A 134,400-nucleotide genomic window follows, 5' to 3' on the forward strand; every position below is an offset into this window, starting at 1 on the left:
CATCGTCCGGCACTCTTTAACTCGTGTCATTCCTGCTATCTCACCACTTAGCTCCCGGTAGCTTTCAAGATATTATTTGGTCAGAACACCTCTCATTACAAGCCCTGTTATCGACCGCAAAAAGTGGATCATAAAAGAAGGACTCGTGTGTAGATTGGTCTACGAAGAAAAGAGACTATCTATTCACTTGCTCGCAGAGATAGAGATATATTCTGAATAATATATTATATTGGGGGGTGTAGGCCCGAGGAGAGGGTAATCATCTTAGCCTGCTGTATTGCATAGTAGGTTCCCTACTGTCTCAAGCAGTGGTAGATGATTACACACTCATTGCCCCCCTCAGGCCTACCGCAAGCCTAAAAGGCTGCAAATCTATCTATAGGGTGGAGGGTGGGAAAGCGAAAAGCCGAAAGGCTGATTGTGATAGATATTGATGTTGCTGTTCAAAGGAGGCGTGACTTCGCTTTGAATAGACATTTTTATATATACATGAAATCGATGAGTCGTAGTCACCCCTGATCTAATCCTAATATAGTAGTGATCAGCACCGGGTCGACACCTATATAGTCAAAGACCTCTCTTGCTGCCTTCCCCATATCTTTTTGGGCGCTAGAATCCCTCGATGCCTCTGCTCAAGTGGTATTAGCGGCGTTATCTCATGAGGACTAGGAAAGTCGACGCACACTAAGATGGTGTTCTCGACCACCGAGATATAAACATGAATATCTCGAAACTGCGGCAAAATTCTATGGATTGTATAAGCTCGAGTATTTCTGGAGGTCTTTGAACATTGTTTTAAGTAGTACATGTACTTACTGAAATATAAAGAGCTCAAATGATAGTGAGGTCCTGAATAGTTGACCCTTTAATCTCTACAGCCTCGGTGCCCTCATTAATGTTGATAAGTTCGCCGTCCATTATGCCGTGGACATAGCATTCGCCTATGATAATATATGCATTTCCAACCTGACGGAAACCAAATGGTTTAGTTGCACCAAGAATTATGACAATAACGTCGCCGACTTGTGTTCGTTCGGGGAACACGCCCATGAGGCAGTCATCCGTAATTCCTAGGCGGCTGCGGCTTGAACGAGATAAAATCTCTATCTTAAACCTTTCAATTTGAATTTTTTTAACCTTTCTTCTTGTATACTTCCACAATTCTCGCCAGTTAATCTTCCTAGATGAAGCTAGTTCGGAGACATTACAGGAGTTCGCCAGTGCCTCAGATTCCCTTCTGAAAAGCTCTCCCATTCTCCTAAAACCGGTTGAGTCCACTAAATAATCACAAGTTAGAGTACGCCTTACAACATCCTCAATCCTCTCGCCTGACGGGTAGCTACCGTGTGATCTGATAGATTCCCCTAGTGACCAGGCGGACCTGTAAATATCTTCAGGCTTGTGCAATATCGAATATCTTGCTAGAGTACTTAATCTGCTGACAACAGCACCGCGCACTGAAATAGAACTTGGATCGTTCCCCAAACGAATGGCGGGGTTTGTGGATCCAGAGCAATTGTAAACATTAGCAAGACTGTTTGTAGCTGAATGAGTAGTCCAGTTTAGAACCCAAGATGGCATATTTCCCCTCGCTGATGTCCCAGCACAGTAAAGTGTTTCCACGGCACCCCTTTGGGTGTTAATACAATGCCGAGCAAACTGAATGCACACACCTTCGGCCGAATTCGACGGAGAGTACTCAGGGACAACGACTTTATCAAGTTTTCCCCTTGCTAACCCAAGCAGCGCGTAGATTTTATCTCGGGGATCTGTTGCAGCAAGTTCCCGAGATGCCGATAGTATTTCGAGAAATGGTACCTCATCGCCATCCGCTAATGCCCACCTTGCAGGACCCACTATACGAATATGATCATAAAATTCAGGGCTCCAGAAGATCTCCTGGCGCAATTTTTGGTGGTATTGACACCAAAGTTCGACACCGTCCGCTAAATCCAGCCACTCGAAGAGAATTTCGTATGCAAATGAGACATTTCCGAACCAGATCTCGACATCACGGCCTAAAATAACTTCTTGCAGTACCCAGCAGCGGCTAAAATAAGGTTGAGACATAAATTGAGCGAAGGCCTTCCATTCCTCAGTGGTCCCGTGTGAAGGGTCCTGTCCAGATAAGACCCTTTTAATTTCCCGATTCGAGTTAACTTTGGTAAGGGAATGGCCTGTGGTTATGGCAACACAATGCGCGTGAATCTTTCGCACAAGGGCCCCGACAACATGGGTGTCCTCCTTCGGAGCTTCACTAACGTAAGTGCCACTTTGCTTGCGTTGCTATATACGTCTCCCATCAGCTGTACTTGAGCATTCCGTTCGGAAATATCCTCTTGGTTGATGCAAATAGCATCTACCCACATGTAAGCGTCCCTTAACACTCGGGCCCTGGTGAGGAGTCAGTAGGCGCTTCTGGTTACGGGCAGCGGTCTCCCATTAAGCATCACTGATGCTACCTTTTCTGAGCTTTCCCAGACGTATGACAGGGCCGTATACTCCGGTGGAGCATCTAACGATACGCTGGTGACTTCGAACGTGAGGATATCTCCGTCCTGATCAGAGTAGGCGAAAATAAAATCTTATCTGATAAGATCGATAAATTATCGTGATTTTTCCTTATCGATAATTATCGCTTTTATTTTAATAATTTCTTGGCATTCTCCCACTTAGACCGATACCAAAAAATTCTTTACTTCTTATAAATTATTATATAAACCATGGCTTTAGAAGCAGACTCCTCTCTTCTTATAAGTACTCTTAACTTAATTAACACTTCGAGCATAAAAGAGGCAGGTTAGAAAAGATCTCTAATCTATAAGCACTTTTGTAAACTAGACAAAAGCGAGCTAATATCTAACTCGAAGAAACGGAAATATATCTACTATAAATACTGCATATACGGTGCAATATTAACAACTAACCTTTGGAATCACTTAAAGTTAAAGTATAGAATTATTGTTAAGACAATGCAAAGTCGTATAAAAGTATTAGTAAGTTAGAAGTTAGAGGAACTCTATAAGTAAGCGGCAGCTAAAAATAAGACGGACAACTTTAATTCCCACATACTTAAGAAAGTCCTTAATAAGGAAGTTATCGACTAGGCTCTTATAAATTTAATTATTATATAATAATAATAATTCATTGCTTAACGTCCGATTCGGATCCCTATTGGGCCCACGCGGACTACTCCTTATATACATGTGGGGAGAAAACTCTATTTAAGAAAACCCCGTGATCCATCTCCCCGCCTTTTGGGACTCGCCTGCGGGGCGCCTGCAAGGCGCCTACGAGTCACCTGTGGTGCTCCTACTACCTTACTTTTTGACCTCTTTAGGAACCGCTGCTGCCGTAATAAGCCTACGGACGCGCTAGTATTGTAAACTTTACTCTACTACTATAGAGTTATTAGGGGGCACCCGTTGCTTACCCCCCTACCTTTTATTACTATTTCCTTTATAACCTAGAACTAGTTTAGTATATTTTAGCTAATAAGCCACTAGGTAACCACCTTAAGGCCTTTTTATATTAAGAGCAGTGTCTTATAGTTCTCTGTGCTAGCTACTAAGAGTATTACTTTTTAGTTAGTATATAAGGGGCATAGTAGTATTATATGCTTTAGTGTCTGTCTTAGCTAGCTATATTTGCATTTTAGGCTACCTACTAGGATACCTACCTAGTAGAGCCAGTCTTTTAGTCCTATTACTCCTATTCTTAAGAGTATTACTATTATATTTTCTGCCTTTGTTAGGCCTTCTTAGAGCCCTAAAGTATTTACCCCCTATAGCGTTAACTATGCTACGGCTTAGGTTCTTCTTGCCTTAGTTAACCTCTATACCTTTAACTCCTATACGCCTCTCTAGCGTTAGTCTAGCCAGTATTATATTATAGTAGTTAGTTTCCCGGTATTCTTTTATACTTTACTTTAGCTCTTTTCTCTCTCTTACTGTTATTCTTGCTGGCCTCTTACGCGTCTCCCTTTCTCCTCTATATGGGCCTAGGCCTTAAAGCAGCACTATTCTTCTTCTGCTTTCTTTACCTATTTCTCTAATATATCTTCCCTACTTTAGGGTTATTAGTTTATTCTCCTATAAGGCGCCCTAAGGTCCCTCTATAGTTTATTTAGGCATGTCTTGATATACTTTATAATATTAGAATTACGTTCCTTTTATGCCCTTTATATTACAGTGGCTTTAATATATAGTTATAGGGGGGGAATATTAGCTTCCTTCTTAAGCAGTGCTGTAGCCGTTCGCTTATATCCGCCTATTATACTCTAGAGGTAGGCTATTTAGACCTTTTAGAGTAGTTTAAGGAGCGATTTAAGGGGGCCTTTTTTAGATTCTCTAATGGCCTAAATACTAGACCTATACGTTATAGTTAGCCAAATAACTACTGTATATAGTAGGCGTGACCTCTAGAAGCATAGGCCCTATATAGAATTAACGATCCTAGATAATATAATATACTATACTTAGCCTTTACGGGCCGCTTAGGCCGCATATACGCTCTACTAGAGCTTACTATCTACCCATACTTCTAATACTCTTAGGCCCTAAACTGGCTAACCCCTAAAGCCTTAGATGCGAATTATATGCTAAAGATCTGTAGATTGGTTACGTTTTCTTATAAAATGGATTAGCTGGTACTTCTCTAGTAAGAATTAAACTCTATATCGTCTTGCCTATTTTATATAGGTATTATAAGCTTTCTCTAGCGTTCTGCAATTCTCTACGGCTATTAGCCCGTATATAATTAGGTTTATATTATTAACAAAGCCTATCCCCTAGGTCGCCCCTTCCTTAAAGAAGTTAAGTAGGTTGCTTATAAAGAAAAGGAAAAGTATAGGTAAGAGGGGTAATCCTTATGGTATTTCTGTTGCAACTATAATAGGGGGGCTTTAGTATCTACTAAAGACTAGTAATATTTCTTTTTAGCCTATAAACCCTTAAATAAATTATATAATCTATTCTAGGAAGCCTTTTGCTCTAAGGATATATAGGAGACGCTTATAGGGTATATTATTATAGGCGCTACTAATATTTAGGCTAAGCATTAATACTATAAAGTCCCTTCGCATCGCCTATGCTAATTTAATAGTGGTAGTAAGTAGCGTAAGTGCTAATAGTATTAAGCGGTTCTTTCTTGCCCCTATTTGGCTTTATAGTAGTAGGGCGTATTCCTTTACTATATCTATTATGTGGTCCGCTATTACCCTTTCTAAGATCTTACTAAGGGTATTCTCTAAGGCAATAGGGCGGTAGCTCCCTGGAAATAAGTAGTCTACTTTACCTTCTTTATATAGGATAAACGTTATTATAGCTCTTTTAAGTCTTAGGTAGTAGCCTATTATAAAGTATACTCTAGCTACATCCGTAAGCTAAGGTGCTATTAGTGGTCCGTAGGTCTTTAGGGCTTTATTTAGGATCCTATTTAGTCCTAGTGCTATATTATTTAAAAAGCGGCTAATGGTTCTAGCTATTTCTTTAGTTGTTATATTACTGTTAACCCTTAGGTAAGTCACCAGTGCTTTACCTATAATATCGCTAAGGTCTACTAAAGCTAGTTAGGGGAAAAATCTTTCTATAAGGATTTTTGCCTTCTTATTATTGTTACTTATAGCTAGTAATTTACCTAGTCTTTATAGGGGCGGAAGGTATAGGTCTTCTACTAGACGTCTTACCTTTCTTTTTGCCTATTTTGCTATTCTTTAAAGACCTTTGTTATGGGGGAGGCTTAGGTTAGTAGTATACTTATTTATAAACTATCTCTAGCTATTTCTTACTTCTTTTTTTAGGGTATTCTTTAGCTGGTTTCTTATGTCTTTATAATGTCTCTTATCTTTAAGATTATAGCTACTTATATATTTTCTTTTTACTTGTTATTAGCTAGTAATAAGAACCGCGTATTATGCGGACTATGCGTGTCGTATATAGGGGCCCGCTTTTAAGACTGGGCAGTGCTCTTCTAACCTATTTTTAATTGCTGCCTAGATCCTTTCTAGTCTTTAGTCGATTTCCTTAGGGGTAGCTACTAAGCCTTGCTTATTTGGTATCGGGTGGATTTTTTCTAGGTCTTAAAGTTGTTGTTTAACTATATTAAGGAAGCTGTCTGTCTTAAGCTTTCTTATTATATATCTTTTGCTATTTAATTGTGCCTTAATATCTAGATCTAGCTATATTTAAATAGGGATATAGTCTAAAGCAAGTGCCTATTCTTTTTTAGGGTTATACCTTTTAAGTCTTTAGTATAGGCCTTCGTCTATAAATATAAGGTTAATTATACTTTTAGCGGTACCTCATTGCCATATAATTGCTCCTAGGGGGGTAGCTAGCTTAAGGCCCTAGGTGTCTATAGCTTTTAATAGGCACTCTGCCTATTATTTGGCAGTAATATAGATACCCCCCTACTATAGGTGGTGGAGGTTTATATCTCCTAATAGGATAGACTCTATATCTTCGGTTTCTAGTAAGCTTATTACTAATATAATATTCTCTATTTATGGGACCCCTTTAACCCTAGGGTTATATATATTAATAATCTAAACCGGTCCCCTATATGTCTGGATTATTATAACTATAATATCTAGGTTAACTGCCTGCTATAACTATAAGGATAGGCTAATAGCCTTGCTGATTATAAAGCACACGCGTATAGCTGCTTTTGGTTTATATAGGAGCTGGAATCCTTAGGGGCAGTATATTAATTATATATAGGTATTATAATACGGCTCTTATATAGCAAGGATATAGTATTTCTTTAGGTCTAAGCTGTCTAGTAAGGGCCTTGTAAGACGGTGGTTTGTGTTGCTGCAGTTATACTATATAATAGATAGGTGGCGGACCCCCAGCGGGGGTCCTTCGCCTCTTCTTTATTCCTCGCTTCCTCTATTTCTACTTTCTCTAAGACATTTAGAGCTTCTATCTCTTATATCTGCATCCTAGTTACTACTTATTTTATATAGAGCTTTTTATTCCCATATCTTGTGTTCCTAGTAGCGCTTCTATATCTAAATCTGTTATTATCTCCAGTTTCTCCTCTATTTTTACTAGTTAGCTATATACCCTTTAAGAGTTGGCTGTAAATATTATATTTACCGCGTTAAGTCTAATTCTTAATTATCCTGGTCTTGAGCTTACTATAGCTGTCCATAATGGTCTTCCTATAGGGCGTCCTCTCCCTTATATCCCCTATAACCCTTATATCCCTATATAGTCTGGTAATATTACATAGCGACGCTTCTAGCCTATTAAGGCTTAGGATGGCTAGCCTAGCCCCCTAGTATTAAAGGTAGGAAATACTAGAAAGGTACCTACGCCCCCTTGGCTTATCGCCTGTTATTTTTATTTATATAACCTAGCGTGCAGTTATTCCCGTAGCTGTTAAGCCCTTACCTTCCGTCTCCTATATTTAATATAGTCTCCTCTCTCCTACGCCTTATATGTGCTTTGGTGGCAGTTTGCGCATTTTATTTAGTTTTAATTTAAGCAGTTTCTTGTATTGTGGGGGCCTATATAGTGGCTGTAGCATACCTATACTGCGCATGTAGATTAGGTGTGTCCCTATTATATATAACGGTAGTATTATTCTAGGCGGAGTTTATAGTTATAGAGCCTTACGTTGTATATAAGGCTATTTATAATAATACCTTTTTGGATAAGGAGTTTTTATATTCCTAGTGTATATATACTAATAATAAGGGAGCTATATATTTAACCGGCGTCTCCCTAGCAAGTCTCTAGCGACCCTTATATTCTTTTATTGTTTTTATTATATACTTAGTTTACATTTTCCTATTAAAGCTATTAGATTTAGGTAATCTTAAGTCCTAGTATAAGGCGTTCCGTTTATTTTACTATCTTATATATAGTTGCCGTATTATCTACCTGGCGTCCCTTTTCTACCCTAAGGCTTAGGGGAACCGCTGGGACTTTAACTAGGTAATCTTTATAGAGCACTTTTATACCAATACGTTCTCCTAGCCTATCCCCTACCCTTATAGCTTGTTCCTTTGCCTGTTAGTCCCTTAGGGTAACTCTAATATCTTTACTTTTAAGGTGTTGGACTATAATAGCGTTATAGACCTCTTTATAAATTTTTATAAGGACTTCTGTTTCTAATTATCCCTTAAGCCCCTCTACTTTCTCTATATTTGGTTATATTATAATTATATATCCGGATATTATCTTTAGGGGGGTAGGCTCCCTATACTATAGAGGCGCAGCTACGGCGGCCTAGGTACGGTTCGCCAGTAGGGAGGGATTTTATTTATTTTTAATTTTGCTTAGCCGTTAGAGGATTTAGTTAAGGGTTTACTAGAGGGGCGCCTAAGGTACGCTAGATTAGCGGAGCCATTCTACTAGCTATATTAGTTCGTTATAGCTAACAGTCGCTCCCCTATAACTATAGATACTAGACGCGTCTAATAGGCTTTATATTTTATTAGATGCCTTCTTAATAGAGGTCTTTCCGTTTTATGGTATAGTATTCGCCCGTTCTTGTTGTGGAGGGCTATTGCTAGGCGTGGTTCTAGTGGGCGCGCGCGAGTACGAACCACCGTCGTTCGACGTGTGTCTCCCCTACGATGCATGCATCTTAGGGGGATTCTCTAGGTGTTTTTCAGGGTTCTTTTGGTTGTTTTTGGTCTTTTTGGGCCGGGTGCAGCAAGAGCTCCTAATAGGTATATACGGTATAGAGGAGTAACCTTAGTATTTTTATATATAGAGTTTTTAATTATTATATAAAACCTTCTATTTCGGGCTATTAAGTGGCTAGAGTTCTATATTTTCTGCTAGGCTCTTAACTAAGCGTTGGACGGATATCTTATAATAACTTACTTAGAAGTTAGCCGGATAATTAATTAGTTATTCTAGTTATAAAAGGATGTTATACGAAAATAAGTTCAGTTAGCGTTAATAAATATTTATCTCTCTATTAATATCTGGACCTCTTTAAATAACTATCTTCTTCTAGTAATCTGCGCCTACTTTATTAATAGCCAGGGGAAGCGAATAAAAGCTCTTCTTGCTTTTTATATAGTAGCTACTTATAGTAGAGAAGAGCAATAGATTACTCTCCTTTTAGTGCTATAGGAGTATAGGATTCTTTAAAAGCTTAAAGCTATTATTACCGATAACTCTATAATAAATAACACCCTCTATTGTACGATAAGTAAATACCTCTAGGAGAAAGAGAATATTAAGTAGAATCCTACCTATTAACGAATCCGGTGCTAGGGTTATATTATTAATCTAGCCGTATAGGCCTTTCTCTTTAAGGGTATTCTTAATATTAAGGATATTAAGTTATATAAAAGGGATAAAGTAGAAGAAAGGGAGATAAGCTAGGGAGATAAGAAGAAGGAAGAGGTGTTTCGAGCAATAGGCTTACTTAGAAAGCTTTATAATATTATTATATACTTCCGCGCCTTAGCTGGTTATATAAAGGACTTTAAAGCTTATATAGGATAAAGGATCCCGCTTAATAATCGTATAAGATAGAATAGCTAGTTTTAGATACTAAAGATTGCACTTAAGAAGGAGTTAGAAATTAATAAGTATATAAAGGCTAACTTTGATAAGCTTAAAGAGGACTATCTTTCTCTATAAGAGTAGGAAAGGCTTTATACAATAAAGGATTTCCTTTAACTGTTTTACCGCGCAACTCTAGAAATATAAGGAGACAAAGCAACGCTAAATTATATACTCTTTACTATAGATATCCTTATTAAGCATATAGAGATAGCTCTTATATATCTACTTTTCCTTTTTTTTTTAAATCTAACTAATACCGTATAATAGGACGAGAACTAGTTAAATAAAGATTTCATAAGCTAAATTTAATATACTTAGGCTAAGTTTAATAAATACTACCAAAGAATAGACAACTCGCCTCTTTATACTGCTACACTTATTCTTTATCCTGCTCGTTATATAACATATATTAAGATATAGTAGAAGAAGGAGTAGCAAATGACTATACTTCTAAAGGTTAAAAAGCTTTGGGAGATGTACTAAGACTTAAAAAAAACCCTCTCCTCTTTTACTATTCCGTTATATAAGAAGAAATCTCTAAAAGAGCTAATAGATCTTAATATATTTAATTAAATTACAAGGGAGTTTAATAAGAAAACTATTCAACTAAAGAGCTAGGATGAGTATGATAATTACTGTAATAAGGTACTATACGATATTAAAATTACTCCGCTTTAGTGGTGGTCTTAGGAGCAATATTAGAAGCGCTGGCTACGGCTTTTAGCTTTCGCAATAGAGATTCTCTTAATTCTAGCTATAAGTAACAAACCGGAAAGAGTTTTTTTAGGAGGGCGTTATATGGTATCATGGGATAGAATATAGCTTAGATTATAGAATATTAAGAAGATGGAGTGTATAAAGAGCTAGCACCGGAGTAGGATTTTAAGAGAGGAACGCGGCTAAATTTATTCCTTTTTTATATATTAGGGGTATAGGTTCTAAATTTTCCTAAGTCATATAATATTTATTGAAATCGGGATAATAATTATATAATGATACGATAAGATAACGATAATTTTATCAAAGCTTATCGCTTAATTTTCGCCTACACTGGTCCTGATTCCGCGAATTAGCTCGGATGAGGCGAATTTCTTTGTCTGCATTTAAAGGGGCGTATCTATAGGGTTTCAGCGGTATCTTCGGACTTGAGCCCGGACATGAAATTTCATGCAAATCTTCGGACTGGGGAAGATATTGTGATGACTTGGAATCTTCGTGACCAAGCGAATTTGCTAGCTGGTCGCTTAGCATTTTTCTAGACCTGGACGTCCAATATACATCGAGTTTTGTTTTTAATATTCTCGGAATTTGTGTTGTGATGGATGTTCGGCTTTCTTTCTGTCTGTGTCCTATCGTGGATCTGGAATTTTTGAGAAGAGGTAACACGTAAGGAGAAGGTTGAGCGAGGAGAGATTCGTCTAGTTATTGCTGTGGCATAATTATTTGGACGTGCCCTGGAAGAAATTTAGAATAGGATGTGTAGGGAAGTTTTTGCTGCTTTTTGAAGTAAACTCTTCCGAACGAACTGGTCCGTAAGCTCGACTAAATAACCCGAGGGTGTTCTCGAAGGCATGGCTAGGAAAGCTGACTGACAAAGAGTGGGAGGCGTCTCAGTTAGCGCTCGCGTTAGATGTTCTCGCTTCGTAGAGCTATGCAAGCATCGATAGGCATGGGGGGACAACGTTAGGGGCTGTGCACGAAGCCATATATTAAACAAGGTGTCCTCATAGTAACAAAATGTAATTCAGTGTGACAAAGTCGTAGGTCGCATTACATTGCAATCACGAAATCCTCCTACTAACTTGATTTTAATCTCTGAGTCTATTCTAGGAAATATAGTAAGAAAGAGTAGCTTGTATATTTGTAATGTGAGTTTGCACATATTGAACCCTGTTAAATTGCTGTGGAGGTTCCGTCTATGGGCAGACATGAGTAATATTATTTCGGCCTAGTAAACGCCTCTGCTGGAGCTGGTAAAGCTATAAATCTCAATCCTCCCTTTAGCTGACCCTAGAAATAATTTTCTCTTTCGGCCTCTTATTGGATCACGTTGTAAGGGTCAGGATACTATTGCATACATTATTAGATTCTTTAATCTAATTCAGATATCTTCCCTTCTGAACCGGCAGCTCTCCTTCTTTCACCATCGAGTAAAATCATGTATTGCTTCCATATCGCTGCTCTCATGGCTTTCCCTTTACTCCTTCAGTTGCCCTAGCGTCAACGTCCCCAACAAGCTCCACCTCCCATTTCTCCGTCATACCTCCCGCAACCACGTTCACCTTGCCGACTTTGGCATCTTTCCCATCAAAAAGCAACGCTACGCCCTCCAAACTCGGTCCCTTGGTCTCGATGAAGAAGACCCAGACGACTACAAATTGGACAACAATCCACACGACGTAGAAGAAGTAGAACTTCCATGCAAAGCGGTCCAAACCAAGCGGGTTGACGTAGGTGTTGAACGCCCCAGCGGCGCCGGCAAGGAGCCAGAATAGTGCTATACCCTTCGCACGAAGAGTGTATGGGAGGATTTCGACAACGTAGACCATCACAGCACCACTGAGAGTATTTTAGTATTTGAAACTTCTTCATGCAGAGGTGCGGATGGGGGAGCATACGTCCAACCGAGGTTGTGCACGCCGCTGTAGAGGTAAATAAATGCCACTGAAGCATAAGATGCGGAGGTTGATTTCGTCTCAACAAATACTAGCCTCTAATGTTAGTTCGTGCCATTAAGAGGTGATTAATGAAATCCCTAACCTCCAGTAGTAATCGTGATGAGCGTAAAAACCAGCCACATCAGACCCATCGACCATAACATCAATGGCCTTCTTCCCACCCTCCCAGGCAAGAAAGCGAAGCTGACCGAACAAACCAAGGAGAACATCCCGCTCGTAGCAGTGATTAGCGTTTGATGGAATGTTGACGTGACACCGGCTGAGTCCAGCATGCTATGCAAATAATACGATACCAGCCCGTTCCCTGACCACTGCTTGCAGATGCCACACCAAATCATAATGAAGGATCTCCATCGATTGCCTTTAGTTCTCCAAAGCTCGCTCCATCGGGTCTGCCGCGCTGCAATTTCGAGCTCAATTGTTTCACAAATTTCTCTGAATTCGTACTTCACAACGGGATCTTCGCGGTCGCCATTGGCATGGTAGTGGGCTAGAATGTCAAGCGCTTTCTCTTCTTTACCTTGACTAATAAGCCAACGAGGAGATTCCGGAAGGAATAGGACACCGATGGCTTGGAAGATTGAGGGTAACGCTTGGAAGATACTAGGAATGCGCCAGGCCCAGGTATTGCTCATGCGAAAGCTACCGAAGGTGATCCAAGCGGCTACAACGGAACCAGTTGAGTATTGGGTGTTCGACATGGCCGTAGCCGTTGCTCGGTGGTTTGGATAAGCCAGTTCGGCCATGAGAACTGGTCCAACCGCACCCACGACTACGCCACCTATTCCGAGCAAGAGTCGACCGGCGATGAACATTCCCGCTAGTGTATGTTAGCTAGAGTAACCGTATTTAGTAATTAAGAAATGCACCGTTCACTGATCCAGTACAAAGAGCTGTGCCGACAATACAGATTAAACTAAGTTGAACATTAGCACTGGTATGGAGGAAGAAAAGAGCCTGGATTTGAACACATACGACCCAACGAACATAGCTACTCGTCTACCAAACCGATCGGAGAGGAATGCGATTAAACAAACACCGAGGACATTGCCAACCCAATATGAGGCACTCAATATCCCGAGTAAACTTCCGTGAGGATGATGAAATTCTGCTTCCACCGTTAGTGATTTCCTGCGGACTTGATGGTTTTCAAAGAAAGTCGTTAACCGTTTTGCCAGACTTTCAGCTGTTGAACGTTATTTATGAGACTCGCATCGTAACCCTGGACATACTCGCTCATCAAAGGCACAAAGAGGAGTATATTCAGAGTTCGTAAACCACGATCATTCCACCAATGCCCCCGTTTATTGTTCAATGGTGTTGTCGCAGCAAGGACATTGCGATTTGTCCGGGCATTCGCTTGAACACCCATCGTTTATCCTGCGATCGACAAATGATAGGTGCCTTGGGCTATCGGCAGAACTTAATTAACGAGATGGGATGGTGAGTAATAAGTATTATTGCAAGGTTGATCTCCCCATATATTTTTTCAGTGATCAGTGATTGTCATGCCGTCGATTACCCGCAATTAGGAGGGTATTTAATCAGGGTCGAGTGCGGAGAATATATGAGAGTTATTAATCTACCCCAGAGAGGTAGTTCGGCCCATAAACCTCGCTTTAGGGCTTGTTTGGTAACTTTTTTTGACCAGGTTAAATTGGCCAGGTGGCTCACGGGCCACCCAGATCGATATCCACCTGGTGGAAGTCGTCCGTTTGGTACAGCTTATACGAGCTTCGGTTTCTCCCCCCCCCTGTGCGCGCAATATACAAGGGGGTAACATCAATGCCTCAGACGCCCCCCCTGCTAGTATGGTACACAAAATAACCCAGCCCTGCTATGTTACTTAGGGCTCGCTTATTTTCCTCTCCATAATAGCAGGGGGGGCGTCTGAGCCATTCATGTTACCCCCTTGTACACACCTAATTTCGCTACGTCTACAGCTAAATTAGTATGTAGAGCTAGCAGGAAGCGGTATAGTGGCTGCAGGGGCCCCAAGGATCTTGCCCACCTTAAATTTAAAGCTGTTCTGAACTTCTCTCCCTTACCAAAAGTCGTGATATCTGTTCTAGATCGTAGTGTTGTAAAGCTTCTTTCTCTCATTAATATAAGCTCTAAACGCCCTGCTACTGCCTTTGCAGGTAGTCCTTCTAGTCGCCTACCTACTTAGCGATTTCGATTGTCACCAGTACCGCCTCCCTTAGCGATTAGTTGTATACCTCCTTTTATGCAGAGCTTAAGTATAAGTACGGTTGTGAATCTTCCGCCCGCATATAGTAGCCAACTTAACATATAGCTTACCCTCTACCGCCAATATACAGTACCCCGCAAGCATTATAACAGGCTACCTATTTTACTGCAGGCGAGCTTAATAAGATTCTAAGCAACCCAGTGGCTGCCAAAGAGCACGATAATAAGAAAGCTCGACACTTTTATCTACCACCAGAACAGAATATAGAAAGAGCTCCGCAGCGTATGGGCGTAGCTCCCCCTATATTACGAGGCCAGCCGCATACTAAGAGGCCTCGATTGCCTAAGACTCTAATATATAAGGCTTTGGTAGGAAGTAAGGAGGAGTCGGCTTTAAGGCTTTAAATAGAGCGGGAGGAATATATAGTGAAGCCTTTAGGCGGAGGCTTGTTTTTTAAGTATCGCCTAGTGGTGTTAGCAAAGCTTTAAAAGTTAAGTCGCTTAACTATTATATTGGCTTATACATTTTCTAAGGCTCGCCTTGGCCTTTTAGCGATGTATAATCGCGAAGTTCTTCTTAAAATTATTAAGGCTTTATAGCAAAAGTTCGCTGGTTATACTTTTCAAAGGAAGTTATATAATGCTACCATAAAGCTTACTAGGCAATTAAACTTAACTAAATCCACATTCCATCTTAACCCAAGCCGTGCGATTAATTGGATTAATTCCGAAGAAGAACTCTTAAAGGTGGCGAATGTTAGCCTCAGTCAATTGAGGCACGAGCACGGTATAAGGGACGCGCAAGCCTATACAATTTGATTGTCTATAAACGAGGATCTAAAGCTAGAGAAAGGAAAGAAGAAGAAGAGTAGCGCCGCTTAATATTTTATAAGATCTTCGCGTCACGTGACCGCAATATGCGGCAATCTGTGGCAACTTACCAGTACGGAGGACTGTAAAGTTCTACCAAGTTCTGCCAGTGCCGTGACAGCGAAAGGGTGTTACAATTGCAATAACGGCTTATCTAAGCGGCTTAAAGCTAAACTCGCTATAGATTATATTAAGACAATTAAGCAGTAAGCTGCTCGTGCTCCTGCCCGGTCCTCTATAATATCGCAATTAGCTTTATAATTAGCTCTAGAATTTTTATAGAGCTCTCTACTAGTAACGTTACAGCCTAAAGGTAGTAATATTACTGCTTCCTCTATAATTCCTAAAACGAGCTTTATAAAGGTATCTTGACGGTAGTAATATTATAAGAACTGCGGTAGTAACTAATACTAAGTGTGACGGCTCAAACCATTGCATAAATGCCTCAGCGGAGGCTTGCATAAATACTTCCAAGGTGAAGCGAACGAATGCTGTATTACGAAGATATTAAGCTGAGGAGCAAGAGAAGGTGGTGAGGCCACGTCTATATACACATGCCAAGTCTTAAGCAAACCCTGACTAGGTGACGCGCTCTAGCGCCGTCACACTAGGTATATTAGCAAGTCGACTATAAGCTAATATAGGAGGACATAAAAGAATGGGGTTAGGCAACTAATTAAGGCCTTAATACTAAATATACTCCAGTTAGCTTAATACAGAAGCTTTTTAAAAGAAAAATAGGTAATAAAAAGAAGGAATAGCTTACTTCTAAGGCCTTTATACTAATTACTCCGGGCGTTATAAATTAGTTCTATATTAACCCAACTAGTAACCACTATAGGCGCCCATCTATACCTCCAGCAGCCTCGCGCTTAAGCTTAAAGTTATTACCAATTACTCCTCTACTATGTCCTTAAGTATAAGGGAGCTTATAAGGAGGTGCCAAGGCCTAGCCGAGGGCTGGCCTTGGCACCTCCTTATAAGCTCCCTTAGGCTTACAGCCCTTTCCCTCCTTATCGGTTCGTCTCTCTCTATACTAGGCTATTGCCTACCCTCATTACCATATTGTCCTCTTCCATCGACTCTCCTTATAACTCATGCTCGGCTTGCCTACTTTCTACCGTACACCCTAGTAATATGCCTTATATTAAGACATTAATCGGCTTATAGATTTATAAGAGTATTTTAAGTAGTATAAGAAGGCGGTAGAAGACTTAGAGGCCTAAAAGGAAGATATTAAAGCCGCCTATTAAGTTACTTTTACTAAGCGGTAGGATTTAAAGACGATTAGGGAGCAGAAGCTAGATAAGTAAGAAAAGACGCTAATTAAAGTAATAATTAAGGCGGGCGTTCCAGAGGTAATTACTAAGAGATTATAAGTAGATATTAAGGAGTAAAGAAGCTTAAGAGGCGTACTTAGTTGTAATCTAAAGAGCCTTAGGTTCGGCCAGAAGTGGACTTTTAACTTAAGTATGCGCCTACTTATAGGCACATATTATAATATACTCTTTAGTAATAATCCTTATATAAATTAAATATTATAAGCTTAGAAGTATAGCTACGCCTTCCTTTATATAATAATAACACCCTACTATATTATAAAATCTTACTCCTCCCTCTTAATATACCCGCTATGGCGAAAATAACCTTTTATATTCTTAGGCTTGCTTCCTATAATCTCTATATACTATTACCCTATTGCTCTAGCGTCTCTCTCTATAAAATAAAGTGTTATTAAATAAACTCCTTTAGCTTACTAAAGAATTCCTTAATTAGATTTAGATTAGGTGAGTATATAGGCAAGTATATAAGATTTACGCTATGTAACGGCGCTGGGGCACCGCCCCTGCGACGTCTACATGCAGCCTAGTTAGGGGCTCGCTTGGAGACTTGGCTCGCGTATATAAACGTGTCCTTTCCTCAACCTTCTCTGCTCCTTAGCTTAGTATCTTCGTAATACAGCATTCTACAAGCTTTGGTTTAGAGGCATTTATACAAGCCATAATACACTAGCTCGCTTAAAGAGAGGGCTAATATAGATATGTCTATGTGGCTAAGCAAGCACTATAGCAGCACCCCTGCATCTTAGCAATACTAACATTATTAACATTTACAAAATTAAGCCTTGCTTGCTTGCTTTCTATATTAGTCTTATTTAAGAGCTAATACCTTATTTACTTAATTTCTAATAATTAATTATTGCTATTAATAACTTAATAACCTATACGCTTGTCTAAACCTTCGCGAATTATCCGTAAAAACTTTAAAAACTTAACTAATAATAACATACTTGACGAGCTAAACTCCTTAAAGGTTACCTACCAGTCTCCCTTACCTTCTCCTATACCTTTAGGCGATACGCTAGCGTTACAGTCTCCATCCTCTATAATGGCGCCTCTCTCCACGGCTTAACGCGAGACTTTAGCTGCTAAAAAAGCTAAAGAATGGCTTTAGTAATTATATAAGGAGGACCTAAGGATTAGAAGAGCTTAGGTAAAGGAGGTTAAGGACTAGGCAACTAACTAGAAAATAAGACTTCTTTAAAAACAGGAGGACTGTACTAAAATACTATGCGTCTAAAAAGAATAGGAAGATTAGGCGACTAAACTCCATATATTAAGCCTCGCTACGGTAATAGCAAGATTAGCTATAGTAGTATTATCCTTAACCCTAATTAATAAACCAGGTAAGTTGCTCCTATCTATAGCTAATATCCTAAATATCTTCCTCCCTAGCGTCCCAAATAAAGAGATACTTAAGGTATTTTAGGGTACTTTTTTACCTAATAACCTTTTTCGCCTCCGGATACACCAGCTCTAGTTTAAGCCTTAGAATAATATCCTTATTATTAACAGCGTCCTTTCTATAAGACCGAAAGAAGAGATAATAAAGGACTACCTATCTATTAAAGTATGGGTAGAGGGCTTCCTTAACTATATAATAATTTTAATCGTTATATATAAGAATCTTTTAGTAGATCTTATTCCCTAAATACTTACCTTCTATAATTAAGTTATCTAGCTATTTACCACCTACTAAATTACTCCCTTAATAACTATAGCCTTAGAGCACTACTCTATAGTTATTTAAAAGAACTAGTTAGAGCTAGCTAACTAAAAGATCTCTAGTAACTTTCTAGATATCTATTACAATCCTAGTACTTATAAATCCGCATCTATTTTAAAACGCGCGTAAGTAAGTATTAATATCTTAAGGACCTATTATAGCTTTAATAGAGGGAAGTATAACCTAGGCAAGGATTACAAGTTCCTATATACCTATAATAAGTATAGTAGCCCACATACTATAAGGAATTGTAAGTAGTAATTACTAAAAGAAAGTGTTAATAAGGAAAAGGAAGAGGAGGAAGAGGATTTTATTAAGCTATACCTANACTCNACNNAAACNNTNCTCTACCCTTATANTANNGGTAGGCTAAATACTATACTATTATTTCCAGTCTTCCTACCCTCCTCTCCTCTATAGGACTCTCCCTCCCCCTTAATTATTTAAGCGTGGGGGCGTTATCTATCCCTATACCCCGGCAACCTCTAACACAATATTATTAATATCTTAAAGTTTAGATACCAGATTAGGGTAGACCTAGAAATTAAGCTCCTCTTCTAAAAGAACTAAGCCTTAATAGCTATAAATACGGTCCTAATCTTAGAGAAGATTAGCGCCGATCTAAATATAGGCAGAATTATAATAGCAACGTCTCCTATTATATCCTTACCGCTAGGTTTAGTACCTAAAGCGGATAAGGGATGGCGTCGTATTTATAACTTATCCTTACTATCTAGCTAATCTATTAATAACTTAATCCCTATAGCATTCGCTATACTATAATATTTAATAGTTAATTAGGTTCTCTAACACGTTATATATATAGGCCGTAGTTATATAATTATTAAGAGGGACATTAAGGACGCCTTTTAAAACATCCCACTTTTTATTAAAGCTTAACGCCTTATAGGGTTCTTCTAGAAGGGTATAGTATATTTTAAACGTTGCCTTTTATTTAGCCTTTAAACTACACCCTTTTTATTTAATCTTTTTGCGGAGGGATTTTACTAGATACTTATCTAACATATCCTAAACGCCGCCTTAAAGCACTATCTAGATAATTTTATCTTTATACTCTTTAACGCTTCTATTCTCCCTTAATTACTTAGTATATATAACTAATTAAGTAATAAATTAGGCATTCTATAAAACAAATTAAAGAATATTAAAGGCACTACGGCTAAAGTCCTAGGTTATATTATAGATACTCTAAAGTCTAAGCTGCGTTTTTCTCCTTTAAAACAGGCCACTATAATTAAGGAGATTAATAAAGCGTTAAGTGGTAGATCCCTAACGCTAGTTTAGAGTTAAAAACTAGCTAGTAGACTTACTTAGAGCGCCCGGGTAATTAGGCTTAGGCGTTTATATAACCGCTCTATTTAGGAGTTTATCTCCACTTTTATAAAGGTAGGTAGTTATTCTCGCTAACGGCTAACAGCTAAACTTTACCAAGACTTGTTATAGTAGAGGGATACTTTTACCCTTTTAAATGGTATCCTCTTCTTTAATAATACGGATTAAAAATAATTCTATCTCTTTTTAGACGTATTTAGGATTCTTAATTACGGGGCCTTCTTCTTCCTTAAGGATTCTTAAGGGACAATATAGCCGCCCTATTTAGTATCTCTACCCTAAGATAATTCTTTAAGCTGCTACCCTAATATAGAACACTACCTTACCCTAATTAATAAGCGGGAGGTCTAAGTAATTACAACCTTATTCCAGCTCTAGGCAACGCAGTAAAAGTATAGCTTAGTCTATATCTATATAGATAATACGGTAGCACTCTTAGGATTTTAGAATATAGTGGTAAAAGGACTAGGTAATTACCCACTCTATAAGATCCTTTAACTAGCCGCAGCCTATAATATTACGCTCTATATAGAGTGGGTTTCCTCTATAGAAAATAGGCTAGCTAATACTCTATCTTATTTTAATCGCAATAGGGTGTTATTATTATACCTATATTAGGATACTTCTAATTTACCGTTACTATATACTTCTTTATTATATTTAATCTAACGCCGAAATAGAAGACCTAGTCCCTCTTAAAAACCCCCTACCTAATTTCTAGATTAAAGTAAAAGCCCCCTTAGAATGCTTCGGCCAACTATTATAGTATAGCCTCTTTAATAGAATAAGAGATTTATACCGTCCTATAATTAAGAGTTAGGAGGGCTACTATAACCTTTATAGAGCGGTAAAGTACCTAGCGCCCCTCTACCACCTAGGAGAATAGATTACCTAACAGATTTTTAGTAATGCTAGTCCAGAAATAAGCCGTATTAAGCCTACTATAGTTAGAGCCTACGTCTCCATAATTTAATCCCACTATATTAACGCTAATTATAACACCTCTATCTTTAATAATTCTATTATTAAGAGGATCCTAGACGGTGCAATATCTATAAATCCCTCTACTACGGCTAAAAGATTACTAATTACCAAAGACATCCTTACCTAATTAGTCACCCCAAATGCCTAATCCGTTAAGAATTTTAACTTTAACACTACCGTCACCATGGCCTTTACGGGATTCCTTTATCTAGGCGAGATTACCTATACTAAGGCTTAGAAAGATAGCTATGCCTTCTCTACTATAAAATATACTAGAAACAATATAACGCTAGTAGAGGACTATATAATATTATATCTAAAGCGTAGTAAAACAGACGTTAATTACTAAGGAGTTTTAATTATAATTACCGCTTTAGGGCAACCTAAATGCGCAGTTTAAGCTATAAAACACCTATTTAAAAATAACCCCTAACCTAAAAACGCCCCTCTTTTTCGCTTTAAGAGATCGGCCTTTATAAGCTACGCAGTTAGGAATAAGCTAAAGTATAAAGTCGCCGCTCTTAGCCTCTACTCTAAACTCTATAACGGACACTTATTTTAAAAAGGTGCTACTTAATATATTTAAGACAACGGTTTTATAGACGGCCAAATATAGTAATTAGGCCAGTGGTCCTTACAAGCGTTCTAGCTTTACTATTTATTATCCCTAAAAGACCTATTCTAGCTAAGTATAAACTTTTAATATAGAACGCCAATACTATTCTTATTATTACTCGCCCTAGATATAATAGGCGAAGGTATTTAGGTATAACGGCGTGCAGGAGTGCCTATTTTAGCACTCTAATATATTAACTCGAATCTCTCCTTTCCCCCCCTTTTTTATTTTTATTTTTTCTTCCCCCTACTTTACCTTGTATAGTACGGGCGCTGCGCTTTTAGGTCTATAGGTATCACGTTTAGTTAAGGCAGGGCAATCCCCTATAAATAGCCTTATGAATATACCCATTCTTAATTAATGCCTTTAAGCCCGTACCTACTAATTAAATTAATTAATCCTCTTCTCCGTAAGCGTATAAATAATAGATAGATATATCTATATGGCTAAGCGAGCACTATAGCAGCACCCCTATATCTTAGCAACACTAATATTATTAATATTTATAAAATTAAGCCTTGCTTGCTTGCTTTCCCTCCCACCCGCACCTTTTTCTTTGGTTATATATTTTAGGCTTTATAAATAGATACTATAGCGATATGCTTGCGCACGGGTCTATAGGCATCACGTTTAGTTAAGGCAGGGCAATCCCCTATAAATGGCCTTGCGAATATACCCATTCTCAATTAATGCCTTTAAGCCCGTACCCACCAATCAGATTAATTAATCCTCTTCTCCGCAAGCGTGTGAATAATAAATAGGCTAAGTGGTAGAAGCTCGCGTTATCTATAATAACTACTAATCTTAGTTCTAAATAAGGATTATAATAAGGTAAAAGGACGTGCTTAATCTAGTAGTTATAGCTCTCTAAATTTGTTAAGATACTATATATTAATAATACTAGTACGCCGTTAATGGTATAGGCAGGTAGTATATTAACTCGCTGCTTACTATAATTGTTTAGTGTATATAGAACTAGTATAACTCCTACTAGTAACTAAGACGCCTTCTATATACTAGTCTTTAAATTAGCTCTAGATTTATCTATAAACACTAGCTACTCAGCGGTTGTTATGGAAGTGGGCATGAGCTGGAATATAATGTACTAAACGGGGTAGTAATTGAAGAAGGCTATGTACGCGTAACTATGCGTGGTTGATACAAAGACATTTGGATACAGAAACAGAACAGGTCAGGTTAACGTGGTCAAAGAAATAGGGGTGGTCGTGGGACGTGCGTAGGTGTCACGGGACGAACGTGCGCGGGTGACTCCCGTAACAGCGGTAAACTGTAAGATGTAGGCCTAGTATAAGTTGCAATCCTTTTGGCTTTGCTTAAGAGCAACTCTATAAGCCTAATATATATTTACCAGCTTCCTTACCAGCTTCCTACTCTAGCTAGTAACTCTTAACTTTGCACTAAGCGTCTGCCTGCTTATAATAATCTAGAATTAATTAGAGATAAACCACGTTATTTTATTAATATATATATTTAGGGCCTTATTTAATCGTTAGAGCAATGCGACGATCATCTTATTGCTTAGCAGGCGTCTTAACTTATATTTACACTCAAGCTTCGTCTTCCCGTGTAGCCTTAGGTTCCTTTAAATATACTTAATTAATCTAGGAGAGCAGTCGGCTTAACAAGCGTATTAACGTTTAGTTGCACTAGCTGTAAAAAGGATCTTAATAAAGGCGTGCTGCCAACTGCCTATATTTGGAGCCATATTAATAATAAGGAAGAAGCTTTGGAACACCACGATCTGGCATAGATATCATGATTTTGGTGGGTAAGGGGAAATGAGAATAGCTTCAAATTCGAGGTGGGCAAGATCCTTGGGGCCCCTGCAGCCACTACACCGCTTCCTGCTAGCTCTACATACTAATTTAGCTGCAGACGTAGCGAAATTAGGTGCGTGTGTTGCGCGCACACGGGGGGGAGAAACCGAAGCTCGTATAAGCTGTAACCCAGGTTGGATTTTGGGTGGTCTTGGCAGCCAAAAGTCGAGCCCCTATCTGGCTAGGTGGAGTCCTCGCGTCAGCCGCCAAAAGTAGAATAGACTGCGCGATTTTGGCAAGAATCGCCCACCTGGCAGGTGAACTGTGCCCAATTTGACAAGTACCTCCACTTCTGCGGGGGGTACTGTTCAACTACTGCCTGTCCGGCCAGGTCGATTGACTTGACCGTATTTTTAATAAATTTTAATCAAGTATCGCCATCACGTGACCTCAGAATACGAAGCCTTAAATATCAATAGCAGTATCCACAAGTCTTCTAGTGCTCCTAGCGTTAATCTAAATGCTTATAGATTGTGCAAAAAGCCTTCCTACGCCAGCAAATTGTTAACTCTCTGCGCGGCGAGGCAAGGACGGTGGAACTGCTATTTGGGCTTCCGCAGGCGATTAATAAGACGTTAACCTGGCTTGATCAAGAGCTGTTCGTTTTGCTCCTTAATAGGCTCGACCTGGCCACGATCCCGCCAAATGGACGTCCTTCACTAGGTGGATATACACCCCTACTTTGGCGCCTACTATTAGCGCTTAATATCGGGCGCACAGATGTCAAAAAGCTGACCTAGCGGATATCCACCTGGCCGATCTGACCTGGCCAAAAAAAGTTACCAAACAAGCCCTTAATCTATACCGAGCTGGAACAGGAAAAAATCCCGATCACATCCCGTGACACAAGCTTAATTCGCTTCCACTAGCTGGCCAACCTATCGAACCACCAATAGCCGATTTTCTAAGAGATGGGAAATACCTCCGGACGTACCGCTTCTTTGCGCTTTAGCCAGGACATCTCCACCAAAACAGGGGTCCAGCCTTTCAATTGCTATCGAAGTAGTCCTTGCAGAATTTATACGTTCCTAATTTAGTTACTGGATACTGCAACTTCTATTTCCACGATGTGCAAAGCATTACTTCAACCCACAATTTCGATACTTGGTCAAGACCCTCCGCGGATCCACCGGATCAACGCGAATTCGTTCCAGCAGAGTGCAGTTGTGACTGCCAATGGATGGCAATATGCTGCTTTATACACATCCAAGCATGGACAACAGGATTCAAACGCTTGTTATATAACCTTAGGTCGGCGGAAAGTACGCTCACTCGTACATTCGGTGATCAAATCTTCTGCATGGGAATTTATAAGCTTTGAAGATTACATACAGGCTGTAGACGATGGACACAACACAATTTCGTTGGGAGTTTGTACAGGGGATGGGACAATTCAGATATCTTTTGATCACCACTGTGACCGGTAGGCGCCTCGGGGTGGCGGAAATGTACAATGGTGTTAACTGCTGACATTACCGTTAGCTTAAATTTTCGGTCATCCATACCCGGAGCTGCTACCGAGCCACAGAAGCATGTATGGAGTACAGCTCTCTTTGGTAAGATAGAGCACACGCTACCTGGGCTGGAAGCCTCGGAGCTTATGGAGGAGGTGACTTATCCAAGATTCGTAAACATTGATGAGGATATGCTCTTATCCTACCGCATTGGACAGTAAATGGACCCCTACCCGACCTGGACCGACTTTTTGCACTGACCAAACGAAGAGCAGGATTAGGTTCGGACGTTCTCTACCGCTACTCCTCTGAAACACATACCTATAAATTCCTCGGTACGCACTTGACCGGGGTTGGTAACAGCCCCTATGTGAATGGCATTGATTATAAACTTGGCCGAGTCCATCTATCTTGGACGTATCGCCGGTTCATCGAGTATGAAGGGGTGTATGATAAGAGCTCAACGGCGTATAAAGCCCAAGCGGGTCCAAATGGGCCGGAGAATAATTACACTTTGTCATATATGTATAGTGATGATGGCGGCCAAAGTTGGTGCAACTCGATGGGGCAGACTATTTCTGAAGGTAAGGATTTGACTGTACTACCGACTGCAGAAGGTATCGTGGTATTTGATCTTCCGACGCAAAGTGGCATTTTGAATCAAGAGGCCCAAGCTGCAGACGCAATTGGTGGCTTCCATGTGTTGAATAGAGAGAATCTCAGCGGTAAGGAGGAGTGGATGATCTATACGCGGAGTCGATTAGGTGATGCTATTTGAAACCCCTTCTACAATCGTAGCTGACCTTTTTCTTAGGCTCATGGAAGAGGACTCCTATATTCGGTCTCCAACCTACAGAAGCTGGAGCTCGAGGAAGCATTTGCGCAGACATGGAGAGCAATCTTTACGCCATACTTCCAGGTAACACAGATTCGTCGTTGACCATCCTGAGAGCTCTCAAGTCTCAGAATCACGACCAATTTGAGATAGTTTGGAAGGGCGATGGCTTCGACGGAGAACCTTTGATTGACCATGTGAGGTTGGACGAAAGTAGCGTTTTGTCCGTGTTCACGCGGACAAGCAAGGACGAGAACGGGAATCGTAAGGTAGTAGTGCTGGATTTTGATCTCGGCCAGTGATGAAGCCGTGACTAGTCAAAGGCGGAAGATATACGCACGTGGGTCTAAAACAGGAATAGCTTCGAGTCATGTTTGGTGGATAGTTCTGAGGGTATGAGGCTCCACCAATCAGTGATGTGAAGGCGCTTTGCCCTGTTAACTCCCTCGCTGCGGTATCCCGTTAACCGTCAGCCCGAGTCATGTTTGCGGGGATGCTTCAGCCGCCTCTCTTCTCACTAATGCCTAAACCCAGGATTATCGAATTCTTTCCAGAAGCGAGCGAATATCCGACGATTTTCCTAACGCTAATTGCCGATCGCATGTCTTGGCGGTTAAGTGCATGGGAATTTGTTTAAGTAGGCAATTTCGCTAAAATTTATATTAACTGCAGGAACTGGAAAGGCAATGTTAATTGTAGCCGGTGATGCATGTTTCGCTGCTCATGTGCACTGCGGATAGCCACTCTTGAGCAAAAATACTTCAATCCATTCCATTAAGCAATGGCACTTATTCTCTTAAGCATTTTAATGCTCACAACCGGGACACTGGCTGGAACATCGACTTACGCTATTCCAACATCAGTGCCAACCAGCGCGGCAGTGCTTGACCCTGCGCCGGTAGGAATCTCGTACGTTTCAATCGGCTAACATCAGGGCTTCTGGAGTCGTGTAGATGTCTGATTTTGTACTGGATATCTTAGTTATGAGTTCTTCACGTTCCCTTCCTACCACACAAATGTTTCCGCCACGACACAGTGCGAACAAAATTTGAAGGATTTATCCGGATCATGGCCGCCAATCCGGATAGGAGGGACGACACAGTAAGTGCATATTTCCTACTTAACCAGAATTTGAAGAATAGAGGCCCTGAATGTAAATGTATGTATAGGGATCGTGCCGTTTACGACCCTTCGCTGTCAGCCTATGTATCATACTCGGTAGCGGCTTCTACAGACGCACCATCAATTTTGACTTTCGGTCCAAGTTTTATGACACTTGCAGGGCAGTATGCTGGAAGTGTTGTCTTGGGTGAGTTCGAAATTAAGAAGCCAGGGCGAAAGAAGCCTGAAGGAATATCTTGCTGATGACACGCTTTGCTTCGTTGCTAGGTCTTAACCGCGGCCACAACAATATTTCGAACACCGTCGCCGCAGCTAAGGTCGCTAAAGTCCAAATGCCAAATCTTCTTGCCATTGAGCTTGGAAATGAACCAGAGTGTAAGCGATCCTACGGTTTAGACCATTTTCAATGCTGACTTCGACGGGGAGACTACGCGAGCGCTGGTCAGCCTGTTGCTAGTGGCACTTGGAATGCGGCCACCGATGCAGCATCGCAGGCCAGCTGGCAGATATCGGTTGGGAAAGCATTGGGAAATACACCGATTATTGAAGCATGCAACTCCCTGTCGAACCCACCAACATGGGGTGCTGCTGAGCTGATTGCGGCTCAAAACTCGACGGCGCTTTCATATGTGAAGGACTTCTCGCACCACAATTACCCCGGCGGCACTGTGCAGTCTTTGATGAGCCACAGTAATGTTGCAAGTAACATGGCAACCTTCAGCTCTGACGTGGCGGCCGCTTTGAACATTGGAAGGCAGTACGTTTTTGGCGAGATAAACTCCGGTATGTATTCCGTAATATCGATATTCCCTTCGAAGAACAAAAAAGAAAGCCAGTTCTAATATTCCCCGCACAGCGGTTGGTGGCGGTGCATCCGGAGTGAGCCCTACCTTCGGTGCTGGTCTTTGGGTGGGTGACGTGTCCCTCAGAGCCGCCTCCGCGAGTATCAGTCGGCTCTACTTCCACCATGGAACTATCGGCGCTTGCCAGTACTGCTGGTGGGGCCGCTATGGTATGGGTGCTCCATATTATGGCGCTATTTTTGCGACAGCTGCCATGGCTGGAGGTGCACGTATCGCAGCAATTGATAGCGGAAGCGGTGCATATGCCGTCTATGCAATCTATTCGTCCGCTGGAAAGCCAATGAGAGTAGCCTTGTATAATTCAGATTATTATGCTGGAAGTGGGACCAGAGGAAGCCAGTCATTTGTGCTAACTGGGTTGACAAGTACCATTGTCACAGCTAAAAGGTTGACTGCAGCGAGCGCTCTCTCAAGGGTTGACCAAGGCTCGAGCCCAACTTGGGGAGGCCAGTCGTACGCAGGTGGGACGTGTGTGGCTACCGGCTCGGCCACATTGGAGACAACAACTGTATCCAGCGGCAAGGCAACATTTACTCTTGCGGCTTCAGAGGCATTATTAGTCTACCTTTGATATCTCGAAACCCAAGGGTGGCTGTCTCCACAGTGAAACTGAAATGAGAGGACAGAGAGTGGGTACACTCAAGCGTAAATATAACCTTTTTCAAAGCAGTTTTAGCTATATATCTCATTCCTTGTTCTGGCACGTGCAACTTTCTCAAGAATAACCCTCCTAAGTTTGTTGGTCAAAAAGATATGTAATAGCCTTACAGTAAGCACGAAAGATATGTACATCCGAAAGGTGATACGATGCGGGGTTGGCCGAATTTTGTCAAGGTCGAAGAGTTTCAGGGGATCGGTTGTAGAAAGGAGGGATGCTTACTTAGAGTATCTATCACGTGCGAAACCACTCACGCCACCCCAGCAGATTCCTGTTGGAAAACTTTAGGGGTTTGACGGAAACCACTTGGTAAGTTACATAAAACCGGACTACACAGAGTGCACAAAATTCAAGTATCAAGATTAATGGCAAGGTGGCCGAGTGGTTATGGCGTTACGTTTAGGTTGCATGATGCTATTACTTTCCGTAATTCGAAAGAGCGTGGGTTCGATCCCCACCCTTGTCAATGTGTTTTTGCTTGTTGGTAGGTTATCTTTCTCTTTGCTATTGCGTTCTCAGGGGTGGCTTCACACCTGGGAACGGTGGGGCAAAGGCAACTCGTGGTTGGGCAGAGGCCCACCCGAAGCTTATCTCCGAGTTTCTACCCTACTCTTAATCCTGCTCGAGCATGGAGAAGCGAGCATGGAGAAGCGAGCATGGAGAAGCGAGCTCAACCCTGGTTAAGTGATAAAACGAATCTTTGATCTACTCGATATCGTATACGATTCCTTCTTCGATATCTTCATCTTACATATCTGGATATTACTAGCAGGAAAGCTAGTGCATGGTCGGGGGTTCTGGAGTAAGGTGCTGGATCTCTCATCTCTTGGAGGCTTCTAACATAATCGACATTGGGCTTTTGTACTGGTACTATCTTTAGAACGATACTAAAGATTAATTACCGCACAGATATAATTGTGAACGCGTTCTGTGATACAGAAACGCGCCATATATGGGGCCGGATGTAACGAAATGACTTTTCTGGCTTAAGAATCTATGCAATGCGGTCATTACTATGCCTTTGGGTTCTACAAAATCTAAGATGTCTCATGGCAACCTAAGCGACAGTTATTGCGAGCAATGGTACATTTACACCCTTACCAAGGCACAACTCTCATTTCCTCTTCCACAAACTCCCACTGTGTTCCAGCTGGATATTTCCCTTCCTGATCCTCAATCAATCTAACCACTGCCCCAGTGCCATCCTTTGGGTCTTTTCCCAAATGAAAGGATGTAAGTGCCGTCTTCAGCAACCCTGGTGCAACGACGTAGTACTTGATGCGTCCTTCCTTTATTCCCTCGCCTTTAACCTCCTCTGCTGCGATACGGTCATTCTCTGCAGTCTGCATATGGGCCGTTAGCCCGTTCATGCCTACTTTGCTCGCTCCGTAGGGTGGGAGTCGGCCCATTTTCTTAGTTAGAGTATTGGCAATGCTGCCCAGACCCGAAGTAATGTTGATAACTTTCGGGTCGGGCGATTTGTGGAGGAGCGGGAGGAATGCGGTGGTTAGGATGGCAACGGAAGTGAGATTGGTGTTGAGCATAGTGTTGTAGGCCTGGCGGAGAGCAGGGAGGTCGTCTTCTGGCGCGCGGATAAGAATACCGGCGTTGTTTATGAGGACTGAAATCGTCAAACTTTGAATATATTAAAGGGGTATTACGGGAAGGTATATTGAAGAATGGGAGGTTATAGGGGACTAGCGACTTGGTAGTGCCACATACCATCAAGCCTTCCGTATTTCGACTCAACGAATTTGATAGCTGATGTTATATGCTCGTCATTGGTAACATCAAGTTGGAAAACTTCGATCTCTGCTTTAATTCCTTCACCTCTCAATTGGTTTAGTGCTTCATTGCCTGAGGCAACGTTTCGACATGCTAGTATGTATATTGGGGATGGGTCACGCAGGGCAGCGGCCTGGAGTATGGCCAACCCCAAGCCTTGATTTGCTCCTGTGCACAAGACAACTCTTGGAAAAGACATATTATACTTGAATCTCTCAATTTTAACTAACTTTGTAGAAAAAAAACGATGCGTAAGCAGCGAAGTTCAGAGCATGAAGTTATTTATACAAGCGCATCCAACGGAGATAAGGAGGACTTAAGGAACCAGGTCCCGCAATCACCGGTACTGAATGCTCATTTCGTGTCGCTTTACGGAGCTAATAATCAAGTCTCATTTGTCACCTCAGCTAGTTACGGCTAGACATTTCTAGCTGGAAGATTCCATAAGCTATGATCAGTTTGGAAACAAGTATTTTTCTCCAAGTCTTACCAGGGAAATGATAGAGAGCCATCATTACTGTTGACCTGAAAATAAGGTCTGAAAATGAGGACTCGTATGTTGATTGAGTGTGGCTCTAAGGCCTCTATATATACACCAGATAGGTGATAAATAGAATGACGACGTAGTCGTCATTCGGTAGTGGAAACAGGTAATTAGACATTCGATGAGACATATGATGGTAAATAGCGGGGTAATGAGACATAGGGTACTAGGTATCAAAAACAGTGATAAGTACGTCATTCTCCGTTCGACAATTACTCAGACAAAATAGGCAGCGGGTGGCATTTTTGCGCCCACGATAAATCACCGGGTTGTGTTGAACGGACGATCAAGGATGAGGACTCTGTTTATTGAGAAAGGTAGAGGGGTAGTAGACTAAGTCGGTGACCGAGTGGATGACTGGGTAACTGAGACAGTAGTAAGACGGTAATAAGTAAGTCTGGTTCCGGCCGACAGGTTGCCCAAGGAATCTAATCACTTCTGCGCCTTCAACCCTAATAACTTATCCGCATTCCTGAATGCGATTCCTTCCAACTCTTCCTGCGTCACTAACCCTGGCCCTCAAATCCTCTATAAAGTTCTTCCCCATCTCATCACAGAATGGATACCCAACGGAGAAAAGGATCCGCATAGGCGGCATAGTGTTCACCAAACAAGCTACTGGTGCCACCGAAACATCCCACTGGTCGTCAACTAGATATTGTTCAACCACACCTCTTTGAAGCTTGTCCTTGGTTTCTCAGGCCAATTCTGTGTCGCGCTAATGATGTGGGCGAGTATGAAAGGGATCAGCTGACTTATTTGACAAATGATGAGCTTGATCCGTGGGTGGCGATCGAAGACCCCGGCGGCGAAAAGACGAAGAATACACAAACCCATCTCAGAATGCTAGCCCCAGTCGGAAGTACCTAGCGATAAGGCCACCGATCCCGCATAGTTACCCTGATAATGAGGTGTAGGTGGTGGTGTCGGAAAATTCGGGTGTATGTAGAGCGATACGTTGAACTCTTCCGCGGCCATAAGGAGTGGCCAGAATCGCTCTTTATCCAAGAATTCTCCATGGTGGTGACTATTGATAAGAGCATCAACAAAATGGTGTTTTTGGACGCAGCGAATAAGTTCGTTAATGGCTTCCCTGGCGAATTTTCCAGGGTTTGCGATAATCGCAGAGTGAAGAGCATCGTTTGCTTCCTAGCAGGTGTTTGGATTTGGATTGACTAGAACATGGGAGAGTACTTGCACTGAGATCCCGCTGCTGCGCATGTCTCGGAGACGGGACGGGCCTGTTGTCTTCAGTTTGGACATACAAGGAGGTGCTAGGCTGGCATATTGTGTGTGGAGGCGGAGACGACCTTAGGATTAAGATATTGCTCCTCAAGAGTAATAAGAGGAAGTAAAGTGCTTTCCTGAAAAGGCCTCATTTCGAAGGAAACCCGTACGAGGATATGAATGCATGAGAGGAACGGTGTACTTGATTCTAGTATAGAGGAGTGGAGAGGCGGATGATGAAGTCTAGACGATTTGTTAGATTGGTCGATTCCGTTCAATTTCTTTGCCAGAAGTGGTATTTAGCATACTCAAGTAAGGTGGATTTCAAGAATATACCTTTACTGTATTTTTATTTGGGCGGAAGTTGCAAGCAACGTACCTACTTGATCGGGTGAGAGTTTTGATCAAGCCACTTTTTAGGTCCTATACATCGCTCGCCTTCATTTGAGAACAAAATAGGAAGGTATGGGCACAGTTCAGAAGCCAATTCTTAGAAGCCAGAAGGTAACGTTGGAAATTTTCCTTAGGGTGATATTCATTGAAAATTATTTCTTGATTGGCCGAGATATTAGAGAATCGAGAGCTCTGAAAAAGTTAAGGGATGGTGATCTAATAATCTTCGCGATAAGAGACACACGAGAGCATCCTGAGAGGCGTTCGAGCGGTTCTTGTCCCGCCGTGGGAACTGCTGATGATTAACTGAAGCAGCCTAGAACCAAATATATATACAGGAGCGCCTGTCAAAATTTCTTTATTTGAAGATTTTCATGGAGACATAACTAAGACACCAAAAATTGAACGCCTCAGAAGCGCAAGAGATAAGGGATGGAAATCCAGTCGAGTCGCTCTCACTAATGCGGCATAGGCGAGCACTACAAATACTGCTTTATTCACATACCCCTGCAACAGAAGAACTTGCTGAGTATAACGGTGCTGGAGAGGCTTGCGGCTGGAATGTTGAAAGGTTCGTCGTTTTCTGCGTTCGGTTTCCATCCCGCTCGCTTGGCCCGACTCCGCACGTCTCGTTTAGAACGTTCTAAATGCTTCTCGCATTTTACACTAAGATGGACCAAATGCTTCCTTTTAGCCTAAGGAAGCTGAGTGCTTACTGTTTACCGCTGGAATGGCATCTGCATCCGCAAATTACGCTTCACGAGGTAACTCTCTCCGAGAGCTAGTGCAGGTCCGCCATCGACCGTTCCAGACGGTCGGCATGGTGTAGTGCGGTAGAACCCTTGAAAATGAGCTTTTGCAACATATTTTCTAGTTGATCTCTGCAAACTTTCAGAGCAATTGGTTCTTTCACTTTCCACTCTGTTCGATTGAAGTCCACGATCTCATGTACGCGACCTGTATTATTTGTCAAATAGCTCTATCTCTTTAATTCGACCCTCCTTATCATTATAAAAATGAATGTCCCACCGTCCGCACCCTTAAACACAATAACCCACATTGTCCTCTTCAAATACTCGCCCTCTATAACCGGTCGGACCTAGAATCACACTTCTCATCTTTCCTTCCGCTGCAGCCGAAATGCCTGCACCCATCCACAGGAAAACCATACATGAAGAGCATGCGCATGGGAAAGAACTGGTCCTGGGGGCTGTTCAGTGAGGGCATGACACACGGATTCGTGCTTGAGTTCAAGAGCCAGGACGACTTGGACCACTATCTGACGCAGGATCCCATGCACAAAGCATTTTCGCAGGCCGCAAAAGACTTGATGTACGCCTCTGCTACCCTAAAATCCCTCCAAATATCAGTCTGTTAAAGAATTACTTGGTTTTCAGCGAAGATTCTGTAGGTTCGTTCTATCACCATCTGGCCTCATTCCTACAAGAAGCTAAATGGGTTCAGATATCGTCGACGGGTTCCTCTTCGGCCTCACCCCCTCGCTGCTGCTAATAGCTACGCGGGCTCTTGCCACTGCGGCGCCATAACGTATAGCTGCATTCTTACCTCTGCCTCTGCCGCACATGCCAGAAACTAGACGGCTGGCCGTACTCGTGCAACCAGATCATCCCCAAGGCCGATCTCAATATCACGAAGGAAGCGCCGAGCGTATACGCTTGCACCGGTGCATCGGGTAATATCTATTTCCCTTCTCTTTTGCCTCTCCTTATTTGTGACGTTTCCTTGGGTTTTGGTAAGGAGTGGCTGACAGCGGTGTAATTGTAAAGAAAAGCCAGTGCAGTGCTTTTATTGTGGCGACTACACGAGTCATACCTACCATCACCAAGCTGCGATGCCGGACAAGGTCATCGTGCGGACGCTACTGCTAGACCAGGGTAAAGACTTACCTGTCGGTGGGGAGATCTTCGCGGAGGGTAGGCTGTAGTGGGTTAGAGAGTTGCGGGAGGGGTTGGCGAATGGAATACAATGAATGAATGTTATTACTAGGGCTTGGCGGATGATGCGTTTAGGGTGGTGGTCGTTTGGAGTGGTTGATGGACGGAATTTCGGAAGGTTTATTTTAGGAAGTTGGTTAAGGGATGAGGTGAGAATCGAGTGGTTTGGATGCTTTGAAGGCGAGTGCACTTCTGGGATTTATACGGTTAACGGTCACAGCTATGATCGATGGTTAACTGGGGTAAGGATAAATTCACATTCAGGCACAAAAGTTTAGTGAGAAAAGATTTGCGTTATGCGGTCCACTCCAGAACTTTTTGGTATATCCCAGGGAGATCGTTTCTTACACACCAAAAGGCATGCAGTAAGATGTACAGAGAAAAAAATGTGTCATGATCCGTCCCAAACCCAAACTCATACCAATCCATTAAAAAGCCATGAAAAGCGCCGAATCGTACTGGGTATCCAAGAATCTTCTAAATACGTCACAAATATCCATTCTCGTCTCATCATCAATATCACAATGGCGGCCGGGTTAAATTCCATTTTGTCATGTGAACCCTCCTCTATAGGAGCGCAGTGTGATAGTTCTATCGCAGGAACGGTTGTGCATGCGATCCTGTGCTTCGCCCACTAACTTGAATGTACGACATGTCTAATATCTATGTCATAGCAATATAGTGGCGTAATTCATCGGTTCTTGCTCCCGAGCGTGATGCGCCTCAGCCGCGCCCGCGCTCCATGCTCATTTGCAGGCGCTGCGGGAGAGGTGGGGCTGTTTGTGCCGGACCGGGAGTTACTCTCGCTGCCGGAAGACGAGCGGCGCCGTGCCGTCTCGGCGAGGATGTCTTCGAGACTAACGTTGAGGTTGGAGTAGGAAGGCGCGTTGGAGGCGTCCAGGATCTCTGTGAACTTTGATTTTGCGCCGGATGACATTTTGAAGGGTTTGTAGATAAATATAGTATGGGGGTGTGGTATCGCAATTGTGGAGATTGTTTGGATTGATTCAGTTGAGGGACGCAATGGCGTATGAGTTTATATCGAAGTCGAAAAAGAGTAATGGGCAGTGCCATGGATTTGTATTGCGGGCGTTCAACCCTGCGCAAGCTTGAAGCCGCTCAAGCCACGCATAGCAGACCCTTCGTCTAGGCGTCGGATCAGGGTCCAAAGAATGCCGTGCTAGACTCCCGGGGTGCCGCAGCCACGGAGGCGCGAGTTGCTAATTTTGCCAATTTTGCGGACGAAATAAGTCCAAACTGGTGCAGGGATGACGGAGGTGGAGCGGTCTGGAGCGGCGCCGATGTCGATGATTGGAGGATTTGGCCGTGCATCGCGTGCCTTCATTAATCATGGTGCCGACGAAACGCCGAGGGATCGATACCCCTCGCTCTCTTCTTTGCTTTGTTTGTTGCCAGACTTTTTCCTGCTTGCCCCCCGTCAGGCTCTGGTGCGCTCGTGCCGCTGGGACTTTTCTGAAACTGTGGGAGACGCTAATTTAGGCTACCTAAATGCCTATTCAATACTTGCTTCCGCTAGCAATTAGCTTAACACATGGCTGCCCTGAGCAAAGCTTCCTATCCCTTGACCCGTTAGGGCGAGCAGAGGGGAAGGCCCGTGCGCGAACACCAGAATCAGAACAACGCGTAGAATTCAACCATCAAATACACCACCACCATGCCTTCTAATCACGCTAGACTTAATGCAGATCTTGTTCGGAAGACTCAATGTAAGATTCCCCCAAATAAAACGGCGAAAACCCCCCCCCCCCGAAGCCTTAGCCACTCTCCGAATTTTGTATTCCTAAGCACGGCTACCGAATCCCACTGATTTGATTGGTGGGCTCTTATCGATAACCTGCGTGCCCAAGTTAACGGGTTAAGGGATATCGAGCCGAATCTAGCCACCCCGGCAGGCGTTATAGCTTGTTGACAGCTGGGCGTCGAGCGGCGTGGAATGGTTGCGAATCCGCTTTGCCACAGCACACAATTAAAACGCGCACGCATCGTTGATCTTCAACGTGTTCAGAACTTTTAGCAGAGCAGCCTAGGATCTCTGTACGAGTCATTTGGGAATATTGGATAAGAAAGCGGACATGCATTCGTGGCTTCATGACTGAGTAAACTCCGACCTCGTCGTACATATCTCGAAGCCCTGTGTCGTGCTACATGTCCGCAGGTAAATTCCTACCAAAACCGCCATATCAATAGTCTATCCACATCATCATTATGCATGCACTCTATTGACAGTAGGGTTGTGCTGCTTTGAGCATCAAAATTAAGCCTCCGCAGCGATGTTAGCAAGAGGCCATCTTCCTAACTAGACGACATTTAATTTAATACTCATAACCATCCGCAGCCACGTCAACGGCCACGTCCACCTTCCCACGCACTCATGTTTGAGTTGTAGCCTCCCCTACCCCCTCCCCTACCCCTCCCGCGACCTCTGTGTCCACCTCTCCCACCCCGCTCAAAGCTGGAGCTAGATCCACCACGGAAATTATCCCGTCCTCGCTGGCTGTTTGGCCTAGGCCCTGTCCGCATCCTTTGTTGGACCTCTTCCTCCGAGGCCTCAAACGGGTTTGGCATCTGCAACAAGTCGCAGAATGCTTTTGTGTGGGGGTTGTTATATTCCTGAGGTTGGCCATTCACTCTCGGGCCAATCACGGTATCATACGGAGTAGCTGTTACTTCGAAATCCTCAGGGATCACCATTTTCCCTGTTTTGACCACGTTTTCTTCAACCCACGTCTCCTCCTGTTCAATCAGAGGAAGGTAGTGCGCATCGCCTTTATCGAAGGGAACTTTGGCGTCGGGATCACCAAGAATTAACTCCTTTGCGAAGACACGCGTAATCGCCAGCCATTCTCTGTCGTATTCTAACCGCATTGGCCTCACAAAATCTGAGGATTCCAGTGGCTCAATGTCGAGTAGTTGGAGGAAGTCTCTGTTAGGTAGGCACTTGTCCAGAGCAAGAAAGTAAGTGGTTTTATTTTTGATATCAGCTGGAGGAAGCAGTAAATTTGGTTTCGGTCTCGCTGAAGCGGTATTTGAGGTGGAACGCGCAAAGGATGCGGGTAGTAAGTCTCTCAGGTCTTGCGGTACTTCTGTAGTTGAAGTAGTACTTGGGCCATTCTGACTATCTGGCTCTGGAATGTCGGTGCTGGATGTTTGAGATACCCCCCCTTTTGGGTGCAGTGGATTATCGTCGTCCTCGAGATCTAGGTGTATCTCATCTTGATTCTTCTCTGCAGCCTGTGCAGCTGTGCTTGAAGGCCCTTCAATGTCGTCCATATCGAGGTCGATCTCTTCCTCATTCTTGAGGGCAGCCGGTGCCACAGGCTCTATGGCAGCAGGGGCGCTTAGCGGCTCGATAGGTCCCGAAAATTCTCTAGGTGGATAATATTCGTGCTCCAAGGTAGCAGAGTATTTGATGTGCATATGGGCACTGAACCAGTATGCAGGTCTCAACCGGTCCAAGACATATTTCGCTGCAACGCTCCCCAAACTGCCTTCTCTAGCTTCCGCTTCGAAGTGTGACTTCTTTCTAAACAACTCCCTCCAATTTCCCTTCCATTCGATGCCTCTAGGCCAGTCATGGCTGACAGCAATGTCAACCTGAGTCCGTATTTGCAGTAGTTTCCTGATATCCAGCTCCCTCACGTGATATATGCTCTTGATATCGTCCTGATTATACGGCAGCCGTTCATAGTGGGGTTTCTTGTAGTTATAACCCTTCCAAATCCCAGATAGACCGGCTATGCGTAGTGGCCCAAGTCGCACGACACTCGCTGCACCCATGTAATATATATTCGGCGCCGCCCAGCCTCCATAGTATAATTCCCATAGATAGTTGCTTGCTTCATGATTTCCGCCGACAAAGACGGTGAGGTATGGTGCTACTCGGGCTCCGGAGTAATATTCATGGAAGTCGCCAATTTCGCGGTATTTTGCAGGCATAGACACAACGTTCAGGTCCTGTGCGTTGCGCACTGCCTGGACATGTTAGTCATTTAACCAAGATTCTCGCTGGTAAGGGAGCATACCTGGAAATCTCCCCCAATGATCAATAGATCAACGCCATCCCAACTTTGTATCTCACATGTTTTCTGAATGGACGCGTAGATAGAATGTAGCGTGCCATGGCCCTAGCTCAGATTCAGTTTGCTAGTCATTGATCAGCAAGATGAGAAGTCTTACACATCCTTCAACGGCTATGCGTAGCCCTTTCTTCTCGACAATTGGTGTCTCCATTACTCTTCTCTACTACGCTGAAGAACTATAGCCAGAGTGGAATGCGACAATATGAGAAAATAATTGGTGGATATCAGCCGTCCATGGAGATCCTAATAAATAGAAAAATCTCGCAAGCGCACGAAGGTGCAGAACTTATTGCAAAAGCGGCTGCTCGAAGCTGTGTCGTTGGTCGCGAAAGGCGTAGAGTTTTATAGTCATGGGTCATAGGTCTCCGGTCGGAAAGCGATTTCATACCAAAACTTAACTTCTTCGTAGCGCATCTTTATAATAAAAACTTTTAAAATTCAAGCTATAAAATTTAATAATTACAAAGTTTTAGTTTATAAATTATCTACTTAGATTTTAATAATAAATTATTATTATTAAGATAAATAAATACTCTAAAGTTTATATACTTAAATTTTGAGCGAATTTATGTGGAAAATAGAGATTTTCAGCTTTTACTTAACTTTATAGCTTTATAATAATTTTCTATGTTATTATTATAACATACTACTAATAGAAAGTCTTAGTTAAGTAAAAACCTACTAATAGCTTTACTTTAAGCTTAATAAAATATCGTGGTGGGTATAAAATCTTGAAGTGTTTTAGGTGAGTTTTGCTGTGAAAAGGCTCCCGACTGAAACGAAAAATGGTTTGCGAGCGAGGATTCCACGAGCGGTCACACCTTCCTTCATCAAAGCAACTCAAATCACGTCTGGTCAACAGTCACGATGTCAAACAAGGATGCCTTTCAAGCAAGACTCAGATTTTTGAACGATTCAGCCCATCTCATCGCCATTGGATCACCAACCACTTCGGCAGTCCTCGGTTCACATTACGATAAGCTTCTAGCGGAGAACGACTTGGATCTGCAAGCTTCTAAGAAGGATCAAGACTCTCGTAGACGAGAGGTCTGCGGCGCGTGTGGCAGTCTAATGATTCCTGGATGGTCTTGCCATGTTATCCAGGAGAATATTAAACCAGAGGAAGCACAGAGAGCGAAGAAATTTTCGCGGAAACCAACTAGTAAACTCGAGAAAGCGAAGGTTTACTCCTGCTTGAGGTGCCATCGCAAGACCATCCAACCTGTGGTAGCCCGTGAATCCAAAGTCCTATTAAAGAAGCCTATAGTATCGAAATCACAGACCGTTCGACATGATGCATCTGCAGCAAGCATCACAGAATACGCAAGTGCGACTCCCAAATTAGCGAATGCAAGCAGCAAGAAGAGGGCCAAAGCTAGGAAGCAGGGAGGCCTGCAAGCTATGCTAGCCAAAAGCAAAACCGAACCCTTAGGGCCTAGTTCGGGAGATTTTGGACTCGATCTTATGGATCTAATGAGAAGCGACTGAAGGCCTCCACAGCAAACCCATGTGTTCCGTCGCATCAAGATTCGAATCTGGTAGGGCTGAAGGCCGACATGTATGGCGGGCAGCGCTAGAAAGCAAGCGAATTGCCCCACCGAGGGGCTCGCAAACCTCAATGCCTTTGTCATCCCCAATAACTTTTTGGCTTCAACAAACACACTGAAGCAGTACTCGCGTGGTGCTTGAGTCTCAACATCGAGACTGTCCATCAACTAGCTCCACCCTTTGGCTATTCAATCTTTCAAATCTTTCCTTAGCTTTTGGGATAGTCTTCTGCCATGGCGAGTCAGAGTCTTGCGCAAGACCTCTTCGAGGACATGAGCCGGAAAGTCGCAGACGCAAGTCGAGAAGGTGGTGGCGAAGATGGAGAAGCTAAAGTCGTCGATGAAATCGAGAGTTTATGCATGAACTGCCATGGAGATGTATGTCTTTCATCGTTGCGTATCTAACCCAAAAATTACAAGAGCTGAGTATTGTTTTGTTTTATAGGGCACCACCCGATTACTCCTCACAAAGATACCATTCTTCCGAGAAATCATCATCATGTCCTTCGATTGCCCTCACTGTCACTTCAGAAACTCCGAGATACAACCGGCAGGCGAAATACGGCAACGAGGTATAAAATACACATTGAAAGCGGACCAGGAAGGGGACCTTAACCGACAGATTGTTAAGAGCGATACTTGCCTATTCCGGATAGAAGATATTGATTTGGAAATACCGCCGGGAAGAGGGCAGTTGACAAACGTGGAGGGACTGTTGACCATGGTTGCCAGTGATCTTGAGCAGAAGCAGCCGGAGAGAAAAGAGCTAATTCTAGAAGTTTACAAGAAGATTGAAGGTATAATACAGACACTCAAGCATATGGCGGGCGGAAGCAAGTTCCCTTTCACGATAACTGTAGATGACCCTGCCGGGAACTCCTGGATAGAACCTTCTACAGACGACAAGCTAGGCAAATATACTCGGTATGAGTACCCAAGGAATGCAGAACAGAATGCGGCGCTAGGGCTGGCAAGCGGTGGCGAAGAGGCTCTGGCAACCGAATTACGACCCGAATATCACGCAAACCAAATGTATCCTCAGATGCCAGCGGAGTCGAGTGTTAATAATGTGGACGAGGAAGACATTGTGGAGAACCAAGTCTACTCATTTCCAGCTAGCTGCCCTGGCTGCGCGAAGCCATGTGCTACAAACATGAAGATGGTCAACATACCACATTTCAAGCAGGTTGTCTTGATGAGTACAGTTTGTGAGCACTGCGGTTGTAAGTTTCTCTCTTGTGAATTCGTTTGTAAGGTTCATGTTAACATTTGCTTGTAGATAGAAGTAATGAAGTCAAAACGGGCGGGGCAGTACCAGAGAAAGGTCGCCGAATCACATTGTCTGTTGAAAAAGCGGAGGATCTCACTAGAGATATCCTGAAATCCGAATCTTGTGCTATGCAATGCCCAGAACTCAACCTCAACGTCGAGCCAGGAACCCTAGGAGGACGTTTCACCACTATTGAGGGAATCCTTACACAAGTGCGTGATGACCTCCATACTTCCATCTTCGACGCGAGTGATAATACCGGAGGCGACTCCATGGATGCCACAGCAAAAGAGAAATGGGTCACTTTCTTCAGTCAGTTATCTGCTGCTATCAGAGGCGAAGTCAAGTTTACCATCATCCTTGAGGATCCACTAGCAAGCAGTTACGTGCAGAGCTTCACGGCACCGAAGCCAGATGGGCAGATGAAAGTAGAGGATTATGAGCGAACTAATGAGGAGGAGGAGCATCTTGGGCTAAAGGACATCAAGACGGAAGGTTATGAGGCAGAAGAAGCAGCAGTCAATGGCGAAGTTACTGCAACAGAGCCATGATGACCCTTTATTGGGAAAAGTTTGCTTTGGATTGCATTATTGGCAACCTGGATTGGCGCATGTAGATACCAATGCTTCCGCAAGCCGTGGTGGAGCAATTGAGAGATTTGTTGTTTACCTAACATTTTTGAACCAGCCGAAACGACTATACCATCTCAAGTTCTCGAATTCTAATACAAACAACCCACTGCTTTACTTGTGCAGCTGCGGTAGCTATTCTGCAAGCGGGTTTGCGTGGATGGTAACATCCTTAATAAACACCTTCTCCTTGGGCCTGCTCTTCTTATCAACCTCAACCTTCTCCAGATCATCTAGCACTTCCATTCCTTCAATCACCTTCCCAAACACGGTATTCTTCCCATCCAAGTGCGGCGCAGGTGCGAAGGTGATGAAGAATTGGCTGCCATTTGTATCTGGGCCTTTGTTGGCCATACTGACCACGCCACGCACATTATGCCTCAATGAGGGGCGTATTTCATCCTCAAAGAGAGAGTTTGGAGTAGGGTATATGGAGGTCGATGACTTCGACTTTGGGTCCGAAGCTGGCGATCCAGTCTGGATCATGAAGTTGGGGATCAGCCGGTGGAATGGGGAGCCATCGTAGAAGTTAGAGGCACAGAGGGCAAGGAAGTTCTCAGCGGTGCGAGGGACGGCTTCGCAGAATACTTCGATCTTGAGGTCGCCGCGCGTGGTGTGAAGCTAGACACAAGGATAGATGTTAGTATCGATGTGTTCAGCAATAACTAGAAAATGCACCATCACGGTAGCAGGCCCGTGGTTGATGCTGCACCTCACACGAGAATTCGGAATTCGGAGAATTGGGGTCATTGAGGCGTTCAGTTGAGACGTAATACATGGGATTGATAGGTTGGGCGAGCCTTGCGGGCTAGAGCAAGCAGCTGGGTATGCATGAAATGGATCGTCTTACGGTGACAGACATTGCCGTGGCCGTCCAGCTTACCAAACATGTCTTGAGTAGCTGGCGCTGGTGATGTCGATGAGGTGGCTTTGGCGGCCGTTGATGAACTTGACGTTGGCTTTCTTGAGCATCAGCGCTCGTCCCCGTCTGCCGACCGCAAGTCGTGACACAACCTCGCAAAGCAGACGCCCACCCAGCCAGACAGGGAGCCTCACCAACACCAACACCAAGCCCGAAGTCTTCCCTGCTCACCCTGCCACTGCTCACCCAGCCCACTGCATTCTTCCTCCTGTACATCCCGCGCCGTAATCGCCCTGCTTGAATATCTCATTGCGACCGTTGACCTTCCTTCGATTTCCTACCCCACCGTGCGCTGCTGAAACAGCTGTCCTATCACAGAGCTGGTCCTCCCACGATCCACCGCGCAGCCCTACGCAGCAACCCTCGCTCCCGCCTTCTCCGCAGCCCTCAGCCCGTTGCTTTTGGCGCAAATCCCCGAACATCACCCTTCTACCACACCTCCACATTCTTAGGACTAGTGCGCCCGGGAGACAGTTGAGTTCGAGGAAGGCGAGACTTCAGGCACAGCAGAGAGCCCGGAGAGCTGGAGAGAGGAGCGCAGCAGCACCGATTCCCATGCGGCCCTCCCCACCGCCGCAGGCCAGCGCCGACAACCCTTCTCTCTGAGATAAGATGACGGCGTTTGTGCGGGTCTCTGGACCGCCAAATAGTAATTTCCTCGTGGGTTATCCGGGCATTTCGGCTACTTTGGTAGGTCGTGTCTCAGCTTATCACAACATCATATACCACCATTGCACATCAACATTGTTAATCAGCATTGCTTATCGTTCTTTTGTCTATCAATCGCTTCCAGTCACGTAGCAGATCTATCATTTCTCCTCGGGTGAGCATTATACTGACCCCCTTTTGTAGCCTCGAATAGAAGGCAAGGTCGAAATTCGTCCACTCGTAGGTGTCAGCGCACCCGTCCTTGTCTCTCTCGTCACCATTGCTCTACAGCGCCGAGAAACTATACACCCTTCCGCCGATTCCGTCACAAAGAAGCATCTCGCTGCACCCCGTAAGGAAATTACCGATGTTGTCGGCAAAGAAATGCTATTATTCCGCTGTCCGGCAGGGAAAGAGTACGAAAGTGTGCTGAGCATGGATCTCCCCTTCGTAATATTTATCCCATACGGCAGAGGCGGAGAGGAGGTGGCTCGGAGAGTACCACCGGCGAGCTTACAGCTGCCAAGTAGGACGGCAGAAACGTATTATGAGTTGGTCGTGACGGTGCAGCAAGGGCACCAGGAGCAAAAGAAGTATGCGTTTCCCGTACCAATCAGTCGATACGACACATTATCTACATTCGGAATGTACAACCGGCCAGAGAGCGCAGAGCGCGTCACGGATCACCTCGTCACATTAGGCATATCACTACCACGCTGGTCGTATGGTCCGCTGGATCCTGTCAGCGTGTACATAAAACTATCACCAAACCCGGACTGGCTCTCAAAGGCGAAAAAGGTGACGATTCAGAAAATTACTGTAGGCATTGATGAAGAAACTATTTTCAATCACGAAGGCGACGAACCGTCGCGGAAAGTGAAGACATTAGCAAAGACGACGCAGGCAGTCGGAGTTAAGATGCCCGAAGCTGGCTACTTCACGAATCTGGGATTAGTGTTCCCGGCAAAGGATCTAAGGGATAATGACGGCATAATACCAAGGGGAAAGAAAGAGTTCCCTATGTATACAGTCAGTGGCTTTACGACTACGGGGACGCTGTACAAAATTGAGTACTATCTAACCGTTAAAGTGAGTGACTCTATTAAGCGATTTCCCTTTTGCCTCGCTAGCCGAAAATCCAGTAATCTTATCAACCTCTCCTGGGCACCAAGGGTTTAGGAAAATTTAGTACTAATGGTCTTAATAGGCTCAAATGTCAGCAGCAAAAGATATTCTACTACGCCAACCGATCGTCGTGTGTCCCTTCGACCACGCCGGCTGTAAAGAGGAAATGGAAGCAATAGAACAGGCCGCTAAAGACGCCGCACATGTCTCACCCGACAACCCAATGCTACCCGCCAGCAGTATTATTAAATCGTCTGAGCCCGAAGGTCTGAGGGCATTAGGGATGGCAATGGTGGGCGGTGTGAGGAAACCCCTTATTGAGTGAGCGAAGGATAGGAGGGAAGGGGATATCCTGGATGCCTTGTTTCTTCAAAAAGAGGACTGCTAAGAGTGAAGGAGTTGAGTGAGCGGTGGACGCGGAAGGGGCGGGCAAGGAGGCCTGGAGCTGAGTGATCTCGGGGGCGGATCCGGCGTGAGAGCAAACGAGGTGCCAGGAACCGAATGTCTCGAGAAGGGTAGGAGGCGGACGAAAGGCGTATTGCGCGACATTTCCCAGGGAAAACGCCGACCACGAAACGAATCTCCTTGCTTTGCCCTAATTGTGCGTGGGATGGCGAGTAGGCGTGCATCTGAGCGGGGGTGTGTTGATATTTCCCTACGGGGCGTTTCACGGAACTTCTATCAGGATTTTGACATGGAAACCATATTCGATCGGCGCCTCTCATTTTTTGGATGACATGGAGCCGGGGAGCCAGAGGATCGTTCTCCTTTCTTTTTTTGGGGAGGATTTAGGGACTCGCGGGTGTACTGCATTTGCATGGTGTTGGCGAGTCCTCGGCTTTATTTTCACTCATGGATAATCGATCTTGCAGAAGGACACTCTTTGTGCCGTGTAAGTGTGGGATGAGGTTTGGGGGTTTGTGGAGAGAGGATGTGAGGGAGGAGAGCAGAGATGATATGAGAGAGCACGCATTGCGACCTCTGCCAGTATCGGTGTACTTTATGTCCTTTGTGGGCACGATGGCATGGCATACGAATTCATAAACAACCCTTCTTACTCCAGCTATTCTTTTGGCTGTTTGAACGTTTCAAAATGAGACTATTTCGCTCTACCCAGAAATACGCGGTCTAAGTAGGCCGGGGTTTGGGTCGATGAGCAAGCGTGAAAACAGGACCTGACTGAGCGGTTGATGTGGAAGAACTTGGGGGTGGTTTCGAGGCAATATGCTCGTCTACCATAGCTTTTATGTCCTGATATTGTTGACTTGAGGCCCCAAAAGTGAAGAGGGCGTTGCGCATGCTGGATTGGAGCTGAGAAGGGTAAGAGGATGTTCCGAAAGGGTATTAGTGGGTAGGAGTACGTACGGAAGCAAGGAGGTCGTCGTTAGAGGACATTCTGCTGTGTGGTAAGCTGAGAAGGGTAAGTCGAAGGTGTTGGGGGTTCAAAGTCGGTGAGACTGGGGAAAGTCTAGCCTTAGTCGGGGAGAATAAGCGAAGAGGGTTTGTTTTACCATCCGTTCTATCCCCATACTTTGTCAAGCTTGGCATTAACCCTCAATTCATGATATCTGTCTGCACTTTGTTACCTGGAACTCATTTGGATAGGGTCGACCTAAAGAGACGAGATTAGGCTAGCCATGTTCATGCGCTGGACGGTCGCTACCCGCCATGGCTTCATCAAGCCGGAAACGAAAGCGCGACATGCTCGACGATGATAATCTGTGTCGACGCTGCAATGCCATTGACTTCGACACTATCTTTCTCCAAGATGTGACTGAAAAGATTGGATCTTTTGTAGCAGATGTGGGCCGGATTACGCGTGAAGGGCTGACTGCGACTTGCCCATTTTGCCGTTTCATGGCTCACGTTGTCTTCTCCTGCCCTGGCACAGATGCATCGCAAGAAGACGTGGAATTTTCTTTGCGAGCATTCTCAAGCGCAACAAGCATTGGCCACATCATTAACCGCCGGAACTCCCAGTTCATGCCGAAAATCGAAAACACGGCAGTCCTTGGTTTAGTTAAAGCAGAAAAATCAAATTCTCAAAAGCCTCAACTCCTCTCACATGAGATTTTGAAGCAATGGGGCTATATTTGTCCGATAGCCTTGCCAACCCGTTCAGTTCACCCGCGTGTCATTGGACGCAGCATCGAGCCAGATGCCATTGACTACGAATTAATAAAGAGCTGGGTCCGGTTTTGTACGAATTGCCATGTTAAGACTTGTAGGATTCTAGATGATAGTTGCACGCCCCCATGCAGACTCATAGACTGCTCGACTAGGAAGGTAGTCGAAGCTCCAAAGAACTGTCAGTATGTGGCTATGAGCTACGTCTGGGGTATAAAGGAGAAGGACGCCAGAAATTACCTTGTTTGTACTGAGACGGGTCTACTTCCTAAGCACCTCCCAACCGTAATTGAGGACGCCATGACCGTTGTCCGAAGCCTCGATTTACAGTACCTGTGGGTCGACCGCTACTGCATCATCCAAAACGATGATACGGATGTTCTCAAGCATATGGGCATAATGGATCTTATTTACAATCATGCACACATGACCATCATCGCCGCGGCTGGTAGTGACCCTTCTTTCGGGCTCCCAGGGGTAGGAAGCAGGTCTCGAATACCGCAGCCATGCGCCAATGTTAAGGGCCATGTACTTGTCTCTACCCTACCTGACCCACAGGACATGGTCAAAAGATCGAAATGGATGGAGCGAGCTTGGGTATGTCAGATAATTGCTCGCAAGTCCCATAGCTAACAATCATCTAGGTATACCAGGAAGCTCTCTTCTCTATAAGGCGTCTAATATTCACAGAGCATCAAGTCTATTTCGAGTGCAACAACATGCATTGCCACGAGTCTATTCAAACCCCTTTAGAAGCGTTCCATACGAACGACAGACGCAGATACAGGACCTGCATACGCCATGGGATGTTCAGAGGCGGTTTTGGGAAGAGATGTTGGCCCCTAACATCTCATATTCAGAAGTATTCCGAGAAAGCATTAACCTACCAAAGCGACATTCTCCGAGGAATGCTTGGCATATTCCGAGCGTTCGAAAAGTTTTCCTATCCAATCCACCACATCTTAGGCGTGCCTATCGAATTTGACATGGACTTGACCTACTGGAAACAGCAAGGTGCTATTTACAAGCAGTACCGTGCCTACCCGTGGAAGCTGTCGGCAAGCTTCGCTAGGGGCCTTTGCTGGTCTCTACAAAGCCCCGCGCCACGGCGTGACGGATTCCCTAGTTGGTCCTGGACAGGCTGGGCTGGCTCTCTTCGCGAGTGGCTTACGTTCGAGAAGCTCAGTGCTCAGGAGAACCCTGGGATAGAATTCCGAGTTGCCTTGGAGGATGGAAGTTTCGCCACGCTCCACGAGCTGTATGGCTTTACAGGATCTAAAGTTGCCGTCTCGAAAACCTCCCAACATCTTGACGTTGAAGCTTGGACCATTCAGATTCTTATCGTCTCTAGTTCATACCCAGAGATATCTCAGGGTTCCACGGAATCCGAGAAGCTCACTCAGCAAGAAGGCATGCGCGAATTCTATGCCAAAGCCGAACTCAACGACGGCACCTCGGTCTACTCGCCGTTGATTCTATCCAAACAACCCGGAGGTGGGAACGACTTCGTTACTCGGCTTCACGATAGTACTTGGGATTGCATTGTCCTTAGTTACAGAAAGCAGGCCAGCAGGAGTCCAGTCGTAATGGTTATCGAAGACCAGGAAGATGGGGCTGAACGTATAGGGCTTGTTGACTTCTGGACATGTTGGTCTGATATCAACGAGTCACGAAGTAGTATCGTCCTGGATGACCGAAAGCTATTAAAGACCAGACGGAAGATTCGGTTAAGTTAGAACATTGACGGTCTTGATTCCTTGCTTCTGTGGAAACGAATGGGAAGGGCTGTTAGTGCGCAAAACTCCGAGGCGAGATCCGGTTAGTCGTTGCGATGACGTATTCATTTAAGACGACTTCCTGAAGTGTTTAGAAGTAATCATACAGAGAAACTTTTACAATTTTCTTGGGGGAGTAAAGACTTCTTCAAGATTTCGCCGCAACCCAGTGCAAGCTCTGCTAAAGGCCGGAAACCTTCCCCAATGCCTTAATGTAAAGGGACAGAAAAGCTGGTTGGCTGGCAACAACCATAGCAACCGCATTTCGCTCTAGTTTCTACATGACCTCAATCTTGAAAGTATTTATGCTCCTTGAAGACGGCCAGAAGCCCAAATTTACTCCTATCTTACCGAACTCTCGATTTTGAATCCCCTCCTATAAATTTCAATTCTCTAATGTGGCGTGATATATCACTTGCATCTAAGTTATGCCTAGAACACATAATCTTTAGAGGCATTAACAGGGCATTTCTCTCTCCACTGGCAGCACATTTACAAGTCGGTTCATGAGTTGAAATCTCGAGTCCTGTTACTGCCCTCATTTATAGGGATATAATGCCATCTTCGCATGGTAAATGAAAAAAATTACAAACCCGCTTCGGCTGATTTCAGTCAATCATGCAACATCAATAATCTTACAACTACAAACGGCCCGCCGAATTCGTTAATCATTCAAGTAAGCAGCAAACGAGCATCCTCCAAAATAAACAAAGGGCTACCAATTTGCTCAATATCACTAGAGGAGAAAGCGTGCAATTTGGAGACCGACCATACACCCCGCCAGTACCACCCGCTCACGAGTTCTTTTTCAAGAGCTTGACTAGCTCCTCGCGGAACTTCTCGTGGTTCTCCTGCGTGCTCTTGAAGCCGCCCCAGCGCCTATAATACGGAAAACCATTCCGATTCGACTCAGGCGACGACTCCTCCCGCGGTTCCGGAAACGAGATGACGTCGACGCCCGCGGCCATATCGCCGGCGCGCGCGCCCGCAGCCTCGAGCCAGTAGTGGGCGTCGCGGTAGAACTGCAGGGCGGCCTTGTCGGCGGCGGCCCACCAGCCGGCCACGCAGTCGAGGTGCAGGCGGCGCAGGCCGACGGCGTCGGCCAGCATCATGAAGGAGACGTGGTTCATGGCGTTGTGCACGCCGCGGCCGGCGCCCCAGGCCTGGATCGTGACGTCGGCGATGCGCGCGCGCTCGCGGCCCGTCTGCGCGAGCAAGGTGTGCAGGCACGTCGTGTCCTCGACGAACAGCGCGTTCTGCGTGTACAGCATCGGCGCGGCCTCGTCGTATACCTGCCGGCTGGCGCGGAGCAGTTGCGGCGCGAGCAGGTTGTTCAGCGACTGGTTGGCGGGCGGACGCTCTGATGGGGAGGGGCTGGCTCCGGAGGCGTCGTCGCTGCCGTCTTGCGGACTGGCATCCTGCTGGCCGGCGTTGTCGGCTGGCTGGACGGGCGGCTGTGGATGCTCTGATAATAGCCTGCGCTTGACGACGCGGCGATAGGCTTTGCTCTTCGAAACGAGGTAGATGCCGTTGGTGTCGACGAGGGAGTAATGGTATATCATGTTCCGTAGCTCGGCCGGGAGCTTGAAGAACGGGAAGGCCGAAGGTTTGCGCCGCTTTGTGATGGCGGTTTGGGTCTTCGCAGACGCCTTGCGGTTCTTTTTTGGTTGCTGGTGGGCTTTTCGTCAGACAGTGGGAGACTGCGAAAGCAATGCAGTACCAACCTTCCCCTTCTGAGTCTCCTTGGAAGTCACCTTTTGAGCGGCCATGTTGTGCAGCGCCTGGAGTTATCAGGCTGGCTTTCGAGGTCCGGACTCTGAGGAATTGCTTCGTGAGAGAGGAGAGTAAGTAGAAGGATGGTTATCTGGGAAAGGCAGGCTCAAGGCTGAGGGTGTGCTGGAGATTAAGTCAGCGTAATGGAAGTTCAAAAGTCACAAGGAGACGCGTTGAGTTCGTGTTAAGTAGAGAACCTGTCGTGGCGATGACCCAGGCAGCAATGAGAAAGTGTAGTCCTAATTCGGCTTAGGACAAGGCATCAACCTCAGGGCTCAACGTTCGGGGATGCGCAGGGAAAGACTCGCCCTGCGCCTTGATCCAATAAGATTCGATTAAGCCCATCTAAGACGCTTTAAGCAGACTGAAAATCCTAAGAATTGCTAGGACCGCGTCCGACGTTGGCGCGTCGGAACGGCATTTATTCGGCGCTGATAGCCCTACGACTCCAGCAGCTGCTCCTGCTGTGCCGCGTCTTACACTCCTCCCGAGAGCAAAGCCATCGTCTGAACCGTCCTATTTTAATTGACCTCCAGAATTCATATAATGCAGCCTCGAGCCGAAAAGCGCCACGCGGCCTGTGATGAATGCCGTGAGTGTCACTGGTGTGCTTTGACCCGCCGCACGGGACTTAATCGTCACTAGGAACAAGGAAGCTGAAATGCTCTGGCGAGCTGCCGCAATGTGAAAGATGTCAGCAAGAGAGTATCCAATGCGTATACTCTGCCCAGAAACGGATGGGCAGACCCAGGAAAAGGCGGCGAGACGATACAGATCAGCCTGTTCAACAATCTTCTCAGAGTGTCGATATCGCTTGTTCGTTGGCAAGCTTTCCCGGACCCGGTAGTATCAGTGATATCGGCCCTATATCACCTGCAAATTCAGATGGCCACGGATCACTCTACGGCATTCCCTCAGACGAGGACATGACACTGCCGTTTCTGGACCAGGACCACCTGGACTTGATCGATTTACAAGCACAAGAATCAATACAGCCACAAGGGTCAGCATTAAATAAGCACCATTGAATGCTTATGCTAACTAATAAACAGTACTGGAGTACCATCTACAGTAGCGCCAGCATGGACCGTGACGGGAGACGTGCCGGATCTCAGTATATTGAACATCCCTCCCTCAGATCAGTTCCCCAAGCTCCCCTGTCCCTGCCTCTCGACAATGTACCTGACCCTTACTAATCTTCAAACGTTGAACTCCTTCGCATTCCCATCTGTCTTGCCACACTTACGTTCAGCTTTGCAAAGCACTTTTGATATTCTAAACTGTCCAAATTGCCCCAAGGAGACCTTCTCCGCTATTCAAAATGTCATGACGCTCAGCGCTCTGTTGACAGCTATCGCTGAACGCTTTCACAAAGTGTTGCGTGCAATCAACGAAGAAGCTGCGAGGCTAGAGCAGGCGGGCTTGACCAAGGAGTATCGGATGGGCGACATGTCAGTGGAAACACTCCACCTGCACACAGGCGAGCTTGACTGCCCCATGGGCTTTGAAATCGAGCTGGCCGCAGAGGAATGGCGAAAACTCGCGAAGAAGGTTGTCAAAACCGAGGTGTTAGGGAAAGGGAAAGCACCTAACCCTCTCATTAACCTTGTGGAGCAGATGGAGCAGCGACAGAAGAAATGGCACACGGTTGGAGATTACACGGAGCGCGGGCACGTGTTTGGAGACTGTAGAGAGGTGATGCCGCATAATAGCCGTGAGCCTGTGTGTTTGCGAATGATGATTGATGGGATGGACTGGACATAGCATTTTACATGCGTTTGAAGACTGTAAGGCACGATCCGTCTAGCTGGTGCCATAATATGCACATTTTGAATGAACACTTGAAGAACGCTAGAATGCAATGTGTAGTAGAATAGCTTTCACAACTTTCTGCAGCAAGTAAAGGCTTCCTTGAGCCTTTGCTACTGTTAACTATAAGCTCTGTTGGATGGTCTAAAACTAATGACACAGAAAGCTGGCCGGCACTGATTAAAATCGCTGTTAAATTTTGATATTAGCAAAATAATTTCGTCTCCTTGTCTGCCTTACAGTCGGCATACGCATAGTAAGCACCGAAGGTAACCGTCCAGCGGGGGGTTACCTGCAGTTTATTTCCCTGCATTGTGCAGTCTTCCAGATGGGCCGGTCCCATAAGCATTATATCCGGATGACAAGATGCATTTGTACCTCTCATCTCCGCGGCCGGGACACGTCTTGGAGGTTGACATGGCACTTGACAGTTGGCAACTTCAGACAAGAGGATCGCATGATGGGACAGGATCGAGAGAGATGGTCCCAAGGACACTGCAGCGAAAAGGACATGTACTGTATTTCTATATTGAATGATAGCTGACGGTACGCCAAGATTCCCAGTGATATCGAGCCAGATCGACGGGCTGCAGTTTTGGGGGGTGGGGTGCGGCTGAGACGACGGTAATTCCGGCCTTTCAACGTGAGTCACTCTCCAACCCGCGATGTCGTTTGTCGCTGTCCAATCTGGGGTTTGCGGGGACCGTTCTGGGCGCGTTAAAGCCCGGTTTTTAAGACCGCTCACCGCTGCTTCAGCAGAACACGAAGAAACATGTCCAGCTGCCCATCCGCGGCCGACCCCGAGACCGATCAAAAAGGGCGTTTCAGTGCACCGCCCTTATACGCAATCCCCCCGTGCTCGTAAACCCGTGCGAAAATCAATGGCAGGGCGCAAGGCGGGCGGGGCGGAGGCGGAGCAATTCGACGCGGGCCCCGATTAAGGCAAAGCTTGCGACTTTTGCACTGCCGCAGTACCGTCGGCTTGCAGATTGAGATTGCGGCTTTAGTAATCAAGATCAGTCGCCTCAGGGTCACATCGAGGTCGCCTCGAGGTCGCGACTGAGATGTTGGTGGTGGCTGCCGAGTCTAAATGCTGTCGCGTTGGCTCGCTCTCGGTTTTGTCGAGGCCACTTGATGGGCCAGAGAGCGGTGGGACTTTCGATGGTGCCGAGCGAGGTGTTTCAGCAGGCTTTTTGGGGGCTGCACTGCGACGAGTGTACTTTGTTCAAGGTATCTGGCTAGGCGTGTTGCGGTCTAGCACGCTGCGCACCCATGCCGGCCCAAGCAGACCCGTGCGTTTCAACGAATTTTGGAGCCTGGTGCACCCTCCCTCGCCCCGCTATTCGCCCGCCGCCTTGAAGCCTGGCACGCTGACGCCTTGGCGAGAGAATGAGTCACAGAATGATAACGCTTGTGCGCTAGTTCGGCTGCGCACGCTTGGGTGCCTGCCCACTTAAGGCCGCGTTTTCCTCGTTGCCTCGATTTTTTCCTCTTCTTCTTCTTCTCTATCCCACTACCAACGCACCATCACAGCAACACCACAAGACATCCACAGGCATGGCTGTCTTCTAGCTCTCTTCGTCCTCTTCCAACTTGTCGACTTCCGCCGACAACATAGCTTCACACGCTCCCCAGTCAAACCACTCCACTCAACCCTTTAACCTCTCAGAGTCTCCTTCCCAAGGGCCTCTGAACTCAAGTCTAGCCTCGAGCAGCTTTAGTTCGCTTCCAACAACCATTTCCCCGTTCGACGCAACGTCGTTCACCACGGCTTCCCACCAACAAACATGGCTTCCCTCACCAGCTCCCCAAGCCTCACGGCAACCACAACTCCAGCAACCACCCGACTTCGTACCGCCTCAAGCGGACTTTGTGCTCTACGATCAACCGACAGAGGTTTCTCTTCCACCTCGTCGTCCGAGCGCTCCTCCATCTGGGCCTACGTTTAACTCTCCACACTTTTACGCAAATTCTGCCCCATCATCTTCTGTAGGATTTCATCAGCCTCAATCTACTCGTCCACCGGTTCCTCTCTTTTCTGGTAATAGCACTCCGAACATTCATCAGCATCAACGAATTTCTAGCGCGGGAAATATGGCAGGTAATTCTCACAAACCCTCGAATCACTCTCGCCTTCGCATTAATCTCACACAAACACCAGACATGAAGGTCTCTTACGACATGATGAGCGCTGGGCTCGGCCCCGCCTTCGGTCAGTCTGACCACGCTAGCGATATGTCTTGGGACTTTTCGGCTTCGACGGCCTTCACCTCAATAAATGACCCGTCAGCTGCCTCGTCGTCGACCCGAACTGTCTCTCCCAAGGACATCTTCCAAGACCCTCTAGCGTCGGCTCCGCCGTCTACTGCGTTCACGAACTTGACTTCTCCGGATATTGGCGATTCTCCTTTTATCACAGATAGCTATGATACTTCACCTTTGTTTCAGGCTGATGGCGACTTCCAGGATACTTCAAACTGGTTCCCGCTTTTCACTGACAACTCTGAGAAGACATCTCAGCCGCCTACTGCCAACCCACTTGAGCGCACTGTGAGCAGCAACTCGATGGCACGATCGAGTTCGTCAAGCACCAACTCACCAGTGATACTTGATGTTTCAAACCGGAGAAAATCTTCTGTTAATGGTTCACCCGCCACTCACGCTTCCGTTAACGGAGTCAAGTCTCGTCGTCGAAAGGGTCCCCTTCCGCCAATTGCTGTTGACCCTAGCGACAAAATTGCTTTGAAACGAGCTCGCAATACTCTTGCTGCTCGTGACTCCCGCCAGAGGAAATTCGATCATGTTCAGACTTTAGAGAGGAGAAACGCGGAACTCGAGGCTGAGATTGAGAAGTGGAAAACTCTTGCGTATGCCCATGGTTACTCTGGATCGTGATTTGCCTCGTGAAGTGTCACCCGTTGACACCTTCTCTTGAGATTTGAGGAGCTGGGAAGGCTTCCTCCTAGGGCATGGGCCACACGGCACTAATGCTTTGACCGAAAAAATTTCGTTCTTTCTGTTCTGTACTGTTAGCGGAGGGTCCTTCGAGCGCTTTTCCTCCATGTCATGTTTAGCGTGGTCGATTGTGCTTGGTCTCTTCAGCTTCGCGTTGTCTTTATTTCATACCAGCCGTTTCTGATGTCTCCCTAGTTGGGATGGACTCGTGGCTTGGTATATGTTAGTGATTTTTGAGAAAATGGGAGGTCCTTGGATGCTCGTCATCGTTGTTTGATGCGCGCCTTCGAGTCGTAGATGTTTCTAGTTTTCATAGTGAGTAGAGTCGCCTCGATGGTGGTTTTGCGACTGCGATAACTGCTTGCTTTAATACAAACACTTTCTTTAAAACCATGACTCTCAGCCTTGCGAGAGTGACTGTAATTGGTGACTCCTCCTGATGGCCCGCAACGTGACGGCTAATTAGATGTTCAGGCCAACGTTCGTCTAACACTTTGCAGCATTATGAAACCTATCGTGCTAAGTCGTACACCAGAGCTTAACTACATTCACTGCCCATTCACTGCCTAAAGGAAAGCCCTGCGGTGTAACAGAACCAGAGGGACGTCTGCCAACTCATCGCGACTTGAGCGGCGTCCCTCATACCCCAGTCACACTGTCTCTTATGGAGCCAGAGGATTGCAATGACAAGGTGGCTTATGCATGTCTCAACTCCTCGGCCAGGAACGCACGAAGGAGTTTTGCAATATCAGTCTCGGCTACAACGCAAATCATCCAGAAATAGATCAAGATCCAGCCCTATCAGCCCAGCCTCAACGCCAATCCCAATCCCACCGCACGATCAAACCCCCTCTCCCTCTCCCTTCCCTCCCTCCTCCCTAAACGCCTCCTCAATCCTCTCCGCCAACTCCCCCAACGACCGCACCCGCCACGCATATCTCGCCCCAGCCACCTCCTCCCCCTCCTCATCCCCTCCCATCACGCCCCCGCGATCCACCCACACGCTCTCCAGCCCCAGCCTCGCCGCAGGCACATGATCATGCCACAGGCTCTGCGCAACATGCAGGATGCGATCCCGGGGGACGCCAAAGTCTGCCTGGGCGCGAGCGAAGAGGTACTCGAAGTTCGCGAGCGCGGGCTTGTAGCTGCCGACGTCCTCGGCGGTGCAGGCGGCAGCGAAGGGCGCGCCGGCGAGGGCATGGGCGCGGGTCTGCGCGAAGAGCGTGTTCGACGTGTTGGTTAGCGGGATGAGCGTGCAGTGCGTGGAGAGGGCGTGCAGCGCTGCGAGCGTGTCTGGGAAGGCTGGCCATGACGCGATGCTCGTGCTGAAGGCTGCTGCTGCTGTTACGACTAGGGCGTCGTCGTTTTCTGTCTCCTTGGTGCTGTCGTTGGAGGTCGAGGTCGAGGTGGGCAGCGAGGCGACTAGTTGCTTGTACGACTCGCCCAGCACGGCGCTGTAGAGCATGTTGGGGTGGGCGGTTTGGATGGCGCGCTCGTGCGTCTCGAAGGCCTTGAGGAGCGCTTTGCGTGAGGTTTTGAAGGGGTGCGAGGACGGGAGGGAGGAGAGGTGCGGCGAGGCGAGCAGCGCGGTCGCGATGCCGGTTTCCCAGTCCACGAGCGTGCCGTAGACGTCGAAGGAGATGAGGCGGAAGTGCGTTAGAGGGGTGGAGGAGGGGACGAGAGGCATGGTGCGTTTGGGATAGGACGGTTGCAGAAGGGAGAGCTGTGTTGAGGAAGGACGGTTATTGGTGGAATTAAAAAGCAGCGAAGAATTGGCTTCTAGGACAATTGAGATTAGAATTGAAGCAGTGGAGAATACGGTGAGAAATTCAGAATCTTCAAATCAACTGCGATATCTATATTGGCAGCACTGCTACGTTATTGCAAGAAATGCCAGACCGACGCCCTACGCCCTTCGAATGTCGTGTTGCAGGTGTCGCAGCTGAGTGCGCCCTATGATCATTTTAGAACAAAAGACCAGAAGGTTCATCGATCTGACGTCTGAAGTACGTGCAGGGATGTTGCATGGTGGGGAGGACTCGAGGATGTCATTGCTGGAAATAACAATAGCGAGATACATTTCACTGCAAGCCTTGCAAGGTTGCATAGAAGCGAAGGACAGCATTTATAACGTTTCGATGGATGTTCATTGCGCCTGGAAAGGCTGCTACTTTGTCATACATAGCTCAGAGTAATAAACTCCCGTGGCACGCCGGCCCGCATATTCCATTCGCGTGACCCAAGAGATATATAACCCTGATACTCCACAATCAGGTCCAAAGTACTCCAAAAAAACTCCTTTATCCATGTATGTCCCTATAGAACCAATGCAGCAGAACGCTCAGCGCGGCGGGTATAACAGAAACAACAGAAATAGTTTAGCAATTACCTAGTGAAATGCTTGCGTGAGACTTCAACTACCCAGCGCGGAGCAACCGACCGTGAATGCCTACGGTGCACTACGTAGCACCGTCGATGGCATAGAGCGCGTGTAAAGTATATCTAAGACCTGTGAAAGTTTTATGAATTTCCGTGAGTCGTGGTGCAGTTCCAGAATGCGTTCGATCGTTCACATTATCGACGAACACCAACCATTCCCATGTGATAACCACTTCTGTCATTAAGTCCGCCGAGCGGGCTGCCCGCGGGATAATCCTGGAGTGATATGGTTAGTTGCAGTCCATAGGAGACAGACAAGAGGTCTTCGATGAACCTCATACCTTTCGACGCTTCTTTTTCGTTATCCCACTGCGGCCATCATCTTCGCCGCCAGTGGAATCCGCAATGTCATCGTCCGCAAATCCTTCACCGTAGCCAACGAAGCTCGTCTCATTGTACCGTCGTTTTGTTCCAGATCGTTCCGGTCGTGAAGGTTTAAGCGCGGGCGAGGGTACGGCTAATGATCGTGCATTTGGAGCAGGCTGAACGGGCTTCTTCCCAACAATTTCAGCAGCAGCTTTCGATTTAACGCCGTCATCGGTAGCCACAAGGTTCCTCCACTTGTCAGCCTCTGCAGCAGGTAGTTTTCCTGGTGCCATCTGCACCGCTCGGTCGAGCATTCCTAGGAGATCCCCACTAAGCCCGTCCAAGGCATTCTTCCCATGGACTTTCTGGTTATGCCATTCTTGTTCCGGCCATTGTAACAAGTTCGTAAATTCATCAGGCACCTTCACTGCTTTGTTCTTGCCGGCGATCTGAAGGGTTTTCACCTTTCCTTCGTAGGACTTACGGAGTTTGTTGATCTTCTCACCGGTAACGGGATCTATTCTAGCGACGCTTGCAGCTATGCTGTTCAAACCGTACAGCTCAATAAGGTTTTGGGAGGTATGCGGTCGCGAGATAGGGTGAGCTATCCAGCAGCCTGTGTTAACCAAAACATAGCGCAAGAGAGCATGTTTGGGAGGTATGCGGTCGCGAGATAGGGTGAGCTATCCAGCAGCCTGTGTTAACCAAAACATAGCGCAAGAGAGCATGTTTGGGAGGTATGCGGTCGCGAGATAGGGTGAGCTATCCAGCAGCCTGTGTTAACCAAAACATAGCGCAAGAGAGCATGGCACAAAAGGGACCTTACGGTTTTCGCAGAGCTTGAAAAGAGAGCCCATATCGGCATTTGGCCGCTCAAAGCCCGCTTTTTCGCTTGCTAATGACCCTTCACCTTGCCGGTCGTGATTAGAACGTCTGTACTCATGTGAATCGGACATGGCAACATCACCGCCAGTCTTTGCGGCAGCTTCTATCAATTCGTCTGTCATCTGCGCATCCCCATCACTATCTTTCAGTGCAAACGAAACAGTTCCCGCAGTGCTACTTGCGGGCGTAGGGAATGCATGATTCATAGTCGTGCTGGCCTGTTGTGAAACCTGCGACGACATGACGATGGATGATGGCGGCGTGATCTCGGACTGGATAGTCACAGTGGAAGACGGTACTCCATTGGGTTGCGATATCGAAGACATGTACGGAGGCGATGTGGGAGTGTTAGGTTGAACGACCGGCGGCTTTGTCTGCTCGACGGTCTTAGCGAGGTGGTAGGGCGGAGAAGCTGGAGAGAAGGATCCTGTCAGGCGCTGTCGCTTGCTCGGGCTAGTCGACATAGGAGCGACAAATGTCGAAGAGCGTTGCCCGTAGGCTTGGTGAAGAAGCAGTGTCCGGTTGTGGTTGATGGCGGAACGATGGGGATGTGCGGCGGTAGGGTTTGCGCTGACTGACAAAGGCTGGAGGCGCTGCTCCACCGCAGCAGCGTCGAGCTGATCGGGCCTAGATACTGCTCATCTGCCGAGTAAATGTCCAGGAGAAAGGGAGCCTGTGTAGCGGGAATGCCGTGGGGACGATTTTGGCGGGTGGCGGAGGGTGGTGAGTAGGTGGTGTGAATAAGGGAACGAGCAGGATCTCATCGCTGGATTGAGGCTGATTGGAGCCCATCCGCGAAATGCACGTGACCGGCTCTTTTGGCAGTCAGGCGAGAAGGATTTCGTTTATAAGAAACACAAACCGGCGGTCCTTGTCTCATCGCCCAAATTTAAGTGCTTATTCTATAACCCTAACTGACAGGCCAATGCTTACGAGACATTATTACAGCCAATATGGATGAATTGGGCGGCGACTCCAATGTGGCCGCCACCTTCCAAGTCACTGAACGCACCACCAACGCATCGAGCGTAACAGCACCGCAAACAACACGCATAAATGCACCAGCATCTACGTCGAACACGCCTGGCGTGCCCAGAGTCCAGCAACCAAAGCCACAGGCTCTCCCATCTCGCTCAGGCCCAACTTCCATTCTGGTATCCCCACGCCAGAAAGGCAATCCCATTCTCAACAGTGTGCGATCTGTCGCCTGGGAATACTCCGACATAGCTGCTGATTATGTGCTTGGTGCAACCACCTGCGCTTTGTTTTTGTCATTAAAGTATCATCGCTTGCATCCTGAATACATCTACAACCGCATTCGAGATTTGAAGGGCCAATACAACCTTCGAATCCTTCTCACCATGGTCGACATTGACAACCATGAGGAGTCTCTCAGAGAATTATCCAAAACATCTCTGATCAACCATGTCACGCTTATGCTCTGCTGGAGTGCCCAGGAAGCCGGTCGCTATCTAGAACTGTTTAAGACGTACGAGCATGCTGTTCCGACGAGCATTCGCGCGCCGCAATCCACAGGCTACTCTGACAGACTTGTCGAATTCATCACTGTTCCACGAAGTATTAATAAGACGGATGCTGTGGGCCTCGTCTCCAATTTTGGAAGCATTCGAACGGCAGTCAATGCAAGGCCTGAAGAAGTTGCATTAATAGCTGGGTGGGGGGAGAAAAAAGTTCAGCGATGGTGCGGCACCGTGCGAGAGCCATTCAGAATAAAGAAAGCCGCAAAGAGAGGCATCAACAGCGAAGGCAACCGAGCAGAAATGTCAAGCCAGACGTTAGGAGCACACGGTGAACCTGATCCCCGCGTAGCAGCGAGGCTAGGAATTGGAGCGGTTAGGGTGGACGCCGAGCTTCCCAGGCCTTCATCAGCGTCTGCAATGGGAGCAGATGCAGGAAGCAGATCATCGATTCGAGCTACAGAAGACGTTTCAATGTGGACACCCAACGAAGACGAGGAAGAGGCAATGCGAGAAGTAGCAAACGAAACCCAGTCGTCACGAACAATCCAGGTCAAACCTTCAACGTCCAATGACGGGTCGACAAGGCGGAAGCATGCAGATGATGATATGAGTGAAGGCGTTATGGCGGCCTTAGCAAAGTTACGGCAACAAAACTAAGAAGGATCGTGACAGTCGCGTAAAGCCCCAAGTAGAGGCATGTTTTCATTTGTGGTTTTAATGTCAGTCGTGGGCGATGCTTCGATTCTGTTATGACTTTCTCATTAGCTTGGCTCGCTTGGCAACCGCCCACCTCAATGCCCAAACATCCCCACATTTCTGCCTTCGACAACGTGCCGGAGCGTGACCTTTGCTCAGCACTTTTCATGACAAGCATATGATACCCTCTTACTTTACTCGCAGTTCGGCCAAGAAGTTCACGGATCTTCCTTCGAGCGACCGTCCGCCAATCCGTCCACCAATAATCCATCCACTAATCCATCCACCACCATGTCGTTCGTCTTCCTCCCCTTAGAACTGTTGATCGAGATTTTCGCCTACTTGGATCGGGTTGGCCTAAAGACCATTCGCCTTGTCTGTAGGCTGTTTGCAGAGACCTCTTCTCCTAACCTCTTCGAGCATGTGCTTGTTGCTCCAAGGTACGAGGCTCTGGGTGCGTTTCAAACCATCTCGCAGCATCCGATATACCAGAGATACGTGAAAGAGCTCATTTATGATGGATCCGTCTATGATAAGGGCCTTGCGACTAATGAGCGAGCTTATATGAGACATTTGGAATGTGATGTCGCATCTGACTATCGCCTGGACAATTGGGGACGACGTGGCCGGTTCAAGCAATATCAACAATTGTACGATGACCAAGAAGGCATCCGGACATCAGGAATTCTCTTCCACACCTTAGTTAGAGCCTTAGAATCAATGCCAAATGTCCATTCCATTGTCTACTCGCCCGGGCCGCGGAGCATTCCAAAAGAATCGAAAGAACTTAAAGATATCCTCCCACGAGGCGATCCTCACTTCACTCGAGCCTACTCCTCCGTCGAAGACTATCCCAACTATATCGAAAGAGCTCAGCATGGATTCCATATACTCATTGGCGCACTGGGTTCCGTTCAATATGCAGGAGTTCGCAATTTTCGCGTAGACATTCCCGCTCCGAATTCGAACCTTCTCGGCACTGAACTCACTGACTACGCCTTCGCAATCCCTGTGGAGCAACTCTCCGCCGGCATTCATCTTTTCAGCCATTTGCAAACCCTTACACTACCAATCAAGCTTATAGCTCCTGGTAGTCATCATATCTCTCCGGATATCACGGTCAATTTCGCTGCACTTCGTACTTTGCTAAAACATGCGAAGGAAATAGAAAACGTCTCCATCTGTCTTCGGAAGTGGAAATTAGATCCATGTCACATGTATGGGGCCTGGTTTGACCCAAACGGCTCAATCATTCCGATCGCTTTGGGTTCTCCTACCTGGCCTAAGCTGCGCAGCCTTCGACTCAGTGGCATGCACGCGCATGCTGAAGAAGTATCCAAGCTCATATCTCGCCACAGCGAGACCCTGGTCGAACTCGAGTTCACATATTTCAGCCTCACTTGTGGGTTATGGGCAGATATAGTGAATACAGTGCTGCAAGACACACGCGTTCAGAACTTTCGCCTGTTATGCGTTAATGAAAGCATGGTTGGAAACACAGCTTTCAGAAGCATGTCTCTAGATGAAAGGAACGATTGGACATATAGCGGCATCATGAAACTTAACCCTTACGGAAGCAGGGAATTCGTAAGTGCCTATACCTTCTCTACTTCACAATTTCAGGCATTGCTACTGACCATATTATGCTGGCCCCAGCTTCCAATCGCTAGATCTCGATCTGTGTATACTCAACCGTCATGTAACGATCGCTTGAGATGAACTACACCTATTCCACAATTAACCCAGGGAATGCAGTATCGAAAAATTATTTATCTTGTGTACTCTACTCTGCATTTTGGCCAAGGTTAATTAATGCATTCTCCATTTCAATAGCCTACTTTGTTTAAGGCCGTTCTGGGGGATCCGTTCACAGAAAATGCCTTGGGACTCCGCTTCACGTGTTGCACTTGCACTGCATCTTCAAGCTTCTATTGGATCATAAGACATGTGGAAAGTTTGTTATATTTCACGAGGCTACTTAAAAAAGATACCTTTAATCTTTGTCGAACTCGTTATGAAACGTGTTGATAAGTCTAATTAGCTTACACGTCTATTAATACCCCTCGCTCACCCCGAAAGCATTCGTCACCGGAAAACACAGTACCGTGAAATGCCATGTTTAACTCAACAGCCAAGTCACAGTGCTTGAGCTATGAAATCTCACCGCTGTTTATCGGCTCGGAAGGACTCCGACATACTAGAATCCTTCGCCCTATTTTCGATTCCTAAAATCTCGATTCCTAATTCCTAAATTACGCGGCTCTGCCCTAGAAATTCCTTCCGCCATCAAATCCACTCGCCCTACGATTTCTCCACCCCCCTCCAAGCCAATGCCTCGAGGACCACGGTCCCGCAGGAAAGGAGAGTTAGGAGATTCGTCCACGTCCTCCCCCTCCGAACTATGACTCTTGGTGGCGATTGCAACATTTTAGATAAAGTTTGATGCCTGAAATGCTTATGGGTATTCTTGATTACGAGGTCTACCCCTTATTAGAATCACTACTGATACCCTAACACGCTGTATACGTAAAGTCAACCGTCTTCATACAATTTCCTGTTCTCCCAACTCTTCATAAACTTTGCTGTGTAGCCCGATACACTCCCCTTCATCTTGACTATCGCATAGTGCAATCCTGTCTCATTGTCCATCAGCATCATACATACCTGTTTCTCGAAACGCTCCCAGGCTCTCAGTGCCACGTCACTTCCCACATATTTCAAACGCGAGCTATCAGCAGCAGTTGCAATGCCCTATGATCAGAACAACCCCACAGCCGACAACACCACCACTGATCACTCCTATTCCAACTCTAACAGCTCAGCAAGTTCCCAAAACGTGAGACGCCCGCTCAATCTACGACTCTCGCTTCAACACTTACTCATCTGCTTTCTCAACAGGCCTCGCAAAGCTCGAGCAACGCATCATCCACTGCCAACCGGACCAACCAATGGCAAGCCGTCCCACGAACCTGGACTGACCGAAGCGCCGGGCAGCGGCAGGGGTCCGCGGAATCAGCCGGTAACGGGGTCAGCGAGAGCAACCCGCACGACAAGATGGCAGCATGGTTGGCGGAGGGCCAGCAGGAGATGGCCTGGGACGGTGTTGGATATATCAGAAGCGAGGGCGGGCACGGGAGGTAGGAGGTCCGGTGCGACAGCACGCCGGAGGATCCGATCACACCGGCTTCGCAAAACCGGTGTGAAAGGAGCGGGACATGCGAGTATCGAAACTGCCAGCTTTGGCTGGTGGCTGAAACGCGGGTGAGGAGAAGAAAGGGCGACCGGAAGGGCGAGCATATGACGACGGCGGGGAACAGGGGGGGCATGGGAGGGCGGTGGGATGCGGCTCGGCTTGTCAAATCATCGACAGCTACGGATTGTAGCAAGTAAAGTTTGGACCGATGAATTTTAATTTTATACCCTGTTCCCATTGGCCAGTGGCTTCGTGTCTCGCGTGTGATGTACAGGGCGACGCCGCGACCATAATGATGTACGGGCAGCGAGTGTGGTTGGGTAGATGTGGGCAAAGGGCGACTAGACGACCACAGGCTCTGACGCGGGCTCCCGAGCGAAAGGGCGGGCCGATCGGTGAACCTACAGCATCTCTTCAATTCCGGTGGTTAGCGCAGCCACTCCCGCACGGCCTTTTTGTAGGGGAAATTTTGGTATTTTTGCTGTTTAGGGGAAGGTTGACAAAACACGCTAACCACGGGATGCGCCAGGATGCTGGAGAGCTAAGAGCAGCCTCTGGCCTTTCAGCTTTGTGGGTGACGAGCGGGGATCGACGCATAGCGTGGTAAGGGCGGCCCGTGCTGCGTTTGCGGGCGATTCATGTAACCAGCCCAGTTTATTAAGACGTCACCCTTTAGACCTGTTTCGTTCTCTTGGTCTGCACCACTATCCTAACGATCGCACATCCACCTTACCGTATACGGCTCCTTCCAGCTTTTCTCTGTCATCAGCAGACGCGAATGCGGTGTGTTTTAAATGCTTGATATCAGCTAATGTCTATTTTTAGGGACAGCGGGAAGCCAATTTTGAAGGACTTGTCCTCCTCTCTAACTATACCGCAAACAGCAAAGAGCAATACTTTCTTTTCTTATCTCAGGCCCAGTTAGGGGAGTCAGGTGCTGGAAACAGAGCAGGCAACTGTCAGGGGTTTAAACGATGAAATGGCGGCCTCCCTGTTAAGCGCCAGATGCTCTGAGCTGGCAGATAGGTGCCCAATGTTTCGCTCCTCTACCCCTTGGTTCTTCGGGGTATGCGATAGAAGCGTCAGGAGCTTGAGTTGTAACTAGTCCTGCGGTTTAAATGTATTCATGACTTACGTGGAGACGGATGCAAGAAACAACAAAATTTTGTGGCGTCAGCCGGCACCTGCTAGCGAAGTGATTACCGCTGCCAGGCGTAATGATCACCTGAAATCAACCTTGGAGAAAGCCTTACAGCTTCAGCCTCTCCCTAAAGAGTGAAAAGCGGCTATGCTTTCCTCCTACAAACAAATGGGGCCAGCACTGCCCCTATATATTTTGTGTATATGATATACCTTATGGAACTGCTCTTGTCGTGCTAGAAGAGCGAATTCCGACTGCTTGCCATTGCTTTTTCTTTGAAATGTTGCCTCCGCAAAACAGCCGCCTACCCCCACCATCCAGTTGAGCCGCCTCAAATGCCACATACCGCAGAGTCCTCCAAGCAGACTCGGTATTCCCTCACCAGCGCGGACTATGCCGGAAGGGCGACACTCCTAGCACAAGCCCAATTTTGCGGATGCAAAAGCAATTGGCAGCTGATGAGAGAGTCCTCCAGGATCGTGGAAATGTACCAGCGGGAAAGTATCTGGGCGCGGCCTCACCGACACGAGTCGGAAGTCCTTTTCGCTTGTTGAGACGCGGGCACCTTTCTGGGTGTCCCTTCGCACAACGGCTCGGCATGAACTTAGATTAGCAACAGCGTCAGTTTGGCGGTGTCGGTTGAACAAAGAGGCAGACGATATTGCGTAAGTTCCTTGATTCTGGCTTGCTACTTCATGATAGTGCCGACGCTGATGTCCTCAGGCCAAAATACACCAGGGAAAACATGCACCACCGGGTACGAGAGTCGTATTTACCAAGCTTCGTGCTAGTCTAGTCGTCCTGAAATAACAGGCAACCATTTGGCATGAGTAGTGAATATGCCCCACTTCCCCGAAGCTCCTCAGTCGCTAGACGATAGCACCACCGTGACCATACGCCCTCCGCCCTTCCATCAGGCAAACGCTCAACCCTGCTCGCGGTGGATTCCCCAGAGATGGTTCCCCTTATCGGTCGAGTTACGGGCGCATCGACGTGGCAAGGCAAAAGCATGGATATCGCGCTCATTGCGTTATCAAGTCCTCTGCCAACTTTTCCGGGTCTCCATAGGTTGAAGTTTATGCAGTCCATCAGGAGGACAAATGCGACTAGGTGGTGTGGCTGTTCTCGTCGTCCTCCGAGCTATTCACGCTGATAAAGGCCCTTCGGTCCTGCAACTGGATTGCTTACTCCAGAAGCTAAAATATATCGGCAAGACCTTTGCGAAGATGAAAATCTTGATAGAACGGTCACAGCAGGGCTGGATATTCCAGTTTGTATTCTCCACCACTCCTACATTTTGGTTAGCATTGTGCTTATACGATTCCAGATTTAACTCCTTTCGTTGCGAAAGAAGCTCTGGCAGCCGTCATCAAGGCACGCAACACCCTCCACCATACGAAAGTTTTACCGGCAGCCTGGACTACCGGCCTAATTCCAAGCATCGTCCTTCATCATCGAAGCGCGGCAGTTCTTTCCGGCGACCTAACATCTGCCAGCAGGCCCTGGGTGTAAAATCAGCAGAAATCCAAAGCTTACAAAAGCACATAAAGAAAATGTGGCGAAGAGTTTCCGATAAATTTCATGGTGCTGGCCCAATGCAAAATTCACCTCCATCAATGCCCGAATTATCTGATTCTTCAATCCCCCTAGAACTCAGTAGCGAGGAGCGCCCTCCTGCTGAACTTGAAGCGCCCTATCCATATGAGTTGTCCGCCGGCGGTGTGCCACCTAACGACAACCATTTCGGACAAAATTTTCTTGATATCCAAACGCCACAAAATGCTGTAGGCATTGCATCGCTGGTCCAGGAGCGCCAAGGACACACATCACACGTTTGTTTCCCCTCCGGCAGGACGCCGCCTCCACATACTCCCTTCCAGCCGTCAAGAATCAATGTCTACGAAGAGGCCACTCACAGCAATGCCGGTAGCCAGCCATTTCCGTTGCTCGAACCCCAGTCTCCAGTTAGTCCAACCACTAGCCCTAATGTGCAATATTCCCCACATCCAGTTGCTTTCAAGTACTCCAGCGAGAGAGACAATGTTCCTCAGTTGCCTTGGACTGTTTCTCCGATTGAGATGGGTTTAAACTCTTCCTCCAATGCTCCCTCATCCGCGAGCGCATCCCCGTCATCGCCTGGTGAATCATATCACCCGTATAGCCCGTCCTTCCCTTACACCATCGAGTGCGCTCACCCGACTTACTTTGATCATCGTCATCATCATCGTCATCAGCAGCAGCAGCAGCAGCAACAACGACATTCTACGATGGCCTCAGCATATGGCTATTATTCGCCTAAATCGCTTGAAGAAGTTGGAATGGCTAGGGAGCCAGAGGGTGCTCTCCCCATTGGGCCGAACGACCCGCATCTAGAGTTTCGCGACCCATTCGATGATACTGTGAACCATTCTGGCATGTCGCCGCTGGTATCTACTTTTCTAGGAAACCATCGTCGGCTAAGCTATCCAAATAATGATCATTGGCCAAGCTTAGGCAGCTTTGGCTACGAGCCGTCATCGATGCACGTCAGCTCCCCCTCTCCGCTGCAAGGGAGATCGCATCAAGCTATGCCACAGCAGAATATGCAGACCCCTGCGGCTTCGGTTTATGCTAGTGGCACTAGCCAAAATGGAGTCGAGCCAACCTTAATCGCTCCAGTAATGCACGGCCTAGGTACAGCGGTTGTCGACCTGGGCTATGTTTCGCCGCCGACTCAAACGTCAGCACAGCTATCATTAGCTCCTTCGGCGATCCAGTGTCTATATTGTGAGCAGACTTTCACCGGGGCCTGGAATATAGGGAACCGAGTAAGACACGTTCGACTCAAGCATCGCAACCCGGAAGAGAGCAATCAGGATCTGACTTGCCAATCTTGCGGGAAGAATTACCGAAGGAAAGATGCTAAAAAGAAGCATGAGTGGAAGAAGCATCGAAAGGGTCGACCGCCAGTGAAGAGAGGGAGGACAGGATGAATATTGAGTTTCGCCGGAAGAGGCTCAATCCTTAGCCAGATGGGTACCTGCAGTGCAGGATTCGCTCCTAATATTGCCGGCATGTCGGCAGACGTATGAATACTCGATTCTTGCTGGCCGAGCAAGTCTCTTGCCATTGTACATATGCGGGTCTCGCACCACGATCTTTGGGTAATATCTTTAACGAATGGTTATTCAGGACGCGATGAAACTATCATGCATGGTATTAACTTTTATCACAATCTTGCCCGTATGATCTTGACTTGTGATTTGAAAATGCACTGCGCCGACTCCCACAGAAACTATCGCACATTGGTACGTCCACACGAAGATGAGATTGGTAAACCACTGCTGATGCTGACTACTTTGCAAAGTCAGAATGTCAGCAACTGGTGAGGAATAGCATGCGATTGGATGATTGCGGCTTAAACCTAATACCCAGTGGATCGGCAAATGAGAAGATGCGCAGTCGTCATGGCCTATGTAATGAGAAGGTTGTGGGGTCCTGCCTGGTTATCGCGGATGGGGGGCAGAGTGCGAAAGATCATCGGCGTGGTACGGCAAGAAGTGAGCTCATAAATGAGGCTCAATAGCCTTGATTAGAAAATAATTTCCTTTCTTGGGGGTTACCACAGACATAATGTTCCTCTTTTGGGGGTTACCAAGGACGTGATTTTGCTTATTGTGGGAAGCTTATTTCACCGCCGGCTTTGTTTTCCCGGCTTTGTTCCTCCGGCTCGGGCCAAGAAACCCCTACGCCGGAACGGCTCAAGACATGTCCATCATGGCGTGAGCTGCAAGCAACGTCCCCGCTTCTGCAAGCTCCAATGGCACGACTACGCGAGCTACGAACGGGCCACTGCGAACGTGCGTTCCGGGAGCCACATGGCGCCCACAATTCCCGGATACGCTCTCCCACGGCGACGGCGCGGCCCTAGCCTTGCTCCCGCATTTGTAGCACTAACGCATGTTTCGCAGACTTTCCTAAAACGTCCAAGCGTATGGTTAAGCTGCCGTCCAGCGAGCTTGGAGTCAAACGCGGGGGCACCCAGCACAAACAGCATCCTAGGCGATTCGGCAATGTTAAGCGAAAGGGTGTGAGGTTGGGCCTCGGAGCGGCAGCAGGAGCAATCAATTGGGTGCAGTTGTCGACGTCCCTAGCCACAAGGGACTACGGCAAGGTAAAATCAAGAGCAAGTTGGGGATGCTAGTTGTCGGTTAGACCAGAACCTTGACACGCAGGGGAGCGGGTGGTGTGGGGAAAACGACTGCAGACGATTATTGGTGTGGTAGACTGTTAGTATGGGTGATTGGCGTTCAGTTCCACGCAAGTGACAGGTCTTGGCAGTGATAGGATCCCATGCGCAGAGTAATGCGGCGTTCTGACAAAGGGACTGTAGCTCAAAGTAGATTTGACTGCATTTTGATATAATGCTCTTGTGCCGCTGCTGAGATTTGCTAGGGTAACAGAAAGTGGAGTTCGGCACAACGTGAAGAACGCGATCGGGAGATTTATACCTTCCAAATCCATATAAAACTGCCGATGTTCTGCATGAGGTGCTTTGCCTTTCGATCTTCCCATGGTTCGGCCTGCGCAAGCTACGGACGGGAACCCGAACGCTTTCAGCAAGCTCAGGGTCACAGTGCCACACCATCTTGTCCCAAAAATCTTTTGGCCCCGGCCTCTCGCATAAGTCTTCTCCATTTGCAATAGGAGCATGGTGGTTTGACTGGCCATTGATTAGGTTCGAAGCCACCATCCAAGGACCCGGCTAAATCCCTCATCACATCAACCTCCCTCGGCTCTCTTGTCTCATGAATGGGTCTTTGTCCGCTAAGCGCGCTAACCGATTACCACAACTTCTGGTCGTCATTAGTGGAGTAGCGGTGTTGTTGCTTTGTGTCCACGGCCCCTATTTGTCGCTCTAGGCCCAATAGATTGGGTGCATTTTATAACGTATGCTTAAAAATGCATGGCGGTCTTGCTTTTGTTTCTCAGCTGCCGCAGGAAACAAAACAATGCAAATCCAAAGAATTTTCAGCCGAGAATGACAAAGCTCTTAGTATGGTGCCTTATCTTAAGCATAGCCAGCCTGCATGTCACAGTGTTTGCATGGACTTTGCGACAAGCTGATGAGGTTGATATGACACGGTTGGCGATCTATTTACTTTAAGCTCTGGAGTAATCAGAGGAAGCGCCAAATTAACTTCCACGAGATATTACGCGCCAGGCCTCTTAAGTGGCTTCCATGCAAGAATTCATGCAAGCGTAGCGCCGTCGTCTCTACGGGCTTTGGCGCTGGGGATGCTGGAGCCCGGAGCTATAGCAGGAAGAGAGAGCGTCTAACAGTGAGTCCGTTGATGGTGGTGTGCCTGTGCACAGCCATCTTGTCCTTGTTCAGGTGCTCCACCGAATATCAGATTAGCAAATCCTAACGGTGCAACTCTGAAATGGGTCTAGACTGGGACGAGCTCTATCGGTGAAGGGTTTTAAGCGTCGCAGGCTTGAATTGCGCACATGCTCTAGGGCGCCCCACGAGGGATAAGGAGGCGGAGCAATGCCCTATGAGGACCAAAGTATTGTTTTTTTTTGCGAACCTTCCGAAATGACTGCGGCTTTGCTCCCATAGCCAGGCCTGGCGTAATCTAGGGGTAATATGGGCGTAATATGGGCATGATCGACGGCTGGCAGGTCGTGTTATCCACCGTGTTCGTTGTCTTGTTGTCGTGCTTATATGGCGGGTGGTCCGTCAGAGGCCGGGCTATGCTCTGGTGTATATCGCTATTTCAAGTGCGCCTTGCTACTTTTCCTCTTTACCCAGTGTATTGTACTAGACTATACTTTTGCAGTCTCAGGCAGCGATTTAGGCCGTTCTTAAGGCTTTCGAAACAAATCAGACAGTAATATGTAAAGGGAAATCAGCCGGCGCTAGAACTAGCGGTACCATTCTCCCCTTTTGCAAGGTCTCCCTTCAGAGACTGTGTAACTTACACTGCCAGTTGACCTTAAACCATCAAATAATCGCCGCGGATGAGCAACTAGTCCGAGCAACATTAAAGTTCGGAATACCTGCGTGGTGGCTCAGCGAGGCCAGAGTAGGCTGGACCCAGATACGGCGATTTATCATAACTGCTCCGCTATCGCCATGTTACCTTAGTTTTGCAGTAGAACCAGTAGCAACACTTCAATCATTAACACCGGTCACGATGTCCTGGATATCCTTGCTGTCTCGTCGAGCCAAAGACCAATGCGCGCAACCATCAAAGTTCTTCTGTTGCGCACCTTCTGGATGATGAGTCGGCTCGACACGCTTTGCCTAATACGGCACTGGCCATTGTGCGCTGCCACCGGCGATATCTACCCAGCTTCAGCATTCCTCTGCCGGCGCTTTTCCCATGAATACTTTCGCGGCAGTCTGAAACAAGTAAGCTGCTGATATTTCCCGGGAAGCCGAAAGCCAGGGAATTTTCTAGACCTGGGTGGGTTGGCGAAAGTAAGGCTACTGGAGCTCTCCATTTGTATGAGGTACATGGGTAGAACCTGGCTAAGGCTTTCGCACAAGCCGCCCTCCAGCCTCGCTGTAATATCACCTCCTGACCCTAGTCTTATACTCGTTCCAAGTTTTCCCCTCTCCAAGACCTTATGTACTGTGTGCACTGACGAGAATCTCGGTTTGTACGAGGATCAAAGCCCACAGTAAGTTCTCCTGGCCTATATCCATCCGGATTAAGGCGCCAGTTGTGGTATTCACTCCTTAGGTCTGAGAAGCTTTGACAGAAAGAACGTCTAGATCCCATCGCAGGTAAACGAAAGGCTGAAGCAGGCCATCAAGTACACAACTGACGGGTGTACCCAGATCTTGCGGTTCTCTTCCCCTTGTCAGCGTAAATCCAGGGATCGACCGGAGCGAAGACAGCCATCCTCAGAAACTGTAAACCGAGCCGGAGGTCGAAGTTTCTATCGTGCGTACCGTTGCTGGGACTGCTGGAACGATTCTGCCAACCCAACTCAGGTATATAGCGAATTTCGGATACCTTCACCCCCAAAACCTTGGCTCAAGCCCACCGCATTGCTCTTTACCCTCCTCCAAAAAGTAAATAGACCTCCATAAACTGGCAGACAACATGTTCACTCGTCGAGCTAACGGGTTTGCTCACGCTGATGAGCGACACAGAACCTCCTACCCCACCAACATACCGTCATTAAGTGCACAATCTCCAGTGGAGCAGTTAGGCAGTGCAGTACAGATCAGGATGTACAGCCTTCCAAACGGATACCGTGGTTCACCCGGACAGGCCTACCAGTGCCTCATTGAATCCCCAACACATCAGAGGTATACAATACAGCAAGATTACCCGGGTGGGTGCAATGGCCAGTCATATGGGCAGGCCGGTGGGCCGAATGAGGGGCATCGGCCTGTCCGCAGAGAATTTCCAGAATATCAGGACAAAAGCCACACTCCCCTGGGAAATAAGAGGCCTTTCTCGCCTCTTGCTGGGGGTTATACGATGGAGACGTTGACCGTTTCCAGTCCGCACTATTGTAATCCTCTCAATGCGGTATTAGATAACGCTAGTCACCATGTCCTAGCTCTTCAGTTTTCTAACAGCGGAGGGGTTTCGGCTCAACTCAGACAGCCACCATACGAGGGTCAACCTGCAGATAGAGCGGTTCCCAATAATGTTCAAGACACGTATGACTTCTCGTCGCCACTGAGTTCGCCTGGCCGGAATCCTGGACTCAAAAGCCTTGAGATACCTAACCGGCAGTAAGTGATTCCTACCAATTAAAAGTTAGCATAGCTCATGACTTAATATACTTACAAGGCATCTCAGTGCGAGCACTCCATCATCTTCTCCGCCAACACAGGATGCACGGCAGTCTCCCGCAATACGCAATAGTACATCCCCGTCTCAAGCCCCTGAGCGCTGCCCCCGCTGTAACCAAGAGTTCACAGGGAGCTCCAGAAAAGGCAACATGTCCCGACACATAAGAACTAAACATGGAGCCCCGGGTAGTCGTGCTCGAGAGTACCCTTGCCAAGGATGTGAAAAGACGTTTAGGAGGAGCGACGCGAAGCTGAATCACGAGCGGAAAGAACACCCTGAGTTAAGTCGCCGTTCCGCAGTTTCTCGAAAGCCGTTGGATCGGGCTACGACCTAAGGCCTAGATATGTCCACTCCGCAGGAGTGACTATGGAGTTAGATATATCCGGTGAATTACTCGTTTTGTAATATTCCCCAGCGGTGCTGCTCATCAGAACATATTCCCTTTTATTGGAGTAACGGTTCCTACTGTTTTCGGGGGATTTTTACGGCAGGTGCGGTCATGGTAGCTTATAGGATGGCCTACGGCTTTTCAACCCCTCCAGCTCGTTCGTTACTCAGCGTTGAGTGGCTTAGGCGTTTGAGGGTATTGCGTGAGGAGCTGCGAGGCTACGGGGAGGGGATTTGCCGACGGAGTCCACGAGTATGCCAGTGGGGGCTTGGTACTGGTATTTCGAGAGATGTTAGTATCGTCATTTGTTCAAGGAGGCGGATAAGTGTTTCTTTGGGTTGGGGAAAGGGGTGAAAGCTGTGGAAGCGCGGGCTCCGTGGAAGTGCCCAACTACTTTGACCAAGCGATTTTTCATTTCTCAACATCATCTCTCAACAGCTTTACGGCGGCGTCCATCTGAACACCTTCATTCTGGATTTCTTCTGTCACGATATGACGTTGAAGAGGCGCCAATATGATTGAATCCATCAATTTAGTCTTTGTTCCAAGAAATTGCGGCACAGGGCACGGGGTGATCATTCGGAAGAGAACTTACGTTATCCTGATTCCCAACCACAATAACCACATTACATCTACCTAAGGAAGGCCCTTGGATTGCCATCCTTCGATCAACTGCGTGTGCTGGTGAAGTTCATTAATAGAGGCTAGAGGGACATTTCTATAGACGTGGGAGGCAAATGTTCAGCAAAAGGGGTACTTTGTACAACGCCGCACCAACGAACGCCACGACCCTGTGTGGACGAAATATTCCAAATACATGAAATCCTACACCGCTTGACTCATGCTGTTTAAGTTTTTCTACTGTTCAAAATATGCCATCCACCTTGCCGTATTGTTGCATGGGGCGTAGCGTCTGACTCGACTACGCTCCCTGAATCGCTAAGTTCTCGTACCTGCGAGACCACTTTCCGAATTTTAGACTCCCAGTAGTCTGATAAAAATTTGCGCCAATGATTACTGATTTCTTATTAAATTCTTACCGCTCTTATGCTGTCGTTCCGTGAGGTCCCGATTTTCATGGCTACAAGCAAAGACTCCTATACCATTTCCTATATCCCTCAAGCTCTTAATATATTATTCCCTCTTGTGCCGGGCAAAGATTCAAATAGCCTTGAGAATCGATTATTATTTTTTTGGTTGGCATAGTATGTAAAACAAATTATATCCTTCCCTATAATACGATGCTCGTTCTTTGTAACACGAGTTTTTTCTTTTTGCCCCTCCTGTGTTGACACGCGTTGACACGCGTTGACAAGGCGGCCTAACAGTATAGTATCTATATATACACCTAGGAAGCATCCTATCCTCCGTCGAGATAGCTCAGCTAGCTTAACTGCCTAACTTATGATTACTCTAGGCTCGCTCGATTATAAAAATGCCACGCACTCCTAGGCTTTGGTAGCATGGCCGAGATCCATACGTCACCGCTATCGTATTCGTCCTGTAGCTGCCGCTTGAATATATCCTACAGCCCTCTCTACCTCATTCCTCTAGGTCTTGGTCGATTCAGCGGGCCATCGATTTGCTGCTTACCAATCTTCATGCCAGCGCTGAAGCCATAACCGCCACCACCGCCACCACTACCGCCACCACCACCGCCACCCAAGGCGTATGCATTGAAGCTATGCAGAGGTTGTCTCGTCATAGGCGTGTTTTGGAATTGCAAGCCCGTGTCAGCGCTCAAAAACGTGTTTCCACGGGTATTGCTCTGAGCAAAAACTGGGAGACGACTGCGGTGCTGGGGAGGGGTTCTGGAGACTGGAGCGCTTTCTATCGGCTAGTCATTACGAATCCTTTTCAAATCGGATCTCGTGGAATGAGGGCGACTTACGCGCGGTCCAGTTACGTGTATTCTGCGCTTGACTATTCCAAGAACTTCCCAGCCCAATATTACGCGTCTTGTGCACTTGTCCTTCATTGCCCCCGGAGCTACCACTTCCCTGTCGATCATGGCGCCTTCCGCCCGGATAATCAGCATTAAACTGGTTGAAGTGTTGAAGACCTCTATGAGTCCCTGGGATTCTATCGACAAGGCGATCGCGAGATGCTGTATGGATGGTATTCTCGGCTTCGTCTGTGGCTGCTGTAGCGACTTGAGATGCCATGACTTGGGCTTTGAGGGACTGGTAAAGTTTCTGGGTCTGCTGTTGAGTCTTGCTTTTCTCACGAAAGGCATCCACGAGTTCGCGATTTTTCTGTCCGAGGTTACTTTGTTCGGCTTGCGTTGCTGTTTGCAATGTCTGCTCAGTGTTGATGGTCTTGACGGAAAAGTGAGTTCTACTGACCCTGGAGCTTGTCTTGGAGACCCTGGATCTCGGAATTGGCTTCGAGGATAAGCTTGTCCATCTGCTGGCTCATATGTGAGTATCTCTCCGTGAGGCTCTTCGCTAAGAACTCTTGGTAGACGCTGCGACGTGTCAGCCTGGCAAGGGAAAATATTTAAGAGGCATCCACATCTCCTGCGAAGTCTGGTAGCTGTAGAAGGCGAGGCCTCTAGTAGCGCACTCCATGATGATGCCCGGACTCAGTCCACTGAGGACACTCGTCTTGTAGTCCTCGGTAGGGTTGAGCTGAGTGACGACAACGTCATCTGGGTTGCTTAGCTGAGTAGAGCAGGCTGGGCATATCCTCGTGAGGCCAGCGGAACTTGAAAGCCCAAGACTATCTGAACAATTGATACAAAAGACATGACTACGAAAGGCATTAGCTTTACGAAGGACTACGTGAGTAAGATGCTGAGGATGCTGACCTGCAAGTGGTGACGACGGCTCGATCATTGAGATGTGCACGACATTTCAACGAGTTGCACCTGAGCGTATAATCCATTGAATATTACACAAAAGAATATAGCGGGAGGAGTATGCCGTTCCGTGTTACCAGAAAATAAACATGGAGCAAGTTTTCATAACCGCACAAAATTCAGAAACAACAAGTTAGCGCTTTTTCATAAAAAGAACCTGCGTTTCAACGCCAATATAAATCCCATGCTATTTCGCACTTCAAATGGATTCTCACATAAATATCCCTTGAACGCCCACCACCATGACTATAGCTTTTAGACACCACCTGTTCACATCCCTGATATGGACAGCATCTTCTTCGTATCTCCTGGGTTTCTTCCCTACCTTTTGAGGATACCAGTTAGCATTATATCTTTCTTAAGATTTTAACGTTTTGGGCAGCCATGCCTTGATTTACTTCTACCTTCCCATGATAGAGAGTGTAGGCGGCTACGACATACAGCAAAGAGTCGTGTTGCCTCTGCTATTGCTTCCGAAATGAGCGCGCTCATTATGCCGGCAGTTGTAGCGCTTTTAACCACCAACCATGTATCAAGAGGCTTAAATCTTGTGCATGAAACTTTTTCTCACGCCCGATATCGGCAGCTTGAGATCTCCTCCACCAGCCACACATCATCGAAACCACCAATTAGCCTGCACAGACCGTCACACGTCAGTATGTCTTCAGAAAAATTTTCCATTCACTCCATCTGCTCACCGATCCCGTAATCCCTTCCCCAACCCCTTTAACACTATGCCACCATCCCGTTGGTATGAACAGTCCGTCCCCACTCACCAACCTCGCCTCCCACCCCACCTCCCCACCCGTATCTCCCCACACAGCCTCTTCTAGCCTCCTCATCTCCTCCCCCACCATCATTTCCTCACCTCTCATGTTCGCGTGCCCACTCCGCGCTCTCACGTGCTCGTAGACCGCTCGCCCAACATGTGGCTCCATCAATCTAACGACCTTCTTCCCCGCTAACTGCACGAAGAGGTTTGGGTTCGGGTCTCGGTGCAGCGGCGTGCGGGTTGGTGGACGGCCAAGCCAGAGGCTGGTGTCATAGATATCCCCTTTCCCAGCTTTGAGGACGAGCTCGGGGGTCGGTAGGTCAGATTGTAGAGGTTGTGGGAGGGAGTTGAGGGGGCATTGAGCAAGGTAGAGGCGTGTAGTAGGCGTATTGGGTTGAGAAACGAAGGAGAAAAATAGAGAGAGTGGTGCGTGGATGCGTTCAAATTCTTCGGCTGCTGGGTGACTTTGCTGCGGAGAGGAAGCGGAGAATGACGAGCGCGTTATTTCGAGGGGAACGATGGTCGGAGCATAGGTTTCGAGGTAGGTGATGTTAAGGTCTTGCGAGTCGCGACTATTGGGATTCGATTGGAACCAATTCGAGATGGCGGGGATGGAGCGAAAATGGTTGCGGAGGAGGACGGGGGTCCCAGTGGTGAAATAGTCAGTGCGGAAGGCTTCGATTGTGAAGGATTGAAGAGACTTGGCAGGCTTGAACCGAGAAATGGTTGTATAGCTTCGTCGGAGAATGCGAGAAGCCTGCGAATTCATATTGGTAGCCATTGATGGCAAATCAAGCAACAGAAGCTCCATCATCAGTTGGTGAAGGTCAAAGCTGCCTGGGCGGAGTTACGAACCGCTTCAGTGTAAACGCGGAAGCACATGACGAACATCCCACATCTAACTTTACGTCCCATCTCGCAATAACCTCGATTATTCACCACGATGGCCTCTACCCAAGGGCAGCAGAGTATATGTTCTCTCCCTACATCTTATTGCTTCCGCTAACCCGCTCACAGTCGAGCTTACGAGCCTGACTGCCCAACAGCTCACCCAACTCAAAAAACAGCTCGACACTGAGCTAGAGCACCTGACTACTTCTTTCCAGTCCCTACGCACAGCTCAATCTAAATTTCGTGACTGTCTGAAATCCATATCTACAGGCTTGAACGCAAAAACCGCTGGTAATATTCCCTGCAACTGATTTACCAGTCCTGACTGCAGCCCCACTAACATTTGATTAATCCAGATAAACCCCTCCTCGTTCCCCTAACATCTTCTCTCTACGTCCCAGGGACTCTCGCTAGCAGTACTCATGTCCTCGTAGATATTGGTACAGGCTTTTTTATCGAGAAAAGCACCGCAGATGCGTCTGACTTTTATAATCGCAAAATCGGCAATTTAGGGGAAAGTCTGAAGGACCTAGAGCAGATAGTGCAAGGCAAGGCATCTAATCTACGGGTAGTGGAGGATGTGTTAAGGCAAAAAGTCGTAGGAGTCTCTCAAGAGGGTTGAATGAGAAGATACGTTTATATACGGAGACACCTGTCAAAAATTCTTAGAACTCTTCATTCGGCGTAATTAAGGCAGGTTAACCCCCTAAATAGACTGTAACTGCCTATAAGGCACAAAAGCGCTTAAGGCACCCTTAAGCCGATTTTAGAGAATCTAGAGTTCAGCTGCAAGGATGGTTTTGAGAATCGTGCTGAGCACAGGAGCGCAGAATTTTAATAGCTTCATCCGTGTATCCAATGCCAAAGTTATGGGCAAGAGGACTCTGTAGTTTTAGCAGAGAAAAGCCTTGTGGAATTCCTATCTATAACACGAAACTCTGCAATTCCAAGCAGGGAAATGCATCGTGAATATCCCACTTATCCATAACTAGAAAAGTGCATCCGTCAATAGCTTGGCGCCCCAACAGACCACCTGGCAGACAAGCAGATGACAGGAGTTAATCATCCATGGCAAGGACGCGTCCTTGAATTATGTTCGTCAAGCAAATTAGCTTGTTCACAAGGAGCCGTAGGCCCGCGCTCGGTGCAGGATCGTCTTCTCCAGCCGGATCAACGAGGGTTGTGTAGCAGGTAAGTCCATCGTCAGGAAAGAAAAGCGGCATCACCTGACCCCATGNAGCTGCTCTTCCTGGAGCGAGCTTCTCTAGTTGCGCCAGGTGCATGGGCCATTCACTATGGTGAACATCAATAGACCAGCAACACCCAAGCCCTCCGATCATGACATGCGAGGCCTCAACAAGAAAGCCCGTGTTCCGAATCTGATAGACGAACACACGCTCAAGTCTGACCTGCTTGACTTTGATACTCTTGAATGTCGACCACTTCATAAAAGGCTGGTCGGTCCTAATTACACTCGCTAGCTGTTTGTTGATCATGACCAGATCTGCAAAGGTGCGCATATGAATCGGAAGGTTGTGTTGAGCGACAGATATGGTCCCTTCGAGCGCGAAGTGCCATGCACGGCCACTGGTAGTAGTACGCAATATCAGGATAGATTATTTGAAATGCGGCAATGACAAGAGAAATGCCTGAAGTTACTTACTCGAGTAGATCAATCAGATTCACGTCTAGGTACTGAGTCGGGAGGGTTTGTCCTGCCTCAAACCTAGACCACTTCGCAGACAGTCGCACGACGTCTCCTTCCTCGTTTATGGTGAATTCTACCTGCAGAAGGTAATAGCGACCAGGTTTGAACTTGTTCTCCAAAACGAATTTTCCTCGGAAGATTGGCTTAACTGTTGCGAGGTCTCCGGAAACTTGGCCCACTGGGGCTAGAAAGTTGTCAGCCTCAGTCAGTCTGTTCCGTATGTTATCCAAGATGTCACCCTCTCCAACGCTAATAGCAGGATTAGCAATTGCCTATAACAACTCCCCTCATCAAATACTTACGAATCCGTTACGAAGGTTTCCACATCTCCCCCGGCGTTTTCCATCAGTTTGATGAATTCTTCATGAGAGTACAGAATCCTGTCTTCACGTATCGCCCCAGTGAGTATAAAAACACCCAGATGGACGTTCATGCTGAAAGTTTTCTTTTGATGGCGGATGGCATCGAGGGATCGGCCGATTCGATGCTTCATTAGGGCCAACATCTGGTCATCAACGAAAGCGTCAATCATGGACTGGTCCAGAATAGCAGTCCGGTTTTCGGCTTCTATCCCCCTCAGCTTTATTCCAACGCCAGGCGGGTCGTTGGGTCGATTCCGGTAGTTATAGAGCCACACTCGATCTCCAGTTTCCACCAAGCATATGTGCAAGGCCTCTACTTCAAAGAACTTGGCATCAAGCTGCGCCATAAAGTTCTCGACATGTTGCTTAGCGGCAGAAGCCTTAGCTTGATCCTGGCCCATGATCCGAAGAGTAGGGCGGCCATCAGTGACACTAGCTAAGAGAATGATGTATACCTCGGATTCCATCCTGATGGAATCTAAGGCCTCTAGGTTGATGCCCAGCACATCTCGAGGCAAGATCCCCCGGACCATGCAAGATACCGGCCAAGAGACAATATGCTAGATATAACGTCAGCCTTCAGCTATGCAAATCCGATAGATTAAATACCGAGTTGTGCTATGGACAAACAATACTCGGCTGCAAAGGAACGTAATATGGAAACATATATCAAGGATTCAGGACAACTCGTTATGGGATCACCTCTTTCCGAATAATATCCACCCCAAGTCATCAACGCATGAGAGCGTTACAATAGGAAATTTGAAGGCACTTACGATGAAAGCAAACCTCATGCCAGGTGGCGGGGCTTGTTTGAATGCCGCCTTAGCAGCTGCTATGAGGAACCCGGCCTCAACCTGCGTCGAATTTTTCCCCTTAAACGCCCCAAGGCGTAACCATGCCCCTTTGCCAATAATACGCTGGCCGGTCTGTTTACTGTACCAATCCCTATACAGGTGAAAAGCAAACTCCAGCTGCACAGAGTGTCCGAAAAATTGAAAGATCTAGACAGATACAAAGAGTTAATATAAAACTGAAGAAGAGAATACGCTTATAAATAGAAGACATATACTGACAACACGGCCGTTCTTTGTAGTAACCGCGATGTGAGATCCAGATTTTGCGCTAATACTATCAGCAACTGCTGTGAACTCGGCAAATGTAAGATTCATCGCAGGATCACATGGTATAGTGATCTCCTCTAAGCAGTACAAGTCAGCACAAGACTCTATCCTTGGGTTTGACGATATTGCTTACTATTCGGCCGCTCTCGTTGGCGCCAGGCGTTCTGCGATGGGCCGTGATGCCCATAGGAGCCCTGCTGGTATTCCACTGGGCCTCCACCCTTCGCACTCCCCGATAGAAATTGTCTAGAGTCAGGAGAGCCATCCACACCTACACCATATGTGAGTAAATGGAGGTCTCGAAAGTTCGAGGGGCCTTCAGGAGTGAGAGGGCGTGTGAGGACGGCTATTGCCTTGTACTCCAGGGGGTCAAAGTGCTCTTCAAGATTCTCTGTTTGCTGCATGGAAGGCTCTAAGGCCTGAGTTGACTTCGTCGGATCTCTGTCGGTTGCTTCGAACTCAGGAATAGTTTCGAATTTTCGAGTCTCTTCGCACTTCAACCAAGCGGATTCATAAATTGTCACACGACGTCCTCTTTTGATCTCTCTGTCACTATTGGACGGCCCTACGGCTTCCAGAACACCACCCCCGTACTCTACATTATCCCCAGAATAGATCAACAGAGGCAGTGACGCACTCCGCCGATGTTTGAGTTTTCTTAAGTCATTTGAGGATTTCTTGGATTGAACGGAAGTTGTGTTCAAGTCATTTCCATCTTCCAAGACATCTGTAGGTTGAGACAAGAGACCAATCGTCTCATCTGCTTTCTCCATCTTGTACAAAATACCGGTAGCTGAAGCATGGTTATTGGCTTCTTCATGCTGGTACGAGTCACCGTTCTTTATATCCCTAGTCATGGTAGCCAGAAGAAAACTTTGGCGACCCTTCGCTACTCTAGAAATTCTCTTGGAGTAGGTTCTGATTAGACTAAGGCCATTTTTGACTTCGCTTTCACGACATTTCTTTTCTGGAGATCCTGCTTCATCCTCTGTGCGCGGCTTGGTGTGTCCAGGATAGACACGGCTTTGGCTGCAGAAACTGCTGTCAGCGAAACATTTGGGAAGTGCAAACGGGAAACTCACTGTTGGCCCATCGCTCCGGCAGTGCTCACGCAGGCTCTGGTCGTATGTTTACGACGAAGATGCGCTGTATTGTTATTCAGAAATGAAGAGCGATTGGTTGAAGGTGTAGATGAGAAGTAAGATTGATCTTGCCGCGACAAATGATGCCAACACCTCAGTGATATAGGCGTGCCTTCAGAGCGCAGGCCCACCTCTTGACAGAAGGCCAACAATCAAGCAGTAGCAAATATGATGCGTTCTGTAAAGGTCGAGATTTATGGGAGGGGGTGGTGGAGGAAAAGGGAGAAGAGGAAGAAATTTAGGTGAAGCCAGCTCAAAATGTAGATGGGCAACGCGACCAGGAAGTGTCAAATTGCTGGCTCCAGATGAACGTACCACACCGATGTCCAGCAGAACAGGTCCTCGCGAAGATGATTCAGAAATAGGAACTCTTGACAAAGTGCACTGCATCCGCCTGAGCACATGTTCAAGGACACTGGCATGATGCATCACCACTTCATCTTAGCCACCTTGCTTATGCGAGCGGGGTAGAATATTATTGCTAGAAACCACCTGCGCCGCTACCCTGACAAGCTCCTCCAACACCTGGCTAAGGCTACCTAAAGGCCTTGGTATAGAGTTCACCATGTTGCACTCAAGAAAGCCACAGAACATACAACATGAGTCAAGCAGCGCCCAAGACTCGAGGAAAATACCTTCAACTGTAAATTGCTTACAACGATGTTGATTTGGTACAAATAGATTTCGGATAAGACATAGGGTGCTGCCATATCACCCTCAACCCTTATCATCCAGCCGCAACGTTAGCTGATCGGAATACAGCGCGCGTATCTGCCATGAATTTGGCCGCAAATACGAGGAACACAAGAGGTAATACAACTGAATCTCTTAGGGATTGCGCGGCGAGCGAGACATACTTGTGCAGCTCGCAGGGCTATATTTGTTGGGAGTGGTAAATCCGAGGGCGATAAGCTGGATATTCAACGTGCAGATACAGGTGAGAGAGCAGAAAACCTTTGAGAAGCTGCGTGGGGAGTGTAAACTATTGAATCATACATACTCTAGCACGCCCCCTTCTGCGCATCATATGCTACTATCCAAGGACTACGCAGCCACCTATGCGAAAGACGCAGGCAGCACCGTTACACGACTAAAATGTCGAACAAACTCCACTAAAGGATTCCTATATCATTTTATACCCAAAAAAAAGGCAAACCATCCCTCTAGAGCTGTCCATGAGGCGCGAAGATTGTTCAGGAGATGTGGGTTTGGATATCTGCGAACTCTGGGATATGTGTTTCTATGGCATCATTGTCCTCCATTACGCATACACTATGCATCGTAGATGTCGCATAAAGATCTTCTAGGGCTTGATTGAAGGTTTACAGAGAATATTGTCGATTTCAGAAGATTATCCTCTTGGTCTGAAGTCAATGAAGCAAGGAATATTTCACTAGCATGAAGTTTACTCGCACACGACTCCATAAACGAGAAGGATCTGCGCACAGCCACAGGTCTAACTAATTATCAACCTCGTGTCACCCGCCACGATTTCTGGCACTGCAGCAATCTCATCCGCTTTAAAAGTCACGAATATATTGAAATATTGGTATATATTATATATTATTATATTCACTAAAAGCTCATATAGAGGCTTTTTGTGACCTGATTTTTGGGAATAATATATTAAGTAGGCTGTACAAGATCTATATCGTCGGATAGATACAAAGTTACGCACTATCTTGGTGGCGTATTTAATCGGCAAAGTTATCTATTTACTACTTGACACGAGAAAAGTTGATCGCGCACGGGCCACAAAATATAGCACCTTATTGGTGCAAGGGTTTTTTGCGTTCCACGAGACGTACGCTGAGAACAAGGTTTATTCAGTGGTTTTGAGTAGTACCTAACGAACATCAAACTCATTTTCAACCATAGAGTACTGTAATCCTGAAGTTGCATTGACGAAATAATACGCATATACTGTGCACCTTTTCACCAACTTTCGGGAGCAAATTGAAAGTGTACCAAGATTCTGTGATCGTGGCTAAAATTCAAGACATATTACTCTAACACCTCAAAAGGACTTGGCTCATTGCAGCTTTGCTGGCTGTGAATTCATGCTGGAGGCGGGGAATATATATCGGGCGCACAAATCATGTTGCCAAGAACCTTAATCCCTGCTCAAATCTCAGAGAGAACAGTTCAACACCGAAACTAGATCACGTAGTATCACTCTCATTTAGAAGCCAAACACTAATTGCACAGACTAGAGCACCTTCAAAACTCAGTTAGTATCTAGTGTTCGTCTCCGGATCTTCCTGCACAGAGAGTCTCGGTTTAATTGGAGTTCACCCATCGTCGAATGTAGAAATTCCAACTCACTCAATCCTCCGCCGCAATGCCGCACTTCTCCAACCTTATAAAATTCGGCAAGAAAGAAGTCTATCTGTACGTCCACCAGTCTCTCCCCTCCCATCTCTAAGCGGGTCCATCCATACTCCCACTTCTCCGTTCTCTCCACTTACCTCCAAACCGCCAACTAACCACCAAACCCCCCCATCAGACCTAAGTTCACCATAGCTCTCCTCCACACGCCACAGCTACCGCCTACACATGCGAAGTTCCTCGTCCCGCTTAATTTCAACAAGCTAGACTTACGGGACTACCTATACCACGTGTACAATGTGAAGTCGATCAACATCCGCACCTATATCCAGCAGCAGAAGGTGCAACAGGACAAGCCCGGCGCGAAAGCGCCGCGACCGAGGCGTTGGTACAGGCCGCGCGCCATCAAGAAGATGACGGTTGAGATGGACAAGCCGTTTGTGTGGCCTGAGCAGCCGGAGAGCATGGATGCGTAAGATAGCCCTTTTCCGTTTTCCCTAAAGGATTATCCCCCACTTGGTTGTCTGTGTTCTGTGGACTTATAGTGCTGGCGATTGCTAATTGTTCCGGGTCTGTATAGTTGGAGCAAAGAAGCCCACGACGCTATGACTAAGTCACAGAAACAGCAGGGCACGCCGGAAGAGCAGAAAGATGAGCATAATAAGACCGCAGATGCGTTGTCCCAGCAGGCCAGAGATTTGCTTGCTGGTAAGACGAAGTGGAAACCGACGTGGGTGGATTATGGTGACGAGTTGGAGGTCGAGAGGAATGTCCGAATGAGGGAAGAGGCTTAAGGCATTAATTTTTAAGAAAGCAGGAAATTCAAGATGTGAGCTGGTGTTCTTTATAGATTTAAATATGGCCCGGGGAGGGGAGAGCGGTTAAATGAGGCTATATACGAGTGGTATCATGCATGTTCAGCTGTATTATATTACAAGCTTGGGACGACAAAACAAAGCGCTTTCTAGTTGGGCGCAGGGCCTGTAGGAATCAAACGCTTCCTCAACACCGATTCTCTGAATTGTCTGAAAGTAAATCACTCGTAAGTATCATTCCGATTCTATTAAATCCCCCAGTTCTAAACCATTCAAAGTTCATCCAATATTGTTGCTTTGTCATATAAAATCTAAACTCATTCTCCATAATCAATCATAAAGAGGGTATAAACCCATAACCGTCCCAAAGGACAACGAGAAAATCAGACTCGTTTATAAACCACCCATTACTCGTGTCTTCTCACCTTTGTAACTCCCCTCAACCCCAAACCAGAACACTGCTGGCAAGAGCGGTAGTGGAACATGCGCGCCGACTTGATTTGCGAGAGGCACGATACTGGTAAAATCCTGGATTCGCCACCCATTCGGTGCGAGGCAGGCGAGATAAATCATACCCCCAATCACAGGCACTATGGCCATCAGTATCCACTTAAAAGTCTTAAAAACCTTATCCATACTAATGAAGAAGCTAGTATCTTCAAGTTCTTTAGCAGTAGATGGCCATTCGATGTTAAGGGAGAGAAGATGGTGTTGACCGCTAACTGGCACCAAAAAGACCCGTCCCATTGGCAGCGCCAATTAGGACAATATATAGCCTCAAATTCCGGTCGACAGTAATCCACACAACCGTTCCGATCCATGAGGTTCATCACAATGCCGCTCAGCACCACAGCACTTCTGCTCTTCCTGCTGCCAGCATGGGAGACTATAAGAAGCAGGGCGGTGCATTAAGTGGTCGTGGGGAACGGTATGATGGATTTGAAGGCGAACCACGGAGTATTGGGGGCGCCCTTAGCGGCAAAGACCATCATTCTGACCACGATTCACATCATTCCAACTATGCCGAAGATATTGACACTGGTAAAGCCTGCGGTGCTAGTAATGTTGGTGGTGCTGATAACATCGGTGATACTAGTTCACATTCCTTCGGCATGGCTAATAAAGCAGATTCTCGTGTTAATAGCGACGTGGAGGGGAGCAAGAACATGGGAAGGAACACAAACATTAAAGGTGGAAATACTAGCTAAAAGCCCTCGATAATTTAGTTAATAAACACTTAATCTAATTCTGATGGAGATGGAAAAGCAGGTGTTATTATCGGGCGGTAGAACTCGTGTGTTGATTGATCTATGAAAGAAAAGAGACTATATATATATACATGATGTAGGTGCGGACCCCAGGGGGGGGTACGTAATCGGGGGTAGGTAGTTAAGCTAACTGAGTCGGGTGGCAAGATAATCTGATTCAGGTCGACAGTTAACTATGTCTTAAACCTTTGGCCTCAAGAGTTGAGTTTGGTTGAAATCAACTCATTCAAGGACTATCCTGTTATAAAAATGTTGCGAGATTTCGAGAAATCTTTGAATATGTATTACTTAAATTTAAAGCAACTTTTACCAATTATAGCCCTTGAATGTATGTGGTCGATATGCGAGTATGCTTGGAAGGAGTTGTGCACGTGCTGCCGCGCCTTCCCCGACGAATTCGCCGTCCGACCTTCCAACTGCAGTTCCAGCGTTTCTATGTGTACCAACCGCCATGTCCGATAATAATCTTGCTGCTCTTCCAACAGAACTTCTTCATAACATTCTATCGTATTCAATTTGGAACACGCCTGACGGGTCTAGAACACCTGTCGCTGTCACAACGGGAGGAAAGCCAGAATTATGGACTAACCATACCTATTACACAGTTGCTGCAACATCCCGTCATCTTCGCGATGTGGTTGAATCCTTTTGTCGACATCTAATTATTCTGCACAAGTCAACCACAAAGCTCCAGCCACCGGCTAAAAAGAGCAAGAACCCAACTCCCAACCGAGTCCGCTGGGTCAAATGGACAGCCAAACACTGCATATTCTGTGGCAAGGAAACAACGTGCATGGCTTTGATGTACAGTAGTATCCGCTGTTGCCGTAAGTGTGACAAAAAGGAGTGGCCTGATAAGATTGTAAGTCCTTTAGAGTTACTTTGACTATTCTCTATACTCGCAATTGTCCCGCTTTTGCCTTCGCCTAGTTTATATAAAATAACTAATCACTCATTATGCTTTCTCCTTAGACAATGACCGCTGCACTGAACAACTATAATCTCACGAAGCTAGACTTGTTCACGCCTAATCCTTTATACCCCGAGAACCCCTTCCCGGTCCTGCGCTTCGGCATATATAACTGCATGGGAGTCTATACCACAATGTTCATGAAAGATGAGGTTGAGGAGCGAGCCAGACTAATACACGGGAATAATTCCGCAAAAGACCAAAAGGCACGGAAAAGTCATCGAACAAAGATCGAAAATTCGATGAAGATGTCTGTGGTAGGAGGTCGTTGGGTACAACTACGACTTGCTGATCTACGAGATGCGGAATCTGCATCGGAGTTTGATACACTGAGATCTGGGCCTTCTAACTTAGGCCTTTCTTCCCGCCATAAGGAATATGCCCAATGCTGTGGCGAGACGGGCGAGCTCCATACTCTCACACAGCATGAAAGGGCAGGAGTAGCAAACGTGGACGCAGAAAACGGCTAAGACGATGCCAGTAACCATAAGATTATTTTCTCACCCTCGGTTTATGGACCGGAATTCCCATCTCTACTTTTAAGATACTCTTCACCATGTCACAAAGCCAGGCATTCGAGTACTCGGAATTGTAGAAGGCCGCAAGGTGACAATGGCAGTCACTAGTAGACGCCTTAATCAAAGCTTCGTTTCCTTTGCTGACGGATATGGAGTGTACGACATGAGTCAGAAGGTATATTGTTTAAAAAAACGAAGGCTTCGACACTCTCCACAGCCGTTTCGGGAATATTGTGAATAGACCTTTGTGTGTTTTGATATGCCGCCTCGAACAGTGAAACGAGGCCTGGGCTAGGCTATATGGTTGGGCATCGAGAAACCTGGATTGCGAGTTGTGGGCTCACCATTCACCGAGCACCGCACGTAGTATAATATCAAGCGAGAAGCTGTATCGTGTAGAAATTGCGATTCCTCTTCATAGATGATCTTACTTCAACAATTTATTGTGGCACGGTCTGAGGGTGGCTCTGCGCAATCCCTGCGCGCGTCCACTCAGCTTATAGCAATATCAAACCTTGATAGCTAGCCCAAGCTGATCCCGGAATCATTTGGCAGATCATGCTAGACTTATCCTTCGCCGGAGAATCTGTCAAAGGGAGTGGCCCGGGCGCTACTGAAAAGGTTGCACAGCCGTTGCTGCAGGCTAGGAGCCTTAGCTATGGTCATTTCATATTGCCTTCACCAATTCCGAGCTGATTTATTTTCTCTTCCGCTGTTGGCATCCACTTTGAGAAAATGCTCACCGGCGCTTCTCGTGATCATTCTCACTCCACCTCCTGATCCTTCGACCCAAGATAAAACACCAACCTCACGCCAGTCTCACACCAACCTCGCGATGCACCTTACGGATTACTGTGAGCCATCGCCCTCTCGAACGAGTGCTTGAGAATAAGTTATACAATTATATGCCATTTGCCTAGTCTGAATTGGAAGCTTTCATGAACGCCCTACGGAGAGATTCTTCCCTTTTCGCCCCCGACTTCCGCTCACAAGCCTTGCCAAGAGTCCGCTGTTTTCCACTCCGTTGCTTGGGTGGTGTGGGCCTACCGGAAAATTTCCGCTAGCTCACTCACGTCAGGTGCAGCGGTGGCGCACATTGAACAAAAAGCTTATCGGATAGCTAAGCTGCAGCTTGCATGGCGTCTCTACGCCGATGTAACGGCGGGTTTTGCGGAGTACATTGCGATTGGAGACGGGCGTGTTTCTATTTTGGAAAAACGCGCTATGAATTCTGAAGCTCAAGCCTTCAATGCTACCTTTACATCATTGAAAGTAACCGTGAGGTCTAAAGACGCTAGTTAGTCTACGATTTCACGATGTCTTAGCGATGATGATGTTGTTCTTGCTGTTCTTGACAGTTGATGTACAAGGGGGTAACATGTACAGGGCAGACGCCTTCCTTGCAAGTATGCTAGCAGAATAATACAGCCCAACCATTTCGCAAGGGTTCGCTTATTTTGAAAACATACTAACAGGGAGGGCGCCTGCCCCGTTCGTGGTACCCCCTTGTAGGTACGCACTCACGGAACTACGGCTCGTATTGAGGTAATCACTGCGGCATCAAGTTCTTTTGTGGGCCTGCTCTCCAGTCAGACAAGTCAGCTGTTCCTGAGGCAAATTCCGTCGCCCATGACATGAAGAACTACAGCGCCTTGAATGCAGACGACGATGCTGTTCTTTGCCCATATACGGGCTCTCCCATTTGTTCGTGTTGCGATATTTGGTCCAGACGCGCCGCCAGCATACGATGCGTGAGTCAGCTCCGTTAGCCGTGAAGCGGTATGGGGGTTGTAAGGCCAGGCAGAAACCCAGGATGGCACAGATGCAGTTAGCCCAGCTACACTGGGCTGCTTAGATATGCTTACAATAAATAGACTTAATTTTTCTGTGGGGCAGTGAGCAAATACTGGATGTGGGGTGTTGGTTCGCGATGAGTGGGGCAACTGAAGGTGGATTTATTGAGGATCGACAGGCGGCAACGTGAAACTTGTGGTGATAGGAGGTAGGAACAAGTCACGATCTGCAAGACGCCAAAATAAGCTATACTTTCTCAGCAGTTCGTGTGGTGTGGGAAACGAACTTTGCAGCTTGGACGCTCTCCCCGCGTTTATTGGCATATACAAGGGGGTAACACGAACGGGGCAGACGCCCTCCCTGCTAGTATGCTAGGAGAATAATACGGCCCAACCATTTTGCAAGGGCTCGCTTATTTTGAAAACATACTAGCAGGGAGGGCGTCTGCCCCATTCGTGGTACCCCCTTGTACCTCGGCACAGTGGTACGGATTGTGAGTCTATAGGCTGAGATATAGTCCAGTAAGGCGATAGACGGTGATGTATGATGTGGGATTGGAATGAGGAGTGCTGTTGTGGCGCCACAGGGCGTTCAAAAAGCGTTGGGTGGTTCTGGCATGATGCCGGAATCACTGTGGAGAGCCTGAACTTGGGGCGTTTTGGCGCGGGAAAAACGAGCGTGGCGACAAGGATTAAGATCCTCCGAGACTTTTTTCGTGTGCGTGCAGCGCGCGGCTTCGCGAGCCGGGGTGGTGATTCGTTATTGATGGAAGAAAGTGGCAGAGGTCAGAAGGAGCAGTTTTTTTTCCTAGCGAGTTAGTTAGTGATAAGGTTGGTAGGTTCAGCTGCTGATAAAGTATATGCACCGTTGTGAGGATGCAGATTGGCAGCATTGGTTTTGAGGCTAAGCTTCAGGGGCTACTAGTGTCATATAATGCAAGCTGCAGATGATAGGCGGGGATCGTGACAACTAAACATTTATCAATAAATATAGTTTATGTGGTGAAGCCTGAAGACATGCGAGTAGGAAATATTGTAAATCATCCCAGCCGTTCGTTAGCTCATAGATACCGCCGCCCTAAGTGTCCTGAAATTCAAGATGAGAGTACGATAAGGAAAAATATTGAACCAGACAAGGCGGTCATTTCTACCACCTGCCGGGGAAATGTCCACCCTGTTTCTTGCATTGAGTCGCAGATGCGCAGGGCGTTACGGTGGTTGTAAGGGTCCAACTGGGAGCAAAAGGTTAGCTTTGGTATATGACGTGGAAGATAAGGAGAAGGACATACGTAGCATGGATTGTCTTCGTGGTCCATACGGTGGTGTATGATAGCGTGTACCTAGTCTTTGTTGGAGTCGGGAGCGTAATAGTAGAGGTATAGATGCCAGAGTAAATAGTTGAAGGAGGAAGAGTGCTGCGCCAATATATTAGTAAACGCATAGACAAATACTAAGCCTAGTGTATACGTACGTTGAAATAGTGCTAGTTGTCAGGTCGGTCTCAGTTATTGTGGTAGTTGCAGCAGTATACGTATTAGTCGTATTAACAGCGGTACTTGCTGTAACGTAGACGATAGGGGCATCAGGTGCACGCTCATTCAGAGCCTTAAGCTTGGTATCACGGCGAAGCTTCGCGTCCTGAATCCGGCGGCGAGCGTATTCAATATCAACAACACGGTCCGCCTTACGAATGACTCGGTGGTGATACCCCGGGCCCGGGGTTTGGAGTGCCTTAGGATGAATTTTGGTTGGGGTATATGTGCAGGTCTTGTCGGGCCATTGAGGCTTGGGAGGAACTGAGCAGCTTGCCGTCACCGTTGAAGTTTTGATGGTCTGCGTTTTCGTCCATGTCTTGAGGTGTCTTGTGAAGACATGGGTTATATACAAGGTAGTTGGTGTTGGCGTAACAGTGAGCTGTGCAGTCTTCGATGGGATAGTATAGGTTGTGGTAGGACCAAAAGTGGTCGTATTATATACTGTGGACAATGATGTTGAAGTGAAAGTTGGTGTGACAGTAATGTTGTATGTAACGGTAGGCGTGACTGTGCTTGTCGCCTGCGGGCCGCAGTCGAGTTCAATATCTAATATGCAAGAGTAAGAAGGCTGCTAATATAATAGCAGACGGTGAAGTACGGTACCTCTTTCATAAGCAAAGGGGTTGCCATCGCCGTTGTTTCCCATTATCAAAATAAGGTATTCTCCTGATACCATCTGATCCTTTTGGATTGGGCAGGTTGACATTTCGGGAGTGTCGTCAGGAGTAGTTTGAACCTCAGAGCAAATAAGCTCGTCTCCATCGGGAAGTACCAGCATGATATCTGCAACATCTGCATTACATCCTTCAAACTCAGAAACGCAGGTAAAGCTGTCATTCGAAAGGGTATTAATGAAATAAGAGTTTTCATCCACAAAGTCAATGCCGAATGTATTGCATACTGAGTTGGGGTCGGCCACAGCAGAGGACAAGAATATTGCTAAAGCAAAAAGAACAGAAAAGCGAGTGGGATACATTACGGCAATCCAACGAAAGTTTCGACTAGCGATGGAAACCTGAAGCAAGATCGATTGAGGACGGCACATTGGTCTTTTCAATCCTGCCCCCCGCAGAATAACAGAGCTTCAGCTATGGAATCGCTTGTGCATACCCCCTCATCCCAGTCATCTACACCGCATGGCCGTTGTCAGGCCGCTTCTGCCAGGGTACAGAAGGAAGTCTAGAGCGAAAGCCATTCCAGGAGAATGGCGATGATCAGCCTCTGAGACGTGAGGGGATAGGAAATAGAGTCGTATCGCCTCATGGGATGGTAAGCTACTCAGAGAATGCCTACCTAGCTCAAGCCCGCGCCACATCCTGACAGGCACTAGGGAGATGGATGTGGAAAGAAAAGGTAAAGTGTTGCTGCACCACAATATTGACGTTGTTGACATACGAGGGGATGCCGCCAATCGCCCGCCAATCATCTTTGCCATAAGTCAACTGCTGACAAGCATTGCACGGTAGATTCCTGGCAGATCCCTACACTCAAACCCTATCTTTAGTGACCCCCTTAGCTTATTCCGGCCAACATCTACTATCGCTCAGCCCTCATGCTAGCCCTCATGCTAATGGAGCGATACCCTAACCCTGCGCCGTGTCTGATAACACTTCACTGAGGCCGATGGCAGCTCTTCACCGTTCCACCTCTTGCTCCTTGGCGTAGTCCCAAGAACTTGTCCCCGCCTAGATCAGTTGCTCCACCCGGCTGCTGGTGTTCCGCTCCAATCGTCAAGTCCCCCTTTATCAAATTTCTCCCCGCTTGGCAGTAAAAACGCGTCGATTTATCAAGCGATTGAATATATATATCCTTCCGTTGGTAAAATGGGTCCTACGGTTATCGATAAGAGCCTGCTAATATAATCAATAGGATTAAGGCTCCGTGACCATACGCGTACTTTTGATTCTGGTGTTCGCGCACAGTCCAACTATCGCAGAACGGATATTGGCTCTACCTTATAAAGTGAGAGGTTTAATTTTATAGAATTTGAAGAATTTATAATAGAGGTGGATTCTGCCAAGTTCACGCGTTATCTTCGTGAATCTTATCCCTTAACCTGCTTGCGTCCATCGCTAAATCGCGACTAGAATTAATTGGGCACTAATATCTCGTGCAGCTTACCTGATTGGCTGACCCGTTATCGATAACGGATGGACGCAAAGCAGCGGGTTTAGGGATAAGGCCCTGCACGGAGCTCTACATGGAGCTCTACACGGAGCTCTACACGGAGCTCTATACGGAGCTCTACGCGGAGATCTGCACGGAGTTCTGCACGAGGTTCTATATAGGGAAGGCCTACGCTGGGAGGCTCTACGCAGGGAGGCTCTGCAATCTACAAGACGCTCGACGTAGGGAGACTCTAGATTTACCACGAGAATTGAGGTTTTATCTGTGCATAATGTACGACGTGTCCACACGATAGTGTAACGTTCGGGCGGACTTGAGGGGCCGATATATATAGTGTAATCTTAATTCTATCAAGTAGGCCTCTCATTTTATAAAGTAGAGGTAATATATATATTCAATCACTAGATAAAAAGACGCGCTTTCACTGCCAAGTGGGGAGAATTTTGATAAAGGGGGAACTTGATTGGTACGAGGATGGAACGAAATACCCCCGTCCGCAACATCTAGAGACTCCACAACCCGGAATCGACGTTGACCATTCAATTCTTCAATTTACTTCCGGGCACCGTTGCACATCATGGACAGTTCATAAAGATTCTCTACCAGGCTTCTCTCTGAGTAATTTCGGTTGGCCCAACACAATCGGTGGTGGGTTCTTCTTTACTTGGTTCCTGGCTCTCACGATGGTGTCTAAAATGTTGAGTTGGGTGAGTCAGTGCGAGAACATAGTACGAGCAAGCACTCCGTCGTTTTTCCTTGCCAATACTACACCAAATTAGACTCCGTTTCCTCCGCCCATGGGGCTTTTGGTCTGCGGAAAGTCTTCCAGTTCCGTCTGATCCTATGGCTTCGTTATTCCGTTTCCGCTGTCAAGTCCGCATGCGTGATTTGCTGGCAAGGTGAGATTTGAAAACTTTTATCGGTGGTGTCCACTTTTCCCTCATTGTCTTATCCCAGGATCACCAGTAGTGCGAAGACAGCAACCTTTATCCTTTGCAAGGTGGTTGCATCTGCGGACCTGCCATCCATGGAGTCTTCACGCAAGCCACCGTCATAGGGATTACAGAGGGCAACCCAACCCCCAAACTTTCTGGCTTCCTACATGACGACTTATCTACCGCCTTGCCCAAGGCACGGCAGCTAACGATGGCCTCAAGTCTTAGCCAGGGTAGATATTAGAACTCAATATATTCCTGCATACGTTGTTTACCTGACGCGAGATTTTGCTAGGGGTTGTGGCTAGATCCGCAAGGCCTGGTTAAACATTATTCCTCTATCGTTGCCAAAATGTGCCTAATAGAGTAAGTAGTCTTTCCTTAAGGTGTACCTATAGTAAAACATCTCCTGATACTAATATAAGGCTAAAATACATAACTCGCATTAGCCGTGAATATCCCCTTTAAGTTGTAGGCTAAGGGTTCCTCTTTACGCCCTACTTAGAATTAGCCTATAGCTTTAGCTCTTTCTGATCTTAGCGTCCTAAATATCGGCCTATCTCCTAAAAATAAAGCCAGCATTTTAGGTTTTTATACTGGGACCGGGATCGCAACCAGTGCGCTGGAAAGAGAGTTATCGCCAAATTCTAGGAGTGCAGGATCCGATGTTGAGATCCTGGGCACAATATCTGAGCCCTCGTCCCTCTGATTAAATTAGCTCACTATCGTACCAACACCATCATGGCGGATGGCTAAGTGGAGTCTCGTAAGGCCATGGTCGCCGGCGGACCCGAAGGCTTCCTACATGCCATTATGCCGCCAACTTCTGTTTCAGGGGTCTTAACGATTAATCTTATCGCGATTAGATCCGATTATGGTCTTATTAATAAGAATTCCAGAATCGCGATAATCGAATCGCGATCGCGATTATTCTTAGCATTCCCACAATAAAATTCCAACCCCAATATCCTTACATTTTAAGTTCTATTCGTATAAAATGGCTTCTAACTTAGATTCATCCATTCTTACTCCATTAATTATATCCTCAAGAACCTAATACTCTCGTAAAAAGACATCTCTAGTCTATAAATATTGCCGTGACCCGTATAAGGATAAACCAAAGAGAAAGAACGGGCGGTTATTATACTACTGCAGGATCTGTCCAGACGAAATAGAAGAGAACGGTTATCCCTTAATAACTAACCTTCGGAACTATCTTTTTAGCAAGCATTAAATTAAATGTAATGCTCGAGAAAATCGTATAAAAGGAGAAATATATTAACGGCTTGCTAAACTCTATACTAAAGTAATAGAGTTAGACGTTTATATAACTAAGATTAAATCTATAGTCCTAAAGAAGATCCTAAATAAGGATATTCTAAACTAGGCACTTGTGAATTTAATTGTCGTATGAAACCTCCCCTTTAGTATAGTATAATAGCCAGAATTCCATGTTCTTTATAGAGCCTTAAATCCAGAATTAATTAAGCCTGGTATCCTTCTAATAGCGCCTATAACAGTTGTTTTATATATTAAGAAATTATTTATAGACCAGAAGGATGTCGTACGAAAGAAGCTATAGTTAGCCCTTACTCGGATTTATATCTTAATTAATATCTAGATATCTCTAAATAATTACCTCCTTTTTATAATTTGCGCTTACTTTATAGACGACTAAAAAGAGCTAAGAAAATCTTTTCTTACTCTTTATATGGTTTTAGGATATAGTAGAGATAACTAATAGGATACTCTTCTTTTAGTCCTTTAGGAATATGGGATTATATATAAACTTAGAGCTTTTATTATAGATAATTCTGGAATAAATAATACTCTCTGTTATACAATCTCTAATTTTATAGCTCTTTAGAATATTTATTAGGATCTATCTATTTAACGAATTCGTTGCTAAGGGCATATTATTAACCTTACTATTTAGGACTTTTTTTTTAAGGAGTGATTAATATTTCTATAATTAAGTTATACGAAGAAGATAAGATAAATAGAATAGATCTTAATAAGAAGGAAAGAAAGAAGAAAGAGCAGACTTTTTGAGCCATGGGAGTACTTAGAAAGCTCTATAATATTGCTGTCTATAGCCGTACTTCTATGGGTTATACGGCTAAGTTTAAGCAAATTATTAGAAAGATAATTCTGCTAGATAATTATACGAGATAGAATTTCTGGTTTAGCCTTCTTAATATAGCGCTTAAAGTAGAGTTAAAAGTTAATAAGTACGTAAAGAAGAACCTAAAAGCTCTTAAGGATAATATACTTTTGCTATAGGACTGGGTAAACCTTTATATAATCCACTCCTTTCTAAAACTTTTCTATTAAGCGACCCTTAAGACATAAGGTGATTCCGTATAAATTAATCGAGTTCTTCTTACTATAGATATTCTTCTTATATATATTAAGTGTACTTTTATTACCTATAAGAAGAATAAAAACTTAGTTACTTAAATTTAACGTTACTAGGAAAAGTATACTTTATACTACTAGCATACGGATAATTTACCCCTCTATACTACCGCACTTATCCTCTATCCTACCTATTATATAAGATATATTAAAGCAAACTAGAAGAAGGCCTAGCAGATACTAGCCTTATAAAAGGTTAAAGAGTTTTAGGAGCAATATAAAGAGACTTATTAAGCTGAAATACTATATAATTATATTAAAAGCAATCTTCTTTAAGAATAGAAGCCTTTTAATAAGTATAATTAGATTCTAAAAGGGCTTAGAAATAATATTAGAGCAAATAAAGATAAAGATAAGTATAATAATTACTGTTCTAAAGTATTGTACGATATTTAAAGCCAGCTAGCACTTTAGTGGTAGTGCTAGGATTAGTAATAAAAGAGATAGCCTCTTCTTTTACAATTTGCAATTAAAATTCTTTTAATTCCTACTATAAGCAATAAGCCAGAGAGGGTATTTTCTAGAGGACGTCTATAACGGAACCTTATAGTAGGAACTATAATAGGCTCGTTATTAGGCTAGGTGTGTAGGAAATGCAAATATAAGAATTAACAACGTAATAATAACTAGTAGAGTGGTTGCCTAACAGATTAACTCTAATTATATTCTAAGAATTACTATAAAAAAGGAACTATCTAGGTAGGGATTAAGGGTCCTTAAANATATAACCATACTCCTATAAAATCCTTCTTATATATAATATACGTCTTATACATAAGGTACGTAAGTTCCTCCCGTTCCTCTTATTTAATACATAGCATATTATATAACCTTAGTTACCATTCCTTATTATATAGTTTTACCGGTTCCATTTTAGACTATACCTAAATTAACTAACTAGCTTCTTCCAACTCCTCTCCTAGTAGTTATAATATTGTACTTAAAGCGTCCGTAATACTATCTCCCTCCTCTCTATCTTCGTCTTTAAAGATTTAAAATATCTCTAAGTTATTTACTAAAGGTATAATGTCCGTCTAATTAATTTAGTTAATATTATTGCTTATTATACCTAAAGCAATTTCTTCTTTATACGCCCAACGTCGTGCTCGCACTATTACTGCAATATTATCTCTTAGTGAGATTATACTATCTCCATATTCTTACTATTCGAAAAAGGGGTTAGTCTATATTATATTAGCAAACCTATCTTTGCAATAACCGTCCTTTTACTTAGAGTGCACTAAAGCAAATATTTATTTGTCCTATAATATTTGCTCTACCTCTAATACTAAATATACGTAACCTATTACCCTTAATAGTCATCTAGTTCCCTAATTAATTTATTTTAGGGTCTTATATTTAATCTACTACTATATAGCTAGATAGTAAACTATCTTAAGCCCTTACTAAATTAGAACGTTCTTATAATACGGAATAGAAGGCCTTAGATACTTAGATTACGGCGTCTACTTATTTACTTCGTCTTAAGAAGGTTTATAAGAAGGTCCGTTTTAAGAAGTAGAAACTTATAGAATAAGGTTTATAGGAACTTATTAATAAAAGAATAGATTCTCTTCTAATAGAGAAAGAAATAGATCTAAGTAGTTTGGCAACTACTCTTCCTAGGTCCCCCTTAGGTGACTTATTCTTTAGTAATACTTTTTTTTTAATACTTCCTAACCTAATCTCTTCCGATACTTCTATACCTTTCTTATAGCATTCTTTAAATTTTCTAGTGGCTCCTAGGTAGTTTTAGTGTAGCCTATCTACTTAACCTTATACTATATTTTATTGTCTATATCCTTATAATTAACAATCCTTAAAACTTACTATTTATCTTCTTCTTATCCTCTATACGTGTCTTCCTTATAAACTAGTAGCTTAATATTCCCGTATACTAGCTCTAGTATTATAATATACTATATAGGGTAGATCTTTATTTTAGCTAATAGGTTTAACTTAAATATAACCAGTAAAATCCTCTACGTAATTTTGAAAGGTTCTAGTCTAATATAGTCCAACTTCTTACTTAATTGTTAACTCTTAAAATTTTTATATAGTAGCTATACTTTATCTCCCTCCTTAAGATCTAGTCCCTTAGATCTCCTAGCGTTATAATACCTTTTCATTCTTTCTTATACTTTCTTTACTAATTCTATAAGGTCTATATAAAGATTTATTAACGTCTTTATCCTTTCTTTAGCTATACTACTTGTTTTCTTTATTTACCGTAGTAATAACGATATTCTTAGCTTATACCCGTAATTTGCCTTAAATAGTAATATGCCTATCCCTTCTTAAGGTGTTATATTGTATACAAACTATATAACTAGTAATAGCGATACCTAATTATTCTGTGCGTAATTAATATAATATCTTAGATACTGATCTAGCGTCTAATTTAATCTTTCTATTTAACCATCTGTCTGCGGATAATATGCGGTAAAAGTTACTACTCTAATTCCTTACTCCGCTAAGAATACCTCCTAGAATGCTACTACGAATCTTAAATCTCTATCCGATATAATCTTACTTAGTACTCTATATCTTATAAATACTTCTTTAATATAAATTCTAGCGACATCTTCCGCTAAGATTTCTTCTATATATGCTATAAAGTATCCCCACTTTATAAGCTTATTTACTATTACTAAGATTACGTTATAATCTTATCCAGTAATAGGATCTCTTAATTTTAGTAACTTAATAATAAAGTCCCATAATATAACCTCCTATAGTCTCTCTAGTATTTTAATAGGTTATAGCCCTTTATATAGCTTATACCTTATTAGTTTATTCCTTTAGTAATCTAGATACTCTTTTATAACCTTCCTAGCTATTCTCTAGATTCCGTTAATAATATACTTCTCTTAGAGTCTTAACACTAAGCCTATAGCTCTATTATGTCCCTAAGTTAATCCCTTATAAAATTCTTCCACAAATTACTCTACTATGCTTTTTAGGATATACTTTACTTCTCAATTTTAATATATATCTAACTATAGATCTTCTAGTTATACTTCTAGAATCTTTTACGCCTAAAAGCTTTCCAGTATCTTATAAACTTTCTCTAGTTTATTACTCTCTTAAGTTACTATAATTTTCGGATAATTATACCTAATTAATCTATCTATATCTTTTCGCAGTAAAGCCCCTAATGGCTTTTCGTTATTNTATAGTTTAGCTTTATAGCTTAAAGTATCTACCCGCGTATTATCTATACCCTTAGTATACTAAATCTTAAAATAGTATTCTGCAAGCATCTCTACCCATCTAACCTATCTTTAGTTAAGCTCCTTTATTATTAAAAATCCCATTAGGTTCTTATAATCCGTCTTAATTATAAATAGTTTCTCTATGCCTTATAAGAATGCTCTCTATTTTTTTAATACTATAACTATACCTAACAACTCCTTATTATAGATGTTATAGTTTAACTCTAGTAGTATTATCTTCCGACTATAGTATACCACTAGGTACTATCCGTCTTAATATTTCTATATAAAGTATACCCCTAGTATATAGTCTAATATATCTATTTCTATAACCGTCTCTAGTCCTAGTTAATAGATCTTAAAAACTAGCTCCTAGGTAAACAACTCTTTAACTTTCTTAAAGAGTTCCCTTTATTCCTCTTCCTATACCTATAGTTCTTCTTTCTTTATTAACCACATAAATAGTTTAATATTTTTTTTAACTACTGCGCTATAAACCTTTTATAGTAATTGCAAAACCCTAGGAATAATCTTAACTATATAACGTTCTCTAGTTCTTACTAATTTACTATAGCCTTAATCTTCTTTAGATCTATACTAAGTTAGCCTAGTTTAATAATAAATTTAACAAAATCGGTCTTCCTGGTAAAGAACTTATATTTCTTAATTACTACTAGCATCTGTCTTCTTATAGTTTCTTTAAAACCCATTTAACGTATTCCCCATATTCTTTCTTAGTTATTAAGTAGATAATAATATTATTAAGGTATGCTATAATAAATTTATCTAAGTATTCTCCTAATATATTATTAATACGCTTCTAAAACGTTGCTAGTGCGTTTATAAGCCTAAATTGCATAACTAATAGTTTATATAGTCCTTCCTTTAACCTAAAGGCTGCCTTTTATTTATTGCCTTCCTTAATTCTAATCTAATAGTACGCCTATCTTAGATCTATCTTTATAAAGATTTACGCATTACCTATCCTATTTTAGATTTCACTAATTAAGGGTAAAGGATACCTATCCTTTCTAGTAATACTGTTTAACTATCTATAGTTAATATACAGCCTTAGTTTACCGTTCTTCTTTAGTATAAATAGTACTGGATATCCCGCTAATAACTACAATAGTCTAATATATCCCTTTTATAAATTTTCTTAGACAAACTCTTTTAATACTCTACCCTCTTCTTTAGTAAGCTTATAGATTAGAAAGAACCTTAGACTTATTCCTAGTTCTAACTCTATTTTATAGTCCTATACTACATACTCTAATAGCTTTTTACTTTCTAGTAACCATAGTTTCTTACCATACTTATAGTATCTCTTTAGTACATAACTTAAGCCTCACTCAGTCTCTTTATATATTACTCCAACTTGGTACTATACTAACTTAACTTATTATTATATCTTACGGCGTTAAGTATCCCTAATATTAACCTAACCTATAATCCAATTAATCTTTAGATTATATTCCTATAATTAAGGTATACCTAATACTACCTTATCCCGTCCTAATAGTAGGATATTAAAAGACATCTTAATTCGTCTCCCCTTAATAGTTAACTAAATAGGTCCTATTTTAAGATTAATAATCCCTCCTCCGTAGGCTATTAGATCTCCTAAAATTATAACTAATAGGTAAGGTTCCTCCTTCTATTTATAAGGTAATCCCATTCTCTTAACTGCTACTAGTAAAATATAGTTTCTTATTACTCTACTGTCTATTAGCGCTTCGAACTACTAATCTTACTATTTAACTTATAAATTTAGGTATTGTCCTTAAATTCCTTTAAGGGTCTAAGGCTCTACTACTGGCTCCCTCTAGTCCTATAGGCCTCTACTTTTCCTAACTATTAGCTGCTTAATCCTATTACACTTAGCTTACTTTTTAGCCAATACCTAGTTCGCTTTTTATCTTTAATATACTATAAATACGTATTCTCTAGGCATTCCTACTACTATTATCCGTCTAAGCATTCTTCTATAAGGAATCTTCTTAGTTAAAGTACTAAACTTCCTTCCTCTTAAACTTCTGCTGGATGCTATTTATATATATATTTAGCATTCCTATACTATCGCTTATCTATTATCCAGTATATCCTTATAGGGTATTTCTAATTCTTTTCCTTTGGATTCTTATATATCTTATATATATTATCTACGCACGCAATCTATAATAACGTATAGTATACTAGGTGCTTTAGGTTAACTCTTAACTCGTCTTTATCCTTAAGTTTAAACCTCTATTATGCTAATCTAAACGTTATAACTTTATTTATAGGTACTAAGATATATCTCTCACTTTTCTAGTCCTCTAAACATTCCTCTAGATCCTTTAACATTATAATTAAGGCTCCTTTAATATAAGTTATAGCCTTTTCTATAATTAGGTGGTCCTAGATAACTTTCTTATCCAACTATATATAGAAATCTTCCTACTTATCGTTGTGCCTTTACCTATACTACTTTTAGTACAGCTACTAGAGTGTATACGGCTTATCCATAAGAAAGTATCTTCTTATTACTACGTCGTAACAGCCCTTTATATGTCGTTCCTTAAACCTAGTAGGAATCCCTAGATCCTCTTTATTTTCTAATTTAGTAAGCTACTTAGCTCTTAGTGTGCCTATTCTCGGCCTATTAGTAATTCTTTATACTAGTACTCTGTCTTTTATATATCCTAATATACTAAATCTCTTATCTAGTTTCTATTCTTACTATACGATAATTCTTTACCTAAATTCTTCTATAGTTTCTTTTAGTTTGCGCCTTATGCTTAAATCCTTAAAGTCTTTATACTTCTTAATCTTAGTATTAACTTTTCGATCTTTAGTCTAAACATTATATTCTACTAGTAAGTCCTCTAGGTCTATATATTCGTCTCCTAGTCTAATTACTATTTATACCGTAAATTCTCTAATCTATAAAGAAGCTCCTTACCTCTTGCTTATAGGTGTCCTAATTTATACCCCAAATTCTTAACCTCTTAAATTTTTTAATCCTAAGCTCGCTTCTATCTTAAGCCTAGCTCTAGCCTTAGTCTAACTAGGCTTACTTAGTGTTCTTATCTCGTCTTATCTCGTCTTAAATTTTACTTATCTCTTCTTAAAAATCTTATACCTATAGGAAACTTCGTCCCAAGCTTATTTATATATCCTTAAACTAAGCTACTGCTCTACTCTATCGGTTTTCGTCTATTATGGGTCCTTAAGCTTACCTTATCTTGTCTTAAGAATCTTAGTTATCTCTTATCTCGTCTTAAAAATCTTAAGCCTTTAGCCTTTTGCCTTTATTAAGTGCCGAAGTAGTTTGCTATCTTACTTCTCTTACATCTCGCGAAGCGATAGACATCGTATCTAGTAGGGTTTTAATCCCTACTAATGTTCCCTATTTTATAGTGGAATTATTCTCTACCTCTAGTATAATATCTCTAAGGTCTACTCGCTCCTAGTAAGCGGCCCTTGTTGCCTTATCGTTATAAAATATTTCACCTACGTCAAATTTATTATCCTTAATATCCGATCTACAAACTGGTTCGTTAGTCCCCCTATATTCTATAGGTACTAGCTCTTATAGCTAATAGCTTACGCTATACTTAGCGTCCTTATAAATTTAGTATGCATTATTATAACAAAACGCAAAACTTTTAATTAAACATTCTTTTGTTCCTCGCAGTATATTGTTGTCCCTTTATATATATATGTCGTCTGCTAGTCTCATACCTTTTACTATATAGTAACTCTGCCCACTTTTATAGTCTCTAACATAATGACCCTGTTTTCCATAATTTATATAAGCTCCCTCTTTAAACCATTCCTCTTACTATAGAGTCCGCCTAAATGTCTTCTGCTACTAAGATCCCTAATTTAGCCTCTGCTTCTTAAACCTTTAATTACTTAATCCTTATCCCCTAGGTTTCTATAGTTATTTACTCTATCTCTTATAGGCTTCTTTAATACTACTTAGGTCTATTAGCTCTGCGCCATACCATAGTTTTTAACTTAGCTTTTATTATTGCGTACTCTGCGCCTTATATAACTATAAAACTCTATCCTAGCCTCTCTTAGCCTATTCCCTTTAGTAGATCTAATTATTAATCTTAATCGCCTAATCTATTAGTTCCCTTAGGGTGTCCACATCTTCCATTAGGATAATTACGTCCTAGACTTTAGCCTTAAGTCCCTATTTATACTGTGCTATAAGCGCCCTATTATTCTACTCTACTTACGTTACTAATGTCTGGAACTACGTTATATACTTAATTGCTAAGGTTCATTGCGTAATATCTTAGAGTTTTCTTTCTATCGTAGTTACTGCCTCTAGGTCTCCGAACATTTATATAAGTCGCTCTATAAATCTATTCTAGCTTAAGAACATAAACCGTACCTCTTAGTTAGTAGTCGTTATGCCGTTCGCTTGTATCTCTATAAGGTAAGGCTTAAACCATTTAAGTGCTCTTCCTATTAAAAATAGTCCTGCATAGGCTATTTAATCCATAGGTGTTGCTAGCTTTACTCCTTCCTATGCTACCTTAAAGTGCATTTATATAAGGAATCCTTTAAGCTTTAATCTCTCTCCTAAGTACCTTTTAATTAATGGTAACTTAACCTTTACTACGCCTATCCCGTTAATCCTATTTTCCAATATCGCATTATTTTCTATTAACTGGTTGACTATCTCTTATAGTTGTCCGACCGTTATAGGTTGCTATAAGTCAGTATCTACTATACTGGTGTCGTTACCTAACCTTAAAGTAGTTGCTGCCGTCAATGGCGTTGTGGTGGCTGCTTTTAGTGGCATATTATTCGACTTCTTATATTATTACTATAACTAGGTAGTAATTGTGTAACGGAACCTTGTAGTAGGAACTACGATAGGCTCGTTATTAGGCTAGGTGTATAGGAAATATAAGTATAAGAATTAACAACGTAATAATAACTGGTGGAGTGGTTGCCTAATAGATTAACTCTAATTATATTCTGAGAATTACTATAAAAAAGGAACTATTTAGGTAGGGACTAAGGGTCCTTAAATACACAACCGTACTCCTATGAAATCCTTCTTATATGTGATGTACGTCTTATATATAAGGTACGTAAGTTCCTCCCATTTCTCTCGTTTAATATATAGCACATTATATAACCTTAGTTACCATTCCTCGTTATATAGTTCTACCGGTTCTATTCTAGACCGTGCCTAAATTAACTAACTAGCTTCTTCCGACTCCTCTTCTAGTAGTCATAACATCGTATTTAAAGCGTCCGTAATAACGTCGTATGATTATATAGGAAAGAATATTACTTAAACTAGAGAATATTAAAAGAACTAAGTGTTTAAAAAGCTGGTATAGAAGTGGTATCTTAAAAGGGTAGAAACAAACCTCTATATAAGGTAATATTTAGGAAGGCTTCCGAGAATAGTCCTTATAGCTTTAAGTTGCTAGCAGGCAACTTCTAACGCTAAGGACAGCAGAAAACGGCAGGGTAGGTAGAAATAAGGTATTATAGGTAAGCTCCGTAATAGCTGTATATATATAGATTAGTATAAATACTTAGGCAAGGGTCTTATTAATAAAATAGCTATGGCTTAACTATGGCTTAGCTGTGTGGCTTAACGATTATCGCGATTCTACGCACGATTCTTAGCGATTACGATTATTTTATCGATAAGAATCCCGTAATCGTTAAGACCCTTATTCTGTTTACCTTGCCTCCAGGTAGGTGTACCAACTCAGCTAGACGATCTTAAGGGCTGTGTGTAAGTGCCTATGTTTCTCTCTCTCTGTGCTACTATCAAGTCGCTTCCTATCTAGAGGTTCAGGTTATCCAACTGTCTTTTCTAATTAACTTTTGCTTTTATTGCTCCTTTTAACCCCTCCGAGGTCGAGGATAGCTCGAGAAGCTTTAATTAATTATGCTGTTAATAATATTACCTTGCCTTCTAGAAATTAACTCCTTCTCTTTTCCCGCTGCTATTCCTCGAAACCAGAGTTAGGAATAAGCAAGCGAGCCAAGCTGAGCAGGCTCAGCTTGCTGGCTTGCAATTTTTGACACCTCAAGCTTGCTTGCTTGGCTTGTTTGGCCAAAATCGTCGGCTTGCTTGGCTTGCTTGCCCGCTTAATTAATTTTTATATAGAAGTCTTAGGGTTGCATACAAAATCTAGGCTATAGCCCACTCCAAAATCTCTCCTCTGCGGCCTGACCCGTAGTTATAACGCGCAGTTACGCAGGGGTGGTTATCATAAAGCTTGGCAAGGTGTTAAAGGAGGCTTTAAGAGCGTACCAAAGCTTAAGGGCCTCGGCTCTCAAATTTTGGGGTGCCAAGGATACAATTAGAGAATCACGTGAAAATAACTACAGAGAAGCTTCGAAGAGGCACGTAATGGAGATGCACAGGCGGTCGGCCCGGAAAAAAAACTAGCCGGTGCTTATTTACGGTATTTATACGCAAAATTATCGAATAAACTACCAAATTATATATATATATTACCTATCAAGCGGGCAAGCTAGCTTGTAAGCTAAGCCTCATTTGGCTTACTTGCTTGCTCAAAATAGGCCTTCCAGCTTGCTGGCTTGCTTATTCTCAACTCTACTCAAAACGATACTTTACGGCATAATTAGCTTACAGTAGCAGAACGACAAGCTACCTTAACAAAGGTTACTAACTCGGCGTATACTAAGGCCCATAAACGAGAAATTGCTAGAGCAGCGGGCTCAGTGTTACTATAGGTTTCGATGCTAAGTCACGTTTAATATGGCTTTTAGTGAATTTTTGTGGTTAATAATGCGGATATAGTATAATTCTTATCTCAGTAAGCGACTTAGACGGCAAGGGTAGAACTTAAGGCGCACTCACTAATACTAAAGTATCACTAGTTTTTATCCTAAAAAACGCCACTTTTTTTTTAACCAATTAGCTATCTACCGACCTTAAGTTCGCCCTGCCATCTAAGGGCCTTTAGTACGGGTTTTAGTAAGGCTCAACTTTAATTTTTACAATTTTATATAAAAGACACTTTCACCTATATATTTAACTCCCTAATAACACCTATTTAACCTAATAAACTAACAAGTTAAGTTAGACCAGTCTCCTTTACAATTAATTACTTTTTTATAATAGGAACACTACTTCCTCCCGAGTTACGCGCTTCTAGTATTTAGGTAGATACTAACGCGTCCTTATCCTCCCCACTCTCCAATATTAACTCCCTTTCCCCTTTAACACCATCCTTTATATCTCCATTGCCTTAAAGGCAAATTAGGAAACAGCGGAACCGTTTTTCCTAGCGCTAAAAGCTTTAGGCGATATAAATATTATAGTAGCAAAATAACTTTAATATAAAGTAATTCCTTAAGGCATAGGTTATAGAGGGTGTTAATAATAGATTAGGTGGCCTCTATATTAGTTAGCGGATCTTATTATTATATTCTACTTTAGAACAAGCGGAGGTTTATATAGCCCTTTAATTAACTAGTTATATATTAGTAGGGGATATTTCCTTAATAGAACTTATCTAAGAACTTAATACACTGCTTAGGCAGCCATATTTTAATAAGTTTAACCACTCTACCTTTATAAAGAAGGTTAACTTCTCTTAAGTATTAGAAAAAATTAAATTAACTACTCCTAAATAGACTGCTCTACTTAAAAAGCTTATAAGCAATTAACGCTAGGGCTAGAGCAGTTATAAAGAGTTAAGCAATTTTAAAATTGTCCAACAGCAATTATATTTAATTACTTCTATTATCTATAGAAGTTATACGCAGTCCACTACTAATTTCTTTATAAAAATATTAGGAATCTACCTACTTAGGAGTAGTATTAAGTATTAAGTTATTAAAGTATTAGCTAGGCTAGGTCTCTATAATAGTTATAAATATATTAATTAACACCTTATAGATATTACTAATAATATAAAGTGTAATGGCTTATATAAATGCCTCTAAACTAAAGCTTGTAGATTGCTATTTAGTAAAGATACTAAGCTAAGGAGAAGAAGAAGGAGAATCGTTTAGGGGTAGTAGGTAGATATGTCGCGAGGGCCGCCAAGGCGCTAGTGGTAAGCGAGCCAATAGCGATTTTCTATGCCGGGCATGGAAAATCCTAATTGGTTAAATGTGGCAGGTAACGCGCACTAGCACCGTTATATTACCCCCCCTCTTAAAAAAGCCTACCCTTAGGCGTTGTCCGAGTTCCTTATTATTGTCTAGATTATTATAATTATCTAACCCTTTTTTCTAGTATTTAATCTAGCTATTTAACTTACTTAGTAGTTTAGGGAGGTCTAGGTAGGCTAGGTAGAAGTCTTATAGTTTATAGGGGGAGTACTTAAAATTAGATATAGGATACCATTCTAGGTCCTTATTATAGCCAACCTAGCTTATATAGTATTTTAAGACACTACGGACTTTCTTAACTGCTAGGATCTCTTTAACTTCTTATTCCTTATCCTCTACAATCTAAATTAGTAGTAGAGGGTTATTGTACTATTTAGGCAGTAGGTTATTTGCAGCCTTTTATAATTAGTCTAGGGAGAAAATAGGGTGGATCTTCATTAAATCTGGTAGTTTAACCCTAAAGGAGTGTCCTACCTTCTCTAAAATCTTATATAGACTAGCTATTTAGTAGTCTAACTTATAGCTTAGTCTTTAGGTTTTCTAGTTCTTTATTAACACTTATACCTTATCTCCTACTTAGAAGTCTACTTTGCAATAATACCAATTTATATTGGCCTCTTTCTTCTCTTACGCCTTTTTTATAATTATTTAAGCAGTCTCCTAGGCCCTATACATTTTCTTAGTAAATGCCTAGGCCTCTTTATAGCTAAGGCGTTCGCGAGCTATAGTGGGTTTAGTAGGTCTATCCCAATTAAAGGATGTTTATGGTGCGTACCCGTTAAGCAGTTTAAATAGCAATATCCCTATGCTATTATAGGGGAGCGTAAGCTGCGCGTAGTCTATTATAGGTAGTAATTCTAACTAGTTGTCCTAATAGTAGTTTATAAAGGGACGTAGTTGCTAGTTAAGGTACTAGTTTATAATCTTAGTTTAGCCGTTAGTTTAAGGGTAGAATATAGTAGAGAGCTTAATTGTTACGGACGCTTTAAGTATAATATTACGACTACTAGGAGAAGAGTTAGAAGAAGCTAGTTGGTTAATTTAAGCACGGTTTAGGATAGAGTTAATAGAACTATATAACGAAGAATAGTAACTAAAGTTATATAATATAATCTATATAATCTATATAATCTATATAATCCGTAACAGAGTAGATAAAGTACATATATATTGCGTATAAGGAGGATTTTATAGAAGTACGGTTATATATTTAAGGACCTATAGTCCCTACCTAGATAGTTCCTTCCTTATAGTAATTCTTAGAATATAATTAGAGTTAATCTATTAGGCAACCACTCCACTAGTTATTATTACGTTGTTAACTTTAACTTATATTACCTATATACCTAGCCTAATAACAAGCCTATCGTAGTTCCTACTATAAGGTTCCATTACACAATTACTACCTAGTTATAGTATTAAGTATAGAAAGTTAAATAATATACTACCAAAAGCAGCCACTATAACGCTATTAACGGCGGCAACTACTTTAAGGTTAGGAGGAGATACTAGTATAGCGGACACTAATTTTTAATAACCTATAACAGTCGGACAGTTATAAGAGGTAATTAACTAGTTAATAGCAAATAATGCAGCGTTAGAAGAAAGGGTTAATAGGATTAGAGCAGTAAAGGTTAAGCTACTATTAATTAAAAGGTACTTAGGAGAAAAGTTAAAGCTTAAAGGATTTTTTATGTAAATATACTTTAAAGTTACGTAAGAAGGGGCAAAGCTATTAATACCTATAGATTAAATAGCCTATATAGGACTATTCCTATTAAAAAGAGCACTTAAGTAGTTTAAGCCTTATTTTATAGAAATATAGGCAAATAGAATAACAACCACTAATTAAGAGGTACGGTTTATATTCTTAAGCTAGGAGGGGTTTATAAAGCGACTTATATAAATATTTAGAGACCTAGAGGCGGTAACCACGGTAGAAAGAAAACTCTAAGACATTACGTAATAAATATTAGCAATTAAATATACGATATAGTTCTAGACGCTAGTAATATAAGTAAAGTGAAATAATAAGGCGCTTATAGCATAGTATAAATAAGGACTTAAGGCTAAAGTCTAGGACGCGATTATCCTAATAAAAGATGCGGATACCCTAAGGGATTTAATAGATTAAGCGATTAAGATTAATAATTGGATCTACTAAAGGGAACAGGCTAAGAGAGGTTAGGATAAAGTTTTATAGTTATATAAGATATAAAGTACGCAACAACTAAAGCCAATTTAGAAATTATAGTATAGCGTAAAGCTAATAGACCTAAGTGGTACTAAAGAAGCCTATAAGAGATAGAGTAAGAAACTATAAAAACCTAGAGGTTAAGGATTTAGTAATTATAGAACTAAGGAGCAGAGGCTAAACCAGGGATCTTAATAGTAGAAGATATTTAGGCGGACTCTATAGTAAAGTTAATAGTTTAAAAACGAAGCTTATATAAATTATAGGAAATAGGATTATTTTATAAGGGATTATAAAGATAGTTAAAGTTATTATATAATAAAGGGAACTAGACTAGTAGTAAAAGATATATATGTTACGGACGCTTTAAGTACAATGTTATAACTACTAGGAGAGGAGTTAGAAGAAGCTAGTTAGTTAATTTAGGCACAGTCTGGGATAGAGCCGGTAGAGTTATATGACGAGGAATGGTAACTGAGGTCACGTAGGGTAATCTATATAATCTGTATAATCTATATAATCCGTAATAAAGCAGATAGAGCACACGTATATCACGTATAAGAAGGATTTCTTAGGAGTACGGTTGCGTATTTAAAGGACCACAGTCCCTACCTAGATAGTTCCTTCCTTATAGTAATTCTTAGAATATAATTAAAGTTAATCTATTAGGCAACCACTCCACTAGTTATTATTACGTTGTTAACTTTAACTTGCTTTACTTACACACTTAGCCTAATAATAAGCCTACCGTAGTTCCTACTATAAGGTTCCGTTATATAATTACTACCTAGTTATAGTAATAAGTGTAGAAAGTTAAATAATATACTACCAAAAGCAGCCACCACAACGCCATTAAAGGCGGCAACTACTTTAAGATTAGGTGACACCAGTATGGCGGATACTAACTTATAGCAACCTATAACGGTTAGACAGTTATAAGAGGTAATTAACTAATTAACAGCAAATAATACAGCGTTGGAAGAAAGGGTTAATGGGATAAGAGTAGTAAAGGTTAAGCTACTATTAATTAAAAGGTATTTAGGAGAAAAATCTAAGCTTAAAGGATTCCTTACGTAAATATACTTTAAAGTTATATAAGAAGGGGTAAAGCTACTAACACCTATAGATCGAATAGCCTATACAGGACTATTCCTATTAGGAAGAGCACTTAAGTGGTTTAAGCCTTATCTTATGGAGATATAGACAAATGGAATAACGACCACTAACTAAGACGTGCGATTTATGTTCTTAAGCTAAGAAGGATTCGCAGAGTAACTTATACAAATATTTAGAGACCTAGAGGCAGTAACCACGGCGGAAAGAAAACTCTAAGACATTACGCAATAAACATTAGTAATTAAGTATATAACGTAGTTCTAGACGCTAGCGATGTAAGTAGAGTGGAATAATAGGGCGCTTATAGCACAGTATAAGTAAGGACTTAAGGCTAAAGTCTAGGATATAATTATCCTAATAGAAGATACGGATACCCTAAGGGATTTAATAGATTAGGTAATTAAGATTAATAATTAAATCTACTAAAGGGAGCAGGCTAAAAGAGGTTAGGATAGAGTTCTATAGTTATATAAGGCGTAGAGTACGCATTAACTAAAGCTAAGTTAGAAACTATGGTATAGCGCAAGGCTAATAAACCTAAGTGGTACCAAAAAAGCCTATAAGAGATAAAGTAAGAAACTGTAAAAACTTAAAGGTTAAGGATCTAGTAATTATAGGACTAAGGAGTAGAGGCTAAACTAGGGATTTTAGTAGTAGAAGACGTTTAGGCGGACTTTATAGCAAAGTTAATAGCTTAAAGAAGGGGCTTATATAAATTGCGGAAAATAAGGTTACTTTATAAGGGATTATAAAGATAGTTAGAGTTACTATATAATAAAGGGAACTAGACTAGTAGTAGGAGATATATACGTATAGAGGGATAATAGTATACTACAAGGAACAAAAAAAATTTAATTAGAAGTTTTGTGTTTTATTATAATAACGTATACTAAATTTATAAGGACGCTAAGTATAGCGTAAGCTATTGGCTATAGGAGCTAAAATCTATAAAGTATAGAGGAACTAATAAACTAGTTCGTAGATCGGATATTAAGGACGATAACTTTAACGTAGGCGAAATATTTTATAATAATAAGGCAATAAAGGCGGCTTACTAGGAGTATGTAAACCTTAGAGATGTTATAATAGAGGTAGAGGATGATTCCACTATAGAATAGGGAACATTAGTAGGGATTAAGACCCCACTAGATACGATATTTATTGCTTCGCAAGATATAAGGGAAGTAGGACAGCGAACTACTTCGGCACTTAATAAAGGCAAAAGGCTAAAGGCTTAAAATTCTTAAGACAAGATAAGAGATGACTAAGATTCTTAAGATAAGATAAGGTAGACCTAAGGACCCATAACGGACAGAAACCGATAGAGTAGGGTAGTAGCTTAGTTTAAAGATATACGAATAAGTATAGGATAGAGTTTCCTATAGATATAAGACTCTTAAAATAAGATAAGTAAGATTTAAGACTCTTAAGACGAGATAAGAATACTAAGTAAGCCTAATTAGACTAAGGCTGGAGTAAAGCTTAAGTTAGAAGTAAGCTTAGGATTAAGAATCCTATAGAACCAAGATTTTAAATAATAAATAAGGACTATTAAACAGATTAGAGAATCTATAGTATAAATAGTAACTAGACTAGGAGACAGATATATAAACCTAAAGGATTTACTAGTAGAATATAGTATTTAGACTAAAGATCGGAGAACTAATACTAAGGTTAAGAAGTAAGAAAACTTTAAGAATCCATTTGTAAGACATGAAAGAAAAGAAACTATAGGAGAATTTAGAGTAAGAATTACCGTATAGTAAGAATAGAAACTAGATAAGAGATCTAGTATATTAGGACGTACTAAGGATAGAGTACCTATATAAAGAATTACTAATAGGCTTAGGGTAGGCATACTAAGAGCTAAGTAGCTTATTAAACTGGAATAAGAAGAGGATCTAGGGATTCTAACTAGGTTTAAAGAACGATATATAAAGGGCTGTTACGACGCAGTAATAAGAAGATACTTCCTTATAGACTAGCCGTATATACTCTAGTAGCTGTACTAAAAGTGGTATAGGCAAAGGTATAATAATAAGTAGGAAGATTTCTATATATGGTTGGATAAGAAAGTTATTTAGGACTACCCTATTACGGAGAAAGCAATAAGTTATATTAAGGGAGCCTTAATTATAATATTAAAAGATCTAGAGGAGCGTTTAGAGGACTAGAAAAGCGAGAGACGTATCTTAGTACCTATAAATAAAGTCGCAACGTTTAGATTAATATGGTAAAGGTTTAAACTTAAGGATAAAGACGAGCTAAGAGTTAACCTAAAGCACCTAGCATATTATATATTAACGTAGATTATATATATAGATAATGCGTATAATATACACAGAGTACCAAAAGATAAGCATTAAAAATATCCTATAAGAATATATTGGATAACTAAGGAATAGAAATATTGGAACGCTAAGTATATATATAGCTAGTATTTAGTAGAAGTTTAGAAGTTAGGAGACTTAATACTTTAGCTAGGAAGATTCCTTATAGAAGAATGCCTAGATGGATAATAGTAGTAGGAATACCCGGAAAACATATATCTATAGTATATTAAAGAAAAGAAGCAAACTAAGTATTGGCTAAAGGTAGACTAAGTATAAATAGGATTAAGTAGCTAATAGTTAGGAAAAGTAGAGGCCTATAAAACTAAAGGGAGCCAGTAGTAGAGCCTTAGACCCTTAAAGGAATTTAAGGACAATACCTAAATTTATAAATTAAATGGTAGGATTAACAGTTTAAAGCATTAATAGATAGTAGAGTAATAAGGAACTATATTTCACCAGTAGCAGTTAAAAGGATAGGTTTACCATATAGGAAAAAGGAATATCCTTACCTATTAGTAATGATTTTAGGAGATCTAATAACCTACGGAGGAGGGATTATTAATCTTAAAATAGGACCTATTTAGCTAACTATTAAAGGGAGACAGATTAAGATGTCTTTTAATATATTACTATTAGGAAATAATAAGGTAGTATTAAGAATGCCTTAGTTACAGGAATACAATCTAAAGATTGATTGGGTTATAGGTTAGGTCGTTATTAGAGATACTTAACGCCGTAAAATGCGACAATAAGCTAAGTTAGTATAGTACTAGGTTGGAGCGATATATAAGAAGACTAAGTAAGGCTTAAGTTACGTACCAAAAAGATACTATAAGTATGGCAAGAAACTATAGTCACTAAAAAGTAAGAAGCTGTTAGAGTATATAGTATAGGACTATAAGATAAAATTAGAACTAAAAACAAGTCTAAGGTTTTTTCTAATCTATAAGCTTACTAAAGAAGAAGGTAGAGTACTGAAAGAGTTTATCTAGGAAAACCTATAAAAGGGATATATTAGACCATCGCAGTTATTAGTAAGATATTCAGTACTATTTATACTAAAGAAAAATAGCAAACTAAGGCTGTGTATTAACTATAGATAGTTAAATAGCATTACTAGAAAGGATAGGTATCCTTTACCCTTAATTAGTAAGATCTAAAATAGGATAGGTAATGCGCAAATCTTTATAAAGATAGATCTAAAATAGGCGTACTATTAGATTAGAATTAAGGAAGGTAATAAATAAAAGGCAGCCTTTAGGTTAAAGAAAGGACTATATAAGCTATTAGTTATATAATTTGGGCTTATAAACGCACTAGTAATATTCTAAAAGCGTATTAACAATATATTAGAAAAACACTTAGATGAATTTATTATAGCATATCTTAATATTATTATTATCTACTTAATAACTAAGGAAGAATATAGGAAATATATTAAATGGGTCTTAAAGAGACTATAAGAAAAATAGATGTTAGTAGTAATTAAGAAATACAAGTTCTTTACTAGGAAGACAGATTTTATTAAATTTATTATTAAATTAAGCTAACTTAGTATAGATCTAAAGAAGATTAAGGCTATAGTAAATTAGTAGGAACTAGAGAATATTACGCAGTTAAGATTGTTTTTAGGGTTTTGCAATTACTATAAAAGGTTTATAGCGCAATAGTTAAAGAATATTAAGCTATTTACGTAATTAATAAAGAAAGAAGAACTATAGGTATAGGGAGAGGAATAATAAGAATTATTTAAAAAAGTTAAGAAATTATTTACCTAGGAGCTAGTTCTTAAAATCTATTAACTAGAATTAGAGACGGTTATAGAAACAGATATATTAGACTATATACTAGGGGTATACTTTATATAGAAATATTAAGATAGATAGCACCTAGTGGCATACTATAGTTGAAAGATAATACCACTAGAGTTAAACTATAACATTTATAATAAGGAGTTATTAGGTATAGTTACAGTATTAAAGGAATAAAGAGTATTCTTATAAAGTATAGAGAAACTATTTATAGTTAAGACGGATTATAAGAACCTAATAGGATTCCTAATAATAAAGGAACTTAACTAAAGATAGGTTAAATAGGCAGAGATACTTACAGAATACTATTTTAAGATTTAGTATACTAAGGGTACAGATAACACAAGAGCGGATGCTCTAAGTTAAAAAGCTAAACTATAGAATAATAAGAAGCTATTAGGGGCTTTACTATAAAAAGACATAGATGGGTTAATTAGGTATAATTATCTAAAGATTATAATAACTTAGGAAGAACTAGAAAAAGTCTATAAGATACTAAAAAGCTTTTAGGTATAAAGAATTTTAAAAATATAGCTAGAAGATCTATAGATAGATATATACGAAAATTAAAAAGCTAAGTATATTCTAAAAAGTATAGTAGAGTATTTTATAGAAGATTTTTATAAGGGAATAACTTAAGGACACAACGGAGCTAGAGGCTTAGTGTTAAGACTCTAAGAAGAGTATATTATTAATAGAATCTAGGGATTAGTAAGGAAAGTTATAAAAGAATATCTAGATTGCTAAAGGAATAAACTAATAAGGCATAAGCCATATAGAGGGCTATAACCTATTAAAACACTAGAGAGACTATGGGAAGTTATATTATAGGACTTTATTATTAAGTTACTAAAGTTAAAAAACCCTATTACCGGATAAAATTATAACGTAATCTTAGTAATAGTAGATAAGCTTATAAAGTAGGGATACTTTATAGCATATATAGAAAAAATCTTAGCGGAAGATATTACTAGAATTTATATTAAAGAAGTATTCGCAAGATACGGAGCATTAAGTAAGATTATATTAGACAGAGATCTAAGATTTATAGCAGCATTTTAGGAGGTATTTTTAGTGGAATAAGGAGTTAGAGCAGTAACTTTTACCGTATATTATCTATAGACAGACGGTTAAACGGAAAGATTAAATTAGACACTAAAGTAGTATCTAAGATACTATATTAATTACGTATAGAATAATTAGGTATTGTTATTACTAGTTATATAGTTTATATATAATATAACACCTTAAAAAGAAATAGGTATATTACTATTTAAGGCAAATTATAGATATAAGCTAAGAATATTGTTGTTACTATAATAAGTAAAGAGAATAAGTAGCATAGCGAAAGAAAGGATAAAGATATTAATAAATCTTTATATAGACCTTATAGAATTAGTAAAGAAAATATAAGAGAAAATAAAAAGGTACTATAATGCTAAGAGATCTAAGGGACTAGATCTTAAGGAGGGAGATAAAGTATAGCTACTATACAAAAATTTTAAGAGTTAACGACTAAGTAAAAAGTTAAACTATATTAGACTAGGACCTTTTAAAATCGCGTAAAGGATTTTACCGGTTATGTTTAAGTTAGACTTACCAGCTAAAATAAAGATCTACCCTATATAGCATATTATAATACTAGAGCTAGTATATAGGAATATTAAGCCACTAGTTTATAAAGCAGACACGTATAGAGGGCAGAAAGAAGATAAATAGTAATTTTTAAAAATCGTTAGTTATAAGGACGTTAATAATAAAACATAGTATAAGGTTAAGTAGATAGGCTATAATAAGACTACCTAGGAGCTACTAAAGAATTTAAAGAACGCTATAGGAAAGGTACAGGAGTATTAGAAGAAATTAGGTTAGGCAGCATTAATAAAGAAGGATTACTAAAGAATAAGTTACCTAAGGGGGACCTAAGAAGAGCAGTTGCTAAACTACTTAGATCTATTTCCTTCTCTATTAGAAGAGAATCCGTTCTTTTATTACTAAGTTTCTATAAACCCTATTCTATAAGTTTCCACTCCTTAAAATAAACCTTCTTACGCACCTTCTTAAGACGAATTAGTTAAGCGAACGCCGTAAGACGAGACTTAAGGGCCCTTTATTAAGTATCGGCAGCCTCCTATTCTATATTATAAGAACGGCGTAACTCCGCCAGAGTAACAGACAGTTTATTATCTAGCCGCATAGTAATAGATTAAATATAAGACCCTAAGATAAATTAATTAGGGAACTAGACGACTATTAAGAGTAATAGGTTACGTATACTTAGTATTAGAGATAGAGCGAACGTTATAGAACGAATAAATATTCGCTTTAGTGCACTTTAAACAAAAGGACGGTTATCGCGAAGATGGGTTCGCTAACGTAATATAAACTAACCCCTTTTTTAAACAGCGAGAACACGGAGACGGTATAATCTCACTAAGAGATAATATCGCAGCGATAGTGTAAATACGACAAGCAGTTAAGGAAGAAGAAATTACTTTAGGTATAATAAGCAATAATATTAACTAAATTAATTAGACGGATATTATACCTCTAGTAAATAACTTAGAGATATTTTAAATCTTTAAGGACGAAGATAAAGAGGAGGGAGATAGTGTTACGGACGCTTTAAGTACAATATTATAACTACTAGGAGAGGAGTTAGAAGAAGCTAGTTAGTTAATTTAGGTACGGTCTAGAATAGAGCTAGTAAAGCTATATAACAAGGAATGGTAACTAAGGTTATATAGGGTGATCTATATAATCTATATAATCTATATAATCTATAATAAAGCAGATAGAGTATACATATATTACGTATAAGAAGGATTTCTTAGGAGTATGGTTGNGTATTTAAAGGACCATAGTCCCTACCTAGATAGTTCCTTCCTTATAGTGATTCTTAGAATATAATTAAAGTTAATCTATTAGGCAACCACTCCACTAGTTATTATTACGTTGTTAACTTTAACTTACTTTACCTACACACCTAGCCTAATAACGAGCCCACCGTAGTTCCTACTATAAGGTTCCGTTATAATATATATATAAAGGGATAATAGTACACTATAAGGAATAAAAGAATATTTAATTAAAAGTTTTGCGTTTTATTATAATAACGTATACTAAATTTATAAAGACGCTAAGTATAGCGTAAGCTATTAGCTATAGAAGCTAAAATCTATAAAGTATAAAGGAACCGATAAACCAGTTTATAGATCAGATATTAAAGATAATAACTTTAACGTAAGCGAAACATTCTATAACAATAAGGTAATAAAGGCGGCTTACTAGAAGTATATAGACCTTAAAGATATTATAAAAGAGGTAGAGGATAATTCCACTATAAAACAGGGAATATTAGTAGGGATTAAGACCCTACTAGATATAATGTCTATTGCTTTATAAGACGCAAGAGAAATAGAACAGCGAGCTACTTTAGTACTTAATAAAGGCAAAAGGCTAAAGGCTTAAGATTCTTAAGATAAGATAAAAGACAATTAAGATTCTTAAGATAAAATAAGGTAGACCTAAGGACCTATAATAGACAGCAACTAATAGAGTAGGGTAGTAGCTTAGTTTAAAGGTATACAAATAAGCTTGGGATAGAGTTTCCTATAGGCATAAGACTTTTAAAGTAAGATAAATAAGATTTAAGACTCTTAAGATAAGATAAGAATACTAAGTAAGCCTAAATAGACTAAGGCTGGAGTAAAGCTTAAGTTAGAAGTGAGTTTAGGATTAAGAATCCTATAGAACTAAGACTTCGAAAAATAAATAAGGACTATTAATTAGATTAGAGAATCTATAGTATAAATAGTAACTAAACTAGGAGATAGATATATAAACCTAAAAGACTTACTAGTAGAATATAGTGTTTAAATTAAAGATTAGAAGACTAATACTAAGATTAAAAAGTAAAAAGACTTTAAGGATCTACTTATAAGACGCGAAAGAAAGGAAACTATAAAGGAATTTAGAGTAAGAATTACCTTATAGTAAGAATAGAAACTAGATAAGAGATCTAGTATATTAGGACGTATAAGGGATAGAGTATTTATATAAAAGATTACTAATAGGCCTAAGATAGGTACACTAAGAGTTAAGTAGCTTACTAAACTAGAAAATAAAGAAGATCTAGGGATTCTAACTAAGTTTAAAAAACGATATATAAAAGGCTATTACAACGTAGTAATAAGAAGATACTTTCTTATGGACAAACTGTATACACCTTAGTAGTTATACTAAAGGTGGTATAGACAAAGGCATAATAATAAGTGGGAAGATTTCTATATGTGGTTAGATAAGAAAGTTATTTAGGACTACCTAATTATAGAAAAAGCAATAAGTTATATTAAGGGAGCCTTAATTATAATATTAAGAGATCTAAAGGAGTATTTAGAGGACTAGAGAAGTAAGAGACGTATCTTAATACCTATAAATAAAGTTGCTACGCTTAGATTAACATGGCAGAGGTTTAAACTTAAGAATAAAAATAAGCTAAGAGTTAACTTAAAGTACCTAGCATATTACACATTAACGTGGATTGCGTATATAGATAATATATATAATATATATAGAGCACCAAAGGATAAGCATTAAAAATATCCTATAAGAATATATTAGATAACTAAGGAATAAAAGTACTGGAATGCTAAGTATATATATAGCTAGTATTTAGTAGAAGTTTAGGAGTTAAAAGACTTAATACTTTAGCTAGGAAGATTCCTTACGGAAGAATGCCTATATAGATAATAGTAGTAGGAATACCTAGAGAATACGTATCTATAGCATATTAAGGATAAGAAGTGAACTAAGTATTAGCTAAAAGTAGACTAAGTATAAATAGAATTAAGTAGCTAATAGTTAGGAAAAGTAGAGGCCTATAAAACTAAAGGGAGCTAGTAGTAGAGCCTTAGACCCTTAAAGAAATTTAAGGATAATACCTAAATTTATAAGTAATATAGTAAGATTAACAGTTTAAGGCACTAATAGATAGTGGAGTAATAAGGAACTATATCTTACTAGCAGTAGTTAAAAGGATAGAAATACCACATAGAAAGAAGGAGTACTCTTACCTATTAGTAACAATTTTAGGGGATCTAATAACCTATAGAGGAGGGATTATTAACCTTAAAATAGGACCTATTTAGTTAACTATTAAAGGGAGACAGATTAAGATGTCTTTTAATATATTACTATTAGAAAATAATAAGTTAGTACTAAGAATGCCTTAGTTATAGAAATATAATCTAAAGATTAATTAGGTTATAGGTCAAGTTAATATTAGGGATACTTAATACCGTAAGATGTAATACTAAGCTAAGTTAGTATAGTACTAAGTAGGGGCAACCTATAAAGAAACAGAGAAAGGATTAAGTTACGTACTAAAAAGATACTATAAGTATAGCAAGAAACTATAGTCACTGGAAAGTAAAAAGCTATTAAAGTATACAGCTTAGGATTATAAGATAGAATTAGAACTAGAAATAAGTTTAAGGTTTTTTTTTAATTTACAAGCTTATTAAAGAAGAAGGTAGAGTACTAAAAGAGTTTATCTAGGAAAACCTATAAAAGGGATACATTAGACTATTATAGTTATTAGTAGGTTACCTAGTACTGTTTATACTAAAGAAGAATAGCAAACTAAGGCTGTATATTAACTATAGATAGTTAAATAGCATTACTAGAAAGGATAGGTATCCTTTACCCTTAATTAGTAAAATTTAAAACAGGATAGGTAATACGTAAATCTTTATAAAGATAGATTTAAAATAGGCGTACTATTAGATTAGAATTAAGGAAGGCAATAAATAGAAGGCAGCCTTTAGGTTAAAAGAAGGACTATATAAACTATTAGTTATATAATTTAGGCTTATAAATATACTAGCGACGTTCTAGAAGCGTATTAACAATATATTAGGAGAATACTTAAATAAATTTATTATAGTATACCTTAATAATATTATTATCTACTTAATAACTAAGGAAGAACACGGGGAATATATTAAATAGGTCTTAAAGAAACTATAGGAAGAATAGATATTAGTAGTAATTAAAAAATATAAGTTCTTTACTAGGAAGACAGATTTTATTAGATTTATTATTAAACTAGGCTAACTTAGTATAGATTTAAAGAAGATTAAGGCTATAGTAAATTAGCAAAAACTAGAGAACGTTATATAGTTAAGATTATTTCTAGGGTTTTATAATTACTGCAAAAGGTTTATAGCGCAATAGTTAAAGGATATTAAACTATTTACGCAATTAATAAAGAAAGAAGAACTATAGATATAGGGAGAGGAGTAATAGAAGCTATTTAAGTAAGTTAAAGAATTGTTTACCTAGGAACTAGTTTTTAAGATCTATTAATTAGGACTAAAGATAGTTATAGAGATAAATGCATTAGACTATATACTAGGGGTATACTTTATATAAAAATATTAAGATGGATGGTACCTAGTAGCATATTATAGTTAGAAAATAATACTACTAAAGTTAAACTATAACATCTATAATAAGGAGTTATTAGGTATAGTTATAGTATTAAAGAAATAGAGAGCATTCTTATAAGGTATAAAGAAACTATTTATAGTTAAGATAGATTATAAGAACCTAATAAGATTCCTAATAATAAAGGAACTTAACTAAAGATAGGTTAGATAGGCAGAGATACTTACAGAATACTATTTTAAGATTTAGTATATTAAGGGTATAGACAATATATAAGCAGATGCTCTAAGTTAGAAGGCTAAACTATAAAATAATAAAAAGCTATTAGGGGCTTTACTATAAAAAGATACAGACGGATTAATTAGGTATAATTATTTAAAAATTATAGCAACTTAAGAGGAACTAGAGAAAGTTTATAAATTACTAAAGAGCTTTTAGGTATAAAGAATTCTAAAAGTATAGCTAGAAGATCTATAAACGGATATATATAAAAATTAAAAAGCTAAGTATATCCTAAAGAGTATAGTAAAGTATTTTGTAGTAGATTTCTATAAGGGAGTAACTTAAGGATATAATGGAGCTAAAGGCTTAGTGTTAAGACTCTAAAAGGAATATATTATTAATGGAATCTAAGGCTTAGCGTAAAAAGTTATAAAAAAATATTTAGATTGCTAAAGAAATAAACTAATAAGGTATAAGCTATATAGAGGGCTATAACCTATTAAAATACTAAAGAGACTATAGGAGGTTATATTATAGGACTTTATTATTAAGTTACTAAAGTTAAAAGACCTTATTACCGGATAGGATTATAACGTAATCTTAGTAATAGTAAATAAGCTTATAAAGTGGGGATACTTTATAGCGTGTATAAAAGAAATCTTAGCGGAAGATATTACTAAAATCTATATAAAAGAAGTATTTATAAGATATAGAGCACTAAGTAAAATTATATCGGATAGAGATTTAAGATTTATAGTAGTATTCTAAAAAGTATTCTTAGTGGAATAAGGAGTTAGAGCAGTTACTTTTACCGCATATTACCCGTAGACAGACGGTTAAATAGAAAGATTAAATTAGATACTAAAGCAGTATCTAAAATATTATATTAATTACGCATAGAATAATTAGGTATTATTGTTACTAGCCCGCGAAGCCCTACTGCACGCGTCTACGTCGCCGCGGGTGGAAACATCATCAGGAATTCGTTCCTTTTGATGGCTAAGTGCAGAGGCGATGGTAGGGAGCCGTCGCAGCGCATGCAACGCGCTGTCGTCGCGGTTCTGTGGTGTTGAGCCCGCGACGCGTACCAAAGCATCGCCCTTAATAACACTAGGAGCCTTACTGCCTCCGCTTGAGGCTCCTACCCTACTACCTAGGGAGGCCTATTAAGGGAAACTGGGATACGAAAACCACCCAATATACGACTACCTGGCTCGTAGCCAGGCCCGAAACTGGTCTTATTATAGCCAGTTAACATAGACGCGCCCTAGGCGTACAACAAGATACCCTTGGGCTTGCACTAGCTCTGAGATCGTAAAGGGATGCGGTGAGGGCGTAGGGAACCTCTTTTTATAAGAACTTGTTAAGGTTAACGCGTCGCAGGCACCTTATATGAAACTTGTTAAGGCCCTAAAGCCACCGCGAAGAACTTATTAAGGCCCTACCTAAAGAACTTATTAAGGCCCCTCTACGAGGGCCTATCTGGTATTATCCGACACCCAGGTGACTTAGAAGAGGGTCTTAATAGGCGTAGTGCGCGTGACCTGGACGACAGACGCGATAGCGACGTAATGGCGACGCGACGGCGACCAGACGGCTTAACGAGGTGGAAATATGGGCAAAGCTCTAGGCAGCGGAAATATAGGCCAGCTTTAATGGCCCTATGGCGTTCAACCAGGTGACTTATAGGAGGGTCTTAATAGGCGTAGTGCACGTAACCTAACGCGTATATATATAGGGGAGGCTCTAAGGAAATATAGGCTAGTTAGACGAGGTCCTTAATAGTTAGAGATATAGGCTAGCTTATAAAAAGGGGGGACATAAGCTTAGTTAGTAGGAGAGGGGGGAATAGGTCGCCTAGCACGGGACCTAGTTTATAGCCCCCTCCTATAAGATACAGTCGGCCTATTATAAGGAGACTCTTATAGGTAACGCGAAACGGGAACTAAAAGGCCCGCGGGGCATAGTATGTAGTAGCTACTGCTGGCTCTAGGGACCTTACCCCTTAGCTAGGCTCTAACCCCTAGTGCACCTAGTAGGTAGGTAGGATTACGTCCTAGCCGGAGAGACTATTATATGGCTTAAGAGAACGGATGCGCGTATTAGTGTACTAATAGATAGGACTGCTCGCTAGGGCAGTATAGCTGCTCGCTAGGGCAGTACGGCTACTTACTAGGGCAGTACGCTAGTGAGGTACGCTTAAGGAGTAAATAGAAGTTACTTAGGCGGGGGAGGCTTTTAGCTAGGCCTTAACTGTAGAAGGTACCTAAGGCTTCCACATTATAGGATGCAGCTATGACGCCCTTATAGGATTACGTTAGTAGGCGCGTAAGACAGGAGTTGCGACCCCTGCAAATGGCAGCTTATGCCCGTGCCGGCGGAAACAATAATAAAAGGCGTAAAACTAGAGGCTATGGAAGGCTCCTAAGCTATACAAAAGCGTACCAACTTTAAGAGGAGACTCTTATATAGACTGCTGGGGGGCAGACTAGTACTTAGGCTAATAACCTATTATAAAATACCCGAGAGAACTGGTAAAACTCCCTATGCTATTGGTGGTAGCAGCTAACTGCTTGTGGAAAGCCCTGGGCCCTTAGGCTTAGTAAGGGAGAGCTACTTAAAAACTAAGGTAGAGGCCTAGATAAGCAGGCATGTTGAACTCTACTATATAACTACCTGCCCTCTATAAGGGCCTATTTAGTATCCGGTATACCCAGGTGACTTAGAAGAGGGTCTTAATAGGCGTGGTGCGCGCGACCTAGTCGATAGCGACAGCGACGCGACAGCGACGCGACGGCGACGCGACGGCGACCAGACGGCTCAACGAGGTGGAAACACGGGCAAAGCTCTAGGTAGCGGAAACACAGGCTAGCTTCGACGGCCCCGTGGCGTTAAAAGGTGACTCATAGGAGGGTCTTAATAGGCGTGGTGCACGCAACCTAATGTATATGTATAAGGCGACTTATAGGAGGGTCTTAATAGGCGTGGTATACGTAACCTAATGCATATATATGGGGGAGGCTGTAGGGGAAACATAGGCCAGTTGGACAAGGTCTTAACAGTTAGAGACACAGGCTAGCTTATAGGAAGGGGGGACACAAGCTTAGTTAGTAGGAGAGGGGGGAGTAGGTCGCCTAGTACGGGACCTAGTTTATAGCCCCCTTCTATAAGACATGGTCGGCCTATTATAAGGAGACTCTTATAGGCAACGCGAAACGGGAGCTGGTAGTATATATAGGGTGTTGCGCCCCTATATTACTACTAGCCCCTACGGGGCGTAGTGCGTAGTAGCTACTGCTGGCTCTAGAGACCTTACCCCTTAGCTAGGCTCTAACCCCTAGTATACCTAGTAGGCAGGTAGGATTATATCCTAGCCGGAGAGACTACTATATAGCTTAAGAGAACGGATACGCGTGTTGGTATACCAATAGATAGGACTGCTCGCTAGGGCAGTACGCTAGTAAGGTACGCTTAAGGAGCAAATAGGAGTTACTTAGGCGGGAGAGGTTTTGGCCCGGCCTTAACCGTAGAGGTGGTGACGCCTAAAGGTAGGAATAAGCTACTAAAAACTGGGGTAGAGGCCTAGATAAGCAGGCATGTCGAACTCTACTATATTATAGCTAATATATAACTACCTACCTACACTATAATAATGAGGAAAAGGCTACTATCCTTGCGGAGCAGTTCTTCCCGCTACCTATAGAGGCGGACCTTAGCGATATACCAGGGTTTACGTACCCGGAGCCGCGAACTATAAAGAAAGAAGTGGAGGAGGAGGATATTATTACGGCCCTAAAGGGGCTCGCCCCTGATAAGGCCCGCCCCTGATAAGGCCCTAGGCCCAAAGAAGATCACTAATTAATTCCTTAAGACGTATAGAGAGCAGCTGGCCCCAGTGCTAGCTAAGCTCTTTAGTAACTATATAGCAATCGGATACCACCTAAAGCCGTTTAAAGACTCTATTATAGTAGTTCTCTGGAAACCGCAGAAGCCGTCCTATACTACGGCAAAGGCCTACTAGCTAATTGCGCTACTTAACACTATTAGGAAACTACTTAAGAGAATAGTAGCCGGCCGGCTATCTAAAATTACGAAAGAAACGGGTATGCTACTGGCTAGCCAGATAGGAGCAAGGCTGGGGCGCTTAACGTAGACGGCGTTGGAGCTACTAACCTAATAGGTGCATATAGTATAGAGGAGTAACCTAAACCTAGTAGTCTTATTACTAAGCCTTGACATTTCCGGGGCCTTTAACTAAGTCTTCTATAAAAGAATAATCTATAATATAAAGGCCTAGGCCGTGCCTAACTGGATAGTATATTTTATAAAGTCCTTCCTTTAAGATTAAACAACGAGGCTCTTAATTAGGGGCTATATGGCGCAAATAATGCAGATAAACACTAGCATACCCTAAGGTTTAGCACTATCGCCAATCCTATTCCTCTTCTTTGCCTATATACTCCTATCGGAGCTATAAGGGGGTACCACTACAGCGTTTAGGTTTGTTAACGACTCTAATATACTAATATATAGTAAGACCACGGAGGAGAACTGTAGAGCCCTAGAGAGGGCGTATAAAGTATATATAATATAGGCACGCTGGTATAGGGTAGTGTTTGCCCCTAAAAAGTATTACCTTATTTACTTTATAAGGAGCTATAAAAAGTTTAATATAAAGGCTACAGTTAATATACGTGGCTTTATAGAGGGCCCAGTTAGCAACCTATATATATTAGGGGTGTAGGTTAACTTAAAGCTTAAATAGGGACCGTATATTAATATTGTTAAGGCGAAGACGGTTACCTAAATAGCCGCACTAACCCGGCTTACGGCCTCTATATAGGGCGCCTCCTTCCAAAAGGCGCGGATAATATACTCCGCCGTAGTCCGGCCGGCAATTTTATATGGATATAGCACCTAGTACTCACTACCGGAGTAGACAAAGCCTAAGGAGATAAGTAAAACTAAGCTACGCTAACTAGACGTAGCGCAGAACCTATGCCTCTGTACTATTACGGGGGCGTATAAATTAACGCTAATAGTAGTGCTAGAGTATAAGATGGGGTTTCCGCCGCTCTAGATACACTTAGAGGAGCTAGCTATAGCCTATATAAAGAGGATAAGGGAGGGGCTAGTAAAAGAGCATATTAAGAGGAAATGCAATACTATACGGGCCATAATAGCCTACTAGCACTAGCTTTAGCCTAGAATAAAGCTAGTAATACGGCCTACCAGACGGGATAAGCTTAAGAGAATAGCGGCTACTATCTTAGGGATAGATAAATAGCTAGTAAATCTATCTAAAGCCCAGTATAGGAAGAGCAGAAGGGCCAAGATATAAGAGGCATTTAAGGAGCGGTAAAAAGGGGAGTAGGAAAAATACTAGAGCATACTTACCTATAGTACGACGGCCTAGGCTGAGCCATAGAGTAAAAAGGTCTTTAAACGCCACGCGAGGCTTACTAAGGTAGAGAGCATAATTAATATACTACTTAGAACTAAGTATATAGGGCTTAACAGATACCTCTACTGCTAAAAAGTACCAGGGTACCTAACTCCGGCCTACCTATATAGCTATAACCAACAATTAATAATGCACGTAGTAGTGTTCTACCCTAGGCACGCCGCTAGCCGAGCGGAAATATATTACTGTGCTAGAATATCCTTATATAAAGAGCTCTTAGCTAAGCTAAAAGCTGCTAAGGCGGTTATAGACTGGTTTATATAGATAAACCTCCTACTATACCTCTTACCAGCAAGAGAGCTAACTAGGGCGATGGGGGAAGGAGGCTAAGAAGTGCTCTAAGAGGGGGAGAACCGTGGAGTATAGCAAGCTATAGCAATATGGCGGCAATATAGCGACACTTTACTAAATATGGCAGAATACTATAGATGCGGCAGAATCTGGCAGAATCTGGCAGAACTTAGCAATATGGCAGAATTTGGCAGAATGTAACAATTAGTAAGCTAGCAGAAGTTAGCAGAATTTAGCAAGTTAGTAGAATTTAACAGAAGTTAGTAAGCTAGTAGAACTTAATAGAAGTTAGCAAGCTGGCAGAATTTAATAAAAGTTAGTAAGCTGGCAGAATTTAATAGAATTTAGCAAGTTAGCAAAATTTGACAGAATTTGGTAGAATCTGGCAGGTAACGTGCCTAAGTACTAGCACTATCACAGCTATAGAGCCGCGTATAATAATATAGTTAGTAGTGCATGTGCTATATATTAAACCCCTATAAACCCCTTTTATTCCCCCCTAAAAATTCTATACTACTAGCCTAGGGCCGCTAGTCTACGTCTTACCTGGATAACCGGAATAGCTAGGAAACGGAACCTAGGCTTTAGCTATATACCCTACCAGATAAACCCAGAAGGACGTATTAAGATAGCTTTTCTGTAGCGCCTTAAAGAGATATCTACTTATACTTAGCAGCCACTAATTATAAGAAAGGCTATATAGGCCGTATAACAAAAGAAGGAGAGGTTTTATCCAGCCTAGCTATACGGTTTCCCTCTTATGCATATATATATATATATATATACCTATATAGACCCGCTGTATGGACCCTAACGGGAACCGCAACAGCGTAATTAAATATCTTATTTTATCTTATTGTTACTAGTTATATAGTTTATATATAATATAACACCTTAAGAAAGAATAGGTATATTATTATTTAAGGCAAATTACGGATATAAGCCTAGGATATTATTATTACTATAACAAGTAAAGAAAATAAGTAGTATAGTAAAAGAAAAAATAAAGACGTTAATAAATCTTTATATAAACCTTATAGAATTAATAGAGAAAGTATAAAAAAGAATAAAAAGGTACTATAATGCTAAGAGATCTAAGGGACTAGATCTTAAGGAGGGAGATAAAGTATAGCTACTATATAAAAATTTTAAGAGTTAATAACTAAGTAAAAAGTTAAACTATATTAAACTAGGACCTTTTAAAATTATTTAAAAGATTTTACTGGTTACGTTTAAGTTAGACCTACTAGCTAAAATAAGGATCTACCCTATATAATATATCGTAATACTAGAGCCAGTATATAGAGATATTAAGCCACTAGTTTATAAAGCAAATACATATAGAGGATAAGAGGAAGATAAATAGCAAGTTTTAAAGATTATTAGTTATAAGGACATTAACAATAAAATATAGTATGAGGTTAAGTAGATAGGCTATACTAAAACTACCTAGGAACTACTAGGGAATTTAAAAAAAATGCTATAGAAAAGATATAGGAGTATTAAAAGAAATTAGGTTAGGCAGTATTAATAAAAAAGGATTGTTAAAGAATAAGTTACCTAAGGGGGACCTAAGAAGAGTAGTTGCCAAGCTATTCGGATCTATTTCCTTCTCTATTAGAGGAGAATCCATTCTTTTATTACTAAGTTCCTATAGACCCTATTTTATAAGTTTCTATTCCTTAAAATATACCTTCTTATACACCTTCTTAAGACAGATTAACTAAGTAGACGCCGTAAGATAAGACTTAAGGGCCCGTTGCTAAGCATTAGCAGCCTCTTATTTAGCATTCTAAGAATAATATAGTTCCGCTAGAGTAATAGACAGTTTATTATCTAGCTACGTAGTAGTAGATTAAATATAAGACCCTAAGACAAATTAATTAGGGAACTAGACGACTATTAAAAGTAATAGGTTATATATATTTAGCATTAGAGATAGAGCGAATATTATAGAATAAATAAATATTCGCTTTAGTATACTTTAAGTAAGAGGACGGTTATTATAAAGATAGGTTTACTAACGCAATATAAACCAACCCCTCTTTAGAACAGCGAGAATATAGAGGCAGTATAATCTTATTAAGAGACAATATTATAGTAATAGTGCGAGTATAACAAACGGTTAAAGAAAAAGAAATTGCTTTAGGTATAATAAGTAATAATATTAACCAAATTAATTAAACGGATATTATACCTCTAATAAATAACTTAGAGATATTTTAGATCTTTAAGGACGAAGATAAAAAGGAGGGGGATGGTATTACGGACGCTTTAAGTATAATATTATAACTACTAAGAAAAGAGTTGGAAGAAGCTAGTTAGTTAATTTAAGTACGGTTTAGAATAGAGCTAATAGAACTATATAATAAAGAATGGTAACTAAGGTTATATAATATAATCTATATAATCTATATAATCTATATAATCCGTAATAGAGTAGATAGAGTATATATATATATCGCGTATAAGGAGTATTTTATAGGAGTACGGTTGTGTATTTAAGGACCTATAGTCCCTACCTAGATAGTTCCTTCCTTATAGTAATTCTTAGAATATAATTAAAATTAATCTATTAGGCAACTACTCCACCAGTTATTATTACGTTGTTAACTTTAACTTACATTACCTATACACCTAGCCTAATAATAAGCCTACCGTAGTTCCTGCTACAAGGTTCCGTTATATTAATCTTAATCCTAAGGATATAGCAGAATTTATTTTAGAAGTCTAATATAAACTAGGGACCACGGTTAGAGATAATTAATTTAGGAGCGCCGTAGAATTAATAGATATTATTAATATAAAGGCGAGCTATATCCTTTGCAGTTATGGTCTTAAAGTAAAGGAGGGAGACGGATTGCTTATATAGTTAGTTAATTACTATAAAGGCCGCGTTATAGCCGTAGGCGTCCTTTAGAAATGACTTAAAGTCTATTATAATATATTGCTAAAGACGTTCTAGAACTAGTAATAGACATAACTATCTAAAAGTTTAATCCCTAGGGGTATCCGCGCGTTTATAAGCGTAGTAGTTTCTAATAAATTGTTTTATATTAGATAGGAGTCCTTACTAATAGTAATAGGGCGCTAGTAGTTAGTAGGTCTTATCCTAACTAGGGTGCGCTATTAAGACTTAACAGTAGGCCTTACGGATTAGCTCTATCCGTAGGTTATTAATATCCGGAACTATAAGCCGTTCTTAGTATAAGAGCAGTTCTTCTTTTATTTCTAAATTAGGGTTACCTTTTAAGGCCTAGTTATAGAGGGCCTTTAGGGATTTAGCTATACGGTTTACAGTTAAAATGCAGTTAATTAATCCTATTAGCTTATCTAAGAACTTTCCTTCTATAGGTGCTAGCTTATTCTCTTTAAAGCTTAGTTCCTTAAAAATGCGTAGGTTAAGCTATTTAGGATAGAGGAGGGCGCGTATTTAATATTGCGCCTTTAGCTCATCCTAGGGGCCTTTATCCTATTCTCTTTAGGTTAAAGTATTAGCCTTAGAGTTTTATATACCTAGGCGGTATATAATTATAAAGAAGAATTAAGAAAGTATTTTAGCCTATTAAGCCTATTAGCTAATAAGCTGCTTTATTATTATAAAATACTCTAAGGCTTTATAATTAGTATAAACCTTAATTTAAGAGTTTATACCTGTTATAGTGCTATAATAAAGTAAACTAAATAACTACGTTGTGGTATAAAGAGGGGAAGAAGGTGGAAAGGGGGTATTGTATATAAATAGTAGGGCTAACCGCTAAGTCGCTAGTGGTGGGCCAGCTAATAGTAGGGAATAGTACGAGATAGTATAAAACAGTATACGTTAGGTTAGTGCCGTAACAGTACTCCTCTCCCCTAAACGGTTTAGTCCCCAAACTAAATAGATAACTTAAAAATAGGTAGTATATAGGGTTGCCTATTTTCTACCGCAAAAATATTAGTTCCGCTTACCGCCCTTAACTAAGCTAATGGCGATTTTCTATACCGGGTATGGAAAATCCTAATTAGTTAGTTTAGTAAGTAAGGTTAGCAGAACTCTACACCGCCACCTAAATTAGTCCGTATGGCGTTTCTTGGCGAGAATTTAGCTAATTAGATAACTTTGACCGCTGGTTGAAGTTCTATAACATCTTAACCACCATAAATTTTAATACGGTAGTCGGCCGCGACCTTGGCGTAACTTTTCCTTATCTTGTGCCTAGTCTAGGGGTCCTAGCTTCTTAGGGTGTTGCTTATAAAAGCGCTATACAGCTTATTTATAACCCTTTAGGTCTTCCTCTAGCTGCCAGGTTATATCCTTATAATATTTCTATTTAATCTTATAAGTTAGGCCCTAGGGGTCTTCATCGTGTATATTAAGGATTTTCTTAAACTCCCATTTATTTTCTATATTGCCGTTATTATCTCTCTCTGCTACTTGTTCTTGTATATTACGGCACTCTATAGTATTAATATTTGCTTAGCTAGGGATCTCTTTAGTAGCCTAGAGGCGGACCTTAAATATATAAAAGGATTTATTTACTTAGATGTGGTCTAGGAGGTCTACTATAACTACCCCTTAGTATACTGCGAGTACGGGGTACGGGCCGTCCTATTTATTGTCCCATTTCTTCTTAGGTTTGTTTGTCTTTATATTTTCTAAGCTAACTATAACTATGTTACCTTCGTAGAATAACACGCTCTCGTCCCTACGGGTATTAGCATTATCTTTATAGCGTTACTATAAAATCCGGGCTAGGGCCTTAAGCTATATTAATATCCGCTTAAAGCGGTTGGCTATAGAGTCTGCGCGGAAGAACTCCTTCTTTGCTTATACTGATAGTATTAGTAGGTGGGGGCTAGCAGGCTTGATTCCGAGGCGGGGGTTAAAGCTATAGTTTGTAAAAAATGGGGAGATGCCTATGCTCTTATTAACTTAGTTATTTGTAGCAAACTTAGTAAGCGGTAGGTAGTTAACCTAGTTGTCCTATATAAAGCTAATAAAAGCATAAAGGTATTTATTTACGGCGGCGTTAATAATTTTAGTTTAGCCGTCCGTTTCTAGGTGCTAGGCTAAGCTTAGTTGCAAGGTTATCTTAAGGCGTTTACTTAGTCGTCGCCAGAAGTTGCTGACAAATTGTGTGCCGTAATTAGAGATAATCGTGCTTAGTGTACCGTAGAGCTTATATACGTTATTAATAAAGCTATTAACTAACTCCTTTGTTAAGAGTCCTGTTACTAGAATAAGGTGTCGCATTTTAGTTAGGCGGTCTATAATAATAAGAATATATTTATATGCCTTGCCGTAGCGTTAGCATACTAGCAGTGTTGTAATATAGTTAATTAAGATATCGGTCTACGGGCGGGTGGGTAATTTTAGTAGCTTTAGGAAACCGGGCGGGGCAGAATAGGGGGTCTTAGTGCGAAAGTATAGGGCATAGTTTTTAACGAAGGTAGCTGTAAACTGGGAGATTCTTAGCCACTAGTATATTCGGTTTAAGAGGTTAAAAGTCTTAACCCGGCTAGGGTAACTAGCGGGGCCGCTGCTATAAGAGTAATAGGTAACTTCTAGGTGGAGGTCTAGGGCGTTAGGGATGAAGAGACGTTAGCGGAAGTAGATCTGTCCGTTAATAATACTGCATTCTAACTTGTTGTAATGGAGTAATTTCCTAATTTTCTTTAGCTAACGGCGAGCTTTTTAATTACGTAGGGCTGCTATTATATCTCTTACGAGTTTGTTCTCCTAGTATCCTAGCCGGATTAACTTGTCTAGTGACTTTTCGGCTATTTTGGGGTCTAGAGCGGCTATAAACTCCGCGTCATTAGAGTTACGGGACTCGTGTAGTAATTCTTCTAAGATTATAGGGTTAACTTTCTGGGGCGGTATAATAACTTAGGCTCGGTGGCGGAGGCGTTTATTATTAGCGTCCTTAGGCCTTATTCCTAGTAGCTAGCTTAGGGCGTTAGGGAGCGTGGCTTTACTACTAGGTCTATATATAATTACAAAGTTAAACTATAAAAGGAACTCTGCCTACTAGACTTGGCGCTAGTTTAGCTGCTTAGTAGTTATAAACGTCTATAGGTTTTTATAGTTGGTAATAATTTTAAACGGCTCCTTAGTCCCTTATAGCTTAGGATGCTATTTCTCTAAAGCCTTAATAATAGCTAGGAGTTCTTTGTTATAGATTTTATAGTTATATTCCGGCGCGGAGTGCTTTACGGAGAAGAATGCGACCGGTCTTAATTTTTCGTTATTATTGTACTGGGAAAGGACTCCGCCAGAAGCCTAATTTAATACGTCTATCTCTACTACTATTTTCTTCGTATAGTTATAGTATGCTAGTACTAGTGCTGAAGTAAAGGCTCCCTTAAGGGCCTTAAACGATTTGGCTTATTCTAGTCCCCATAGCTATCCGATATCCTTCTTTAGAAGTTTTGTTATAGGTATAGCGATAGTAGAGTAGCCTTAGATAAATTATTAGTAGAAGTTTGCGAAGCTAAGAAATTGTTATAGTTCTTTAATTAATATTAGGTCCTTCTATTCCTATAAGGCCTGTATCTTCTTAGGGTCCATAGTTATGCCATTAGTTGAGATAATTAAGCCGAGGTATTTTATTTTAGTAGAGTAGAACTTAGACTTATTAATATTAATCTAAAGTC

At 42.7% G+C, this 134,400-nt stretch overlaps 37 protein-coding genes and 1 non-coding gene across 38 annotated transcripts; 22 read left to right on the plus strand and 16 right to left on the minus strand.

Annotated features, from left to right (window-relative positions):
• Positions 1-831: 831 nt before the first annotated feature.
• On the minus strand, positions 832-2,547 carry K441DRAFT_694335 (uncharacterized protein; the record flags this gene model as incomplete). The annotated part of the gene is made up of 2 exons (XM_067652717.1): positions 2,463-2,547; positions 832-2,394 (listed from the first exon to the last, which is right to left on the minus strand). Exon 2 carries the CDS (start codon positions 2,068-2,070, stop codon positions 832-834), a length of 1,239 nt encoding a protein of 412 aa, XP_067507315.1. The 5' UTR covers positions 2,071-2,394; positions 2,463-2,547.
• Positions 2,548-11,608: 9,061 nt separating this feature from the next.
• On the minus strand, positions 11,609-13,731 carry K441DRAFT_631105 (MFS sugar transporter-like protein). The gene is made up of 6 exons (XM_067646299.1): positions 13,382-13,731; positions 13,190-13,322; positions 13,084-13,130; positions 12,297-13,034; positions 12,155-12,242; positions 11,609-12,095 (listed from the first exon to the last, which is right to left on the minus strand). The coding sequence occupies exons 1-6, from the start codon at positions 13,584-13,586 to the stop codon at positions 11,720-11,722; spliced, it is 1,587 nt and encodes a 528-aa protein (XP_067507316.1). The 5' UTR covers positions 13,587-13,731; the 3' UTR covers positions 11,609-11,719.
• Positions 13,732-23,961: 10,230 nt separating this feature from the next.
• Positions 23,962-26,094, plus strand: K441DRAFT_655741 (uncharacterized protein). Its single transcript, XM_067647909.1, has 4 exons — positions 23,962-24,554; positions 24,614-24,802; positions 24,856-25,349; positions 25,400-26,094. The coding sequence occupies exons 1-4, from the start codon at positions 24,199-24,201 to the stop codon at positions 25,720-25,722; spliced, it is 1,362 nt and encodes a 453-aa protein (XP_067507317.1). The 5' UTR covers positions 23,962-24,198; the 3' UTR covers positions 25,723-26,094.
• Positions 26,095-26,228: 134 nt separating this feature from the next.
• K441DRAFT_685447 (glycoside hydrolase family 79 protein) lies at positions 26,229-27,976 on the plus strand (the record flags this gene model as incomplete). Its single annotated transcript, XM_067651885.1, has 6 exons — positions 26,229-26,329; positions 26,402-26,521; positions 26,590-26,729; positions 26,810-26,917; positions 26,969-27,325; positions 27,399-27,976. 6 exons carry the CDS (start codon positions 26,229-26,231, stop codon positions 27,974-27,976), a joined length of 1,404 nt encoding a protein of 467 aa, XP_067507318.1.
• Positions 27,977-28,430: 454 nt separating this feature from the next.
• On the plus strand, positions 28,431-28,529 carry K441DRAFT_t10. The gene has a single exon. It is a non-coding gene; the product is annotated as a tRNA-Leu (tRNA).
• K441DRAFT_655746 (uncharacterized protein) lies at positions 28,439-29,024 on the plus strand. The gene has a single exon (XM_067647910.1). It carries the CDS (start codon positions 28,451-28,453, stop codon positions 28,745-28,747), a length of 297 nt encoding a protein of 98 aa, XP_067507319.1. The 5' UTR covers positions 28,439-28,450; the 3' UTR covers positions 28,748-29,024.
• A 62-nt stretch (positions 29,025-29,086) lies between these two features.
• K441DRAFT_703954 (short chain dehydrogenase/reductase family protein) lies at positions 29,087-30,047 on the minus strand (the record flags this gene model as incomplete). The annotated part of the gene is made up of 2 exons (XM_067653506.1): positions 29,087-29,684; positions 29,786-30,047. The coding sequence occupies 2 exons, from the start codon at positions 30,045-30,047 to the stop codon at positions 29,161-29,163; spliced, it is 786 nt and encodes a 261-aa protein (XP_067507320.1). The 3' UTR covers positions 29,087-29,160.
• Positions 30,048-30,315: 268 nt separating this feature from the next.
• K441DRAFT_371857 (uncharacterized protein) lies at positions 30,316-30,729 on the minus strand. The gene has a single exon (XM_067641456.1). It carries the CDS (start codon positions 30,588-30,590, stop codon positions 30,363-30,365), a length of 228 nt encoding a protein of 75 aa, XP_067507321.1. The 5' UTR covers positions 30,591-30,729; the 3' UTR covers positions 30,316-30,362.
• Positions 30,730-30,824: 95 nt separating this feature from the next.
• On the minus strand, positions 30,825-31,655 carry K441DRAFT_685449 (uncharacterized protein; the record flags this gene model as incomplete). The annotated part of the gene is made up of 5 exons (XM_067651886.1): positions 30,825-30,910; positions 30,948-31,032; positions 31,065-31,238; positions 31,275-31,541; positions 31,587-31,655. 5 exons carry the CDS (start codon positions 31,653-31,655, stop codon positions 30,825-30,827), a joined length of 681 nt encoding a protein of 226 aa, XP_067507322.1.
• A 1,477-nt stretch (positions 31,656-33,132) lies between these two features.
• Positions 33,133-33,327, plus strand: K441DRAFT_422310 (uncharacterized protein; the record flags this gene model as incomplete). The annotated part of the gene is made up of 1 exon (XM_067641553.1): positions 33,133-33,327. A coding segment is annotated over one exon (195 nt), but the record flags the coding sequence as incomplete, so codon positions are not given.
• A 251-nt stretch (positions 33,328-33,578) lies between these two features.
• K441DRAFT_547080 (uncharacterized protein) lies at positions 33,579-33,957 on the plus strand (the record flags this gene model as incomplete). Its single annotated transcript, XM_067642894.1, has 2 exons — positions 33,579-33,705; positions 33,800-33,957. Coding segments are annotated over 2 exons (285 nt in total), but the record flags the coding sequence as incomplete, so codon positions are not given.
• A 2,371-nt stretch (positions 33,958-36,328) lies between these two features.
• On the minus strand, positions 36,329-38,420 carry K441DRAFT_703957 (lariat debranching enzyme; the record flags this gene model as incomplete). Its single annotated transcript, XM_067653507.1, has 4 exons — positions 38,165-38,420; positions 38,011-38,112; positions 37,105-37,960; positions 36,329-37,071 (listed from the first exon to the last, which is right to left on the minus strand). Exons 1-4 carry the CDS (start codon positions 38,216-38,218, stop codon positions 36,329-36,331), a joined length of 1,755 nt encoding a protein of 584 aa, XP_067507325.1. The 5' UTR covers positions 38,219-38,420.
• Positions 38,421-38,934: 514 nt separating this feature from the next.
• Positions 38,935-39,555, plus strand: K441DRAFT_675196 (uncharacterized protein; the record flags this gene model as incomplete). The annotated part of the gene is made up of 1 exon (XM_067650832.1): positions 38,935-39,555. One exon carries the CDS (start codon positions 38,935-38,937, stop codon positions 39,553-39,555), a length of 621 nt encoding a protein of 206 aa, XP_067507326.1.
• Positions 39,556-39,845: 290 nt separating this feature from the next.
• K441DRAFT_631120 (zinc finger protein-like protein zpr1) lies at positions 39,846-41,420 on the plus strand (the record flags this gene model as incomplete). Its single annotated transcript, XM_067646300.1, has 3 exons — positions 39,846-39,992; positions 40,060-40,837; positions 40,894-41,420. Coding segments are annotated over 3 exons (1,449 nt in total), but the record flags the coding sequence as incomplete, so codon positions are not given.
• K441DRAFT_655752 (cyclophilin-like protein) lies at positions 41,269-42,507 on the minus strand. Its single transcript, XM_067647911.1, has 2 exons — positions 42,364-42,507; positions 41,269-42,134 (listed from the first exon to the last, which is right to left on the minus strand). Exons 1-2 carry the CDS (start codon positions 42,373-42,375, stop codon positions 41,649-41,651), a joined length of 498 nt encoding a protein of 165 aa, XP_067507328.1. The 5' UTR covers positions 42,376-42,507; the 3' UTR covers positions 41,269-41,648.
• Positions 42,508-42,849: 342 nt separating this feature from the next.
• On the plus strand, positions 42,850-44,797 carry K441DRAFT_372153 (arrestin domain conatining protein). Its single transcript, XM_067641457.1, has 3 exons — positions 42,850-43,125; positions 43,288-44,172; positions 44,291-44,797. Exons 1-3 carry the CDS (start codon positions 43,048-43,050, stop codon positions 44,531-44,533), a joined length of 1,206 nt encoding a protein of 401 aa, XP_067507329.1. The 5' UTR covers positions 42,850-43,047; the 3' UTR covers positions 44,534-44,797.
• A 1,394-nt stretch (positions 44,798-46,191) lies between these two features.
• Positions 46,192-48,071, plus strand: K441DRAFT_546365 (HET-domain-containing protein; the record flags this gene model as incomplete). Its single annotated transcript, XM_067642857.1, has 2 exons — positions 46,192-46,932; positions 46,980-48,071. The coding sequence occupies 2 exons, from the start codon at positions 46,192-46,194 to the stop codon at positions 48,069-48,071; spliced, it is 1,833 nt and encodes a 610-aa protein (XP_067507330.1).
• Positions 48,072-48,904: 833 nt separating this feature from the next.
• On the minus strand, positions 48,905-49,720 carry K441DRAFT_546503 (uncharacterized protein; the record flags this gene model as incomplete). Its single annotated transcript, XM_067642866.1, has 1 exon — positions 48,905-49,720. A coding segment is annotated over one exon (816 nt), but the record flags the coding sequence as incomplete, so codon positions are not given.
• A 631-nt stretch (positions 49,721-50,351) lies between these two features.
• K441DRAFT_631136 (uncharacterized protein) lies at positions 50,352-51,825 on the plus strand. Its single transcript, XM_067646301.1, has 3 exons — positions 50,352-50,475; positions 50,529-50,886; positions 50,936-51,825. Exons 1-3 carry the CDS (start codon positions 50,430-50,432, stop codon positions 51,645-51,647), a joined length of 1,116 nt encoding a protein of 371 aa, XP_067507332.1. The 5' UTR covers positions 50,352-50,429; the 3' UTR covers positions 51,648-51,825.
• Positions 51,826-53,288: 1,463 nt separating this feature from the next.
• Positions 53,289-54,587, plus strand: K441DRAFT_605964 (cross-pathway control protein 1; the record flags this gene model as incomplete). The annotated part of the gene is made up of 1 exon (XM_067645386.1): positions 53,289-54,587. The coding sequence occupies exon 1, from the start codon at positions 53,787-53,789 to the stop codon at positions 54,585-54,587; it is 801 nt and encodes a 266-aa protein (XP_067507333.1). The 5' UTR covers positions 53,289-53,786.
• A 490-nt stretch (positions 54,588-55,077) lies between these two features.
• Positions 55,078-56,770, minus strand: K441DRAFT_655759 (HAD-like protein). Its single transcript, XM_067647912.1, has one exon. It carries the CDS (start codon positions 56,332-56,334, stop codon positions 55,489-55,491), a length of 846 nt encoding a protein of 281 aa, XP_067507334.1. The 5' UTR covers positions 56,335-56,770; the 3' UTR covers positions 55,078-55,488.
• A 144-nt stretch (positions 56,771-56,914) lies between these two features.
• Positions 56,915-58,377, minus strand: K441DRAFT_655761 (Rox3-domain-containing protein). The gene is made up of 3 exons (XM_067647913.1): positions 58,219-58,377; positions 57,368-57,996; positions 56,915-57,302 (listed from the first exon to the last, which is right to left on the minus strand). The coding sequence occupies exons 1-3, from the start codon at positions 58,346-58,348 to the stop codon at positions 57,222-57,224; spliced, it is 840 nt and encodes a 279-aa protein (XP_067507335.1). The 5' UTR covers positions 58,349-58,377; the 3' UTR covers positions 56,915-57,221.
• Positions 58,378-59,230: 853 nt separating this feature from the next.
• Positions 59,231-60,415, plus strand: K441DRAFT_605973 (uncharacterized protein; the record flags this gene model as incomplete). The annotated part of the gene is made up of 1 exon (XM_067645387.1): positions 59,231-60,415. One exon carries the CDS (start codon positions 59,231-59,233, stop codon positions 60,413-60,415), a length of 1,185 nt encoding a protein of 394 aa, XP_067507336.1.
• Positions 60,256-62,335, plus strand: K441DRAFT_372297 (uncharacterized protein). Its single transcript, XM_067641458.1, has 3 exons — positions 60,256-60,477; positions 60,659-62,041; positions 62,111-62,335. Exons 2-3 carry the CDS (start codon positions 60,746-60,748, stop codon positions 62,171-62,173), a joined length of 1,359 nt encoding a protein of 452 aa, XP_067507337.1. The 5' UTR covers positions 60,256-60,477; positions 60,659-60,745; the 3' UTR covers positions 62,174-62,335.
• A 563-nt stretch (positions 62,336-62,898) lies between these two features.
• Positions 62,899-63,902, plus strand: K441DRAFT_694348 (uncharacterized protein). The gene has a single exon (XM_067652718.1). The coding sequence runs from the start codon at positions 63,201-63,203 to the stop codon at positions 63,717-63,719; it is 519 nt and encodes a 172-aa protein (XP_067507338.1). The 5' UTR covers positions 62,899-63,200; the 3' UTR covers positions 63,720-63,902.
• Positions 63,903-65,638: 1,736 nt separating this feature from the next.
• Positions 65,639-68,203, plus strand: K441DRAFT_372492 (uncharacterized protein). Its single transcript, XM_067641463.1, has 2 exons — positions 65,639-66,058; positions 66,116-68,203. The coding sequence occupies exons 1-2, from the start codon at positions 65,889-65,891 to the stop codon at positions 67,758-67,760; spliced, it is 1,815 nt and encodes a 604-aa protein (XP_067507339.1). The 5' UTR covers positions 65,639-65,888; the 3' UTR covers positions 67,761-68,203.
• Positions 68,204-68,904: 701 nt separating this feature from the next.
• On the minus strand, positions 68,905-69,627 carry K441DRAFT_372428 (uncharacterized protein). Its single transcript, XM_067641460.1, has one exon. The coding sequence runs from the start codon at positions 69,518-69,520 to the stop codon at positions 68,948-68,950; it is 573 nt and encodes a 190-aa protein (XP_067507340.1). The 5' UTR covers positions 69,521-69,627; the 3' UTR covers positions 68,905-68,947.
• A 2,258-nt stretch (positions 69,628-71,885) lies between these two features.
• On the plus strand, positions 71,886-72,924 carry K441DRAFT_675210 (uncharacterized protein; the record flags this gene model as incomplete). Its single annotated transcript, XM_067650833.1, has 2 exons — positions 71,886-72,529; positions 72,588-72,924. The coding sequence occupies 2 exons, from the start codon at positions 71,886-71,888 to the stop codon at positions 72,922-72,924; spliced, it is 981 nt and encodes a 326-aa protein (XP_067507341.1).
• A 1,898-nt stretch (positions 72,925-74,822) lies between these two features.
• On the minus strand, positions 74,823-75,864 carry K441DRAFT_547223 (uncharacterized protein; the record flags this gene model as incomplete). The annotated part of the gene is made up of 4 exons (XM_067642901.1): positions 74,823-75,265; positions 75,324-75,445; positions 75,493-75,729; positions 75,788-75,864. The coding sequence occupies 4 exons, from the start codon at positions 75,862-75,864 to the stop codon at positions 74,823-74,825; spliced, it is 879 nt and encodes a 292-aa protein (XP_067507342.1).
• K441DRAFT_655767 (uncharacterized protein) lies at positions 75,793-76,446 on the plus strand. Its single transcript, XM_067647914.1, has 2 exons — positions 75,793-76,163; positions 76,227-76,446. The coding sequence occupies exons 1-2, from the start codon at positions 76,081-76,083 to the stop codon at positions 76,318-76,320; spliced, it is 177 nt and encodes a 58-aa protein (XP_067507343.1). The 5' UTR covers positions 75,793-76,080; the 3' UTR covers positions 76,321-76,446.
• K441DRAFT_372443 (Clavaminate synthase-like protein) lies at positions 76,386-77,589 on the minus strand. Its single transcript, XM_067641461.1, has 2 exons — positions 76,537-77,589; positions 76,386-76,472 (listed from the first exon to the last, which is right to left on the minus strand). Exons 1-2 carry the CDS (start codon positions 77,422-77,424, stop codon positions 76,452-76,454), a joined length of 909 nt encoding a protein of 302 aa, XP_067507344.1. The 5' UTR covers positions 77,425-77,589; the 3' UTR covers positions 76,386-76,451.
• K441DRAFT_631160 (Prefoldin alpha subunit) lies at positions 77,493-78,414 on the plus strand. Its single transcript, XM_067646302.1, has 3 exons — positions 77,493-77,578; positions 77,628-77,792; positions 77,858-78,414. The coding sequence occupies exons 1-3, from the start codon at positions 77,554-77,556 to the stop codon at positions 78,121-78,123; spliced, it is 456 nt and encodes a 151-aa protein (XP_067507345.1). The 5' UTR covers positions 77,493-77,553; the 3' UTR covers positions 78,124-78,414.
• A 2,251-nt stretch (positions 78,415-80,665) lies between these two features.
• On the minus strand, positions 80,666-81,663 carry K441DRAFT_372420 (uncharacterized protein). The gene has a single exon (XM_067641459.1). It carries the CDS (start codon positions 81,550-81,552, stop codon positions 80,800-80,802), a length of 753 nt encoding a protein of 250 aa, XP_067507346.1. The 5' UTR covers positions 81,553-81,663; the 3' UTR covers positions 80,666-80,799.
• A 2,323-nt stretch (positions 81,664-83,986) lies between these two features.
• Positions 83,987-85,176, plus strand: K441DRAFT_655772 (mitochondrial 54S ribosomal protein uL23m). Its single transcript, XM_067647915.1, has 3 exons — positions 83,987-84,228; positions 84,344-84,637; positions 84,746-85,176. Exons 1-3 carry the CDS (start codon positions 84,179-84,181, stop codon positions 84,957-84,959), a joined length of 558 nt encoding a protein of 185 aa, XP_067507347.1. The 5' UTR covers positions 83,987-84,178; the 3' UTR covers positions 84,960-85,176.
• On the minus strand, positions 85,167-85,819 carry K441DRAFT_372630 (uncharacterized protein). Its single transcript, XM_067641464.1, has one exon. It carries the CDS (start codon positions 85,725-85,727, stop codon positions 85,374-85,376), a length of 354 nt encoding a protein of 117 aa, XP_067507348.1. The 5' UTR covers positions 85,728-85,819; the 3' UTR covers positions 85,167-85,373.
• A 39-nt stretch (positions 85,820-85,858) lies between these two features.
• K441DRAFT_694355 (uncharacterized protein) lies at positions 85,859-86,188 on the plus strand (the record flags this gene model as incomplete). Its single annotated transcript, XM_067652719.1, has 1 exon — positions 85,859-86,188. One exon carries the CDS (start codon positions 85,859-85,861, stop codon positions 86,186-86,188), a length of 330 nt encoding a protein of 109 aa, XP_067507349.1.
• Positions 86,189-86,699: 511 nt separating this feature from the next.
• On the plus strand, positions 86,700-87,688 carry K441DRAFT_547382 (uncharacterized protein; the record flags this gene model as incomplete). Its single annotated transcript, XM_067642906.1, has 2 exons — positions 86,700-87,110; positions 87,221-87,688. 2 exons carry the CDS (start codon positions 86,700-86,702, stop codon positions 87,686-87,688), a joined length of 879 nt encoding a protein of 292 aa, XP_067507350.1.
• Positions 87,689-90,573: 2,885 nt separating this feature from the next.
• K441DRAFT_655777 (uncharacterized protein) lies at positions 90,574-92,323 on the minus strand. The gene is made up of 4 exons (XM_067647916.1): positions 91,668-92,323; positions 91,001-91,610; positions 90,819-90,944; positions 90,574-90,761 (listed from the first exon to the last, which is right to left on the minus strand). The coding sequence occupies exons 1-4, from the start codon at positions 92,038-92,040 to the stop codon at positions 90,677-90,679; spliced, it is 1,194 nt and encodes a 397-aa protein (XP_067507351.1). The 5' UTR covers positions 92,041-92,323; the 3' UTR covers positions 90,574-90,676.
• Positions 92,324-134,400: the final 42,077 nt, after the last annotated feature.

Source organism: Cenococcum geophilum, assembly GCF_001692895.1.
Source record: "Cenococcum geophilum 1.58 unplaced genomic scaffold K441scaffold_9, whole genome shotgun sequence".
In the NCBI taxonomy this organism is placed as follows: Eukaryota; Fungi; Ascomycota; class Dothideomycetes; order Gloniales; family Gloniaceae; genus Cenococcum; species Cenococcum geophilum.

What these genes read in the sequence shown, in the direction of transcription:
- K441DRAFT_655741 (XM_067647909.1), top strand. Translation starts at nt 24,199, where the DNA reads ATGTGCAAAGCATTACTTCAACCCACAATTTCGATACTTGGTCAAGAC. An exon ending in TTTGATCACCACTGTGACCG is followed by an intron (nt 24,555 to 24,613) that starts GTAGGCGCCTCG and finishes CATTACCGTTAG; the next exon opens with CTTAAATTTTCGGTCATCCA. An exon ending in CTATACGCGGAGTCGATTAG is followed by an intron (nt 25,350 to 25,399) that starts GTGATGCTATTT and finishes CCTTTTTCTTAG; the next exon opens with GCTCATGGAAGAGGACTCCT.
- K441DRAFT_372630 (XM_067641464.1), bottom strand. Translation starts at nt 85,727, where the DNA reads ATGGGACGGGTCTTTTTGGTGCCAGTTAGCGGTCAACACCATCTTCTC.
- K441DRAFT_372492 (XM_067641463.1), top strand. Translation starts at nt 65,889, where the DNA reads ATGCGACTAGGTGGTGTGGCTGTTCTCGTCGTCCTCCGAGCTATTCAC. An exon ending in CAGCAGGGCTGGATATTCCA is followed by an intron (nt 66,059 to 66,115) that starts GTTTGTATTCTC and finishes ATACGATTCCAG; the next exon opens with ATTTAACTCCTTTCGTTGCG.
- K441DRAFT_371857 (XM_067641456.1), bottom strand. Translation starts at nt 30,590, where the DNA reads ATGACGTACTTATCACTGTTTTTGATACCTAGTACCCTATGTCTCATT.
- K441DRAFT_372420 (XM_067641459.1), bottom strand. Translation starts at nt 81,552, where the DNA reads ATGACTAGGGATATAAAGAACGGTGACTCGTACCAGCATGAAGAAGCC.
- K441DRAFT_631160 (XM_067646302.1), top strand. Translation starts at nt 77,554, where the DNA reads ATGGCCTCTACCCAAGGGCAGCAGA. An exon ending in CTCTACCCAAGGGCAGCAGA is followed by an intron (nt 77,579 to 77,627) that starts GTATATGTTCTC and finishes ACCCGCTCACAG; the next exon opens with TCGAGCTTACGAGCCTGACT. An exon ending in CTTGAACGCAAAAACCGCTG is followed by an intron (nt 77,793 to 77,857) that starts GTAATATTCCCT and finishes TGATTAATCCAG; the next exon opens with ATAAACCCCTCCTCGTTCCC.
- K441DRAFT_655746 (XM_067647910.1), top strand. Translation starts at nt 28,451, where the DNA reads ATGGCGTTACGTTTAGGTTGCATGATGCTATTACTTTCCGTAATTCGA.
- K441DRAFT_694348 (XM_067652718.1), top strand. Translation starts at nt 63,201, where the DNA reads ATGCCCTATGATCAGAACAACCCCACAGCCGACAACACCACCACTGAT.
- K441DRAFT_372443 (XM_067641461.1), bottom strand. Translation starts at nt 77,424, where the DNA reads ATGATGGAGCTTCTGTTGCTTGATTTGCCATCAATGGCTACCAATATG. An exon ending in GGGAAGGGATTACGGGATCG is followed by an intron (nt 76,473 to 76,536) that starts GTGAGCAGATGG and finishes CGGTCTGTGCAG; the next exon opens with GCTAATTGGTGGTTTCGATG.
- K441DRAFT_655761 (XM_067647913.1), bottom strand. Translation starts at nt 58,348, where the DNA reads ATGTCCGATTCACATGAGTACAGACGTTCTAATCACGACCGGCAAGGT. An exon ending in TTTCAAGCTCTGCGAAAACC is followed by an intron (nt 57,997 to 58,218) that starts GTAAGGTCCCTT and finishes GCTGCTGGATAG; the next exon opens with CTCACCCTATCTCGCGACCG. An exon ending in CGAAAAAGAAGCGTCGAAAG is followed by an intron (nt 57,303 to 57,367) that starts GTATGAGGTTCA and finishes ATATCACTCCAG; the next exon opens with GATTATCCCGCGGGCAGCCC.
- K441DRAFT_372153 (XM_067641457.1), top strand. Translation starts at nt 43,048, where the DNA reads ATGACGGCGTTTGTGCGGGTCTCTGGACCGCCAAATAGTAATTTCCTC. An exon ending in CGGGCATTTCGGCTACTTTG is followed by an intron (nt 43,126 to 43,287) that starts GTAGGTCGTGTC and finishes CCCCTTTTGTAG; the next exon opens with CCTCGAATAGAAGGCAAGGT. An exon ending in AGTACTATCTAACCGTTAAA is followed by an intron (nt 44,173 to 44,290) that starts GTGAGTGACTCT and finishes TGGTCTTAATAG; the next exon opens with GCTCAAATGTCAGCAGCAAA.
- K441DRAFT_655772 (XM_067647915.1), top strand. Translation starts at nt 84,179, where the DNA reads ATGCCGCACTTCTCCAACCTTATAAAATTCGGCAAGAAAGAAGTCTAT. An exon ending in GGCAAGAAAGAAGTCTATCT is followed by an intron (nt 84,229 to 84,343) that starts GTACGTCCACCA and finishes CCCCCCCATCAG; the next exon opens with ACCTAAGTTCACCATAGCTC. An exon ending in CAGCCGGAGAGCATGGATGC is followed by an intron (nt 84,638 to 84,745) that starts GTAAGATAGCCC and finishes GGGTCTGTATAG; the next exon opens with TTGGAGCAAAGAAGCCCACG.
- K441DRAFT_655777 (XM_067647916.1), bottom strand. Translation starts at nt 92,040, where the DNA reads ATGTATCCCACTCGCTTTTCTGTTCTTTTTGCTTTAGCAATATTCTTG. An exon ending in CCCCTTTGCTTATGAAAGAG is followed by an intron (nt 91,611 to 91,667) that starts GTACCGTACTTC and finishes CTTGCATATTAG; the next exon opens with ATATTGAACTCGACTGCGGC. An exon ending in ACGAAGACAATCCATGCTAC is followed by an intron (nt 90,762 to 90,818) that starts GTATGTCCTTCT and finishes TTTTGCTCCCAG; the next exon opens with TTGGACCCTTACAACCACCG.
- K441DRAFT_631136 (XM_067646301.1), top strand. Translation starts at nt 50,430, where the DNA reads ATGCAGCCTCGAGCCGAAAAGCGCCACGCGGCCTGTGATGAATGCC. An exon ending in CGCGGCCTGTGATGAATGCC is followed by an intron (nt 50,476 to 50,528) that starts GTGAGTGTCACT and finishes AATCGTCACTAG; the next exon opens with GAACAAGGAAGCTGAAATGC. An exon ending in GAATCAATACAGCCACAAGG is followed by an intron (nt 50,887 to 50,935) that starts GTCAGCATTAAA and finishes ACTAATAAACAG; the next exon opens with TACTGGAGTACCATCTACAG.
- K441DRAFT_372428 (XM_067641460.1), bottom strand. Translation starts at nt 69,520, where the DNA reads ATGGTGGCTTCGAACCTAATCAATGGCCAGTCAAACCACCATGCTCCT.
- K441DRAFT_655767 (XM_067647914.1), top strand. Translation starts at nt 76,081, where the DNA reads ATGACTATAGCTTTTAGACACCACCTGTTCACATCCCTGATATGGACA. An exon ending in CTCCTGGGTTTCTTCCCTAC is followed by an intron (nt 76,164 to 76,226) that starts CTTTTGAGGATA and finishes GGGCAGCCATGC; the next exon opens with CTTGATTTACTTCTACCTTC.
- K441DRAFT_655759 (XM_067647912.1), bottom strand. Translation starts at nt 56,334, where the DNA reads ATGCCTCTCGTCCCCTCCTCCACCCCTCTAACGCACTTCCGCCTCATC.
- K441DRAFT_372297 (XM_067641458.1), top strand. Translation starts at nt 60,746, where the DNA reads ATGTCGTTCGTCTTCCTCCCCTTAGAACTGTTGATCGAGATTTTCGCC. An exon ending in CTTACGGAAGCAGGGAATTC is followed by an intron (nt 62,042 to 62,110) that starts GTAAGTGCCTAT and finishes TGCTGGCCCCAG; the next exon opens with CTTCCAATCGCTAGATCTCG.
- K441DRAFT_631105 (XM_067646299.1), bottom strand. Translation starts at nt 13,586, where the DNA reads ATGGGTGTTCAAGCGAATGCCCGGACAAATCGCAATGTCCTTGCTGCG. An exon ending in GCTGAAAGTCTGGCAAAACG is followed by an intron (nt 13,323 to 13,381) that starts GTTAACGACTTT and finishes CGGTGGAAGCAG; the next exon opens with AATTTCATCATCCTCACGGA. An exon ending in TTGTACTGGATCAGTGAACG is followed by an intron (nt 13,035 to 13,083) that starts GTGCATTTCTTA and finishes AACATACACTAG; the next exon opens with CGGGAATGTTCATCGCCGGT.